Genomic DNA, 144,179 nt, shown 5'->3' with positions numbered 1-144,179 from the left:
GTAATTTGGAGACAGCAAAATTACTAATTACCTATGGAATTACAGGGCTGAGTAACTCCTAAAGAAAAATACTAGTTTGACTATATTTAAAACTTTCTCTGAAAAGCTAACATTCTCAAGTACCCTACATCCTTACATAGATTTGGTCCATTCCAATGGATTTGGTCCATAAGGATGTATTCCCTATATACTTAACGCTCAGAAGTATTTTAAACGCACTACAGTGTTTCATCTTGGAGGCAGAGAAAGACAGCAAGAAAGGAAGGGGGAAGGAAAAGGAATGGAAGGGGGAGGATGTTTTTGCCATATTCTGTGGAGAACCAAAAACCATAATTCTATTAAAAATACCTATGTATATTTGTCAAAGATTTAAAATTATATAAGTGAGCTTCTTGCAGGAATCCTGAAAAACATCATCTAGAAAAACAAATGACAACTTCTCAACTAAAATAATAAGTTTACCTAGAAGTGAAATTAATGTCCAATACTAAGATATACATGAATAACTTATGTTGATAAAAAATATCTTTGGGGAACCTGGGTGGCTCAGTCGGTTGAGCACCCAACTTTGGATCAGATCATAATCTCACGGTTCGTGGGCTCAAGCCCCATGTCAGGCTCTGTGCTGACAGCTCAGAGCCTGGAGCCTGCTTCAGATTTTGTGTCTCCCTCTTTCTATGCCCCTCCCCTGCTCACTCTGTGTGTGTGTGTCTCTCTCTCCCTCAAAAATAAGTAAACATTAAAAAAAATTTTTTTTAATCTTTCTCCAGGGTGCCTGGGTGGGTTGGTCAGTTAAGTGCCCAATTCTTGATTTCAGCTCAGGTCATGATCTCACGGTTCATGAAGTTGAGCCCCACGTCGGGCTCTGAGCTGACAGCACAGAATCTTCTTGGGATTCTCTCACCCTCTCTCTCTCTCTGCCCCTCGTCCCCTTCTCTCAAAATAAATAAACATTTTAAAAAATATATGTTTCTCCAATTATTTTGTTTCTAATATAATTGCCTCATATCTCCATTCCTCAAATCTTTAAACTGTTCTCTTTCTTTTCACAGTAATATTACAGAACAATCTGTAACACATTTTTATTCATCTAACAAATATTTTATTGAGCACCTACTATGTACCAGGCATGGGGCTATAGCAGCGAACAGCTATAACAGGAGAAGGGGCAATCCACAGGCTCTCTACTAAGTGTGAGACACCATTTCATTTCATTTTCACAGCTCTGGATGGTGGGTCTCATTATGCCCATTTTACACATGAGGAAACTGGGGCTGAGAGAGGTTGAGGGGTTTACCCAAAGACTCAGAGAATAAGTGGCAGAGGCAAGATTCAAAATCACGTATCTTCTCTAAAGCCCAGCTCTTAAGCCCTGTACCATCCAGCTACACATTTTCTTTGTTTAAAGTTTATTTATTTATTTTGAGAGAGAGACAGACAGACAGACAGACAGACAGACAACACAAGTGGGGGAGGGGCAGAGAGAGAGGGATAGAGAGAGAATCCCAAGCAGACTCTGAGCTGCCAGCACAGAGCCTGATGCAGGGCTTGAACTCATGAACCGCAAGATCATGACACAAGCCTAAATTGGATGCTTAACAGGCTGAGCCACCAGACGCCCCCCAGCTACAAGTTTTCAAGAGCAAAGCAGACAGCATGCACAGAGAGCTGGTATGTGTGGGGCAAAATGCCTGGCCCTGGGGTGTACAGGGAGACTCGGCCCTGCCTCCTGGAACTGAAGCAGCACCTGCCTGCACGAGGCTTCCGGGACCAAGCACCCACCTGTCCACTCACCAGCATTTGTGAACAGTAACAAATCTCCCAAACTCAGCTTCAACATTCTGGGGGGGGGGAAATCATTCTTAAAAATTAAAATTAAAGTGAAATTCAACAAAAAGACTAACATGAGGAGGATCATCAACAGGTCCTGTGATTTCCCCATAGAGGGGTGGGAAAGGTTAGGTTGGGGCTGCGGATTTCATGTGGCTTCCCCCCCTCCCCCCACTGAGTCAATGAGGCAGGCCAATTACTGGAATGTTCAGGTGGCCAAATACACAGACTGAAGTGGAGATCTTCCGTCTGGACCAAGAGTGCATTGTGAAAGGCTCGGCGACACAGAGCATAGAATGAGGAATAAAAAATTTCAAAAGACGCTCACTTGAATAGATGGAAAGTCAGCACTTCAGTATGTATCACTTCTATATATCATAGATTCAGGACCGCATCTAACAAAAACCAGAGCTGACATCAGAGGAGAAACCCCGTTGCAAACACCACTACTCAAGCTCATTACTCCTGGCCATTTCTGGCAAATCTTTGTTTCCCACTTCTTGTCTAAAACACACTGTTTGCTTGGCAGAAGGAGGGAGACGTGAGAACCTCCTACAGCAAATGTGGATATAAAGGAAATGTCCCAAGTGACTGGTGGTATTTATCCAGGTATTATTTCTGCCACCTGCACGGAGTTTACCATGTAGGTTGGGGGGAAGGGAGCGGTGTCACTCTCTTGTCGTTCAGCTTGAGTTGCCCGGATACCCCTTTTTGGATTCAACAAGGAACAGAAATCTAATTGTCCCTCTCTTCACTTAAACTGTAAGGATCCCAAATTAGGTCATGTCTGTGAACCACATGAATGAACCCTGTACTCTGGAACTCTCTGTGTGGCTTGTGAGACCTGCCCTCTGAAACCAGAGGCAGCAAGCTTTGCAATCAAGATGTTCTGGGGTCTTGTCAAACACGGTCAACATTCAAGAGTTCTTCCCCTTGGCTCCGTCTCGGGGCGCCTGGGTGGCTCAGTCGGTTGAGCGTCCAACTTCAGCTCAGGTCATGATCTCATAGCTCGTGAGTTCGACCCCCGCGTCGGGCTCTGGGCTGACAGCTCAGGGCCTGGAACCCGCTTCGGATTCTGTGTCTCCCCCTCTCACTCTGCACCTAACCCACTCGCATTCTGTCTCTGTCTCTCTCAAAAATAAACATTAAAAAAAAGAAAACAAGAATTCTTCCCCTTGGCAGGCATCTGTTTTGGCGTTCTCACTCCTACTTACTGATACCAATGAGCAGCTCTCTGAGTTCTGATTCCCTTTCTGCAGCCAAACTGTTGACTTACGTTAAAAACACCCTCAGCATCGCCTGGGTGGCTCAGTTAGTTAAGTGTCCACTTCAGTTTGGTTAATGATCTCATGGCTCATGAGTTCTAGCCCTGCATGGGGCTCTGCTCTGACAGCATGGAGCCTGCTTGGGATTCTCTCTCTCTCTTCTCTCTCTGCCCCTGTCCCCCTCAACAAATAAATAAACTTAAAAAAAAAAAAAAAACACCCTCATAAACTGCCACTTGTGGGCACAATTGTCACTGCCCATTCACTTCAGAACATACTTAGTTTCCACGGACCAGAAAAAGAGAAACAAAGGAGGAAATCTGATGAAAATAAGCCCAGAAAAGGACACAATTATAAATGTATATAGGAGCAAACTTTAAAGCTGTAACTACTGCAGAATCATAGGCAAATCTTAAAATAAGGTTTCTAACCATTGTGGAAATTGTTAAAGTTTCTTTCACGAAATCAACTTTTTTTTTCTTCAGGCTATATTTTCATATCATAGCATTATCACAACAGTGATTAATGAGTTATCTGCATAATTTCTAACTTAATGTCGATCTCCCTGGTTATTCTGTGACTCCCTCAGGCGAGGACCTGACTGGTTTCCATCCCAGCTGCCCTGTATATTATTAACTGGCACATAGGAGGGACTCAAAAAAACGTTAACACTAGCTTTGCAATAGCGCTATGATTTCATTATTTCCATGTGCCACCTGTTTCGAAAGCACTATACCTCATTTCCCAGGTTTGTCACCATGCTACAGTTATGCAAGATGTTACAGGGGTGACAGGCGTATGGGACCTCCCTGGATATGTTTTTTATTTTGCCACTTCCTGTGAATCTTTGATGATTCAAAGTCTTTGATTTCACCTAAACAGTGGAACTTCCATTTGCCCTGACGCCCACACACCACACGATGCTCCTGGCTTGCTGGATTTCACCAGCGTTTTCCGTCTTTCACCAGCTCCACTTCTAACAGTCTGACATCCTATATAATACCTAGGAGCTCATCCTTTCCTCCCGTGGACACTTGACACAACAGATCACTGTGTACAACAGCGACCCTCCTGAGACAGCCAGCCAAAATGTCAACTATGATGGCGATTTTCATACGATTTATCCCTTTCTGTCTTCTCCACACAGACACCACCCAAAGTTGTCACATGGTAGTGATATTCAAGAAGAGCTAGCTGGAATACCAAGGGTCACAGAGAGATGTTATCATGATAAGCCAATCATCCCCTCAAGATTGTTGGTTGGATGGGGCGCCTGGGTGGCGCAGTCGGTTAAGCGTCCAACTTCAGCCAGGTCACGATCTCGCGGTCCGTGAGTTCGAGCCCCGCGTCGGCCTCTGGGCTGATGGCTCAGAGCCTGGAGCCTGTTTCTGATTCTGTGTCTCCCTCTCTCTCTGCCCCTCCCCCGTTCATGCTCTGTCTCTCTCTGTCCCAAAAATAAATAAACGTTGAAAAAAAAAAAAAAGATTTATAAAAAAAAAAAAGATTGTTGGTTGGCAATAAAATCCAGAACAGGCGTGTCCAGGTTCCCAGTCGGTGAACCACACTCCTAAGTACTGTGTAGCCACATCCGCGACAGCCTCACACTACACAAAGAATGAGGCCACCACCAAGCTGCCAAGAGCCTCAGAAAACTGTACAAAGTACATTAAAATCAACAGAAAGGCTTCCCATGTCACAATTTTTGGATAACTTCTCACCCCTTCCTCCCCAAAAGCCACCACTGGCTGAAGTTTGATATCACAGGCTTGAATCACACAATCAGATTCAAACTCTTAAATAAACCACTGAACAGATATTAACTTCCCTGTTGGCCTGGGAACACAATTCAGCCCTGCTGGGCATAAAGGGAGATTGAGTATGTAGGGGCAGAGCCGCGTCAGGAGAGCAGAGCATTCTCAGAAAGTGGGTTTACCAGCTGCCCACACCAGCCCCGAGCTTGGCCCACTCTCTGTGCTTCGTGGCCCTCCTAGTTGATGTCTCCTCCAGGGAAAAAAAACAAAGGGGGCCCACCTTAACACTGACATTAGTCTCTGTGGGTCAGGAAACAAGAGCTGTTCAGCTTTCCAACACCTTCACCAGCTCAAAGGCTCAAAGCGTTACCTGTTACCTGTCGTTGACTCTTGTTGTAAAGACAATAGCAAACAGCAGAAATTCAAGGGCAAACGACTTTGAGAGCCTCTCTAAACAGTGAGGCTTGGCTACCAGGAAAGAGAAAAAGAAATGAAAACTAATCTTCATTACATCCTGGACAAAAATGGCAGGCAGGGAGAGAGCCAAGAGAAGGAGAGAGAAATGATCGTCATTTAAAATGTTTTAATATGGGGGCGCCTGGGTGGCGCAGTCGGTTAAGCGTCCAACTTCAGCCAGGTCACGATCTCACGGTCCGTGAGTTCGAGCCCCGCGTCGGGCTCTGGGCTGATGGCTCAGAGCCTGGAGCCTGTTTCTGATTCTGTGTCTCCCTCTCTCTCTGACCCTCCCCCGTTCATGCTCTGTCTCTCTCTGTCCCAAAAATAAATAAACGTTGAAAAAAAAAAAATTAAAAAAAAAAAAAAAGTTTTAATATGGCGGCACGATCAAGACTTACTTTCCCACTGCCAGGCAGTGAGTCTGGAGAGGGCCAAATGGCCCATTCTCTCACAGGCTTTTCAGCAGAAAAGTAATACCCATTTGTATAACATTTATAAATCAATAAAGTACTTGCACATGTGGAAACTCAAAGTCTCAGCAACCCTGAGCTATTATACCCACTTTACAGATGAGGAAACTGAAACTCACAAGAGACACAGAGTCAGCCGGAAGTGGCAGAGCCAGGGGCACAATGGGACCAGTCAGCTGGTCAGTAGAGACATGAAAGAAGCAGCTGAGGACCGTGCTGTGCTATTCTTTGAGGAAAAAGAAATAAAGCATGGTCCCAACAGTTTATTTTTGTTTTTACTGCCCTTGCCTTAGGAGACATATCTAGAAAAATGTCACTTCGGCCAATGTTAGAAAATATTGCCTATGTTCTCTTCTAGGATTTTTGTGGTTTCAGGTCTCACATTTAGGCCTTTAATCCATTTTGAATTTATTTTTGTGTAGGGTGTAAGAAAGTGGTCCAGTTTCATTCTTTTTTTGCACATAGCTGGCTAGTTTTTCCAGCATCACTCATTGAAGAGACTGCCTTTTCTCCATCATATATTCTTCCCCCCTTTGTCAAAGACTGATTGACCATGTAAGCATGGGTTTATTTCTGGGCTCTCTGTTCTGATCCATTGATCTATGTACCTATCTCTGTGCCACCACCACATTGTTTTGATCACTACAGCTTTGTAGTGTATCTTGAAATCTGGGATTGTGTTACCTCTGGCTTTGTACTTCATTCTCAAGGTCATTTTAGCTATTTGGGGTTTCTCATGGTACATACAGATTTTAGTATTATTTGTTCTAAGTTCTGTGAGACGTGCTGTTGGCATTTTGGTAGAGATTGCACTGAATCTGTAGACTGCGTTGGATAGTATGGACATTTTAATAATATTCATTCTTCCAATCCATGATCATGGAAGATCTTTCCATTTGTGTCGTCTTCAATTCCTTTTATCAAAGTTTCACAGCTTTCAGAGTACAGGCCTTTCAGCTCCTTGGTTAAGTTTATTCCTAGGTATTTTATTCTTTTTGATGTAATTATAAATGGAATTGTTTTTTAATTTCTTTCTGCTACTTCATTATTAGTGTATAGAAAAGCTACCAATTGCTGGGTATTAATTTTGTTGTACAGCAAAGGAAACCACCAACAAAGCAAAAAGGCCACCTACTGAATGGGAGAAGATATTTGCAAATGATTTATCCAATAAGGGGTTAATATCCAAAATATATGAAAAGCGTATACAAATTAACACCAAAAAAACAAGCAAACAATCTGACTGAAAAATGGGCAGAGAAACTGAATAGACATTTTTCCAACAAAGACATCCGGATGGCCAACAGACACATAAAAGGATGCTCAACATCACTAATCATCAAGGCAATGCAAATCAAAACCACAATGAGATACCACTTTATACCTATCAGAATGGCTAAAATCCAAAAGACAAGAAATAACAAGTGTTGGTCAGGATATGAAGAAAAAGGAATCCTGGTACACTGTGGGTGGCAATGTAAACTGTGGGGACCACTGTGCACCCATTGTGGAAAACAGTTTGAAGGTTCCTCAAAATATTAAAAATGGAAATATCATATGATTCCATAATCCACTACTAGGTTTTTACCCAAAGAAAGCAAAATATATATCTATATAGATATAGACATAGATATAGATACCATATATAATTTATAATATTCCATTGTGTATGTATATATCATACATGTATATCCAATATATATGTGTGTGTATGTGTGTGTGTGTGTGTGTATATATATATATACACACACAATGTATACAATGGAATATTACTCAGCCATAAAAAAGGATGAGATCTTGTCATTTGTGACAACATGGATGGCCCTACAGGGTATTACACTAAATAAAACAAGTCAGACTGAGATAGTCAAAAAGCGTATGGTTTCATTCATATATGAAATCTAAAAAAAAAATGAATAAACAGACAAAAAAGCAGAATCAGACCTACAAACACAGAGAACAAGCTGATGGTTGCCAGAGGGAAAGGGTGTGGGGTGAATGGGCAAAGGGGAGTGGCACGTTCAAGCTTCCCATTATGGAACGGATAAGTCACAGGGATAAAAGGCACAGCACAGGGAATACAGTCAGGGGTGTTGTAATGACCTGTATGTTAACAGATGGCAGCTACACTTGTGAACACAGCATAACGTATAGACTTGCTGAATCACTACGTTATACACTTGAAACTAATGCAACATTGGGTGTCAAGGATACTCAAATAAAAAAGCAAGCAAGCAAGCATAGTCCCCGGATGGGGATGAAGGGGGCTGGGGGATTCCTCTCCATCTTTGCAGTGGATCTAGGAAGCAACACTTCAGGGAGTTACTTTTATTCTTACTCTGACAATTCAAAGAGAACAGTGCCTAAGCTGATAAATTCTCATTTCAAAGGTGATTCATAGACTATTCTCTCCAAAAAGAAATCCACCCAGAAACTTGAGATGAGAGAGTTAGGAACAAAGGGCTCCAGCTGTTACTTGAATCTGTCGGTGCCTCAAACGGGACAGCAGCTTAAACCAAAATATCAAAGGACTTTTGAAGGCCAGCAGCTCACCTTGAAGTGACTCCGGAATACGACCCCAGCCGCAGATGGAGACACTGGATCTCAAAGGCCAGGCCCACAGTGGCAGCAAGAGGTCAAGTCCACGACTCAAACCCAAGACTGTTTTCTGACTTTGCCACAAGGAAGGGCAAGCGAGGCGCACCCTCTAGTGCAGGAGAGCAGCGGGCTCTCCACCCGAGCATTTTGAGGACAGGCAAGCTCTCACCTGATCTCGGAAGGTGGCCTGAGGGGGGCAGAGAAGTAAGTCGGTGGTGAATGTTGCCGCAGCGGAAGGAGCAGAAGGAACGGGTTGGGTCCGACCTGGGCTCTGCCCTCCGAGAGCGCCCTCTCCTGTCGCCACTGGGAATAAAAGTGCTTGGCCTCGCTGGGAGCCAATCCAACCCTCGCCAGTGCCCTGGGAACATACAAAGATAAATAAATCCCGAGGCTGGAGAGAAGGGACTGGGGCAAGATCCACCCCACCAGCCAGGTCCCAGGGAGACCCCACCAAGCTTCCACTACCCAATTGCTCCCCACTGCTCTGGGGGAGAGAAACAAATGCCTGTCTTGTTCAAGGAACGCAAAACACACACACAGGCTTGGGACGAGAGACAACACTCCCTTTGATGACATTTTGGATGATATTTCTTCCATTTCAAAATGCACCAGGAATTTGCTCTAACTCAATGCTCTGTGAGATAACTTAGGCTCCCTCAGTTTTCCCGGCTTACTTCTTCAGGAGGTTAATTCCAGATTTCTCTTTCCACCCTAAACATTGTAAGGAGTTAGGCCCATTTTGTTGACCTTTCCTTTTTTTTTTTCTTAATTGTGGTAAAATATACATAAAATCTGCCATCTTAACCATTTTTTTTTCAACCATTTTTTTGGGGACAGAGAGAGACAGAGCATGAACGGGGGAGGGGCAGAGAGAGAGGGAGACACAGAATCGGAAACAGGCTCCAGGCTCCGAGCCATCAGCCCAGAGCCCGACGCGGGGCTCGAACTCACGGACCGCGAGATCGTGACCCGGCTGAAGTCGGACGCTCAACCGACTGCGCCACCCAGGCACCCCTTAACCATTTTTAAGTGTACAGGCCAGTGGCGTTTGGTACCTTCACATCAGCCATCACGTTCCTCATCTCCAGACTTTTTCATCTTCCCAAACTGAAACTCTGTCCCCGTTAAACACAAAGTCCCCCGTCCCCCTTCCCTAGCCCCCCACATCCACCACTCTACTCTCTGTCTCTACGTGCTTGACTACTCTGGGGACAGCACATACAAGGAATCCTACAGTGTTTGTCCTTTCGGGTCTGGCTTGTTTCACTGAAAGGTGACCTCATAGTTCACCCCTGTTGTAGCATTGTGTCAGGATTTCCTTCCTGCATTTTTAAGGCTCAATAATGTTCCATTGTATGGATCTATCACATTTTGTTTACCCATCAGCCATCAACGGACACTTGGGCTGCTTTGACCTTTTGACCCTGAATGACACACCTATTATCAGAGAAAACTCTGCTTTTATTATTGTGATGTCACTGCCCAAGCCCATCTGAAGCTCGGGCCAGGAGTCCGTCTCAGTGGTTTCGAAAACCCCCCTCCCGTTCAGTGCCCTCCCCCACGTGATACCCAGCCCCCACCACAAAGCCCAAAGCAATCAGAAAACAAAACTCCACCCTCACACAGTCCAACCGTCACACACACCCCATCCCTCACCCACTCCAATCCTCACCCACCCCAACTCTGACACACCCCAACCCTCACATACCCCAACCCTCATACAACCCAAACCTCACAGACACAGCAACTTGACATACCCCAACTCTCACAAACCCCTTCACACATACACCCAGTCCCCACACAGCCCAGACCCCCCCCCCCCCTGTCTCTAGGGACTTTATGGGCTGGCCTCCAGCCTACACACAAGAACCACAGGGACTTCCCAGCCTTGGGGCATCATTCAGGGAGCCCCAGCATTTCCATTTCTGTCTCCCTCCCTCTCTTAATGGGACCGCATAGTTTTGCAAGCAAAATGCCTCCTGCCTCTGCCACCTCTGCCACGTGAGCGAGGGCACCTCCGGGTCTCCTGGACAGAAAGCCCTGCTCTCACCTTGGACACTGGAAGCAGGGGGAAAAAGAATTCCTGTAAACTATCCTGAGTTATAAAGGTTTTTGCATACTAACCCCAGCCTCTTCAGACCTATTTTTATTACATTATGTTCACTTGTCATCCAAAAGGAGGACTCAAGTAGAAAAACGCATTTTAAATATCCTAAGGTTTTCCTGCTGTCCTTGGGCCATACGTGGTACAGAAAGCCTATGGAGAGAGCTGTTAAGGAAGGAGATGGATCTAGACTCTGTTCTATGGATTAGGCAGAAACAGGCTGTGCCAGTCTCACTCACCAGCTGTTTCCGCGGTAAAGACTACAGGTATGTAGTTGGTGCCCAGTCAGTGACGATTGAATGAGTAAGTGAAGAAATGTTTCAAGTCAATGGAAGGTGAAGGGAGAGAATGGGTGCCCCCTTGAGTGTCCATCTTCACCTTGAATCAGCCAGGGTAAAAGTGCTGCTTAGCAGTAGGAGCTTTGGGGAAAACCTAGAGTTGAGTCCAGGGGCTGTTTAGTCTTCACTCACCATAAGAGGTTGGGCCAAGGTGAAATTCACACGCAGGAAACTCTGGGTGCACCTGCCTGGCTCATGGACCTTACGAAGCATTCCCCTAAGCTGTGGCTGCATGAGACGCAAGGACAAGAGTAATGAGACTCACACAGATGCTCCTGAGCCCGGAAGGGCAGTCTAGTCTTTCTGGATCGTCTTGACAATGGGAAGTTGCTGCCAATTTCAACCTGCTTGCTCTCCGGCTTCTGAGCTCCAGCCCTCTAGGGAGGTGGATTCACCACTCACTGCACCAGTAGGTAACCCACCCTGTACCTCCAACCTCAGGCAGTTCAAGCATCAGTTGGTCAAAGTAGGGAGAAGGATGCTTTCCCACACCTTTTCAGGAAGATTGGGGGAAAAGGTTTTTCTGCTAACAACATATGCATATTGGCTGACTTTACCAAGCCTGTGGTTAGTTACAGCCACAGATTTGGGCAAGATTTGGACACAAAACAAAATGACCCAGCTGCTAAAACCAGGGCTGCTTCTCAACAGGGCACTAAGGAAGTAAATCTAGTACCAGTCAAGTTGCTGATAAAGAAACCTGATCAGAAACAGCAGAAAAGACGCTCTCCTCTGTCTCTGTTAGATGGGCCCTTTTCTGCAACCGTCTGTGTTTTTGTCATGAACCAGTGCATTCAGCTGTATCTCAGAAGACCCCCACTCTGGGCAGCAGTATGCTTGAACTTGAAACAGGAAAACTGGAACCCATCCTAGCAGGAACCAAGAGGTAACCTACAAGGAACAACACAAAGCTGTTGATCCACCTCTTGTAGAAAGCATTGTTCCCAGTTTATTTAAAACACTAGGGCCACTGCAGAAATAATTATGCATACTAACCATACTCCTCCTCACTTCAAGTGACCTCTTCACAGCAACTGAGACCCAGGAAAAGTCTGTCATTAAGGTTCATAAAGAAAAGATAGGTGTATCAACATTGAGGTTTTGTGGTGAGCTGAGAAGAAGCCTCCCTAGAGTCTGCTGGTTCTATCTCACCAAGCTATTTTCTCCCAACATGGCTGTGGTCTGGTCTTCAAACAAGCTGAAAGATAAGCAAATACCCTTCCTCTCAGCTTACATTTGACTGCCTTCAGCATCCAGTGTGTTTCATGAATGACAACAATATAGTAGAAAGCCACAATTCACCCACACTCAACCACAGAACTCCCATCTAGAATAAACCAGAATTGGGGCAGAGGAACCCATCCAAAAACAAAATCAAATTTGATTGAAAGGTGATACAACCAGCCTCTTTCAGCTACTGATCATTCTGAAGTGGGAAATATGAGAGTTACGGAAATCACATGACTAACTCAAACCACTATAAAGTCACAAACCATGTCTTAGAATCAGAAACAAAACCTTGAGAATGGATTGCTAGACAAAATCTACACTGTCCAACTCAGTACCACTAATGACATGCAGCTGTTTAAATTTAATTTTCAATTAATTAAAATGAAATAAAATTTACAATTCAGCTCCTTACTCTTGCTAACCACACATTTCAAGGGCTCAGCGGCCACATATGGTTAGTGACCACCATATTGAGCAGCACGGATATGGAATATTTCCATCATAGCAGAATGTTCTTTTAGACAGCACACGACTACACACTAAGAAAGGAAAAAAGAAAGGGAATTTAAAAAGCAATAAAAGAGTTATCCTCAAAAAAACACAAAAAACAAAAAAACCAGAAACCTAACTGTCCACCATGTACCTATCTTGTGCTTCCTGAAGGCATATTCAAACATAATGAACACATAGACGATATGAGACTTTAGGGCTACATAGACCAACGATGTTCCATAAAAGCTAGAAATGGTATATGTGCCATGGGTATTTTTGTAATTGTCATCAATAAGCTGAGAGCAACCCTTTCAACAAAATGTTAGTTGGTGGCCTCATGCTCATTTTGTTGATCTATTCTTCTGATTTCTAGTGGAACAAGTTTAGATCCTCCTGAAAAGGAACAGGAAAGTATCCTACTTCCCACTTCTAGAACACATATATTTACTAGCCCTCTTCTTTCCATAAATGTGCATCATAGATTAGTTTTTGTTTTTGTTTTTGTTTTCAGGAATTTCCTTAGCAGAAGCCTCTGCCCCACGACCACCTTGAACGCCAGCTTTGGGGCAGTAGAGGATGTCATAGTCAAGGTTCCTTGCACAAGAAGCAACAGAAACCAATCTGTCCTACCTTAATTAGAAAAGGAAAATTGTCAGATGGATTCCAGAATACTTCATGAAGCCTAAGGATAATGAGGCTTCATGAGACACTTCAAGACCTGACAATCCACCGTCTCTGTCTCAAATTTCTGCTTCCCTTTGTCCAACTATGTAATTTCTTGCTCTCTTCAGAACTTCATTCTCTGCTTCTCTTCTCACAGAGTAGAAAAGGGCCACCCCTCAGCTCTAAGGAGCATATGTGGCCACCTCATGACTCTTGAATTTCACATGTCCCTTGGTACTTAGAATTTCAGAGACCTAATTCCAAGAGCCCAGGAGAACTGATTAGCTCAGCTTATCTCTCAGTAGTCCAAACAATCATGGAGGGAGAGTGGAACCATCTAGAGTAATCATGTCAGCAGCTGCTACTGAGGTACAGAAGAGTGGGAAGCAGAGAATTCTCAGGGAGGGTGCTCTGAGCAGTGATACCAAGGATGTAAATGGGAAAAAATGTGAGTTTAAGAAACTAAAGGGCCATCTAATAGATACATTCCAATAACCCAAAATAGTATAATACAGGATGTCTATAAAATCTGGAAACATAGCTAATATTATTTTTATTTGTAACAGATTAAATATGTCTTTGAAAACAAGTATATTCATTCACTTGTGTTTCCCAGACATTATGGACATAGTTTACATCATATGCTTCTTCATTGCTACATTGCTCAAAGAAAGCAAAGATTTTATAAAGAGATTAAAGTGTTAGCAAATTATTTCCAATATACTTGAAAAGCTGAGATGATTTTTATTCTTAAATTTCTGAATATACATGCTTTCTTTGGAAAGGAAGTATAGTCATATTTTATAGTTTAATTTAGTGTTTTTGTAATAGTCTTTACTTTAGAGTTATTCTGTGAAATTGATTTTTTACCAATTATCTCCCTGTTTTCTCAGAGATACGAAATATTGGTATTCTTTGAAAGGTACTGAAGCAAAAACGATAATAAAAGCCAAATTAACCTCTTTATATTTTTGCTGTGAAAAACTGAAAAAAAAAAAAAAATGGGCACCTGAGTGGCTCAGTCAGTTAGGCGTCTGACTCTTGATCTCAGCTCAGGTCATGATCTCATGGTTCATGAGACTGAACCCTGCATCAGGCTCTGTGCTGACAGTGTGGACCCTGCTTGGGATTCTCTCTCTCCCTCTCTCTCTCTCTTTCTCTGCCCTCCCCCGCTCGCACCTGTGTGTGCTCACTCTCTCAATCTCTCTCTCTCTCTCTCTCTCTCAAAATAAATAAATAAACTTTAAAAAAAAACTAAAAAAAAAAAAGTTTATAGGTCACTCAATGCAGCTCAGTTTTTTGGCAGACATTAATACTGTACTTTAATTTTTAATAGTATTTGCCCAAATTTTTTATACTAAAAATTCATTTCTAAAGGAATACCTTTCCCTTGTACTGAAAAAGGCATTGATTTCCATTTGCATCTTTTTATCAGGTAAGTTTTTTTTCCTCCCGGAGCTCCCAGGAAAAAATAAAGATCAAGTCATTTAAAATGGAACACATCAGGGGGCCAGGATGGCCAAGGAAGTAGGTAACAAGCTGAACCTTTGCTTTATCCCTTTGGCTTTTCATGTCTCATGTCCCAGGCTTTCAAGATCTCCAGAAGCCCCACCCATTTTTCCCTCTGTTCATAGCTAGTGGGGTAACAGGAAAAATATAGGCTTTGAGGTCAAATGCTGTCAATAAGCTACATGATTTTGAGAAAATTACTTCATCACACAGAGCCTGTTTCCTCATCTGAAAATGAGATTAATGATGGAAATCTCAGTTTTGTTGTGAAGATTAAGTGAGTCAATGTTTGTAAAGTACCTAACCTCAGCATACAATAAATATATCTATATTCATATTAGAATTATTATTGTCATTTTCTTTCTTTCAGTGTTATGGCTTTTAATTAGTACTATCTTTCTGAAAGTGACCTTCTTTAGCTTGGTCTTGCAAATCCCTCCTCTCCCAGCCTCAGTTCCAGCCCTGGGATGCAGCTCAGCCTAGACTCTGAAACGAAGGAACAGCAAGAACAAATAGACGCTGAAATGGCTAATAAATATTGCTAAACCTCTATAAGTCTGATTGAAGAAAAGAGAGAAGGCACAAATAAAAAGTATTAGGAATGAAAAACAGAAACAGAAATACAGATGTGCAAATTAAAAAGAGAAAATTATGAACAATTTTTGCCAATAATCTGATAACTTAATTGAAATAGGTAATTACTTAGAAAAATATTAATTGTCAAAAATGACTATAGAAGATATAGAAAACCCGAATGGTCCTATGCCATTTACAAAATTTAATCTCTAATTTAAAATCTTTCTCAGCTGAGTAAGTACATGGAGTTTATTATACTATTCTCTCCACTCTTTATTATGGAAAATTTTAAGTATATGCAAAAGTTAAAATGATAATTTCTCATACAGAAATGTTTTTGCAGGTAAGTTTTATCAAACATTCAAGAAAGAGGGATTCTAATCTCTCATTAATTTTTTCAGATACTAAGAAAAAACAGTACAACTTACTTTTTATGCTAATATAATCTTAATACCAAAAATAGACAAGAATGAGATGAGAGAGGAAATTTTAGGCCAGAGAAGCTATAATGGGAACCGGGGCATGTTGAAATCTATGGTGACCTGGCCTTTCAACTTTTATCATCCTTCCTCTTTTATGTTGTAATTTATCTTATTTAAACTTCAGTCCTTCCACTAATGCCTGATAAATCCACACACCTGCAGGGTGGTGTTGTAGATGGATGTGAGGAATAAAGCCTGTCCTATACATACTGTCCTGGCTCTTCAGAGACCCAGAGACTAGATGCGGAGGCTCTAGACCACGTGTTCTAGAAAGGAATCCTAAGTAAACAGTGAGGATATCAGTGACTCTTAATGGTTTTGCTGCCCCCTTCTCTAGGTGACTATTCAAAGAAATGATTTCATCTGATCACATCTTATGAATCAGCCAGGTACACCCCACAGCAGCCCGATGGCCATGGCTCAGGACAGGCTGATGCCTTTCCCCTACTCATCTCATTAGAAGCAAAGCCCATGACCTGCTGCCCTTGTCCCCCAAGGTGTTACATCAGATACATCAGAGGTTCAGAGCTATCAACTACTGTACTCGTGTGGCCCTCCAGCCAGCAGTGTGTCCTCATTTGAGTCATAAGCCCAACTCTACACTATCTTGCTAAGTGAGACTAATTTTAGTAACTTCAGAAACTAAAATATTCTTGCACTTGGCAATTTCCCATTGTCCAAGGCTAGATCATTGCTAACAGGACCCACGTAAACGGGGATGGGCATGAAATATTTAAAAGACTGACATTATCTGCCCGATTGATGTAGAGAGTTCATTTGGGGAGTACTAAAAGGTAAGTTTGGTTATACCAAGCTAGACCCAGGGGAGAATGGTGTTACTTGTTTGAATAAACCATGGGGGAGGGGTCCAGCATTCTTTTAGCAGCAGTGTAATTTTAATGAGTAAAATTATATAGAAATCCTCAATATATAAAGCTGATGAAATCAGAGCTGGTCTTCTTATAGAAGGAAGATGGAGATTCAGAAATTCACCCACTTGACTTTCTCCTATCCTCTGAGTCAACCCCTCTAGAACGCAGACTCCTTCCCTCGGCACTATGGGTATTGGGCACACAGCTCAAAGTCCACTGCCATGTGACATTAAAGTTCCACTTAAAATCTTTGTCACAGAGTCATACATAATATGGAGTTAGGAGGTTTATGTAAAACAGACCCTCCACTTTGCCAGTGAGAAAACTGAGAAGGAGAGTCTTCCTGACCTGTCTGAACTCCACGTCTACTCAATGGCAGAGGCAAAAATATTATATATGCACCTTGACTCCCACCTCCTCCTATTTCCACCACACCCTACTGAAGTTTCGCCAAATAATTAAATGGAATTGGTGAACTTGCATCTACTACTGACTCCTGTATTGTTAACTATTCCCATACCTCAATGATACGTGTACACACTTCTGCATGGTTCTAAGGATATGTGTAGCAGAAGTCCTGGCTAGGCTATGGATGAGGCCTGCAGAGATAGATGGCCCAGCCACACACACACATCATCCACTAAGCATCATGGTTGCCAGAAGCAACTTGAACTTGTTGAGCCTGAGGGCAGGTAGAACAGGGCCAGGGAAGGGGAATCAACAGAAGGGAGGAATAGGGAGACTGTGGGGTTCCCTGGGAAAGAGCCTACTGTGCTAGATAAAAGGATTGGATCTGATGGTCCAATCTCACCAGCAGAACCTGAGGGATGGGGGGAATGGCAATTCCAGGTATGACAAATGCTTCTGCCTAGATGTTGCCCCAAACTCGACCACACTGACAGTGTGTACACAACCTGCGAAAGAGAAGAGGTGTGGAATACAGACTATTTAATAAGCTGTAAGTCCTAGAGGAGCCAGCACCCAGAATCTCCATAGAGGGTCCCCCCACAAAAGAGATTAAAAAGGTGTTTCCCTACTAGCAAGAGTGGTGGTAAACCTCAGGAGGCAACAGACACTGCATCCTTCCCCCGAGCCTACTCCCCACCCTCAAACAAGTGTCAGCAGCCTGAAGGAACGTAAAGCTACAAGAGACCTGAAGTTCCAAAAGCAAAGCAAGGCCTCCCTTTAAGTCCAACACGGAAAACTACAGAAAATCACACTGATTGGCCCGGCTTGTGTCACATGACAACTCCCGAACCAATCGCCATGGGGAAAGGACATATGCCACAAGTGGCACGCGGAAGTCAGGTGTGCTTTGGGCCAGCCAGCCTCTCCCAACCATACATCATCGAGGAGGAATGGCAGGACCCCTGAAGCTGAAGATAAATGGGGGAGGGGTGGTGAACAGACCAAACAACTGCAGATTCTTAGGCTGAGAAATTTCTAGACTGTTACCTAAAAACAATCAAGAATAAAAGGTTTGAATAAGCTGAGATCCTTTTAGAGAGTATCTAAAAAAAGGAGATGCAGAAGAAAATTTAAGAAGGTAACCATCATAGGCTAGGGGATAAGGACACTGATAAGGAGCTAACACAACCAAAGATGGAATAACAAGAATACAGATGATAAAAGGAATAAACTAAAGATCAATAAAAGCTACCACCTAGTCACACCTCCCAACAGTACATCTATGGTTTCATTTTATCCTCCTCAACAGCCCTGCCTCAAAAACTGTCATCCCCCAGAAAGAGCTAAGCACTCTGGGTTTCACGAGGTCATATCATCCAAAGTCATTTAGCTAGTTCCACAGCAGAATTCGAAATCAAGCCCAGGTGTGAAGGACCTCTAAATCTCTCCCACCCCTTTCAAGTCCCTCAGCCCCCTCCCACACCATACTGTCTCCCATGTTCTGCAGTTTTAAAACCAAATCATGAGGATTTTGGAGCTGGTGTATTTTTGAACCTACGGTAACAGCCATATTAGAGGCTAGTGTATAAGAATTCAATAACTACTGAGAGTCTAACTGGAATGGAGAGAAGAAAATTGGAAAACCAGCAAGGTGTAAGGTAGTGCTTCTTGGGTATTAAAAGCATCTCTGAATGCTTATTAAAACTACACCTTTGGGGCACCTGGGTGGCTCAGTCAGTTAAGCGTCTGACTTCAGCTTAGGTCATGATCTCACGGTTCATGAGTTCAAGCCCCACGTCAGGCTCTGTGCTGTCAGCTTAGAGCCTGCAGCCTCCTTCGGATTCTGTGTCTCCCTCTCTCTCTGCCCCTCCCCCACTTGCGTTCTGTCTCTGTCTCTCAAAAATAAATAAAAACTTCAAAAAAAAAAAAACTACTCCTTCTAGGGGTGCCTGGCTGGCTTGGTAAAGGGGAGCATGGGACTCTCAATCTCAGGGTCATGAGTTCAAGCCCCACACTGGGGGTGAAGCCTACTTAAATTTTTTTTAAAAAGTTTAAAAAAACAAAAACTGCACCCTCTAGGTCCTCATCCCCAGAGATTCAAGGTTTTTAGGTGTGGGGCGAAGCCCAAGAATGCCAGCTTCAACAAGCACCAGTGATTCTGAGGTAGGCCATTGGCAGACCAGTGTTCAAAAACGCTAGTGAGAAACCAGGGCAGTTAATAATGGCAGAGTGTGAGAAAAATTGGAGAGAGATGTATGTAGTCTAATACTGTGCATACTGGGAAAAGAGGAAAAAGAAACATGTCAAAGGCAACCACTGAATTTACTTATCTCTGCTTTTGAAGATGGATGTCATCTTTGTCCCAGAAAGAGAATATTCTGGAAAAACTAAGCAACTGGAAGGGGCAGGGGGAGGGGGAAGTATCTCCTGCATCACTAAGTGGCAAAGTACCAAACCTAAGCAAAGGCTTAAAATAATTATTAATACTTGATCTAAGGTTATAAAAGAATAAGGAAAGAAAATAAGAGGAAAGAATACACTAAGTCAATGTTATTGATTTACACTCTCTGAAAGAAATGCCAGACTATTATTTAGATGTCAAAATAACTCCAAGAAGAGTACAAGGCTGTTTTGATCATTTGAAACCAAATACCTGCTTTCTCTGAGATGGGGCTTTCAGACATAGAGCCTCCTTAAATACCACTGCGATGCTCTGAACAGATCACATTTCCCCTTCAAAGGTTACACCATGTTAAATTATATGCAATTTCAAAAAGAACAAGTCGTTGTCCTACTTTGAGTCCCCTTCTCTTAAAAGCATGTTTTGACTAAGATTAATTTATAGCCCAAGGAGATTTGGGGAGAGGAAAAAACCTTGAAATTGCAAGCAAAAATAACTAAGAATTCCGGTCACTTCTTAAATATCAAGTGATGTTGTTTTGGGAATAGGACCAGATTTGCACAGAACCACAGGTAAATGGACCAAACTTTGGGATTTGCAGTATCCAATAGACACTTCAAGGCGGGGGGGGGGGGGGGGGGGCGGGAATCTAGTGGATGCCACAGTTGTGGAGTGTAGCCATAATGGAGCTCAACATTGGGCAATTTGCTCAGCCTCTAAGCCCTTCACCAAATGGAAAGTGGTACACTAAGAAAACACGAGGGCAGAGATGCTCATTACCCCACAGGAGTGGTGTGAGACTAATTAGTGAGTGCTCCTGAGGCACTTAAGAATGGATCAGCTGGGCAGTTTGGCTCATTCGACATTAGGTTTCTGTAAAATGTGCCCGTGGTGGCATGGATAACTGCATCCTGACTGTTCCTATCACGATAGCCGTAGACGTGCTCACCTCTTTCTATACTAATAAGTCCCCTTATTTCCTTAATCAGATTTCTCCATAATAATGTATTGTTCATGTTTCTTTTTATTTATTTTAGTTTACTTGGTTATTTTGAGAGAGAGGAGACAGAGAGCAGGGGAGGGGCAGAGAGAGAGTAGAGGGAGAGAATCCCCAGTAGGTTCTGGGCATTGTCAGCAAGGAGCCCGATGCAGAGCTCCAACCACGAACCACCAGATCATAACTTGAGCCAAAATCAAGAGCCGGAGGCTTAATCAACTGAGCCACTCAGGTGGCCCCGTTTCTTCTTTTTAAAACAAACCAAAAAAGGCATCTCTTTGTGCTTTTTAATATTTTCTTCACGTATGCTAGGAATCTCTTTGTCAATCATTTATGTAACACTCTACCAAATCAATGTAACTCATTAACTGAAGGGGCCCCAGGAGAGCCTGTGTGGCAGGTGGTACTAGGGTTCATTCACCCACCTGAGGAAGAAAAACGTCCTTATACACCTCAGCTTTTGCATAGGGTCACTTTGGTAATTCCACGTCCAGAATTTTTTGATTATTCAGATGCAAATTACTGAAGGGAAGATGTTTTCAATGGGATAGGGATTAAGTACTTGCATTGCAGTTTTGATCTGTTGGGCCATTTCCTGGGTCCTTGGATTTTAAACTCTGGCCCAAGACTCACTTCCTTTGAGGATCTATGGTCTGCTAGGACCGCCACGACAAAACACCTCAGACTTGGGGGCATAAGCCAGAGACATTTATTTTCTCCCAGTTCTGGAGGCTCGAAGTCCAAGATCAAGGTGTCAGCAGGTTTGGATTCTCCTGAAGCCTCTCTCCTTGGCTTGCATATGGACCTTCTCACTGTATCTCACGTGGCCTTTCCTCTGTGTGCACACATCCCTGTATCTTTACCTCTTCTTATCTGAAAACCAGTACTATTGAAGTAGGCCCCCAGCCTCCAGGACTTCATGGTATTAGAGTTCTCCAGAGAAATAAGCCATAGGATATAAAAGGAGACGTCTATAGAATTGGTTCATGTGGTTATGGAGGCCAGGAAGTCCTATAGTTTGCTGTCTGTCAGATGGAGAACCAGGAAAGCCAGTGGTATAAAACAGTTCAAGTCCAAAACCTGAGAAACAAGGGGTTGATTATTTCAGTCCCAGGCTGAGTCCCAAATCCCAAGAGCCAGGACTGTCAATGTCCGAGGTCTGGAAATGGATGCCTCAGCTCTTGTAGAGTGTAAATTCACCCTCCACTGCCATGTTGTTCTCTCTAGGCCTCTCAGTGGCTTGGATGATGCTCACCCACACTGGAGAGTGCCATCTGCTTGATACAGTTCACCAATTCAAATGCTAACTTCTTCCAGAAACACTCTCAAACACATCCAGAAATAATGTTTTACCAACTATCTGGGCATCCTTTAGCCTAGGAAAGTTGACATAACATCACATCCATTGAATGCTAATTATCTCCTCCAAGGGCCTGTCTCCAAACACAGTCACATTGAAGATTAAAGCCTCAACATATGAATTTGGAGAAGCACAATGCAGGCCATCACAGAGGATATACCAGACACATTAACAGAACCAAAAATAGAAACTCTGTAGAATGGTGGAGAAGTTTAAGCAATTGCTCTATGTTAACTTGACCCATAACACCATCAGAGCACAAGTACCATGAGTTAAACCATATTCCTGAAATAAATCAACTGTATATAGAATAAAAGCACTGAATTTATGGGAAGGGATTGGTCCTATTGCTAATTTCTATCTTTTAATATAATTAAAAGGGGCTTCTACTCAACCAGAACCCTTGGACATTCATTTCAGATCCAAATGATAAAGGATGTCAAAATATGTATCTTGGAAACCAACTGTATTTAGCTTCTGATAGGGAAAAATTTTGTGGACATAGCATTTAATAAACAAGAGAAGAGGACTTTTCATTCAATATCCTTATGATACGAAAAGTGGCTATTAAACTTAATAGCCATTACTATTTCAATAAACAATGAACACAACCCAGAAAGCACTTTATCCAAAATGTATAAAATCTATGCAAATCATCAACTGTGACTAGCCAATGGGAAACTTAGGCTTCCAGCACTAATTTGCTATTGGCCCCCAGTACTTACTCTTCCCCTTCATCAAGATGCATGGCTCTACAATTTCCTGAGCCCTGATAGATATCTATTGTGCATAGGACAGCATAGCCAAGGGGCAACTTATAACACGGATCATTTAAAGGAGGGATAAGATCCTGGATATGGCCCTAGATTATATTAAATAGCATCTTAAAACAGATATAACCAAAGCCTACAGATAGCTTTTTCTGAACTTCAGACTACCCAACCTTTTCTGGCAGCTCATGACATTTCTATCAGCTGCCCCACACCTGACATCATCTAAGTGAAAACGTGCTGGGGCTCTCTTAGCCTAACCAATACTGTTAGCTTAAATTTCCCATTTGTCTTCATATTCTTTATTATTTTCTTCTTGTTTCTAGTATTGGGTTATTTCTTCTAAGCCCCAAATCCATACTACTTTAGATGACTATATCTGTATACAGTGTGTCTGACCTCCCATGAAAGTGTTCTATTTAACTTCACTATGCTGAAGAGTTATGGTGATGAAGACCTACTAATAATTATTAGCAAAGCAGGATGGTGCGGGGGGGGGCGAGGATAGAATTGTGGGGGATACACAAGAAGAAACAGCCCATAGGACAGACTTTCCTTTGTAGTAAAGAAATTTGTGTGTATATGGTGTCTGATTCGAGACATGTATGGCTGGTAATGGCATAAGAATTGGGAAAACATTTTTTACTAACACTTACTGTAAGGGGGAAAGAACCGTGGCTGTTTTTTCTGTCAGTGGCACCCAAACTCTGAAGAACTTCCACAGATAGGACCTACACTGTCCAAATTCTTCCCTGATTACTCTTCCCAAATTATGAACTAAAAAATAACATGGGAATGGTAGCTACACTGTCCTGTTGCTGTTCTACAGTATTTTACTCCAGGAAGGAATAAAGTGAAGGATACAAAACACTACATTCATATTAAATTCCCAAAGCAAACCATCTACTTCCTTGGTTTAGAGTGACCGAGGTGGCCTTAATGTTTCCCTCAGCTTGACTAAACCTTAGACAGACTTATTCTTGACCCTAGACACTGACCTCCCTTTCCTTGGAGCATTTTGTCTAAAAAAACTTGTAAATTCTTTTTCTGCCACTTTCAGATATATGACATCTTTTTTAAAGCTTCTTGCCAGTTTTATAGTCCAGGGATGTCTTTCTCAAGGACCAGGGAGCCATTGTTTCAAAACGTAATCATCAAAGGAGATAGCAGCCTTATCTCCCAGTCTCTGGGGGAGGGCAGGAGCCCCATATGATGGCCTAATCACAGAGAAAACATTTGCGGACTCAGTAAATAACCCAATGTGCTCTACACATCTCACCCATCAACCTCCTGCTAACATCCTCCACCAGCTCATCCCAGCCCTTAAAAACCCTCTGCCCTTTCTTTCAGTAAATCTGACTTCAGACTCCAGTTCCTCTCCCCTTTTGTAATAGTCTTGAATAAGGCCGTCCTTGACTGTTTAACTTTGTTTACTGCAATTTTTGCTTTGACAAGAGTTTGTCATTCCAATAACGCTGCTCTTCATGGAGAAGCGGGAAAGCTCCTTTTCTCTTGGTTTCAATGAGGTACTTACTTCACAGTTAACAAAGGATCCCTAATTTCTTCATGGTAAAGCGCCTACGAGACATGTACTGTTAATTGCAGGCAAGCTGTTTGAGAAGTCCATGTACACGTGTTAATAAGGAGCTCTAAAGATATTCATTGTTATCATCATTCATTCAACAAACATTTACTGAGCGTTGACCAGCAACTGTGCTTGGTCCTGAGTACACACTGGGAAGCACACAGACCGGGTCTCAGCCTGTAAGAAACTTCAGTCCAGCATCCGTGTTACAAGGAAAGCATTCGTGGGGTTTTTTTGTTTGTTTGTTTTTTTCTCTTTTGCCTTTCTCTTTGCTCTGACCTTTGCAGACACCCTTCTGTCTGGGGAGAAAGAGGATTATAGAAGGCATGCAAAGAGACAGACCACTGTAATGCAAATCATCATCTTCATGCATTTAAAGTGATGTTCTAACATAATACTGATTTCTTATTTGATGCATTTGTTTTAAAAAGAAAATTAAAATAATGAAGAATAACTTTATTTTTCAAAAAAAACACAACAAAGTGATGTTTTTATAGCAAGAGATGGCCCTTCAGCCTGGGGCTGTTGTCTTGAGAAAAGGTGTCCATCTTTCTTATCTCCCCAGTAGCATATCAAGAGCCAGGCTTAGAGGACTAAGCCACGGGGGTCTTTATACTGGAGGCCTGGACAGGACCTGCCCTGTTTGGGCCCTGGGTGAACTGTGGTGAGGAGAAGGGAGCCCAGAGGCATGAGGCAAGACAAGTGCCTTACTCCACTCTGGCTGCTATAAAAAACAATGCCATAGATTGGGTGGCTTAGACAACAAACTTCTTTCTTTTAAGCTCAGGAGGCTCAGAGGTCTGAGATCAGGGAGGCAGCATGGTCGGGTTCTGGTAAGAACTCTCTTCCTGCTGTGTAAACATCTCTCTTCTTGGTGTGTCCTCACATAGCAGAGGGAGGCCAGGAGCTCTGGTCTCTTCCTCTTCTTACCAGAGCACTAAGCCAGGGGCGCCTGGGTGGCTCATTTGTTTAAGTGTGTGACTCTTGATCTCAACTCAGGTCTTTTTTTTTTTTTTTTTTAATTTACCTCCAAGTTAGTTAGCATATAGTGCAATAAAGATTTCAGGAATAGAATCCAATGATTCATCCCTTACATACAAAACCCGTGCTCATCCCAACAAGTGCCCTGCTTAATGCTCCTTACCCATTTGGCCCAGCCCTCCACCCGCAATCCCTCCAGCAACCCTCAGTTTGTTCTCTGTATTTAAGAGTCTCTTATGTTTTGTCCCCCTCCATGTTTTTATATTATTTTTGCTTCCCTTCCCTTATGTTTATCTGTTTTGGATCTAAATTCCACATATGAGTAAAGTCATATGATATTTGTCTTTCTCTGACTAATTTTGCTTAGCATAATACCCTCTAGTTCCATCTGATAGGGAAAAATCTGTTATAAGATGGCCAACAGGACCGATAGGGAAATTCCAGTCGCCGACCCAAGACTTCCCTTCCGGGTTCTTCTTCCTACCCCACTTGCCGCGCATTCCAAATCTCTACTAATGCAGAATGTGGAAGTAACAGACTATAAATTGTTTCCTCTGCTTATGCTCAGGACTCAGACCTCTGGAGAGTGATCTCCTCTGAGCCCGCCAGTGTGGTGAAATAAATCTCCTGCCTTCCAAGATCTCCGAGTGCTGCTTGGTTCTTCCGCTGGGTGATCCAGACCAGGTTCCGTAACACATCCATGTAGTTGCAAATGGCAAGATTTCATTCTTTTTGATTGCTGAGTAATACTCCATTATATATATACCACATCTTCTTTATCCATTTATTTGCTGATGGACATTTGGGGATCTCAGCTCAGGTCTTGGTCTCAGGGTCATGAGTTCAAGCCCCACGTTGGGCTCCATGCTGGGTATAAAACCTACTTAAAAACAAAACAAAACAAAGCACTAATCCCATTTGGGGGGCTATACTTTCATGACTTCATCTAAACCTAACCACTTCTCAAAGGTCCCAAAACCATCACACTGGGGGTTAAGGTTTCAACATATGAATGGGGGTGGGGGGAGACAGAAACATGCAGTCTGTAACTACAAGCCAACAGGTAAACTATTTTTCAAGTGAGGACATCCAGGACAGAGTTGTGGCCAGACTACATGTGGCTACGGAGGAACCAGCTTACAGGCTGCCCCCCGTCTCAGTTCAGGGCCTGGACACATCCTGCAAAATCTGACAGCACACAAAAGCACAGTCATTCCAAAGGATGCCTTGAAGAGCAGTCATCCTGGGCCGCCCGGATTCCTGGCTTGGAGCCAGGTAGGGAATGAGGCTCAGAGGTCTGCAGGTAGCAACAGTCAGCAAGGGAGAGCTAGCTGATGTGTCCCAGAGGTACTGCCTAGGACAGGCTGCAAGTTCACCAGCTACAGACAGAAGAACCAGCACAGGGAGGAGAGAACTATAAACACAAAACCCGCCACTTCCACCCAAAGCCATTTTAGGAAGGGAAACAAGGGAGACTCCCGGACCATGTTGCTCTTTAGGCAATTGCCTAAAGAAGCTATTTAAATTCAGTTGAGGCTTTTTAAATTAAATTGGATGAGATAAAATTTAAACTGGAGGGGACTGAAAGCCAGATCTTACCCAGTAACCTGTGGGGTGGGCTCGGGGGAAATTGGATCACGCAGCCACAATGAAGGCTTTACATTTTCTCTGCAGTATCAGTTAAATTGATGACCCTGCACAATAGGCAGCCTTGGTCGCTTGCAGAGGTACATTTCATCCTCATGACAGCTGGCACTCTGCTTGTCCTCATTTACAGATGAAGAGGAGGGGGCACAGGATGGATGACAAAAACTTTCCATGGTCCCAGAACTGGTAAGTGGTGTATCAGGACCCAAATTCAGGTGAGGCTCAGTCTAGAACCCACACTTGTAGCCCGTACCCTATACACCCCTAATCAGAAGACAGTTAAGCAGAAGGCCTGGGTAATCAGGATGCCCATTCAAGCAAAAAGAAGGTACCATATAAAGCTTTCATATCAAAACATCAAGCAAAAATGCCCTAGCAGCAAGCAAAGCTCCATGACTCCTAAGGGTCTTATACCCAGTGACACAATCTGCCCCCAAAACTAAAAAACAAAAAAAAAAAAACAAGAAAAGAAAAGAAAAAGCAGCAATAATTAAAGATGAGATGAGAGCAGTGAAGAGAAATGGAAGTTGGAAGAGATTCCCTGTGACAGCTTTATTTTTTAGGGAAAGAAAGACAAGAGACTGATTTTTCTTCCCACGACTCTGGATCAAACTGAGGTTTGATTAAAGAAATGACCTTGAACCAGAGCAGAGAATAATAAAAGATAATTTCCAGTAAGTATGCTAGCTCAAATTAATGACTTACTCTTTATTTTTAAACTGAATTCAGTAGAGATTTACATGCATTAGGTTACGATGATTAACATTTGAAATTTGACCTTGAAATAATCTTTACATTGTAAATTCTTAATGATCAAAACAATGTTCTCAGTGATTAAAACATATTAGTGATTAATTATTAAAGGAGAATAATTGCAAATACACATTCCTAAAATCTCAAGGCTTTTAAACCATTTGTACAAATGACTGGACATTTTTTAAATTTGCTAAGAAAAAAAACCCTCCATCTGATTCGCATTGTCTTTTTTCTTTTTTTTCTTTCTTTTCTTTTTTTTTTTTTTTTGATTCACATTCTGAATCCAACAACAAGAGAAAAGGTACTTTTTGCAAGCTAGAAATGCACACAACTGTGATCGCATCAAAGCCAAAGAGAGTAAAGAAAATTGTTCTGTATAAACCTGTAACATTAAGAAAGAATCCCAAGAACTTCTTAAGAAAGGTTAATAAAAGACCAGTAGTTTTGATCATCATTTATCTTTTAAAAAACACTTTGAGGGGCACCTGGGTGGCTCAATCAGTTGAGTGTCTGACTTCGGCTCAGGTCACGATCTCACGGTTCATGGGTTCAAGCCCCAAGTCAGGCTCTTCGCTGGCAGCTCAGAGCCTGGAGCCTGCTTCAGATTCTGTGTCTCTCTCTTTCTCTGCCCCTCCCCTGCTCGTGCTCTCTCTATCTCTCTCAAAAATAAATTTCAAAAAACATTTTAAAATTCTTAAAAAATACTTTGTAATCAGTTTAATAACATACAGTCATGATCTTAATGCTATGCCTAATAACTATGACTGATGCCCAAGCTGATAACTGGACAAGTGAGCTACCTAGCAAACTAGATTTGCCCAGGGGCACCTGGGTGGCTCAGTTGGTTAAGCATCTGAATTTGGCTGAATTTGTCTCTCACGGGTTCATGAGTTCTTGTCCCATATCAGGCTCTCTGCTCTCAGCATAGAGCCCACTTTGGATCCCCAGTCCTCCTCTCTCCCTGCCCCTCTCCCCACCTTGTTCACTCTCTGTCTCCCTCAAAATAAATAAATAACTGAAAAAAAAAAAAAAAAAAAAAAAAAACTAGATTTGCCTGAGTAGTTTTTCCTGAGTAAGAAGGTTTCAAGAAATCACTGTATCTCACACCATAGGGAAATAATACTCAACCAGATTTTGGCCCCATGTATTTTAAGCCATCTTTCCTGATGCCATGGCTCTTCTTAACTAGGATGCTCTTAGGGTGCCTGAGTGGCTCAGTTGGTTAAGTGTCCGACTTCAGCTCAGGTCATGATCTCATGGTTCATGAGTTCGAGCCCCACGTAGGCCTCTGGGCTGACAGCTCAGAGCCTGGAACCCGCTTCAGATTCTGTCTCCCTCTGTCTGCCCCTCCACTGCTTGCACTCTGTCTCTTGCATTGTCTCAAAAATAAACATTTAAAAAAATTTTTTTAAACACTAGGATGCTCTTGCGTGGAGATTTCCTCTTGACAAAAGGAGCCCCAGAGTGGGTACAAGCCAGGGCTGACTATGGCTGTCCCAGGGCCAGGATGAGGGCCTCTCAGGAACCCCTGCCTCCCAACAGCCGACCCCACCTGGCCAACTCTTTGGGGGAAGATCCAAAAGCATTCCCTACACTCTCCCCAAATCTGTCCCTTGTCTTTGGGGTCCCATAAGTAGTGACAACCTTTAATAGAAAAAGAAAAAGGAAGAAAGGGAAATTTTCTGGGGCATTGACCTACATAATTTTCTCAGTGGTCAAACATTACTTTTCACAATCTATTCTATGTTGATCATTTACCTATTTTTTCCAACATAAAGGAGTGATATTTGAAATGTTACCTATAGTAACTTTCTATTGCTGTGTAAAAAATTACCACAAACTTAGTGGCTTAAAGTAACACAATTTTATTATTTCACAGTTTCTGTAGGCTAGGACTGGCACATTTTAACTGGGTCCTTTGCTCTGGGTTTGGACTAAATGTTTGTGTCCCCCCCCCCCCAAATTCAGATGCTGAAGCCCTAATCATTTATGTTCCAGGAACTTTGGGAAGTAATTAGCCTTAGATGAAGTCATGAGGGTGAGCCCCATGATGAGAAGAGTGTCTTATGAGAAAATGAAGAGACCAGATCACTCGATCTCTGCTATGTGAGCACACAGCAAGAACACAGCCATCTGCAGAGCAGGAAGAGGGCCCTCACCAGATGCAGAATCTGCCAGCATGCTGACCTTGGACTTCCAAGATCTCAGACAGTGAAAAATACACGTCCGTTGCTTAAGCTGCTCAGTCTATGGTATTTTTGTTACAGCAGCCAGAGCAGACTAAGACAGTCTCACAAGGCTGAAATCAACTTGGAAGCCAGGTACATCCTCACTTGCAGGCTCAGTGAGGGAAAGAACCACTTCCAAGCAGCTTCAAGTTATGGACAGAATTTGTTTCCTTGGGTATATGTGACTGAGGTCACCATTTTCTTGTTAGCTGTCAGCTGGGGACCACTCTCAGCTACTAGAGGGTGCTCTCAAGCCCTTGCCACATGGCCCTCCCCAGAGGCCCCCTCACACTTCAAATCCATCTCTTCAGAAGGCACTCAGTCACTTTTAAGGGCTCATCTGATTAGGTCAGGCCCACTTTCAAAATCAACTGATTTGGAACCTTAATTATATCTGAGAAACTTCCTCATTTATGTCACATAACATAACCTAATCATTGTGCTCGCAGTACCATCCACACTTGAGGAAGGAGAATTGCATAGGGTGTATATACCAGGAGTCCGAAATGGGGGGCCATCTCAGAATTCTATTGGCCTGGTTTCTCCGGGGAACACTGACTAACGTACACAGTTATTCTGTGAGTTATATTTCAGGCTCCACTGGAGGTCTCTCCAAACCCAACGGGTCCTTTATTTTACACACTTTCATGCAAGAGGCAAAAATGGTAGCCCCTTAAGGATTTTTTAATGTTCCTGACAGCCTAAAGGGTCCCAGCAAAGTTATATTCCATGTAACCTTGAGTCTGTACTTGGTTTGCTTTCCACAGAATCCAATGACTGTCTGGTCCCTTTGATGCTATGTTTCTGCAGGTGCAATCTGTGTTCTCTTAGCCTGATGCTATAGGAAGTGGGAGACAATAAAGAAAACAGGGAGTGCTCTTGTTGAAGGGGGTACCGTAATCAGTATCAGATATTGTCAGCTGCATATAATTGAAAACCTAACAAAAAGGAGCTTAAAAAAAAATAAAGACAGTGTTACTTCACATAACAGAGATGTGGGTGGGGTGAGAGGGAGAGAAAGAGAGAGAGAGAATAGAGAAGGGAAAGAAGAAAGAAAGAGACGAGAGAAAGAGAGGCTCCAGGGTTGATTATTCAGTTGCTCATCAAGAACTTTCCCTCTTTCTTCTTTCCTTCTTCTACTCCTTCTTTCCTACTTTCTACTTTCTACTGACATCCTGAGGGTATTGCCTTGGGATGACTCCCTTCCTAGTCGCAAAGAGGCTGCCATAGCTCCAGGCATCACGCAAAGATGACACCAACAACATCTAGAAGCACAAAGGTACTATTCCTTCTCAGTTGCCTCTTTTTACATTACAAAAGAGAGCATGAGGAGACCTACATTACGCTACAAAATACAATGAAAAACACCAATACTTCACAAACTCTTCCAAAGAAAAGAAGAGGAAACACTTCCAAACTTTTTTCATGAGGTGAGATCACCTAATCACCCTAATACCAAGACAAAGATATTATAAGAAAACTATAGACCAATATCCTCTATGAAGATAGACAGAAAAATCATCAACAACATATTAAGAAACCCAATCCAGCAACATTTAAAAAGGATTATGACCAAATGGGATTTATCCCAAGAATGCAAAGTTGGCTGATATGAAAATCACTTTATAAGGGGAAAATAGCCTTAGACAATTGGTAAACAAATAGATATGGCTGTGTTACAATAAAACTTTATTTACACACTTCTGGGTATACACCCAAAGAAATTGAAAGCTGCAACTCAAACAGATATTTGTATATCCATGTTCAGAGAAGCATTATTCACAATAGGCAAGAGATAGAAACATCCCACGTGTCCAGCAACTGATGAACAGATAACAAAATATGTTATATACATACAGGAGAATATTACTCAGCCACAAAAAAGATGGAAATCCTGTCACATGCTACAAACTGGATAAACCTTAAGGACATTATGCTAAGTGTAATAAGCAAGTCACAAAAGGACAAATACTACATGAGCCCACCCCTAGGAGGTAGCTAAAGGAGTCAAGCTCTTAGAAACAAAAAGTGGAACTGTAATTCCCAGGGGGAGAGGGGAGAAGGAAAAGGGGAGGTGTCATTCAATGGGTATAGAGTTTCAGTTTCACAAGAGGAAAGAGTTCTACAGATCCGTTGTACAATGATGTGAATACTGGACTGCACATCTGAAAATGGTTAAGATGATTAAGTTTTAGGGGCGCCTGGGTGGCGCAGTCGGTTAAGCGTCCGACTTCAGCCAGGTCACGATCTCGCGGTCCGTGAGTTCGAGCCCTGCGTCAGGCTCTGGGCTGATGGCTCAGAGCCTGGAGCCTGTTTTGGATTCTGTGTCTCCCTCTCTCTCTGCCCCTCCCCCATTCATGCTCTGTCTCTCTCTGTCCCCAAAATAAATAAACGTTGAAAAAAAAATTTTTTTTTAAATAAAAAAATAAAAATAAAATAAAAAAATAAAAAAAGATGATTAAGTTTTATGTTATGTGTTTTTTCTCACAATAAAAAAAAAAAAAGCAGTGATGCAAGTTGAGTAAGTTCTGGAGACCTAATGTACAATGCTGTGACTATAGTTAACAATATTATATTGTACATCCGGAATTTGCTAAGAGGGCAGATCTTAAGTGTCCTTGCCACAAAGGGAAAAAAAGATATGGTAAATATGTGCGGTGATGGATATGTTAATTAGCTCGATTGTGGTGATTATTTCATAATGCACAAATGTGACAAATCATCCAGTCGTACACCTTAAACATATGCAATGCTTAAGTCTCAATTAAACCTCAACAAAGAAGAGAAGGAACAATGAAATGCTGATTCACGCCACATCACGGATGAACCTCAGAAATATGATGCCAAGTTAAATAAACCAGACACAAAAGGACACACAGTGTATGACTGCACTGGTATGAAATATCTTAAATAGGCAAATTATAGAGACAAAAGGTACATTAGAGACTACCAGGGGCAGGGGTGGGACGGGAGTTACTGTTTAACGGATACAGAGCTTCCATTTGGGGTGATGAAGTTTTGGAAACAGGCCGTGGTGATGGTTGCACAGCACTATACTCAATGCCACTAAATTGTACACTTAAAAATGGTTACAAGGACACCTGGGTGGCCCAGTGGGTTCAGCATCCAATTCTCAGTCTCAGCTCAGGTCATGATCTCACGGTTGGTGGGTTCGAGCTCCACATTGGGTTCTGTGCTGACACCACAGAGCCTGCTTAGGATTCTCCGTCTCCCTCTCTCTCTGCCCCTCAACCCCGCCTCTTAAATAAATAAATACACATTAAAAAAATGATTAACTGGGGCGCCTGGGTGGCTCAGTCGGTTAAGCATCCAACTTCAGCTCAGGTCACGAACCACAATTTTTTTAAGTTTGTATTTAGGAAAAAAACAAACTTCAGTTCCAAAAATAGGGACTGGCAGTTCGCTGGCCCCTGATCTAGAGTCTCTATAACACTGAGAGGACTGTTGGTATATCTTTTTGCTCCAGAACTACCCCAGTGTAGGAGATATAAGGTGATACATACTTGCCATGAACTCTGACGTCCTGTGTCCTTTCCTTAGGAGGACGCACGTATACACGTCTGGAACAGGGAGGAAGGTGTCCTTCTATTAGGTTATGTGGCTTTAAAAAGCCTCCACACCCTGTCGCGGAGGCTGTACTGTGTCCCTGGAAGAGAAAACACAGAGGGACTGTCTGGGCAGAGTGCTCAGACCAGCTGTTCAGGACACCCGGGCACGGCTCACCCCAGCACTGTCACGCACGCCCTTGTGCTCACGACCTCAGTTGGATCTGCCGGTTCTAATTTGCTGGCTCGATGACACCCTGCTTAGGAAAGCATGTCGCTTACAAACCAGACCAAGTGAGGGGGGCATCGCGCGTTTGGCGGATGGCTGCCGCCGTCCTTAGGCGTATTTTCAACCAGAAGCAGAAACAGCCTGGTAGAAGCAGACATGAAACGCGAGGCCTCAAGTCATAATTCAACGTAGAACAACCTGCGGGCCGGCGCAGGTTTATTAGACGGCTAATAAAAATAAATCATGGACGTGTTTTTAAAATGACTCCCCATGTGTTGTGGTTACTTCTCAGGCATATTGTAAATTACCTGTGAAGTGCTACTTCCTACAGGGATTTTTTTTCTCTCTCTCTCTCTCAAATACAAAGGGGTTATAAGGCTAAAGAATGCAGACATGCATCACGTCTGCAGAAATCATAAAAAAAGATCAAATGTAATATTTTCTTTCAACATGGATGACTGCTTTGAGATTTTCCATTCAAGCAGCCTTGAACACAGCCTCCAGCGTTTGCCAATTACTCCTGACAAATACCATTTGGGCCTGAGTGATGTTGTAAGTGAAATAAAACAGTGGGAGGGAAAGACCAGAACATGATAAAAGGCATTTTTTTTTTTTTTTTTTTGGTCTGCTGAGAACTTACTGTAAGTTATACATTCACGAGGGAAGGCCTTGCTTCCTGCCAGTGATAGACCCCATGTGATTTTGAGTTCTAAGGTGACTTTTGTTTGACAGTAAGAGGAAGGGAAGACAAAACTCAGTTTTCATGTCCCTTAAAAGGGAGTCGGCTCTGTTTTCCTCCTACACAAAGGAAAAACTGTATATAAACAAAAGAAGGGACACCAGGCACTGTTCCTCATCATTCCACACAAATATAAGCTCATGTGTGAGAATAATGCCATGAAATCAGCTGTCGGCACGTCCGCCTGGCACCATCTGCGAGCTGGAGCATGTCAGAACCCATCGCAGGTAACCAAAGCCACGAGACAGGAAAGGCACAGCCGGGGTCCAGAGTGCGGTTGTCTGTCCGCCCCCCCCCCCCCACACACACACACCAGGAACCCCCGGATGGCCCACTTCCTCATTCTTTGAGATTCCAACCAAACTCAGCCCTACTCTTGATCACAGCGCTGCAGAGAATCGGGGAGCGGCCCACAGAAGTGACCGGAAAGAAGCTGCGTGGGGATGAAGCCCATGTGGCATCAAGCGGACCAGGGCCGTGTGCGGCGCAGCCTGCCCTCTTGGGCAAGGAAGGGACTTTGCCTCGTGACCCACTGAGCTGGGCTTTCTTCATCCTTCAGACAGAGAATACGGCATGGCAAGGATGGAATCAGTCCATGCATGGCACCCATCTGGTCCCGCGCTGGCCCCTAGAAGCTAGGCAGACCCCGGAAATAGGTAAACCAGGTAAACACACGGCCAGGCTAAAAGTCCCCGGACTCTCCCGGTCAAGGCCCACCGGTGTTACCCGTGTTAATGCCTCCGCAGTGGCTTGGTGATTTCATGACAACACTGCTGCATTAGTATCTACTGTTTCCCTGTGAATGTGAACCTCAGAAACGTGTGTCAGGGAGACTGGGGTTCCATGGCCAACTGCCCAGCAGCTCCCCAGCATGGGGGGCAGGTGAGAAACTGGCAGCCTCTGTCGGGCTACTCACCTGGCACTGCGGGGGCAACTGCGAACAACCATGCCCCACAGTAAAAGGGGCAAAACCATGATCATTGCTGCAATAAGCTGGCCTTGTGAGTCCAGCTGGCCTTCTGAGTCCTGCCCGAAGTGTCCGCAGCCCCGCCCCACTCTCTGTAGATGAGCCAGCTCCCAGGGCACCTCGCATCAAGGACCAGCATCCCCCATCTGTGCTAAACGGGTTGCTGATGGTCAGACTGGCCCAGGAGACTGGGAAGGCTCGACCAAACACAATCCCCGGGGCTAGCCGTACTCCTGAGTTACCGCTTTCCTAACTTTTGCAGACACACGCATCCTGTTACAGTGCAGACTCTGATGTGGAAGGTCCAGGGTGGGGCCTGAGACTCTGCATTTCCTTCTTCTTTCTTTCTTTCAATATAATTTGTTGTCAAGTTAACTGGCATACAGCATATACATCGTGCTCTTGGCTTCAGGAATAGATTCCCATGACTCATTGCTCACATACAACACCCAGCGCTCATCCCAACAAGTGCCCTCCTCAATGCCCACCACCCATTTTTCTCTCCCCCTCCACCCCTCCCCCATCAACCCTCAGTTTGTTGAGACTCTGCATTTCTTTTTTTTATTTAAAAAAAAAATTTTTTTAACGTTTATTTATTTTTGAGACAGAGAGAGACAAAGCATGAATGGGGGAGGGTCAGAGAGAGGGAGACACAGAATCTGAAACAGGCTCCAGGCTCTGAGCTGTCAGCACAGAGCCTGACGCGGGGCTCGAACTCATGGACCGCGAGATCATGACCTGAGCCGAAGTCGGCCGCCCAACCGACTGAGCTACCCAGGCGCCCCGAGACTCTGCATTTCTAACAAACCCCCAATACTGGTGGTCTGTGTATCAGCCTTTGAGGAGCAGGGTTCTAGGTGACCCCAATAAAAGATGCTGACAGCACTTAGCTTCCTGAGGGATGGTTTCTGGTGGCAGTGGCCTCCGTTATAGACCCCTGCCACTAGCAAAACATAAAAGAAAGAGGGTGGGCTCTAATAGTTGTCCACTGCCAGGACTCGGGCCTACTGGTACCAGAGACGCTGCCTTCTGAATAAAGAAACAGGAGATTTCATCTTTCACACAATCTCTGCTGACGTTTGTGTCCACACGAGCCATGATTCCCAACCTCGGCTGTGCTGCGGCTACCTGCTCTGAGTCTTGACCCACAACGGTCAGAAAGAGCTGGTTACCCCAACGTGAATACTCTGGAGCAAGATCTCTTTCCCAAACAGACAGCTGCCACCAGCAAGGCGACTCCAATCAGATAAAACGGTCATCTGCAGATTTCTCTTGCCTCTCAATTAAGGGGGAAAAAAATCCAATATGGTAGTAAGGGGCCTTGTCCAGGCCTTGCCAGCACACTTTAGATGAAATGCCAAAGAGAAAACAAGCATCCAGTCAGGGCAACTCCAGAATGTGTATCAATAGCGAGAGGTGTAAAAGGAGAAGGGTAATCAAAAGGAAAGAGGTGTGATAGGACCTCCCTGATCTGCAAGGTGAGTTAGTCTTGATCTAAGGACAGATGAATGCAGAAAGTCAGGCGGACCAAAGAAGTCATTTCAGGTGAGGCTGCCTGCGTGGCCACTCTGGGATGCTGTGCTAGGTCACTCAGTTCACATCGCCAGCGGTCTGATCCGGAAGCTGTCAGCCACCTGTGGACAGGGAAGCCCAAGGACATGCTGGTGTTTCCACTCTACCTTGAAGCTCTGTCTTCAGATCAAACACACCCCTCTAACAACAGATGGGCCAGCTCTCCCATCAGTCAGAAGAAACAGCTCCTCTCTAGCTCTCCACAAAATTAGCCCCATTTTCTAATTCCAGAAACATCTGGCAGAAGTGGAGTCACAGGAATACACCCTTTTCTTTGTGTGGGTGGTCAGTTTAAACTCCTTAAAAGCTCCCTGTCCTCTGTTTGCCTGTGTGTCAGTCAGGACCTGAGTCTACCTGCTATCAATGATGTTAGAAATGAAAACCTGCTATCTGCTGTGAGAAACTGTTTCTTTCTCAAAAGAAAGTGCTAAATATCAGCATTTATTTATGGCTTGTCTGAACGCAGGGACAGGGCAGTTTCTGTGTCTTATCAGACCCCTCCCCCATCCCAGCCCCTTCCTCTGAGCACAACGCACCTGGCTAGGCCCCCTATCTGGCAGCTGTCACCTTGAACTAATGTTTATCTGCCTGTGTTTCTCACCCAAGGAGATCCAACACCCCACAGACAATAGGAACCTCTGCATTTCATCCCAGTAGCAACACACAGAGTTGTTTTTGCCTTGTCTGGATCCTACTAACATCTGAAAAAAAAAAAAAAAAAGATACTCTGTTGCCTCAATTCTACAGAGCCTCGGTGACTGGGAGTCAGCATCCCCAGCCTGGCGGTCTTCTGGTGCCACCTAGTGTACGAAAATGGAAGTGTCTCAAGCTCAGAGCAAAGTCCCACAAAGATTCACAGATCCAGTATGTATTTTTCAGGCATCAGTCCAAACACTTGGGACTCTTACAGGTGTGACTTGTTTTTAAAAAGTGTTTCAAGAAAATAACTAAAATGCTCTGAACACCTGTTGTGATCTGGCCACTCACACTTAAGCACACTCACTGAACCAAATGTTAAAGCATTTGAGCTTTGGATGAATCTGTTCTCAATATGGATTGGCACCATTTAAAAGGTTATTTCAGCAGCATAAATGTGTGCAGTCATATAGCAATGAGCACTCTGTCTCCTGCCTCCCAAACTATTGTCATTGGAGGCATTAAAGTAATATCAGAGTATTCCAGCTAGGACAAGTTAAAGCAGCTTGTTCCTCTAGTGCAGAGGCTCGGAAAGGGAACCATGGCATATACTAGAGTCACCTGGGAGCTTTCAGTTCCCCGATATGTTGGCACATCTAAGACCAATTAAATCAGAGCCTCCAGGTGGGACCCGGGCTCAGCAGTTTTTAAAGCTCTGCCATGTGCAAGAGAGGGAATATCAGTCAGCAAGATGGAGGGCCAGGGGATCCCAATCTCATCTCGCCCACGGAAACAACAAAAACTGTAAATAAACAATTACAGACCAATGAAAATAACTCAGGGAAAGCTCTGGACTACAACAAAAAAAGCAGCAAAACTCCTGCAGAGCTTAAAACCCAAGGGTGGTCACATAGAAAAGCACAGGAAGCATTTTGCCCGCATCTCCCCCTCCTCAGGTCAAGAGCAGCTTGGTGCACGGGGATCCACTCAGAGGAAGCTCCTCACGGGGTAAATGAAAGCAGAAGAACCCCAGCAAGCCACACCACTGTGGATGTTTGCAGCCTTTACTACCATGGCCTCCCACAGTCTACACCACTGCTGATCCCAGCTCATGGAGCTGTCCAGCCTCCCCACCACCAAGCCCCTCCTCACAGCTGGGGCTGTCGGTGCAGTAAGATGTGGGGTCCTGCCACTGCTGTGTCCAGCTCTTTGGGATCGAGACTTCGCCCCACCACCTACAAGATGGGTGCTACTACTGCCCTGAGCCCTGCCCTCAACTTTGTCCCATTACAGGGGCTGCTGTGAGCCCCACCCCCAAGTCCCAGGTCAAGGCTGGGAACCTTCATTGATTAGGCTGTGTGGCCACTGCTCTGACCCCCACCCTTCAGGTCCCAGGTGGCTGCTCTGAATCATTATTGCCAGGTCACACTACCTCTGCTCTGATCCCTGTCCCTGGGTTCCAGGTCAAAGCCCTGAACTGTCATTGGCAGGGGCACTGCTATGCCCTGAGTCCTGACATGCTCCCTGGATCCTAACATGTGGCTTTCAGAGGCCATCACTAGGGATGCGCTTCTGCTTTCCTGAAACCTTCCTTGAGGCCAAAGTTGGGGCTTTGACCCACCACCATCCACAGGCTGTACTGCTACTGGCCTCCGCCCCCTGCCCCCCTGGGCCCAAGCTACCGCTGTACCTGCCATCCCAGGGCCTGTGCCACTGCTGCATCACCCACCTGGCCAGAATCATCGCAAGACCCAGAGACCCAGACCCTGGTTTCACAGAGTTCCACGTACACCCACCTTAGACATCAGCGTCACTGCCACGGGCAAATGCATCTGTGCCTCAAGACCCAGGAACAGTGGTAGCTCCACATGGCTCTGATCCCAGGACTCTGAGTGCCAGCATGCCAGACTATATGCCAAGAGGGATCCCCCCTCTGCTAGAACTTTCTCCCATGGGCAAAAATAGGAGAACAGAAGATCCTAGCAATCTTCACCTCTGAATATCCCAAAAGCCTTAGTTACCACTGTCATCCAGTCTTGGCCACAGAAGACCCCCCACAAGTCTGCGCCTACACTGACCTCAAGCTGATGAAGTTGCATGGAGACTATGCTGCTGTGCCTTCCAAGAACCAAAGATGCTGCGTCCCACCCAGCTGGCACCCTTGCAGCCACCTTTTGGTGAAAGTTTTGCCCCACCAAAGCCAATTCAAATGGCTGGAAGAGGTGAATGCACTCCCAAATGTGCAAACATCAACACAAAGTCATCAGAAGCATGAAAAAGCAAACATGACACCATGAAACAAACATGATTTTCCAGTAACCAGTTCCAAAGAAATGCAGATCTGTGAGTTACCAGAAAAAGAATTTACAATAATCATTTTCAGGAAGCTCTATGAGCTTCAAGAGAATACAGACAATTTAATGAACTCAGGAAAACAACACATGAACAAAATGAGAAGTTCAACAGAGATATAAATCATTGAAAAAAAGAACCTAACAGAGACTCTGAGTTGAAAGCATACAGTGAATGAAATAAAAAATGCAATAGAAATCTTCAACATTAGGCTCAATCAGGCAGAAAAAAAGAATCTGGAAACTTGAGGACAGATCAAATTGAAATTACATAGAGGAGAAAAAAAAAATTGGAATGAAAAAAAAGTGAGGAAAACCTATGTGAATTATGGAATACATCCAATGAAATAATATCTGCACTATGGGTGACCCAGAAGGAGAAGAGACAGAGAAAGGGACAGAAAATTTACCTAAAGAATGGCTGAACACCCCAAATCTGGGGAAAGTTCGGCCATCCAAGTACATCAAGCTCAAAGGTCCCCAAATAGATACAACCCAAAGAGATCTTCACCAAGACACAAAATCAAAGACAAAAAGAGAATTTTGAAAACAGCAAGAGACAAAAGATTAATCACATACACATACAAGGGAATCTCAATAAGTCTATCAGCAGATTTATCAGCAGAAGCCTTGCAGGCCAGGAGAGGAGATAATATATTCAAAGTGCTCAAGGAAAAAAAACTGTGAACCAAAAATATTTTACCCAACAAAGTTATCCTTGAGCAATGAAGGAGAAATAAAAACTTTCCCAAACAAACAAAAGTTGAGGGACTTTATCACCACCATACCTGCTAAACAAGAAATGCTAAAAGGAGTTTTGAGGCTGAAACAAAAAGACACTAATTAGTAACATGAAAACAGATGAAAATATAAATTCACTAGTAAAGGAAAACATATCATCAAATTCAAAATACTCTAATACTGCAAAGGTTGTGTGTAAATCACTTTGAACTCCAGCATACAGGTTAAGAAACAAAAATGATATGGGGCACCTGGGTGGCTCAGTCAGTTAAGCGTCCAACTTCAGCTCAGGTCATGATCTCACAGTATGTGAGTTTGAGCCCCGTGTCAGGCTCTGTGCTGACAGCTCAGAGCCTGGAGCCTGCTTCAGTATCTGTGTCTCCCTCTCTCTCTGCCCCTCTCCTGCTCATGCTATGTCTCTCTCTGTCTCAAAAATAAATAAAAACATTAAAAAGAATTAAAAAAAAAAAAAGAAAAAAATGATTAAAAAAAAAAAAAACTGTAGAGGGGCATCTGGGTGGCTCACTTGGTTGAGCACCCAACTTCGGCTCAGGTCATGATCTCACAGTTCATGGGTTTAAGCCCCATGTCAGGCTCTGTGCTGACAGCTCAGAGCCTGGAGCCTGCTTCAGATTCTGTGTCTCCTTCACTCTCTGCCTCTCCCTTACTCACTCTCTCTCTCTCTCTCTCAAGAATAAATAAACATTAAAAAAATTAAAAAAACCTATAGAAGCAATATTTTGTTAATGGATAGATAATATAAAAAGAGGTAAATTGGTACACGAACAACATAAACTGTGAGTACAAGCAAGTAAATGTGTGTAACATTTTTATGCAATTGAAGTTGTCAGTTCAAAACAGTTATAATTATAAGGTGTATTATGAAAGCTTCATGATTACCATAAAGCAAAAAAATCTATAATAGATACATGAATAAAAAAGAGAATGGAATCAAAGCATACCCCTGTAAAAAAAAAAATCATCAGCTCACAAAGAAACACAGCAAGAGAGGAAGAATGGAACAAAGTAACCACAAAACAATAGAAAGCAATTAACAAAATGGTGATAGTCTTTACCTATCAGTAATCACTCTAAATGTAAATGGTTTAAATTCTGTAATTAAAGGCAAAGAATGAATAGACAAAAAATGGATTAAAAAAACAAAACCCAACTAAATGCTGTTCACAAGAAACTCATTTGAGCTTTAAGGACACTTGCAGGCTTAAAGTAAATGGTGGAAAAAGATATTCTGTGCAAATGAAAATCAAAAGACAGTAGGGATAGCTATACTTACATCAGATAAAACAGACTTTAAGTCAAAAACTGTAACAAAGAAAATCATTATATAATGCTAAAGGGGTCGATTCACCAAAAGGATATAATTACTGTAAACATCTCTGTACTCAATATTGGAAAACTTAAATATATTAAATAATTATTAATAGATCTGAAAGCAAAAATAGCAATGTAGTAATAGTAGGGAACTTCAATACCTTACTTTTAACAGTGGGTAGATCATCCAAAGAAAAAAAATCAGTAAGAAAATAACATACTGGAATGACACTTTAAACCAAATGTACCTAATAGACATATATAGAACATTCCATCCAACTGCAGCCGAAAACACATTCTTCTCAAGCACAAATAAAACATTGTCCAGAATAAATCATATTTTAGGCCACAAAATAAGGATTAAGAAATTTAATAACATTGAAATCATATGAAATATCTTTTCCAACTGCAATGGTTTGAAACTGGAAATCAGTAACAAGAAGAAACCTGGAAAGTTTACAAATACGTGAAATTTCAACAACACACTTCTTAACAACCAATGGGTGAAAGAAATCAAAAAATATCTAGAGGCAAACAAAAATGGAATCACAACACACCAAAACTTATGGGATGCATCCAACCCATAGACAACCTATCATTACACCTCAGGGAACCAGAAAAAGAAAAACAAATTAAGCCCAAAGTTAGCAGAAGGAAGGAAATAATAAAGATTAGAACAGAAATAGATGACATGAGAACTAGAGAAACAATAGAAAATATCAACAAAACTAAGGGTTGGCTTTTTGAAAAGATAAACAATTGACAAACATTTAGGTAGACTAAGGAAAAAAAGAGAGACCTCAATAAAATTGTAAATGAAAGAAAGACGTTATAACTGATACAACAGAAATTCTAAAGATCATAAGAGACAACTGTGATCAATTATATGCCAACAAATTACATAATTTATAAGAAATTGATAAATTCCTAGAAACGCACAACTTACCAAGACTGAATCATGAAGTCATAGAAAATTTGAACAGACCCATAACAAGCAAGGAGATTGAATTAGTAATCAAAAATCTCCCAACAAATAAAAGTCCAGGACCAGATGGCTTCACAGGTGAATTCTACCAAAATTTAATGAAAAATGAATACCAATCCTTTTCAAACTCTTCTAGAAAATTACAGAGGAAGGAACACTTCCAAACTCATTCTATGAAGCCAGCATGACTGTGATACTGAAGGATACCACAAGCAAAGAAAATTAAAGGCCAATATCCCTGATGAATGCAAAAATCCTCAACAAAATACTAGCAAATCAAATGCAAGAACACATTAAAATGATCACAGGGATTAAAATGATCAAGAGGGATTCATCCATGGATGCAAAGATGGTTGAACATAAGCAAATCAATAAATGTGATACACCACATGAATAGAATGAAGGATAACAATCATATGATCATTTTAAAAGATGCAGAAAAAGCATCTGACAAAATTCAACATCATTTCATTAAAAAAAAAAAAAAAAAAAAACCTCTCAACAAATTAAGTATAGAGGAAGTGTTCCTCAGCATAATAGAAGTCATATATGACGAGCCCACGGCTATATCATATACAGTGATGAAAAGTTAAAAATCTTTTCCTCTAAGATCAGGAATAGACAGGGATGCTTACTCTCACCATTTCCATTTAACATAGTACTGGAAGTCCCAGCCATAGCATTTAGGCAAGAAAAAGAAGTAAAGGCATGAAATCAAAAAGGAAGATGTAAAATTATCTGTTTGCAGATGACATGAGCTTATATATAGAAAACCCTAAAGACTCCACCAAAAATCTGTTAGGATGAATAAATAAGTTCAGTAGAGAAGCAGAATATAAAATCAATGTACAGAAATCCATTGTATTTCTATACATTAACAACAAACTATCTGAAAGATGAATTTAAAAAGCAATCCCACTTATAACAGCATCAAAAACAATAAAATACATAGGAATAAATTTAACCAAGGAGATGAAGGACCTGTAGACTTAGAACTCTAAGACACTGATGAAAGATATTAAAGAAGATACAAATAAATGAAAAGATATCCCATGTTCATGGATTAGAAGACTTAATACTGTGAAGATGTTCATACTACCCAAATTATCTACAGATTCAGTGCAATACTTATCAAAATCCTAATGGTATCATTCACAGAAACAGAAAAAAGTATACAAAAATTTGTATGGAACTACAAAAGGCCCTAAATAGCCAAGGAGATCCTGAAAAAAAAGAAGGAAGAAGAAGAAGAAGAAGAAGAAGAAGAGAAGGAGGAGGAGGAGGGGGAGGAGGGGGAGGAGGGGGAGGGGGAGGAGGGGGAGGAGAAGAAGGAGAAGGAAGAGGAGGAGGAGAAGGAAGAGGAAGAGAAGCAGGAGGAGGAGAAGGAGGAGGAGGAAGAGGAGGAGGAGAACAACAACAACAACAGCAACAACAACAACAAAGTTGGAGGTATCACACTTTCTGATTTCAAGCTATATTACAAGCTATAGTGTGGTACTGGCATAAAAAACCATCATATAAACCAGTGGGAGAGAATAGAGAGCCCAGACAAAAACCCACACATACATGGTCCACTAAATTTTGACAAGGGCACCAAGAACACACAATGGGGAAATGATATTCTCTTCAATAAATGGTGCTGGGAAAACCTGATATCCACATGCAAAAGAGTATAACTGGACCCCTATCTTACACCACTCACAAAAATTAACTCAAAACAGATCAAAGATTTAAATGTAAGACCTGAAACCATAAAACTCCTAGAGGAAAACATAGCAGAAAAGATCCTTGACATAGGTCTTGGCAACAATTTCTTGGATAAAACATCAAAAGTACAGGCACAAAAACTAAAATAAACAAGTGAAACAGCATCAAACTAAAGAGTTTCTGCATAGCAAGGAAACAATCAATGAATTGAAAAGGCAACCTACAGGATGGGTGAAAATATTTGCAAACCATATATATGATAAGGGGTTTATATCCAAAACATACAAAGAATTCATACAATAGCAAAAAAGCAGATAATACAATTTAAAAATGGGCACAGGACCTAAACAGACATTCCCCCCCCCAAAAAAAAGACATACAAAAGGTATTTGAAAGGTGCTCAACATCACTAATCATCAGAAAAATGCAAATCAAAACCACAATGAGATATCATCTAATAGGGTGGCTATTATCAAAGAGACAAAAGATATCAATGATGGTGAAGATGTGGAGAAGAAGGACACTTATATGCTGTTAGTGGTAACGTATATTGGTATGGCCATTATGGAAAACAGTATGATTCCTTAAAAAATTTTAAATTGAACTACCATACCATCCAGCAATCTCAGTCCTGGGTATATATATCCAAAGGAATTGATATAAGTATCTCAAAGAGATATCTGCACACCAACCTTCATTACAGCATTATTCAAAATAACCAAGATGAGGAAACAAGGTAAAGTGTCCTTCAACTGAAGAATGGGTAAAGAAAATGGAATATTACTCAGCCACAGAAAGGAAGGAAATCCTACCGTTTGCAACTACATGGATCAACCTGGAAGGCATTTTGCTAAGTGAAATAAGCCAGACTGAGAAAGACAAATACTGTATGATATCACTTACATGTGGAATATTAAGGCGGGGGGGGGGGGGGCAGTTTCACAGAAACAGAGAATAGAACGGTGGTTGCAAGGGCCAGGGGAAAATGGGAGCGGCATACATCCAAAAGTACAATTTTTCAGATTAGGAACAGTAAGTGCAGAGGAACTAACATACAGCATGTTGGCTAGTTAATGCTATGGTATTGTTTAGTTGAAAGTCACTGAGAGCAGATCTTAAGCATTCCCACCACAGAAAGAAAACAAAGTTAACTGTTGACTGTGAGCTGATGGATGTGTTCATTATCTTGCTCTTGGTGATTGTTCTGTAATGTGTACATAGATCAAACCATCACGTGTACACTTTAAGTCTGTACAAATGTATTTGTTAATTATTCCTCAATAAAGTTTTTAAAAACGCTGCACATGTGGTTCCCAGGGACTTCAAACGGCTGCTGCGACCCTTACTGTCTGAGGCTTGGGAGGACCCGAGAAGCAAAGATCTATGCTGCCTGTGACAAACACACCCTTAGACTTGACCCTCCCCCCACTCCCCGGGTCAGTGACATCCTGAATTCCCTTTTATCTTGAGCACTTTGAAGTCTCCCTTTGTGACAAGGGCAAAGTTAGAACGGGAATTATTTACTGTCCTAATAATTGCTACATAGACCCTGCACAGTCTTGGTTTTTGCCTTATCTTCTGGCACTAGCAGAAGGCTTCTAAACGCCCATCACCACAGCTGCATAACCAGACAGGGGCCCTTGAGATCAAAAGGAGGGCCCCACCCCCAGGACAGAGTTTCTCTGAAATGGGAGAAGGCTGCCTTGCAGGATCACTTACCCCTTCTCGCCCCTCCGCCTTTTGTGGGATGTGGGTGTCACAGTGACAGGGAGGGGGCTGTAAAACTGAAAACCACAGGGAGAGGGCTTGGCCCACAGGGACCTCTGGGGAGGCCCTCTTTCTCCTCGCACCTGGATGCTGCCTGGCTCCTTGTCGCCAGTCTGCCCAGTGAGGTCGATGAAGTTGCCTACTAGAACATGCAAACAAGGGGTGCCTGGGTGGCTCAGTCAGTTAAGCATCCGATTCTTGGTTTGGGCTCAGGTCATGATCTCACAGTTGGTGGGTTTGAGCCCCTGCTTCGGATCCTCTGTCTCCTTTTCTCTCTACTCCTCCCCAGCTTGCACTCTCTCTAAAAAATAAATAAACATTAAAAAAAATTTTTTTTTTAAAGAACATGCAAACAAACCAAGACAAAACAAACCACTTTAAGTTTAAGGGGGTCTCTCCCCACCCTGCACTGGAGGCTGCCCATCTTTGGAGGCAGAAACAGGTGTAACTGACAAGTGACAGACTTGAATTCAGACTCCTGGGTTCTAATTCCAACTGTTTGATGTGACAGGTCACGTGACCCCTCTATGCCTCAGATTCTTCATCTATAAAACATGTAACACCTGCCTCATAGAGCTATTGTGAAATTAGATGGGAAAATCCAATGAGAACAAGAAGGCTGGAGCAGGGTGGGGTCTCTGCTCCTGTTCCTTCTCCACCTCTTCCTGGGCTGGGCTACCCCTTCCCTTTCTCCTCCAACTGCCTCACTCCCCACTCTGATTCTTTTCTAGAAGAATATAGTTGGGGAGTCCGTTTGAGAGAATGTCTAGATCTTACACTATGGAAAGAGAATGCAGGACAGTGAAAGGTCTACCAGAATCAGAAAGAGAATCTGGATTCTGATGCTAAATCCAAGGTCCAGAGCAAGCTCCTCAACCTCTTGGGCTGCAACCACAAAATAAGGGGTCTGAGTGGATCAGCTCAAGGACCTCTTGTCACCCCAACCCTCGGACAGTGCATGTATTCAGAGGCCCAGCCTTGGATTCATGTGATCTGGGGTCTGCCTAACAATTCACATCAAGAGTCATGAAAGGACCAACTAAAACCTTGGAACCAGCACCTGAGAGTGGAGGGTGAGGGGGCACAGGCCTCTCCCATTGGAATCTCTACATCCATGGTTCACAAACAGTGGGCACTCAAATCACCTGGGGGCTCACTGAAAATACATATTCCTGGACCTACCCCTAGAGATTCTGATTCTGTGGCTTTGGGATGTGCTTGTACAACCTGGCAGTTTCTGATGCCACAGTCAGGGCACCACATCCTGACAAGCATGATCTTTGTTTTTGTTTTTATTTATTTAAATTCAAGTTAGTTAACATAGTTTCAGGAGTAGAACCCAGTGATTCATCACTTACATGGGACACCCAGTTCCCATCCCAACAAGTGCCCTCCTTAATTAATGCCCATCACCCCTTTAGCCCATCCCCCTACCCACCTCCCCTCCAGCAGTCCTCAGTTTGTTCTCTGTATTTAAGAGTCTCTTATGGTTTGCCTCTGTTTTTATCTCATTTTTCCTTCCCTTCCTCTACGTTCATCTGTCGTGTTTCCCAAATTCCACATGAGCGAAATCATATTTGTCTCTGACTTATTTCACTCAGCATAATACACTCTAGTTTCATCCACCTTGTTGCAAATGGCAAGATTTCATGCTTTTTGATTGCTGAGTAGTTTTGATTGCTGAGTTCCGTTGTATATATATATACCACATCTTCTTTATCCATTCATCAGTCGATAGACATTTGGGTTCTTTCCAAAGCACACCTGTATCCCTTGGATAAATACCTAGTAGTGCAATTGCTGGGTCGTAGGATAGTTCGATTTTTAATTTTTTCTATTTTAATTTCCATACTGTTTTTCAGAGTGGCTGCAACAGTTTACATTCCCCGCAGCAGTGCAAAAGGGTTCCTCTTTCTCCACATCCTCACCAACATCTGTTGTTGCCCAAGGTGTTCATTTTAGCCATTCTGAAAGGTGTGAGGTGGTATCTCATTGTGGTTTTGATTTGTATTTCCCTGATGAGTGGTATTGAGCACTTTCTCATGTGTCTGTTAGTCATCTGGATGTCTTCTTTGGAAAAGTGTCTATTCGTGTCTTCTGCGCATCAAGCATGCTCTTAATAAAGGCTTCAACTATGTGTGATGGAAGGTAGCCCCACCCCCACCCCACATGGCTCTGCACTCACCTGCTGAATACCTTTGGCCATGTTACCTCCCTTCTCTGAACCTGTCTGCTCTTCTATAAAGTGTGGTTAATAACACCTCCTCTCAGGGAATGAGTTGTCACTTTTGAAGACAGGTTCCCTGGGCCATGAGTCTGCTCTTCCATATATATACTGAGGAGTCTCTTTGCGTATCAAAAGTAGATGCCAGGAGAGAGAGGAGTGATTGATTGATTGATTGAATGATTGATTGATTGATTCATTCAAGAGAACAAATCTACACCTTTATTTGCTTTTCAGTCAGTTTAAATCCTTGAGGGGTACCGCATCACACGGATTCTGTGGCCAATGGCTTTAGCATGAAGGTTACTTTGGAATTTGGCACGGACCATGCCATTGTTTCCATGAGCATGAGGTACCATTCCCCAGATTACTCTGGTTTTATTTGGTTTGCCACCAGGAGTGTTGTTGTTCTTTGCTTTGTACACATAAGCACCTCTCTTGCCTAGATAGAATTCAGTTTCATCTCGAGCGTAAACACCTTTTAAGAAGACATGTGTGATCCCTCTGGTTCCAGAGACCCCACTTACAGCCAGCAAAAAATGGCTGTGGACCACAGCCTTCCAGGAGCCCTGTTCCCAGAAGGCCTCCACAGGTTCCAAGATGGCAGAAAGAGAAAGGCCCAGGAGAGAGGGGATTTAAATAGGCAGGACTGTAGCATCTCAGCCCTCCAAATGTTCTTCCAAGGCTGGCTGATCCAGCCACACTTTAATTTTACAAAGTCCTGATCAGGTGACAGCAGGTGCCTCCCTAAGCCTGGGTGCATCTTTCACAGACACGGTCTTTGCTGTATGAACCCTACAAGCGTGGCATCTAGAGGCCGACCGAGGTTTGAATCCTAGCTCTGCCACTCAGCAGCTGTGTGACCTCAGCAATAACTTTCCCTTTACATTTACAGAATCAGGAAAATATGAACTCAACCGGTCGTGGTAAGGATAAACAAGGTGACCAATGCAGTGCGTGGGCAGAAGGTCTAATGCTATCAGACCATTACTGTCATTGTCAGATTGACAGACTCTGGACCTTCCTGGAAAAAGCATGAGCTGTGAGAAGAGGGGTAGAATCCTCACCAATTAGGCACTAACCTTATTTCTTTAAAAAAGAGCTTTATTGTCGTGTAACACACAGGCTACACCACTGACCCATTTTAGATGTATGACACAATGGCCACCACCCAATCCCTCCAGCACCCTGGCCACCCACGGCAGCCACTAATCTACTTCCCATTGCTCTAGATTCGCCCTTTCTGCACATTTCATATAAGTACAATTTTATTTCAAATATTTATTTGAGAAAGAGAGCATACACGCATGAGAGGGGGAGGGGAGGAGAGAGAGGGACAGAGGATCTGAAGCGGGCTCTGCACTGTCAGCACAGAGCCCGACATGAACTCACGAACCATGAGATCATGACCTGAGCCAAAGTGGGACGTTCAACCGACTGAGCCACCCAGGCACCCCTCATACAAATACAATTATATGTGGTCTTTTGTGATGGGGTTCTTTCATTTACCATGTTTTAAGTCTCATCCATGTTGCAGCATGTATGTACTTTGTTCCCTTCTGTGCCTGAATGATATTTCATTTTATGGCAAAATCTCATTTTATTTATCCATTCATCTGCGGATAAACATTTGGGTTGGAGCTGTTATGAATAATGCTGTGACAAACACTGCTATACAAAGTGCTATGAACATTCATGTTCACGCTTTTGTGTGGACATGTGTTTTTAGTTCTTGGGAGAGAGGGGAGTTGCTAAGTCAGAAAGACTCTGTGCTAAAACTTTTAGGAACTGCCAGACTGGGTTTCCAAGCAGCCACACCGTCTTACTTTCCATCAGCAGAGCCACAGGGTTCCGATTTCCCCGCATCCTCAACACGTTATCTTTTTTATTACAGGTGTCCCAGTGGGTGTGAATGGTAACCTTGCATTTTTATTAAATTCTACTATGTTTTTGTGAGTTTTTACAAATGTACTCGCAGCCTAATGTTAAAACTACGGAATAGTTTATAGAAGGAAAGTAAATGAAATATCCCCTCAAGGAAAGGTTTTAACAGAACAAAGATAGGGAGCTGCCCTCTGAAAGGTGAAACAGAACAGCCCCAGAGAGAGCGCATGGCACTGAAGAATGTGGCACACGGGGAGGTTGTACGTGGCACACTGGGAGGCTGTGTGTGGCACACGGGGAGGTTGTACGTGGCACACGGGGAGGCTGTGTGTGGCACACGGGGAGGTTGTACGTGGCACACGGGGAGGTTGTGTGTGGCACACTGGCAGGCTTATAGAAAAATGCTTCAGGCCTGCTTGTTCCCTCTTAATGTTCCATTCCCTTTAATTCACAAATGACTTTCTGGATCTGTAAAAAAAAAAAAAAACCAAACAGGCCCTTTTCCAACAGGGTGGCATTCCTGACAAAACTCTATATTCAAATGTCAGCTGACTAGGGCGCCTGGGTGGCTCAGTCGGTTAAGCATCCGACTCGGGCTCAGGTCATGATCTCGCGGTCCGTGAGTTCAAGCCCCGCGTCGGGCTCTGTGCTGACAGCTCGAAGCCTGGAGCCTGTTTCGGACCTCTGTCTCCCTCTCTCACTGACCCTCCCCCGTTCATGCTTGGTCTCTGTCTCAAAAATAAATAAACGTTAAAAAAATCTTGAAAATACAAACAAACAAACAAACAAATGTCAGCTGACAAACCGATTTGGGTTTTATTATTCTTTGCTCCTCCAGATAAGACCTACTACCCAACATTAATCTATCACACAAAATGTGGCTGCTGTTTGCCAACTGAAGAGCTAAAATAAATTCCCTATTTCTGTGCCTTGATGGGCCCTCTCAGGACGTGTCTAGGTGGTTCAGTGAGAGCCATTTTCACAGAATTACAGCTCTGGTTGCCTAGGTCATTACCAGTCTCCACCTTCAGGCAGAAGCACTTAGAGTGCCCCAGTCAGAGGAGTGCATCTGCTGTTTTTAGCTTGAAAGATAAGGACAAATAGTCCTTAACTTCTCAATGTCTGTCCCCTCAGGCCAAGTCGGCCAGTGGGAGGCTTACCACCCACAAACTCTGTAACCAGATACCCATGAGGAGAAGGTGTGTTAGTAAGTGACCTCAGGCATGCCCAAGGCAACAGTGAGGAGCAAACAGAAAAGGAGGAAGAAGAAAATGGGGGGGTGTGGGGGTGGGCGTGTAAACTAAAGAAGGAAGAAAATCCTGCCACTGGGAAAGAGCCTGGCTTTGCCAGCCCTCAAAGGCAGCTGTGTGTCACAGTCAACAGTGGTTTACCCTGTGGGCCAGACTGCCCTACAAGGAGCCACAGGCTCTGCAGACTTTGCAAGAAGTCTGCGGCACACATATGCCAAGCATGGTCTATAAATGGAAAAGTCTTATTCTGCAGTCTTCCAAATACACATAGATCTGGTGTGGATGATGAAATACTTCTCATTTGTAAATGCGTGAGTAATGATTTTTCTCATTGTCTATTGTTTTTCTAATCACTGGACAACTAGAGCACAACAATGTTCATGTTAAAGGGTGGCTTTGCTTTTGAAAGGTGTAAAAGCACCTTCACGTAGGAGTTCATACGTATATGTGTGTAAATATATTAATATATATAGATCCTAAATGTCCACTGATAGGGGACAGGAAAAATAAGTATGGTATAGCACAGGGGTCAGCAAACTATGGCCCAAGACCTGTCTTTGTAAATAGTCTTACTGGAACGCAGCCATTCAACTTGTTTGCATATTGTCTACATGCTGTGCAATAGTCGGGACAAAGGTTGTATGGCTCAGAAAGCTTAAAATATTTACTATTTGCCCCCACTGTTTGCGGACTCCTGGTATAGCACATCCTGAAACACACTGCAGCGTGCAGATGCATGCGAGTGAACAGGGAAGGAAGGTGGGGGGGGGGGGCGGAATCCCAAGCAGGCTCCACACTGTCAGCACAGAATCCACCGCATAGCTTGATCCCACGAACCATGAGATCATGACCTAAGCCGAAATCCAGAGTCAGACACTTAACCAGCTGAGCCACCCAGGTGCTCCCCACTGTAGCTACTTAAAAATAAAGTCAACACCAACTGCATATAAGAACAAGGAAAGACGTCCAGACACTGTCTCCTGAGGTGAGTGGGTCCCATTTGTTTGGGTTGCACCCAAGGACAGGAATTCCAGTGCTGGGGAAGCACAAGACCTGGGAGGGAAAACCGAACTCTGGGCACCGATGCCTGAGAGGGGCAGCCCCTACACCATCCGGCCCCAGTCCGTCCCCAACCTTGGAGAGGCCTGGCGGTCCCTCCACAGCTCCAGCCCCTGAAAGACTTCTCCATGTGTCCATCCCCTGGGGCCAAGGACTGTTGAGGGCTGTGGAGGGAACATCCCCTCTTCCCTCCCTGGTTCTGAAAAGGATAAACAGGGAAATAGTAAGGATGGAAGCTCACATATGACCATGGCTTTAGGTCACTGAGCCCCAGAATCCAGCAGACGTCCCCACTGAGGTAGAGCTGTGCCAGAAGGCCCGGGCCTCCCGAATGGCATGTTGACGCCCAGTGACGTGGAGGCAGCAGGCCCACGCGCATGAACTCCATCCCCACAGCAGGACACAGTAAATCCCGGACACGAACACACCCATGCTGTGGACCCTGACCCCTCCGAGGGCAGGGTGAGTGGGCATTTTTTCTGTAGCACACTAAGTGTGCAATCTTAGGCAATTTCTTCCCTTTCTATTCATGACACAGGGTAACCGTGAGGCTTAAAACTCTGCATACCAAGGCCTGAGCACAGCACCTCGCATCTAGCAATGCTAATATTTAGTAAATGTTATTGTCTTATGTTCCGATGGCAGTCCAGTTTTTATAGTAAGGGCATATTTTGCTCCTGTGACCGATGATAGAACACCTGCTCCGACTCCCTCCCAGTGGTTCTGACTGTTGACTGACAGGCAGGAAACCGCTATGAAAAGTGTAAATCCTGAGCCAAACTCTGAGTACTAAAAAAGTACTAATTAGTACACACTTTATATACAAACCATAGTCAGAGGAAAGTCAATAGCCTAAAATGCTTTTATAATTATGAAAGAAAGAAAGAAAGAAAGAAAGAAAGAAAGAAAGAAAGAAAGAAAGAAAGACTCTTAATTCAAAATGACCAACTGAGCACAAAAATTCATCTCCTATACCTCCCAAGCCCCCATGAAAATGATAGAAAAGCAGCAGAATAAAAGTGTTAAACACCAGGGTGCCTGGCTGGCTCAGTTGGTTAAGTGTCCGACTTCAGCTCAGGTCGTAATCTCAGTTTGTAAGTTCAAGCCCCGCATCGGGCTCTGTGCTGACAGCTCAGAACCTGGAGCCTGCTTTGGTTTCTGTGTCTCCCTCTCTCTCTGCCCCTCCCCCACCTGAACTCACTCTCTCTCTCTCTCTCTCTCTCAAAAATTAATATACATTAAAAAAAAAAAAAGTTAAACACCTACCACAAAGAGACTGGGAAAGGAGCATGTCTGACAAGAGACTTAAACACATTCTGGAAAACCACAGAGGGAGGTCTGCTGAGGCAGGCCCTACTCTCTCCTGTATTTAATGACTGAACTTCCATTCAATCAAACTCACAGAAGGTGCCCCGACTGTCCCTCCTATAGCCAGCTCCCTGGTTCCTGGTGAGCAAGGGCAAGAAAGCGAAAGGTGGCAGGCATCCCCTGGGCCGCTACCCAACACGAGTCCCAGTCCCTGGCCCTTCTACATAGGGGGTCCACAATCTCGTTTTCAAATTGGAAATCAGAAGGGAAAATGCAAAGTGATTTGCTCAAGTTCAGTGCAGCTGGGGGCCAAGCCCGGCTGGGACTGGGGCGTGCCCCACACCACCTACCCCATTCCCCACCCAAAGCCACCCACCACCAGCACATCTCTAAACCAAAGTATCAGAGCAGAATAAAAGCACGAGACGTCTTGCCCTTTTACAGCTGCTGAGTCAGCGGGGAAGTGGGACACCCAGGGAAAGGCCACACACAGAGCCCCTCAGGCCCCCTCTCTCCTTACAGAGCAGTGCTTTCCTCCCACTTCTTTCTGCAAAACTGGGGTCTGTTTTGAGAATATTTTTTGAGGTGCTGGGAGGATGACACATCCATTATCACTTACACTCTAGAATCCTCAGAACCTGCCCTGCCCCCTGCAGATGTCCTGCATCGTTGAGAAGCGGCCACCGCTCCATCCCACAAACAAAGAAAGGCAGAAGGAACAAGAGAAGTATACAATGGTTTAATAGAAACCACTCGATGACTGTAAATGATTCTATACAAAATAAACCTTGAAAACTGGTTACGAAGTCACACCCACCACAGGAGGTGATCAAACGCATTAGGTGAAGTTACCTAAAAGGTGTTTGCAAACTGTTTAGAATCAGAGCAGAGGCCTGCAGAATCTTTAGCTCTTCTGTCCACAATGTTTCTACCAAAGTTAGTTGGTTTACCGAAGCCACTTCTTCATCTTTCATATGAGAAACCTGGAAAGCATTTTAAAATTATTTTTTTCTTGCAGTAAAATATACATAAACATGAAAGTGACCATTCTGACCACTTTTCAGTGTATACTTCAATGGTACTAGGTACACTCACAATGTTATGTGAGCATCGCCACCACCCACCCCACAAGTTTTCCATCGTCTCTAACGGAAATTCTGTACCCTGTTAACACTAACTCCCCAGCCCCTGGTAACCTCTACTCTACTTTATGTAGACTCTGAATTTGCCCATTCTACATAACTCATATAAGTGGAATCACACAGTATGTGTCTTTTGTATTCTAGTTTATTTCACCTAGCATAAGGTCTTGAAGATTCATTAAAATTATCTTTCAATCCCAGTAATGTTTTCATTAAAATGAGTTGATTTCTCATTTAATTAAAACATTTGCTAAATAAAAATATTTTTTAAAAAAAGAGTACTTGAAAATTTATCCAATATAAACACAATGCTAACGGTCAAAAAAACCCCAGAAATTACACCAGTTTTCATCTATTTAAGCATCAAACAATGCCCGAATAAGGTGTAACAACAAGTACAAAATAGGTGACTTCTTAATCAAAACACTTCTTTAGCAGAAGAATGCGATATTCTAGAAGCATACCTTTTGAAGCACTGCATTGGTCTCCTCTATGAAATAATGGCATATTTCCCGGGCTATGTCCAAACTTCTCTTCTCATTTGTATCTGAAATGATGTCTCCAAGAAGTATTTTTTTCCAGCATGTACTAGAACCAAATTGTTCAGTAACATAATGTCAGCAGGCTCTCAAAAAGTAAAGAAGGCTTTTACACCTCAACACAACACACAAACTCTTCTCCTGTTTTTCTAGAAGCATAATAAAACTCACTAACCTCCCTAACCTCCCCCCACAGATTCCCTAACCTCCCCCCACATGCAGCTCCTGTGTTGAAGCAGACAAGGTATAGAAGCAAGAAGGAGGAACAAGCGAGAATAAGAATCGTGGCAACTGCCGCTCTTTTGAGGGCAGGCACTGAACTGTGTTGTCATCGCAATCCTGTGTCTGGCACGTAGTTAAGTGGAGTCATGTCCACCAGCCACGGAAACAGAGCAGATGACAGAACAGGAAGGTGAGTTCCAGCCAAAAGGACGAAGGACTAAGGAAAAAGGTAGAAGAATTTTCCTTCTCTTCAAGTGACTTTCCTAAACTATGGTAAACTGGACAGAACATGTTTCACAAAGTAAAATGCTCTCAAGATGGAAGGAGGAATCTACGATGAAGCCTTCCTGTACACACAGGTCATTCCCATTTTATAATCCAAATATATGTAGGAAAAGGGGTTGAGGGGGCAAGTGGGGTCAACTTTCTGCAGGCAGAGGAACATAAGTGCTTCAGAGTAAGCAAGAGGGAGCCACAGCAAGATCTGAACCAGAAGGCGGCAGAGCCAAAACTACATGCTAGAAAGCAGCACTAAGCAGAGAGGAAGAGAGTGGAGGAAGAAGATTCTGGATGCAGAGAATCTGAAGTGGAATGGCTTAGGAAGGGAAAAGTAAGGTGACAAGTGTCACATCAGAGTTGAAGTACACACAAGTCACTTAGAAATTCAGAACACCTGGCAACCCACACAGGGAATAAAGTCTTAAAGGTCTTGAGCTTTAGAGATTACAACTGAAACCTCAGGAGTAGCTAAGTTTTCAAGGAAAGTAGGAAGGATGGATGGATGGATGGATGGATGGAAGGAAGGAAGGAAGGAAGGAAGGAAGGAAGATATGCTATATGCTTTTCCATATATTCACTAGATGCTAGGCACAGTGTTTCATATAAAACAATCATCTAATTGAATCTTCACAATTACCTAGCAAAGAAAGCATTATTACCCCCACGTTAGACACAAAGAAACTGAGAATTGGGAACAGTAAAGAACCCACCCTAAGTGACAAAGCTCAGGAGAGGTAGAAACAGCATGCAAACACAGAGCCGGCAGAATCCCGGCCTTGGACTTCTTCTGCCACACCACTCCAGACCATCAGGAGTAAGTCAAAGGGAGGAAAAGCGGTCCAAGGGTGACCTTTGGGAAACAGCCTGTTGTTTTATTTAATTTGAGGTATGGGCCTAAGGACTTATACCTTTTTCCAAGAAGGACTTAAAGACCCTTAACATGAGCACACAGGAGATGAAACAGGTGAGATGAATGGACAGGAAAACAAGACAAAGGAATATTAAGGAAGAAGGAGAAGATACAACCAGGATACACTGCATGCCTTAAAATGCTACACATTTGAAGGAACCACAGACTGGCTTCTGAGTTTTCTAGCAAACAATAAAGAGAAAGAAACGTATCAGACACAGAATCCACAATGACTGTAAAATAAAAACACCCCATCTGCTGAGAATGAACACAACTCTTTCTGCTGTTGACACCGGGGAGTAAGTTTTCTTCCTGAGTCCCTGCAGAAAAAGAGGTAAGCCATATCTTAACAGCTGCCATTGAATGAGTACCAGCTACTTCGAGGCACAATGCTAAGGGTTATCTCTACGCATCAATTCATTTAGTCCTCCCAACTGCTCAAGGACCGGGTCACCATCTTCAGCAAGTCCTCTCTTCAAGTGGTTTCTCTCACCTCAGCTCTTGCCAAGTAGTGGACCTGGGCTGAAGGAGCTGCCTGGACCAGGCAACACGCAGCCATATAAGCGGACAGTCCTTTCCATGCTGGGGGAGGGACTGGCAGCCTGAAGGTAATGTTAAGGAGCCGAACCAGGACGTGTGTCTACACCGGGGGCTCCTCTACCTGTCTCCCCCATGGAAAGGCCTCTCCTTTAGCAGGGGTCTGGATCTGCCCCCGGGGAGGATATAGCTCCCCAAGAAGCGATTTGTCCCCAGGGGAAAACTCGGTACTCAAGAGGCTTCCCCATGAACAGTGACGATGCATTTTTTTAAAAATATTTCCTCTAAACAATGCAGGTCACCAGGGAAAAATACCGGAGAATAAAAAGTTCTCAGGGCCACGTACTCTGATTATGACTCCAAAACCAGAATTCCAGAAATGGCAAAAACTTAGAAGTGAAACACTCACCACACGGGCAAGTTCCATAAAGAATAAGCCACCCAGTACACAATGGCATATCTTCCTCCTCCCAGGCTGACTGTTTGAACTTAAGCTAAAAGAAGCCCCTGGGTTATGTCCAGGTTTAAGTACTGCTCATGACCGACACACGTGAAACTTACAATTCTTCAGCTTCCAGACATAACAACTTAAGCGCTGTGAGTAACCTCCAAGATGGTCCATCCCATCCAAATGTCAAATTTCTAAAGCATAAGAACAAACAATGACACACCTGTCATTTCAGCACCTCATGACACCGTGGCAATGGCTGAAGAGCCAAACATTTTCTGAAGGGGCTGAACATTATGTAACATTTTGTATGGCATCTTGGTCACAATAGTAAAAGAGAAAACTAAGTCCTCAAATACATAAGAAGAAAGCCAGAGTCAAAACAAAACAAAACAAAAAAACCCCACAAAACTCTTTCTTTAAAAAAAAAAAAAAAAGGTAAAAAACAACCTTCCAACAGATTGTGATAAGGAGCTGAGCCTGGCCAGAGCAAGAGGTCACATGCCACAGGCCCCAGAGATGAAAGGTGAAGAATGTGCATCACCCCGGGGCATCAGACAAATGGCAACCACCACAGCCAGACTGCTCTCACACTGCTACTGGATCATTTCAAACTTGGTTTCATTTACAGGAGAAAATCTGAAAGGAGAGCCTCGAACCCTGTGTATCCCACTTGGCGTGGAATCACCTAGCCGCCCCCGCTAGCCCTGCTCCCTGAATGCCTGCAGCACGCCGCAGGGTGACTGAGGACCAGCGAGGCCTGCGGCAGCCCGATGCCATCCCACCTGACCACGTGCTGAAGGCACGTCGGTCTCCCAACCGATATAAACAGGGCTTTCTTTTGGTTCGATCATTTAATACTTCAACTCTGTATCTTATATTCCCAAATAATCTTCTTGAAAAGTATCTTACACTCTCCTGTGCCCGCATCAAACACGATTTAGTACACATAGTAAATGCTCAGCAAATACCTACCTGTCAACTGGAACAAGTCAGGAGGTATCTCAGACCTACAGAAACCCTACCCTCCATTTTCTCATCAAAGTTTCCTGAAGGAGTAATTTTGAGAAACACTCACTCTATAAAGTCATGATCCTTTAAAATGGAAATCTTCTTGTACATCTGTTTATCTGTTGATGGAAGATATTTAACAAGTATATCTATATAAAATAAAAAGATCAGAATGAAATTTAGGGTGTCATTCGACAGACATGCACGCCTTCTAAAGTTATTCTACCTTCTCAACAATCAAGACATGTGTGAACAGTTTTACCTAATTCACATCGAAAAGCTCCAGTGGAGTCCAAGTCAATGAATCTTTATTTGGCCCCTGAAAAGCTACAAGAATTCCAGGGCAAGGGACCAAACATCCACAGTCTCAACGCATGTTCCCACTAAGCCAATGAACCCACAAAACCAGGTCGTTAGGACAGTGGCAGGATGCTGGGAAGCTACACTGACCAGAAACGCAGGAGCTGTACAAACATGAGGAATTGTTTGGAACATAAAGGTTTCAAGAGCCACAATTCAAAATTGGATATTTGTGATTGTGATCATAAGCAATAACATGCAAAAATTAAAGTTTTTTGGGGTAACAGGGTAATGCCTGATTTTTCTGTTTTTAAAATTTCTCTTTTGGGGTGTCTGGGTGGCTCAGTCAGTTAAGCGTCAGACTTCAGCACAGGTCATGATCTCGTGGTCTGTGAGTTCAAGCCCCGCACTGGGCTCTGTGCTGACAGCTCGGAGCCTGGAGCCTGGAGCCTGCTTTGGATTCTGTGTCTCCCTCTCTCTCTGCCCCTCCCCAGCTTGCTCGCTCTCTCACTCTCTCTCAAAAATAAACATTAAGAACATTTTTTTAATTTTCCCTTCATATTTGTATGCTTTTATTTTTTAATGTAAAAATAACTAAAATGTAAACTTTGTTCAAAACTGACAAATTAATATTTCATGGTCATCAATATTAAAGCTACTCTGATAACAGGAGGTTAATCTCAAAGCTAGTTTTCTAAAAGACCCAGCAAGGCCCAGTTTTTGCTTTTTTATTTCTATTTTGAGAAATAATATTATTATTCTGCCTACAGGATGGAGTTGTTTCACCTTGAACAAAAGTTTCCATTTCCATCAGAACTTGTTTTAAAACTATCCCAAATTATGCATTCAGTAAACCTCTGGCCATATTTCTTCATAGCCTAGAAAACTATTTCTCTGCTGCATCAAGAGAAGGGAAGAAATCAATTTTCTATGTACTGTTATTAATATTACATTTGGAATTTCCACAGCATAAATTTAATTGCTCAATTATTTCTTTTAAATAGTAATACCAATGATGACTAGTTAGCAGGCCTCAAAAAATAGAAATGAAATCAAGATTTCATCATGATATTAAACACCCCAAAATAAGGACTATGTAAAAGATTTATTCCTGTGATTACCACAGTGCCTCACGCAGTAGGTGCCTAAATAAATTTTTATGTTTTGCTCTCCAATCTATCCTGTATTTAGTGACAGTGACAATGTCTCAGTACAAACATTTCTATTTCTTCTCATCTTTTCAATATTATATTCATTTCCTCAGCGGTTTTCCTTTTCTTCTGTTCTACTGTCCGACCTAACCCAACACAACTTTTCTCAGTTCTTCCTATCCTCGATATCGATGAAGGCTTTGTTGTTTCACTGGCCCTATCTAAGGGAAGATAAATGGTATATATGTTAAGGTTTTGCCATTTTTACTAAAACTTAAAAAACCTATATCCCAAGATGGGGAGGAAAAAAGAGGTATATCATCTTAGTAAGAACAAAGTTGATTCCAACCTTCTGAGACATAAACACAAGCGTGAGGATTATGGATGGAAACGAATCCATACTCCAGGAGCAGTCGCTGATTATCATGAGGGCCATAGCAGATGAACACCTCTTCATGTTTCCTACAGCTTGAAGCTGTTCTAATTTCATAACAGCGAGTTTCCTCATTAAATGCTGCTTCTACCTAGAAAGGAAAATTGTTTAAGTTTTTTTAAAGCCAAGCATACAACTAAAAATATTAAGTTATTGTATTAATTTACGGCAGATGCAGCTTTCAAACACTCATCACTGAATTTAACCACCCATGGAAAAAGCCACACCTGCACCGAGGCCTCTTGTTTGCCTCCACGTCACCCCTCCGTAAGAGAGGGGGTCCTGCCCGAGGATTCTCGGGACGGCTGCACACATGACACCTGACAATGGACAGGTAAGATTGACAGCTGTTTACCAGTCACATATACAGCAATAAGGACACACCAGCCACACAGAGCTAACCGGGGGCTATACTCAGGAGCAGTGTGACCAGCAGGGGCCATGGGGAGCAGGATTTGGAGTAACGAGAGGTGACCCCCTGGCTCTCATGGGAAGATGTGATTGCTTGCTTGAATAGTTTCAAGGGCTGGCGGGAAGGTGAAACCCGTTAGGTTGAGGCCAGGTGGGGTGCGCTAGTCTAGCTGATGGGGCCACCACGGGGGGTGGGGTGCATATCCAGCGAGAGCCGGGGAAATCAGCCTAGCCTCTGGAGGGCCCTGTGAGACCCAAAGACATCAAGGCAGCACAAGAATTTCAGGTTTTACAATTCACAGCCTTCGAGCAGCAGGATATCGGTTGACACAATCACGTGGATTTTGTGACAATTCTGTTAGTTAATAGATGAGAAAGGAAAAGATGACCTACCTGCTCTCCACAATAAGGAGTGGGTACAGGCACGGAGGCCTCCATACTAAGCAGTAAGTCCCAGTGAGGGCAAGGACCAGCAACAGGCTGAAATTGCCAGCTTGCCGCACAACAGATGAGGGCTATGGTCTCGAGTTATGGGCCAAAAGCCAGCTGCAACTCTTTAGACCAAGGACCCGCCATCTTTTTTCCATAGAGGGCCAGAGGGCAAATATTTCAGGCTTTGCCAGAGGCCTGGGGCCACATGCCCACAGGCCGTAGTTTGTGATGCCCCTACACTTGGCTGTGAAATCACTGGTTTAGAGCACAAATGCACTAACAGCCCAATACAAATAAAGTCACGCCAATGAGGACTCAGTCCCTGTGTCCAGCATCCTATTACACCGCATGCCCCCAACATGATTTCACTGACATCAATCACAGACACACCCATCTAACCTCCACCTCCTTTGCTTAATACTGCCAGAAACGCATATTTCTACAAAAGAACAAGCAGACAGGCAAGGAGACTGCCTCAGCCTAAGAAAGCACAGTACAGGCCTCCCTGCGCTCTCCTCTCACTGGCATGTGGGCTAACCAGATGCCATCGATCTTCTCCATATGGGGTGGAGTATGAAGAGAACAGCATGGGCAAGGGCCCAGCCAGTGTATCTCAAGTGTACCCTGAGCAGGTTACAGGTAAGCTGACACGTGGCTACCTCTGCCCTCGAAGCCAGGCACTTAACCCCAGCAAGCCTACAAACATCATCATCTCCGTTATGTGCCACAGGGGAAAGGGCTGGGGACGAGATCTAGGACTACCTCCCAAAGAGGGTTTCTTTAATATTTCCCCAACTCCATTTCCCCCCAGATATCCATCCATTCAGTAAAGGTTTATCGAATGCCCACTAGGTGCCCGGTCCCGCAATGAGCACTGTGGTTACAGGGCAGAACAAGGCATAGTTCCCGTCCTCACACAGCTCACGGAGGGGGTCGTAAGTCAGTCAGTGATCGTGGCAAAGGTCAATGCTGACAGCAATGCCACTATATGTGAGAGGGAACAGGGCAGCAATCTGGACCTCAGCCCCCACGCTGGCAGGAGAAGGAGGACTCTGCACCAAAGGTGAGCATGGGGGGCTGCTGGTTAAGGTCATCCAGGGGACATAGCACTGAGCGCTGTGGGTGAAAACACAGCAAAAAAAAAAAAAAAAAAAGGGATGCCACGCAGGGAAAACGGGGCTGGGAGAAAGGACAGAAAATTAGCTGGTGGCAGGCAGGTTTACCTAACGCCAACAACACCTCTCTCTATGGTTTCTTTTTTTTTCTTTTTTTTTTTTTAAAGATTTTTTTTTTTTTTTCAACATTTGTTTATTTTTGGGACAGAGAGAGACAGAGCATGAACGGGGGAGGGGCAGAGAGAGAGGGAGACACAGAATCAGAAACAGGCTCCAGGCTCTGAGCCATCGGCCCAGAGCCCGACGTGGGGCTCGAACTCACAGACCGCGAGATCGTGACCTGGCTGAAGTCGGACGCTTAACCGACTGCGCCACCCAGGGGACCCTCTCTATGGTTTCAAAGTCACAGGTTCTACACGTCAGAATCCTTCCTGTCCGAACAGAACGTGCGCCCTCGTCAACTGCTCACCTGCACACGGGGGCTGTGGTTCAGCAGATCCAGGTACGGGGCGAGCGCACAGGTGTCTGGCTCCGCGGAAAAGCAGCGCCTCCGCCTGGGCTTCACATACACGGCCCTGGTGTTGACCGTACACCAGGCCCACAGGAGGGCACGGTAACTAAAGATGCTCCCGACGGCCTCGGAAAACAGAGGCTGCAGGGAAGAGAAAAAGCCTCTGGAGGAAGAAAAGAACTCTCGCACACGGGCTCTCTGCTCTTCGGCCTTTGCTCTCAAAGGTTTGGGAAAAAGATTCACCACTTCTGGCTCCAAGCAAACGGGGCAGGTGTAGGCCTTTGGTAAAATCTCTAGGTAAGGTTTCCAGACGGACTTGTCCCCAGCATGCTTTTCTGAAACCAGAAAGGTACACAGAGCCAGCAGAGGAGATGGAGGAGGCCGCCATCTGTTAAAATGAGAAGCCAAACATAATTTAAATTATTAAATTATTAAAAGGCAGATTAAAAGAATTACTTTTATTCAAAATATGGAAGGAGCTAGAGACACAGATATCCCAGTGGTGTTTTCTGCTCCCAGAGGAACTGTAGCCAAACTGTGACTACACTCGGAGTTTATTTGACGCACCCGACAGGGGGTCTCTTGCCTCCTCAAACTTTCCTCTCCAGATTGCACCCTGATATAAGTGCCCCAAAGAAATCACACTGATAAGCGACAACTGACTCACTAACCCAAAGTTCCAGCTTTGTTTTTAGGGATTCCTTTTTGTAAACAGCTTCTCTGCTTCCAACTTGGTTCTCCAGTTTTAAAGCTTTTGCTCCGTTTCACTTAATTCACTTGGCTAAGGGTATCAAGCGTGGTAGGGAAAAAAAATGGGTGGAAAGAATCTAGAGCCGCCCCATCCAATACAGTAACCACTGAGTTCTTATAGCTATTTCAGTTTTAGTGTTTTTAATTAAACGTACAATTTAAAATTCAATTCCTCAATCATGTAAGCCACGTATCAAGCACTCAATAGCCATATGTGGGTAATGGCCACCATACTAGACCAGGCAGAGCGAAACACCCATTTCTATCACTGCAAAGCTCTACTGCATGATACTAACCCAGACAGAAATTCAAGAAACTCATTGTATATTTGCTAACGTTTTAATTCCTAAATTTACCCACTCTATTACCAATTATACCTTGCAGTATTTTTATTTGTTACCAATAAAAAGATCTCATGTTGCATGAATGTATTTAGAAAAGTTTTCATTAATCTCACAGTCCAGATTCTACACTGCCAATTATCCTACTCAAAATTTCAGAATGATACAGAAAATGTTAATACAAAGAGTATCCTTGCTTCTACTCAGGTCAATAAAGATACATTTGCCCTCAGAAAAACATGTTGAGGAGATTAAAAGTCCAGAATTTACCCTGGATTAAGAAGCAACATAATCTTTCAACCCTCATAATTTAGAAACCCCTTCTGCTAAGGATCTTGCTCACTCTGTCCTCATAAAAGTCCCCCAAAACAAAGGCCCCCTATAACAAAAGCCAGAAAACAGTTCTCAGCTCCTTTTTTGGCCTTCTCTCTTCTCTGCTAAACAAAACTAACTCATAATGTCGACAGCTCTTCATAGTTGAAAGAGAATTCAACCATGTACAGTAAGGGTAAAAATAAGAGTAACATTTGTCAAGACCTACTACGATGGAGGAGAACAGGCTACGAGGAGTCAAGGTACTCAGAATGATTTACATCTATTCTTCCATTTTATCTTCATTTTCTGTAAGTAATAGGTCAGGATTCAAACCCACATCCAAGGCAGCCTATTAAAAACCTTAAAAACGCAGTTTAAAATGAATCAAGAACAAACTTCAGAGAACAAACATGTATGAGGTGTACGAAGGGGTGGTCCTAACGAACTAGGCCTTAGTTGACATATTTGCCGATGCTGTGGACTTGAGAGGATAAGCACGTGAACAGACAATCATGTGTGCGGTCACTTACTTAGCGATGTACGCCCCTAAGTAGCTTCTAATCACTGTGTCCGTGGTGAGCAGGCAACTCTCAGGCAACGAAATAATCACCTGTCCCTCCTTACCAAAAAGAAAGTAAAGTTTAGAACACCCACGCTTTGAGAAGGACCTGTGAGTACAAGTTCTGTGAAGTCCTTGAGTCCATGATCACCTCCTAAGAACCCAGCAAAACCCAACCACGGACACCAGAACCCACCGACGGTCTGGCTCCCACGTCCCTGGGTCAGCGGATACAGGTGAGACTGCTCCGATGGCAGGAACCGCAACCCAACAACAATCAAAGGTGACTCATTTGACTGACATCCACTAGCAGTCAGCCTTTCACCAGCGCATATGGAAACACTTTGACAACTCACATCGCATCGTTCCTTCACTTTCTTACACCAGGGAACAGTGCTAGCTGTGGGAAACGACAGAAACCATTCCATCTGGCGAGATGCGTGCATCCAGTGACTGCTCCCAGCAATGGCCTACTCTCCATACCACCTGTGCCAACTAGATAAAGGAAAGGCAGCCCGCCCGCACAAGGATCGCATTTTACTACCCACAAAAGTGTAGTTTGCATTTCCTCCCACTGAGACAGGAATACAGAAAGAAAAATTAAGATGTCAAGTAACAGACACCAGGAAGAAATAAAGCATTAAGAAGGCTGATGTTAATTAAGATCCTGGCTTTCAATATAACTGGCATCTAAGTTGGTTAAAAGTCTCAGCCAAAAATCTTCTGGGTTCAATTTCTGGTTTCAATATATGTAAATCGAGATCAAGTTGGACGGTCCCTAGAGTCCCCTCCTACTCCAACAGCCCACAATTTCAAAAAGCCACTTAATAAAATGCTCTGTATCTTGACTGGAATAAATCTCATCATCATCAACACTTAACAAACTAGACACTTAAAATCTGTGCATTTCACTATGTGTAAAATACATCCCTAATATTCAAAAAGTTTAACGAAAAGCCATATTTGAAAGCAGATGTGAAGCAACTGCCAATCATCATTTCAGAATCTAAACAAAGATGACCTATATTTACTGCTTTATACGTGAGGCGTATTTCTCCTCTGAAAATAGAGCACAGTCAATTATATGTTCTCTCAAAAAATACAAATACTGTGAGCTGCCTAAGTGGCTCAGTCAGTTAAGCATCCGACTCTTGACTTTGGCTCAGGTCATGGTCCCAGGGTTGTGAGATCAAGTCCCAAGTAGGGTTCCATCCTGGGCGTGGAACCTGCTTAGGATTCTCTCTCTCCCTCTCTCTCTGCCCCTCCCCCACTTGTTCTGTCTCTCAAAAAAATAAAAATATCGTACAACAATGTGACTGTACTTAATATTATTGAACCGTACACTTAAAAATGGCTAAAATGGTAAATTTTGTCATATGTATTTTACCACAATGTAAAACTTTTAAGTTAAAAAAAATAAAAGTACCATAGTAGAGTTATACATTAAATGGTACCACTCTTTAGGCCAAACATGTGTACACAGCTGGATTTTATCAGTAAGGAACTAAAAATAAATTAAGGGATTAACTTCTAGCCTTACAGAAAATCGTGCATTGGATGTCCTTTAAATAGAACAGAAAGAACTAAAATGGACCTGGGGGATCACCTATGTCATCTACCTTGTTTTCCAGGTGAGGAAACAAGCTGGGGGGCTAGGGGTTGGGGGCCTTGAGCTGAAGGCCACCCTGCACCCTAGGACCAGCTCCGAGGCTCTGCCCTCTGCTTCCTCAGGCGGCACTCATATACCACACACAACCTCTCAGATAAGTGTGGCTTCCTCCCCTGGCACATTTAAAATATGACCTGCGGGGCGCCTGGGTGGCGCAGTCGGTTAAGCGTCCGACTTCAGCCAGGTCACGATCTCGCGGTCCGTGAGTTCGAGCCCCGCGTCGGGCTCTGGGCGATGGCTCAGAGCCTGGAGCCTGTTTCCAATTCTGTGTCTCCCTCTCTCTCTGCCCCTCCCCCGTTCATGCTCTCTCTCTGTCCCAAAAATAAATAAACGTTGAAAAAAAAAATTTTTTTTAAATAAATAAATAAATAAAATAAAATATGACCTGCTTTATACAATTTTCTGTGGCAGAGATGGCTAGCTGCCAACCTAATGTGCCTTCTCCCCTCCTGCCATTAATGCAATCGTATCTGGAGGTGCCAGGGAAAGGACACGTCTCTCATCCCTCGAAGCCAGCCGGGGCTGTGCACCCAGTCACTGTGGATGCAATGGGGCTGGAATTTCCTTAAAAGAAGGAAGCCTGCCCTTCCTCACCCCCTGGCTCCATGCTGCTGCTCAAGCTCCAAGAGCTAGACCGTGGACCTGAGGGTGCAGGGCTTCCCCTAGGATGTGCACAGAGAGCTGGAAGGAGCCTGGGCCTCTAATGGCCTGGGACCACCACACGTGCCCAGGTCTGCCTATCCAGGCTTGCTTACTTGAGAGCAAAATAAACTTCCACTTTGTTTAAGCACTGTTACTTTGGGTTTGTCTCTTATATGCAGCAAACTTAATCCTGACACAATTATATTCAAACCTATTATTAGGTAAAAAATGGCTGTGTGTCTGAAGTATCTTTAATTCACTTGATCTAAACCACAAAAACAAAGCAGCAAAATCTATACTAGGCGTCAAGGAAAAGAGAAATTCTTACTTGCAAGGATGTTTTGCTCATCAGCCCTCTTCCTGTACCTAAGACACAAAAAGAAAAAAAAGGGTAAATCCTATGATATCTTCAAGATCTCAGGGATATCATTTTGAATAAAAAAAATGCAATCGAACTTCAAAATTACATAAAGCTGAAGCTGGGCACCTCTCATCCTTTGGCTCCCAGGGGAGAGAGAGGATCAAGAAGCTGTTCTGGGAAATGTCCTGACCTCCTTTTGCATTTATAATCCTTGACGAGCAAAGAGTCAAGACCTAAAAATAATCGACTTTACACACATCTGCTGAGGTGTCTCTTACAGGACCCTCTGAACTGGACCCTCTCTCCGGGGACCTACCAGCCGTGCTGGGGGCCCACTCTTGATGCCCACCCAAGCTGAGAGGCTGGACCCTCAACCACTTTCACCCACTACCAGCACCAGCTTTCCAGCGATGATCTTGAGACCTCTTTGACTGGCTGGCCAGTAAAACCCACTCAGGTCCCACAAAGACTGCAGACGACACCCTCCCCTCCCCGACCACGAAAACCATTAGACTCTCCTTGACCAGGTGAGCTCAGCAGGTGCAATCCAGGACCAGCTCCTCCCTGTGAACCAAGGCCTTGGCCAGAGCAGTCACAGCAAGTAATCTCACCAGCTGCACTGTCAACAGCACCAACACCCAGAAATTAACCCTTCCAAGCCAAAGGCTGCCTTCCCGTAACAGTCAGACAGCAGCTTTTCTGGCAGGCCTAGGTACACTGTGACCTATAATTATTATGAGGTCCAGAACGTTCATCTTTTCAAATTCATACTTCCTCATCTTTTTCTCTCCACTCGGAGGGACTATAATTCGGCAAAGGTCAATCCCTGCAGGACTACTAGGAGCTCCTACTTCATGGATGGATCTTCTTCCTCAAGTCCTGGATCAGGGGTCTGCCAAGTCTGATCACCCCACCCAGAAGCATACTGTCTGTTCGGTATTTGGTTTTAAGAACTTATTTAAATATCTTCTGTATGTCCCACAGCAGAGTTAATCACCCCTGTGGGCCAGAACCCTTCCTGGAACCAATTACTAATGGGAGGATTTTTTTTCTACAAGGTCATCCTTTAAAAGACCCGCATACTAATCTAAGTGGAAATTTCTCTTCAAATATATATACGAACAGAACCTGGCATATGAAATAAATCTGGGAGATACTTCGCCTGTATTTCTACAACATAGTGTTCAATAGCAGAAAACAAATCACAGAAACCTGCACTTACTAAGGCAAGGTAGGAGGTGGCCATTAGGATCTTATAAAAGTAAAGCTTATTACAGACTTCCCAGCACCTTAAAATTTCTGCAATCATAAATCTAACTGGGAGACCCAGATTGGCCAGTGCTTTTGGTGGCAAAAGGAAATAGTAGGGTCAGTACTCAAATCAGGTGAGAGTCTAAAGACTGAATCCTGCTTGCAACTGAGGAGTCTTGCCTTGCCCCTCCACAAACCAAGATTAAGTCCCCAGAATTTCGTACACTTGGACAGACTCCCACAAATGTTCCCTCCCATCAGATTAAGAGCTAAAAATATATAAAGCATTTAGAGAAGATATGTTGAAATCCCAACCCACAATGTGAGGACGTCAGGAAGTGTGGCCTTCGATAAGTGATTAGGTCATACGGATGGAGTCCTCATGAATGGGACTTGGTGCCTATGGCAGCAGTAGGAAGAGACCAGAAAGCTTGTCTAGCTCCCTGCTGTCCAACACGTGAGGGCCCAGCACGAAGATGGCAATTTGTAAACCCGGAATCAGTCCTCACCAGACACTCAATCTGCCCATGCCATGATCTTGGACTTCCCAGCCCCAGAACTGTGAGAACGAAATTGTTATTTAAGCTACCCAGTCTATGGTAATTTGCTACAGCAGCCCAAACTGACTAAGACAGAAGGTTCTTTGCCCCTAGAAATGTAAGTAGTGGGCTCTGATCATTACCAAACCGTTTTGCTTTAGCTTCTCTGTGACCACGAATCTGGAGGTGGGCCCAGAGACAGTTGTTCCCACTAAAAACGGTAACTCTTTACTGCTCTAAATTATAGACAGATTACTTATTTTCAGGCATCCCATTTAAGCATATGCCAATCCCTGCTTGGTAATTTTAATCCTATCCTTCTTAAGGCAAAGAGACATCTGAGGCATAGACAGGCCAAAGGCACAAGTCCATGCCTGACACTATGTCCTCTTGATCATCTTGTGAAGAACTCCATCCAGTCAAATCTAAGAGCATGGCTTTTACTATTTTTTGTGCTTGACACACAAAAAACAGAAAGTTCAACATTCCGTTAGAGCCTGACAAAAAAGGTTTACCGTCTTAAATAGGAGTAGTCCTAACAGATAATGGCAAGTATTTTAGCCCAAAGTCACCATGTGTAACTGACGCACAGGGAATAACTACACACATCACCTCATTCAACCAGGCCCACACGTGGTCAATTATTTATCTTGGTGATGTATAAGGAAGTTAATCCGCTCAAAGTTAAATTATGTAATGGCTACTTAATCATCTCAGTGGCCAAAAGGAGCACTCAAGAGGCATACGATTTAATTTTCTGTAAGGTAAGTGTGCTGTACCTGCCCTGACGGCACAGCAGTCTCTATCCTACACCAGACCGAGAATCCTTCCGAAAAGCATCTTGGTCCTCTCCACGGATACCTCAAGCCCACTTCTGGATGGAATTGGTGGTATGCAGGCACACACCCAGAGCAAGCTGCCAACTTCTATGAGAGAATGTTCCAGAAGAAAATGCTAATCCAAACTCCACATCAAGCTCCTGAACTTCAGAAAATTACGTTAATTGGCCTCTGCTTAGGTGACTGTTAAAGCTACGGCCACACAGAAGGCACACAGAGGGCTCCTCCTCTAACACTTGGGGACCACAGCCACAAGCCAGCTGAGGCCTTCCTAAGGACTCCTCTCCTCGAGCCACACCACCAGAGAATGAGCACCTCCACTGGTTGTTTGGAACCTCCTTCTCTTAGAAAACTGTTTTGACTCACCTGAGCTATGGAATAATCCCATCAGCCTGCATGGCTTGAAAAATCCCATGAAACCACCATAAGCATGATGATAAGGACACCAGGTACATTACATAAATGTCTTCCCTATGAAGACCCAGCAAAGACATTGCCTTCAGGTCTCTTCCAGGAATACCTGCACTTCTGCCATGTAACCGATTTAATTTTCCTTACAGAACACAAAGACTCAGGTGTTGATCATATAAAGTGTCTGGCCACTGGAAAGACAAGTCAAATTTGTGGCTCACCTCCCAGGTGTACAATAAGATTTTAGAATCAGGGCTTTTATGTATTATTCTTATCCCTGCCTTCACCTTATTTTTCTATGCTCATTTTCCTTTTATAATTTTTGATATTATTTCACCATTGGGAACTTCTCCCCATAAGCCACTTCAACTTATTTTTAAAAGAAGGCGAAGGATAAATAAATATGACAGCTACAAAGTAGGAAGCCTGACACACAACAGAAGATGTGCTCCCAGAGAGAATACAGACCACCTTTTTTTTTTTTTAATTTTTTTTTTTTTCTCAACGTTTTTATTTATTTATTTTTGGGACAGAGAGAGACAGAGAATGAACGGGGGAGGGGCAGAGAGAGAGGGAGACACAGAATTGGAAACAGGCTCCAGGCTCCGAGCCATCAACCCAGAGCCCGATGCGGGGCTCGAACCCACGGACCGCGAAATCGTGACCTGGCTGAAGTCGGACGCTTAACCGACTGCGCCACCCAGGCGCCCCCAGACCACCTTTAAGAACTACACGTGTTTTCCTATCACCTGGGCCCACACGTCTCTCATGTGAAAAAAGTCATGAGATTTGAATAACAGGCCTTACCTGGAAAACAAGCAGGTATTAAGTTTGTATCTTCAAACTTTCTATCTTTCAGCCACTTCTTAAGCTCTATAAATTCAGGCTTGTAGCTCTCATTCACTAATCAAGAGAGAAAAGAAAAAATGGAGAATAAGATCAATATGTAATCAGATCACCATTTAAGAAGTAATGGTCTCACACAGTCCTATTATAAAAGAGAATAAATTTTAAAATATGACTAAATAACGTGAACTAGAAAAGAAAAACCATGGTCACCTCAAAGATTCAGGAAAAACATTTGATAAAATCTAACATTCCTTCCTGTAAATAATGCCAACAAGGCAAAGATAAAATTTCCTGAATCTGATGAAGACTATCTAACAAAAAACCTACACACCTGATGAAAAATCATTGAAACAGAAAGCAGAAAGGTTGTTGCTAGGGGCTAGGGAAGAGTGAAGAATGAGGAGTTACTGCTTAATGGGTATAGACTTTCAGTTCTACAAGATGAAAAGACTTCTGGAGATTCATCACACAACAATATGAATGTACTTAACATTCCTGGAGTATACTTAAAAATGGTTACAATGGTAAATTTTAAGTATGTGTATTTTATCACAATTAAAAATAATTTTTTAAAAGATCTCAAGTCAGTAACATGAATAAATGGAGAAATATACCTTGTTTATGGATTAGAAGACTCAACATTGTTAAAATGTCAAATTCTCCCCAAAGTGATCTATAGATCCAATATGATCCAATCAAAATTCAAGCAGACATTTTGTATAAATTGACAAAATGATTCCAAAAGCCATATGAAAATGCAAAGGACCTACAATAGTCAAAAACACTTTGAAATACTGATTTCAAAACTTATTATAAGCTATAGTAACCAAGATTGTGTAATACTGTCATCAAGCCTAATAAAGAAATCAATGAACAGAAAAGAAAATCCAAAAACAGACTCACAAATATACGAAGAGATGATTTTTTACAAAGGTTTGCGCAAAAGCAATTCAGTGGAAAAGGACAGTTTTCTCAATAAATGTTGCTGAAACAACTGGATCTACATAAGCAAAAAAGGATGCACTTATTCCTGTCTTGCACCATCTATAAAAATTAACTCAAAATTAATCACAGACTTAAATATAAAGCCTGAAACGACAAAACTACTACTAGAAAACATACTAGAAAATCTTTGCAACCCAGGGTTATACGAATTTCTTAGGTACACCGCCAAAAGGAAGATCCCTAAAACAACAAATTGATAAAGAGGACTTTATTAAAATTTTAAATTTCTGTTCCTCAAAAGAAAGACACTGTTAAAAGCATGTAAAGAAATGCCACAGAATAATTGAAAACATTTGCACAACACCTATCTGATCAAAGACTTGTATCCAGAATATCTAAAGAACTCTCAGTAGTCAAGAAAAAGAAAACATTTTTTCCAAAGAAGACATCCAGATGGCCAACATACACATGAGAAGATGCTCAACATCACTCATCATCAGGGAAATGCAAATCAATACCACAATGAGATATTACCTCACACCTGTGATTTTAGAATGGCTAAAATCAAAAGCACAATAAACAAAACAAGTATGAGTGAGTATGTGGAGAAAAAGGAACACTTATGCACTGTTGGTAGGAATGTTAACTGGTGCAGCCACTGACAAAGACAGTAAGAAGCTTCCTCAAAAATTTTTTAAAAATAGGATTACCATATGACTCAGTAATTCCACTACTGGGTATTTACCCAAAGAATACAAAAACACTAATTCCAAAAGATATGTGCACCCCTGTGTTTACTGCAGCCTTATTTACAATAGCCAAATTATGAAAGCAGCTCGAGTGGCCACTGACAAGATGAATGGATAAAGAAGAGGTGGTACACACACACACACACACACACACACACACACACACTGCAATACTACTCGACCAAAAAAAAAAAAAAGAATGAAATCTTGCTATTTACAACAAAATGGATGGATCTAGAGAGTATAATGCTAAGTGAAATAAGTCATTCAGAGAAAGACAAATACCGTATGATTCCACTCATACATGGAATTTAAGAAATAAAGAAAAAAAAAGAGATAAGAAAACAGACTCTTAAATATAGAGAACAAACGATGGTTATAGAGGGGAGGTGGGCGGGGGGGGAGGGGAAATAGTTGATGGGGATTAAGAGTGCACTTATGGGGGCGCCTGGGTGGCGCAGTCGGTTAAGCGTCCGACTTCAGCCAGGTCACGATCTCGCGGTCCGGGAGTTCGAGCCCCGCGTCAGGCTCTGGGCTGATGGCTCAGAGCCTGGAGCCTGTTTCCGATTCTGTGTCTCCCTCTCTCTCTGCCCCTCCCCCGTTCATGCTCTGTCTCTCTCTGTCCCAAAAATAAATAAACGTTGAAAAAAAAATTTAAAAAAAAAAAAAAAAAAAAAAAAAGAGTGCACTTATGATGAACACTGAGTAATGTACAGAACTGTGCAATCACTGTATTGTACACGTGAAACTAGTATAATACTCTACATTAGTTGTACTGGAATTTTAAAAATTAAATAAGCTATAAATAAATAAAAATTATCATTTTCAGCTCAAAAAACAATAAAAGAATAATAGTGCAAAAAGATAGATAGAAGAGAATTTACTAACACAGTGTCGTAAAAAATCAAGGTGTAGAAATCAACAGCCATCACAAGTACAAATAAGAGCCAGACAGAAGATGTAATGGAAGAGAATGCCTTTCTTACCATAACCAGAAAACAAAATAAAAAAAGAAGATGAAAAAGAAAACAACCTAATAAAAACATGGGCAAAAGATCTAAACAGTTTACCAAAGAATGCCTATGTAAATAGCAAATAAGCTCACCAGTCATTAGGAAAATACACATCAAAACTACAATATGACAGCACTTCTACCCATTAGGACGACTATAATCAAAAAGACAGTAAGAAGTGTCGGCAAAAATGTGGAGCAACTGGAACTCTCACTAACTGCTGGTGGAAATTATACCACCACACTGAAAAACTGCTTGACAGTTTCTTTTTCTTTAAAAGCTGAACATATATCTATCATATGATCCAGTCTTTCTACTCCTAGGTATTGACCCAAGAGAAGAGAAATCATGTGTCCATGAAAAAGCAAAGACTGTACACAAATGTTCATTAACAGCTTTATTTTTAACAGGCAAAAAAAAAAAAAAAGGAAAAAAAAATGAAAACAATCCAAATGTACATCAAGAAGACAAACAAGTCATGCAATGTATTCAGCAATAAAAAACAATAAATATTGATAAACACAATTATCTCAAAATAACTATGCTAAGTTAAAGAAGCCAAATACTATATATTATTATATGACATACTATATGGTTATATGGAAATATAAAATGCAAATAAATCAATAGTGACTGAAAGCAGATCAGTGGTGGCCTGGATGGGGGCTGTTGTTAAAGAGGGGCAAAACGAAAGGATTACAAGGGGAAATGAGGAAACTTCTTGAGATGGATGGATACGTTCATTATCTTGATATGCAGCATTCACTATATGTCAATTATACCTCAATAAAACTTTTCTAAAAACACCATCCAAAATATAAGGCTTCCAAAATATGTTACCATAAACTAGAGAATAGATTTTACAGTAAGAGCATTTAATCAGTGAGCATTTAATGAGCAACTACTATATACAGAGCACTATGTTAGAAACAGTGGGGAATGTTCAACATGTTCTTCAACCTCAAGAGTTGACATCTTAGTTGGGAAATAAGACCTCCATGAGAAACAACTAAAAAACCAGTAAGTAGGTCTTTAAGAATAACACCCAATAAGCATCTTGGCAAAGGGTGACATTAGTAAAAAGTGAAAATGGCATTGCCAAAAAAATAAGACCTCAGCTCAGTCTTAAAGGCTGGAGAAAAGCTGAATAAGCAAGGAGAAGGAAAACAGCTGTTCTAGACTGAAGAAGGATTCAGAGGAACGACAGAGGCAGACATATGTGGGGTGTGTCCAGGGAGCGGCGAGTGGAGAACATACTTCTGGTACATGCAATAGCAGGGTGAAGCCCCCTCGTAAGGAAGGTAATGTTAGGCAGGAGGAGTTCATCTATCATGCAAAACGGAACGAGGATCCCTGGAAGCTTTTAAACCAAAAAGGCAACATGAGAATAGTCCCTTAGGAAAGTCAGACTGAGAGTAACAAATGGAAAAATAAGCAGGGAAGAAAAACAAGGGTGTAGATAATCCAGCAAAGAACAAGCTGAAATCATCTTTCCGTAGTAGAAGGGAGAGGGGGAAGCTACCTAGCAAAAACTAGACAAGATTTAGTAGGACACTAGCTAGAGAGAAAGCAAAGAAAGAAATTGGAAAAGATTGCCTAAGATGGTGCTGACAGGCTTGGGATCAAGTAGGAAAAGTTTTATTAATTTTTATCAAAAGTAACAACTGCATTTGTTGGCCAAGCAGTTCCACATACAATGTCTTGCTCAGACTCAGTTATGCTGAATCTGAAATGATGAATTTACATCCAAACGCTGATATTCTACAGGTAGCTATAGGTCAAGAGAAAGGTCAGGACTGGAAACAGAAACCTGGAGTCATTCCCAGAGAAGACACAGGTGAAGCAATGAGAAATACACTGACATTCCCACAAGAGTTTAAAAGAACATAATGGGGGGCGCCTGGGTGGCGCAGTCGGTTAAGCGTCCAACTTCAGCCAGGTCCCGATCTCGCGGTCCGTGAGTTCGAGCCCCGCGTCGGGCTCTGGGCTGATGGCTCAGAGCCTGGAGCCTGTTTCCGATTCTGTGTCTCCCTCTCTCTGCCCCTCCCCTGTTCATGCTCTGTCTCTCACTGTCCCAAAAATAAATAAACGTTGAAAAAAAAAAAAAATTAAAAAAAAAAAAAAAAAAAAAAACATAATGGTATTCCTAAAAAGAGTATTAATATTCTCTTTGAACATTGCCCATGGGCCTCTGAGAAAAGCTACATGTGTCTGTTAATACCAATCAACAAAAGATTCCTTTTCTTCACCACTGGCACCAAAAGATCAAAACTGTACCTCCTCTTGATACAGAACTTCTGAAGAGTTTCCGTCTTCTGATCCGGCTTGTTCTTCCTCTTCCCATCTTCATATCAAAACTGCAGTTTCTGTTCAGGTGCCCAATCTAATATAAAAGCTTTTTCTTTGCCTTTCTTTCCAGTTGTATAATAAGCACTGTTCTTTGTACCTACAAGGATTTGAATACACAAGCTTATATTATTTGCTAAACCATTTCTCTAGTGTTTTTGTACACAAACCGTTTATACTGTAAGCTAAATCATCATTCCTTATGCAGTAAGGGACTGCCCATTATACTGCTCCCTCTGAAACAGTTTTATGTTAAGGTCCTACTAAATGCTGATGAATCGTCAAAATCCTCAACTATTTCACCACTGTGTGCTTTGGTGACTTATGTATCTCAATTCAAATCAACATTTACTAAGCACCAACCTAACATACTTGGAAAAAACAATGGCCATAAAGCTTCTATAAGCTAAGTCTTAGAGGAAAAAAGAAAACATTCTGGGATGCCTGAGTGGCTCACTTGGTTGAGTCTGACCCTTGATTTCAGCTTAGGTCATAATCTCACAATTCATGAGCCCCGCTGCGCTGACAGCAAAGAGCCTCCTTGGGACTCTCTCCCCCTCTCTCTCTACTCCTTCCCCACTCGCACACACATGCTCCCTCTCTCTAAGCAGTTTGTTTTTCTTTAAATGCTCTTTCAATGTGAAGTAATTTGTTCTTAGAACTAGGATCCTGAAATCAATAGAAGTAAATGGGAGTTTGCAACAAATTACAGAGGAAATGACCACCAAGAAGGCAGACCAAACAAAGAAATGATCGTGAAATCTACACTGACTATTGGAATATTACTCAGCACTCAAAAAGAATGAAATCTTGGAGCACCTGGGTGGCTCAGCTGGTTAAGCATCCGACCTCAGCTCAGGTCATGATCTCACAGTCTGTGGGTTCTAGCCCCACATCAGGCTGTGCTGACAGCTCAGAGTCTGGAGCCTGCTTTGGATTCTGTGTCTCCATTATTCTCCGCCTCTCCCCTGCTCACACTCTGTCTCTGTCTCTCTCGCTCTCTCAAAAATAAATAAATGTTAAAAAAAATTTTTTTTTTTTAAAGAATGAAGTCTTGCCAATTGCAACAATGATTTCCATATGTGGAATTTTTTTGTTTATTTATTTTTGAGAAAGGGGGAGAGGGGTGGAGTGAGAGAGGGAGACACGGAATCCCAAGCAGGGTCCAGGCTCTGAGCTGTCAACACAGACCCGACCCAAGGCTCAAACTCAAGAACCCTGAGATCATGACCTAAGGTGAGGTGTGATGCTTAACCAACTGAGCCAGTTAGGTGCCCCAACATATGTGGAATTTAAGAAAGCAGATGGGGACACCTGCGCAGCTCAGTTAAGAGTCTAACTTCAGCTCAGGTCATGATCTCCTGGCTCATGGGTTCGATCCCCGCATCAGGCTATGTACTGACAGCTCAGACACTGGAACCTGCTTCGGAGTCTGTGTCTCCCTCTCTCTCTGCCCCTCCCCTGCTTGCATTCTGTCTCTCTCTCTATGTCTCTCAAAAATAAATAAACATTTAAAAAAATTTTTTAATAAAAAGAAACAAAGCAGTGAACATCGGGGGAGGGAGGGAAAACACAGGATAATAACAGAGAGGGAAGCAAACCATAAGAGATTCTTAAAGACAGAGAACAAACTGAGGGTTGGTGGAGGGGAGGAGGACAGCGGGATGAGCTAAATGGGTGATAAGCATTAAGGAGGGAACTTGTTGGGTGTTACATGTAAGTGTATCATTAAATTATTAATCATTAAATTCTCCTGAAACCAGTACACTATATGTTAATTAACGTGAATTTAAATTTTTAAAAATGGTATTTTCCTGCTAAAAAATGACCACTGCAGTTTCTACATGGTACTTCTTTGGAAGCATAAAAAATGAAATCCATTAAGCACACCAGCATGATACAGACAATGGAGTGGAGTATTATGCAGCCATTAATAAGAGGAAGGTATGCACTGTGTTCAAGATACATTAAGTGAAAAAAATAAAGTTGCAGAACATTCAATGATCCCATTGGGGTTGGCTTCTGACGCATCCTGTACGTTTATAAAACAAGAGGATTTAAGGAAGGTTATTCAAAAGACGTGCCCGGGCAGGGGGCCTTTTACTAGTACTTTGGCAGCCTCCTGTTCTCTGCCTTACATATGTCTCAACACATAAGTGACACAACAGGAATATTCCTTAGGGGCGGGCATATGTATGCAGCGTAACCACAGGACTGCTTTTAAACTCTTCGACTCATAAACACCGGACGGAAACGAGGAAGAAGTACTGGCGCTAATGGCGACCCCACCCCCGCGGGGGAAGGCTCGCCGCTCTACCCAAAGTCCCGAGGCCAACCGCGGCCCGTCCCCTCCGGTGCCCAGCGCTCCGCCCGCACCCGGACGCCGGGTGACAGCGCGACGAACGCCACGGGCCTCGCTCCCACAGGCACGGACTCGCACGGGAGGCCCGGTCTCGGGCCCGGCGGTACGAACTCCCGGCCGCAGGCTCCCGCGCACCCCCAGCGCGACTCGACCGCGGTTGAAGGGGCTACACCCGCTGAGGGATGGCCAGGTGACGGGGGTGACGGCCGTCGCAGCGTAACGCCAGGCCTGGTGGGGGTCTGCGAGCTGAGCTGTTCTCTTCACCCCGAACAGTGAAAACATACGGAGAGCTCCAGCGCTCCCCGATCCCGGGACCGGGACCCCGGGTTCACCGCTTTCCGTCTCCCCGTCGTCCTTCCGGCTCACCTCGCGGCGGCGGCGCCGGGCACACCGCACGAGGAAACCAAAATCAGCGCCCCAGGGAAACGTGGGTTAAGGCAAGAGCCCAGCGTCACACGGAGAGGTCGAGCTGCCACGCCCGCTTCGAGTCCTGACCAACCCAAGTCCTCAGGCGACCCGCGGAGGTCTAGCGGTGCTGTAGCCCCCGCCTCCTGGCGTGCGCCGGCGCCTGCGCCTTCGTGTGCGCGTGCGCCCAGGTTCCCGGAAACGCCACGGCCGTACCCCCTCCCCCCCCCCCCACGCCGCGCCGGGGTCAGGGGTAAGAAAACCCAGCGGTTCCCCGGCAGGGAAGCTGAGCTCCATACAGCTGGCCTGCGGAGTCCTTCCTTCCTTAATAGAGGGGACGAGCCTCCTCCGGCGTGCGTCCCGACCCGGCCCCTAAAGCCGCCAAGCCCCGCCTGGTCCCTCCATCCACCGACTCGGGCCGAGGTGGCGTCCTAGCAGACAGCGTCAGGCCCTACCTGCCAACCTTTGCCTTGACCCCGCCCCGCCCTTCCCTTCCCTGGCCGACCCGGCCTCGCCCCTTTACTCGGTTAGTCCCGCCCCACTTCACGTTCTTTAGAGTAGCTCTCCCGGTACCATCTTTACCGAAGTTCAAATCCTTCCTGGATATGGAGCTCAATTTCTGCCTCCTCCCCCGCCTTGATTGCCATCTATGCTTAGTGACTTGCTTCCAGAGAGTACATTGTGGAAAGGGGAGAATATTAACTACAGTGGAGAAACCTGGCTGATACTCCCTGGTCACGTGATGAGGATTAATAGTAATCAGTTGATGTTGGGTTCACCATATGTAAGAAAGGTAGTTCATCTCTGGTATTCCTCCCGAAACCTCATAACCCCAGTTCTTCCTTGCGGAAAATACTAGACAAACCCAAAAGCACCCGACCATGTACATTGACAAAAGCTGTCAAGTTCGTGTAAAACAAGTGAACTCTGAGAGTCTCTCATTAGGCGGAGAAAATTAAGGAGACATGACAGTTACATGTAATGCGGTATTCTGGAGGGCATCCCGGAAAGGAAAAAGGGTTCTAAGGGGAAAGCTAGTAAAATCCAAATAAAGCACGGAGCTTAGTCAATACTACTGTTCCATGTTGCTTCCTTGTGACCATTAATAGTAAGATTCTAATAATAGAATTCGATGAGGAGTATATGGAAGTTCTCTAGTACATTTGCCACTTGTCAGCAAATCCATTCTAAAATTACGTTTATTGAAAAGTAAAAGGGGGACTGCAAAACGTCGGTTCAGATTTGAATCTGTGATTCATGCCGTCATCAAGGATCAAGGCTCTTTCTAATTTTCACCTGTAGTTTGCTTCCTCATGGTGTCAAGACAGTTTTTCTGCAGCTCCAGCATCACGATCTCACACAAATGCATTCAAGACAGGAAGAAAAGGATCACATGAAACAAGTATTTTCCTTTCATGAGGGAGGAAAAAAAATGTCTACTACCTTTTTCTAGATGGGAATTGACAAAGATGCTCCCCTTCAGCAAACTCAAGCCAGGCTGCTCTGAGGCTGCTTCTCAACTAGGCCTCAACCCTGGCCTATGAAAAGTACAAACTCAGAACAACTGGTTTCATCCACTACCCGCCCCCTACACACACAAATTAAAAGACTTAGCATTATATTTTCAAAAAGCAAACACTAACATAGTTTCTAATAGCTCACAGCCACAACCTTAAGGTGACCCTAGCCCTCTATACCTGCCAAAAGAATATCTGTTTGTTCTAACCAACAATTGATAATGGGCCCTTCAGCACCCTTTATTAGAGGATTTACTAAAAAGGATTCACAATTTGAGTCCTTCCTCTGTCCATTTGAGGTATAAATCTATCTCTTACAACTCAGTAGTGTCTTTCTTAAGGATTTGAAATGTAATCATCAGAAAAGATAGGGCCTCTGTCTCCCAGTCTCTGTGTAGCCCACACAGCTAGCCTAATGGCATTTACACTAACACACTCTTGGTAATCCTTCATTTCCCTGACTTTACTCAAGCCCCTCCATTCCCCCTCTCTGTGCCCTTATTCTCCCTTTAGAACACTCAGCCACCTCCGTACAAATCCAAGTTAAGTTCATTTCACACTGGACCCAATTTCCTGTTTCAATAGTATATTACTGATTAAAATCTGTCCTTACGACCTTAACCAGTATACAGCGTTGTTTATCTTTGATAAAATTAAGTAAATTGCTTAGATTTTCATATCTCCTAAGCAGCTCAGTCACAATTTGATTCCGGGAATTAAAATTCATGCACTACCCTTTTAAGAAGGCTTATTGAACAAGCTTAGAATGTAAGAAGAAAAGCCAGTGTCAGAGTTCTGTGAGGGTAAATAATCATGGGCAAGGGAAGACCCTAAGAGCTTCATAACTTGTCATTTAACAATACTGTTTTCCTACATCTTTTATGTTAGTAGACACCATAGAACTGGGTACTTTAGGACAGAACAACTGCTTTGAACCAGTGGGTAGTAAAGATGTGGATTTATCCCACAAGTTAAAAGACATGATAAAAATTCTTTCTCCATATAGCAGCCAGGATGATCTCAAACTTGACTCACAACTAACGAGTATCTTCCATGCTAAACACCAGCAGTACTAACAGAGATCTGGGGCCTTCATCTTTACTCTTTTGTTTTCTTTCTCAAGTTGTTCAGAGGTCAGACAAGGTGCTATGTATGGAAAATGGTGGTGACCTCGCAAATACACAATCAGGATCAAGACCCAAATGTGACGGGGAAAAAAAAAAGATAAAAATCATCAAAACAGAAATTAATTCACTGGCTTTAAATTAGCATGCTTTTCAAAAAAATAAAGTTTCAAAACATTTCCCATACTTAAATCTGTCCTTTCTTTTGTGATGCTTTCCCCGTTCTTATGCTTACAAAGTCCTTTTCCCACAAATTTTAGTTATTTTCCCTTACACTTGTTTTATGGTTACATTTATAAAACTATAAATTTAAAAAGTGAGAAAGCACTTTTTTGTCTTGTTAGAAATTAATCAGTGTACATTATGCAATCATTTTTGGGATAATTCTTTCTTACCCCATAATTGTTAATACCACTTTCATCATAAGCTAAATTCATATTTCCATGTGATATGTTATGCATTGCATTTTCTTGAGCATCCTGCGTCATTGGCCATCAAGTCTTGTGTTGGTACAAGTACCAAAAGGATAAACAAATCAGGCAGAAAATATGATTCGTGGTCCTCTTGTTTTGCCTTTTGAAACAGCAGGCCTCTCACCATGCCCAAAGTTCCCTGCACACTATGTACTATCTCTGTGGCTTAATTTAGTGAATTTAATTCATCCCACTTCCTTTTCACACTGGCTCACCCCAAGTATAGAAGAAAGTAGGGAGTGGTGTGGAGGGAGGCCAGCAAATGACAGACCAAGTATACACTTTGATAAAGGAGAAAATCCAAAACAAAGCACTTAGTTATCTTGAGTGAAAAAAAAAAAAAAAAAATCCCCAAAGGTTACACTGCACAACTCCATCTCTATAACATTATTGAAACAATAAAATTTTTAAATGAAGAACAGATTACTGCTTCCCAAGGAATTGAGTGGAGGCGGGGGTGGGGACAGAGAGATGTTTGGCTATAAAAAAGCAACAATGGGGATCTTTGTGCTGATGGAAATGTTTTCAACATCTCTAGTGGTGGACAGACAAACCTAAGCATGTGATAAAATTGTATAGATCCAAATACACAAGTAAAAGTAAAACTGAGGAGGGGCGCCTGGGTGGCGCAGTCGGTTAAGCGTCGGACTTCAGCCAGGTCACGATCTCGCGGTCCTTGAGTTCGAGCCCCGCGTCGGGCTCTGGGCTGATGGCTCAGAGCCTGGAGCCTGTTTCCGATTCTGTGTCTCCCTCTCTCTCTGCCCCTCCCCCGTTCATGCTCTGTCTCTCTCTGTCCCCAAAAAAAATAAATAAAAACGTTGAAAAAAAAATTAAAAAAATAAAAATAAAAAAAATAACGTAAAACTGAGGAAATCCGAATATGATTGATGGATTGTTTTCATGTGACTATCCTTATTATGATATCCTACTATATTGTTGCAAAATTTTACCATAGATGAAAACTGTGTAAAGCGTAAGGAATCTCTGTATCTTTTTTTACTGCTATATGCAAATCTGCAATTATCTCAAAAATTTGGGTGAAAAAGAAGCAAAGGTGTTTCCCAAATTGTTTGTTTTTTTCAACTAATTGGAAACCCACCTTGAATTGCAACATAATTGGAAACTATCTAAAGCACTGCTTATAACTTTCTGTTGTAATGGAGATACTATAGATCTGCACTATCCAAAACAGCAGTCACTAATACATGTGACTACTAGGCTTGAAATATGGCTAATGTAACTAAGCACTGAATTTTAAGTTGTATTACTTTGATTAAATTTACGTTTAAATAGCCACTCATGGCTATCATACCAGGCAGTGCAGAAATGAGATTTGGTTTCATAGTCCCCTTTTCCTCTGTTGTAAATAAGAAATAAGAGGGGGCGCCTGGGTGGCTCAGTCGGTTGAGCGACCGACTTCCGCTCAGGTCACGATCTCACGGTTTGTGAGTTCGAGCCCCGCATCGGGCTCTGTGCTGACAGCTCAGAGCCTGGAGCCTGCTTCGGATTCTGTGTCTCCCTCTCTCTCTGCCCCTAACCCACTCGCATTCTGTCTCTGTCTCTCTCAAAAAATAAATAAACATTAAAAAAAAATTTTAAGAAATAAGAAAAAAGAAAATTCATTTCCCACCATTGACCTAATTTATGAACTTCTTAGGATCCATTTCCTCACTTTAAAATGGGGAGGGACGCCTGGGTGGCTCAGTTGGTTAAGTGGCCTACCTCAGCTCAGGTCATGATCTCCGGATTCACAGGTTCAAATCCCGCATGAGGCTCTGTGCTGACAGCTCAGAGGCTGGAGCCTGCTTCAGATTCTGTGTCTCCCTCTCTCTCTGCTGCTCCCCCGCTCACTCCCTCTCTCTCTCAAAAATTAATAAACATTTAAAAAAATAATAAAAAATAAAATGGGGAAAATAAGATGCACCCTGACAAGTTATTTTGAATGTAAGAAAGGGCTTCAAACCCCTCCTTCCACCTGTACACTGCAGAACCTGCATACAAGTAACCTGATGACCCCGCAAGTGTCGAGGGAGGTAACCCTGTAACGATTTAGTGACTGTTCCCCACTCTAATGTGAAAACCAACCAAGGACAAACCGGTAGATTTGCTTTCACATAATTAGGGAAGAAAACAACACACACTTGATCTCCTAGCTTATTCCACAACTATAGTTCCAAACACTTCAAGAGATTTTTTTTCCTCACCCGGAAAAACAAACAAAAAAGTCCCTACAAATGCCCTATTTGTTGAATTACACAAGTCAATGGTTGAATAGTTGAGAGGATACAAAGAAAAACCCTTGGAGAACCAGGGATACAGGCTCAGTTTAGACTCAGTGAGGAACATGGCCAAATAGAATGATTCTCTCCGCTGCCAGGCGGGCAGCTACCTAACCAGCCTCTGCCACCCACCGGCCCTTCCCATTCTCCACCACCCCTGGGCGGTTCCCGGGAAGCCACGCCCTAAGGGGGAGGTGCGTCCCGCCCGCGCGCCCCGCGCGCCCTCTAACCTCGCGCAGGCGCGCCGAACTTTGTGCCTGAACTCCAGAGGCACCGAGCGCTGCGAACGCCTTCTGAAGGTCCGCTCCCCGCGCAAGAACTTCGTGCACCCCACGCGCAACCATGTCGTCACACACCCGCGTGGCTCTGGTCACCGGGGCCAACAAGGGCATCGGCTTCGCCATCGTGCGCGACCTGTGCCGGCAGTTTTCGGGGGACGTGGTGCTCACGGCGCGGGACGAGGCGCGGGGACAGGCGGCAGTGCAGCGGCTCCAGGCCGAAGGACTGAGCCCCCGCTTCCACCTGCTGGACATCGACGACCTGCAGAGCATCCGCGCCACGCGCGACTTCCTGCGCAAGGAGTACGGGGGCCTGGACGTGCTGGTCAACAACGCGGGCATCGCCTTCAAGAGTAAGGGGATGGGGGCACGCAGGGGAGGTGGACACCACGGAGCACCTCCAACCAGGGTGGGCTGCATCTGTGGGGGAAATCGCTGCGGTGGGGCTCTCAGCGCCTGTGGCGTCCAAAATGGCTCCGTAGGGCTGAAGGAGGGATGGGGGAGAGGGGTGGGGCTGGAGCCAAGTCCCAGGGGAATCACAGCGCTTTTCATCCAGAGTGACCTTTGTGTTTCCTGAGACTCCTCGGATTCTTTCCAGGTTGTCACAGGGTTTCTCTGGGATTGGACTTTAGGGCAGTTGGGTGGATTTTTAATGCATTTTGAAATAAACAAGAAAATGGCACAAATTGGTGAACACAGATCTCTGTGTGTGCCCCCTTCACCCACCCTCCCCAAGATGGTGCCATCTTACAACATTCTACAACCTTATCAAATGAGGACATTGTCATTGGCACAATACTATGAACTAGAGGCCAGTTTTACAAAAAATTCACCACATTTCACATGCACTTTTCCTTCATATGCCGTTCTGTGGAATTTTACCACATGGCTGCTATTAACGCTAATCTCTTTCTCCCTGAAAGCTAATGATCCGACACCGTTTCATATTCAAGCAGAAGTGACGATGAAAACAAACTTCTTTGGTACCCGAGACGTGTGCACAGAACTGCTGCCTCTAATGAGACCCCAAGGTAGGTGTGACAAGGGACCCAGGCAGTGGTGTTTCTAGAATGATCTTGCCGCTGCCTCTATGACTTCATCTACGGGCCCTGCTCCCTCTCCCTGCTCAGCCACACCGGCCTCCCTGCTGTGTCCCCACCTGGACAGGTGCCCTTCCCCTCAGGACTCTGTACACACGTGTCCAGGACTCAGCAGTGCCCTCTGTCCCACTGGCCTTTCACAACTGGCTTCTTCTTCTCCTTTATATCTTCATTCCAAACTCTCCTCCCAGAGGCCTTTTTCTGGCTCTGTGTCCTCACAGGTGCACTTCCCTGGGGATTTTTTCCTGGACCCTTCCTTCTCCCTCTCCCTCCCTCTGAGTGATCTTATTCAGGCTAGTGGACTCTTCCCTATCCAAACTTGTTAGGGCCCCCTAACCTCTGTCACCTGCCTAGAACATTCCCAGAGCCCCAGACACACATAGTTCTCCTCCTGCCTCTCTTTCTCCTCAGGACACCCTGCCCAGGCCAGGTGCAGATCCCTCCCCATCGCCTCCAGAAGGCCTGCACACTCACATGTGCCACAGATGGCCACAGGCCAGTGGTATATCTCCAGGCAGATGAGGCAGCTCTACTGTCCCTCAGGCCTGCTGTCACCTGGAGAGGCCCCCACACCACTGCCTCTGTCCAGGCCTGCTCAGGCTGCCTATATGCACATTTTTTTTCAATAAGCATACGTACAGTACTATATATTTTCTTTTATTTACGATTTTCTTAACCTGTTCTCTACCTTACTTTATTGTAAGAATACATCATGTATGTTAATCGACTGTTTATGTCATGGATACGCCTTCAGTCAAAATCAAACTATCAGTAAACTTTTGGGGAAATCAAGAGTTCATGTAGATTTTTCTACTGCATGGGGATTCAGCAATTCCTAATCCCTGGGTTGTCAAGGTTCAACTGTATTTGGATCAGGAAGCACAAAACCAGAAGTAGTTAGCAATGCTCCATCGACAGGTGCTCAGGGAAGGACTGTTATACAGAAAAACCCAGAATTGAAGGAAGAAAATTATTTTTTTTTTTTTTAATTTTTTTTTCAACGTTTATTTATTTTTGGGACAGAGAGAGACAGAGCATGAACGGGGGAGGGGCAGAGAGAGAGGGAGACACAGAATCGGAAACAGGCTCCAGGCTCTGAGCCATCAGCCCAGAGCCTGACGCGGGGCTCGAACTTCACGGACTGCGAGATCGTGACCTGGCTGAAGTCGGATGCTTAACCGACTGCGCCACCCAGGCGCCCCGAAAATTATTGATTGAATGTAACTTCAAGCTTAGTTGGTTGTTTGTGATCGGTCGTCGTTAGGTTTCAGTTTTGTAAGTTTGAGGCATTTACAGGCATTGATTTTGGTTTGCTACATATGCCACCAGGGTATTAGAGCCACTGCAAAGTAATGGCCTCCTTGTTTAATTAATTTAACAGTATAGAAATTAGCTGACAGTCAGGTAAATCCAGTTTTTCATCAGGCTTGTCATTTGCCATCAGTATTGCATCGTGAGCAGACGGTCACTCAGTCTTCCGGTACATTTGCTCATCGCTCTCCATAGCATCATATGATTCATTTATAAATGGTAGTTGAATATTACTAAGAAGTCCAATGTGACACCATGTCACAGTGCAGTAGCACATCTAACAGAAAAATAAGAGATGCTGGCACATTGCTAGAGTCCCACTTGGTCACTCACAGTTGGTTCAGTCCATATCACATGAGCAAATCTGCCACAGAGATGTCACTCAGGTTCTCAGGCCTACATTCATCCTTGTCAGCATGTTCTTATAGGAGCTATTTCTGATTTCCTGTGGAGCATCTGCTCGGCGCCCTCCCCACCAGAGCATTTCTCGGGCATCATTGGAGACATTATGGGTATAACAAGTTTAGGACCGTCCTGTCCTTGACTCATGCAGGCAGTCTTCATTAATGCTCACAGCAAACTCCTGATACTTCAGTGGAAATTTTCTAGTACCAAATCTTAGCGAAACTGGAATTCATCTTTCTTTGCCCTTCTCCATAACATTTTGTGTTGTATTTTAGGCAGAGTGGTCAATGTGTCTAGCATAGTGAGCCTCAGATCGCTTAAAAACTGCAGCCCAGGACTGCAGCAGAAGTTCAGAAGTAAAACCATCACAGAGGAGGAGCTGGTGGGGCTCATGAACAAGTTCGTGGAAGACACAAAGAACGGGGTGCACAGGAAGGAGGGCTGGCCTGATACTGCATATGGAGTGACAAAAATTGGTGTCACAGTCCTGTCCAGAATCCATGCCAGGAAACTGAGTGAGCAGAGGAGAGGGGACAAGATCCTCCTGAATGCCTGCTGCCCTGGGTGGGTGAGAACAGACATGGCCGGACCTAGAGCCACTAAAAGCCCAGAAGAAGGAGCAGAGACCCCCGTCTACTTGGCCCTTTTGCCCTCAGATGCTGAGGGACCTCACGGGGAGTTTGTTACGGAGAAGAAAGTTGAACAATGGTGAACCGAATTCATGGTTCCATCTATGGGGCCCTCTGTGAAACCCCCTCCCTTGCCCAAAAGAACTCTTTCCCTGTCAATACTATCCCTATCCAAAACAAAACAAAGTGTAAAATATCCCTACTTGTATTCGAGTAGTCTGCTAATTCTGTGAAAGATTTTTTATTTTAGCTGTGAAAAGGCAGAGAAAAATGAAATCAGTGAAATAACACCAGAAATGAATAAATGGTTCCTTATAAATGCCTGTTTGTACAGACCGTATATGCTAAACCAGCAGAAAAATCTAATACACCTAAGTAGATGAGGAGAAGTTACAGTCTAGTTCAAGAGTAAGCAAACATTATAGAAAGAGACAGATAGTAATACTTTTAGCTTTGCAGGCCACACAGTCCCTATAGGATCTACTCGGATCTGCTGTTGTAGCTGAAAGAACCCAGAGCCAACACATAAGCCAATGAGCATGGTTGGATGTGCCAGGGAGCATTTTTCACCAGCCTCTGGTATAACATGGGCAACACATCTGCTGTGATCTCTTAAAATACCGGATTCCTTGGGAAAAACAATTGCCACGTGTGAAATAGGAGTGAGAACACAAGATACATCCATACGGCGATCTGAGACAAGGGGAGGAACTGAGTATAGGTTGGGTGTAGATCATGACTCCCAAGTGACTCGCCCCAGGACACCAAAGTGACAGAAGATTCTTCCTGCCCACACCAAGCCTGGCTCCTGTGGGCCTGAATGAACACCCACCACCTGCCTCCCTTCACAGGAACATCCCTGTTCTAAAGATGCTTCTACTTACTGATTACATTTCTTTTTTTATATATATATGAAATTTATTGTCAAATTGGTTTCCATACAACACCCAGTGCTCATCCTAACAGGTGCCCTCCTCAATGCCCATCACCCACCCTCCCCGCCCTCCCACCCCCCCATCAACCCTCAGTTCTCAGATTTTAAGAGTCTCTTACTTTTCAGTCTTCACCAGGGATTTTCAGGCTTACCCAAATGAAAGGTGACAGACCCAGAAAGCAAGGGTAGGGTCCGTATTTTAAAAGTTTTTCACTTCAAAGGGGTGAATCATTTCCTCCCTGTGAGCTTGTATTTCTAATCTGACCATGAGGAAACTCAATGTGTAGAGCAGCACAATAGAATCTCAATTGCTACTTTGGCAATCCATCACAAACATCTTTTTTTTGATACCATAAAAATAACGCCATATATATAACATTTACTGTGACCTTGGAAGAACATAAAAAATAGGCAATTTAGGCAAATGGGATTATATAACCATTAAACATTCTAAGCAATGCATCAGCCCTCAGTGACCTTCATAAACATTCCCTCCCTCTCAGGGCCCACTGGCAGTCACACTGAGGGAGAAGCCCAAAAGTTAGGACAAGACCTAATTCTCTACTTCTCCCTCTTGAATTTCTCTTTAAAAAGCACGGGGATCTTGTCCCCAAAGGCAGTTCTGTGTAAGCAACTAAACTGAATTTTGGAAAGAAAGCAAACTTATCCATTCTGCAGAGGAAGAAAGACACATGCTCAAGACAATATCTGTGCTCCTTTTTTTCTGCTGGGGTTTTCCCAAAATAATTTTAGTTCACCTACCATGAATCTCAACCCCATATAAATCCATGACCAACCACCTTTATTTTGGGGAGCACAGCATTCCAACCAGAACCAATGCTGGGCCTAGAGGAGGGATCCTAAGAGGACACAGGCCTGGTTGGGCTCACAGTGCAGCCCCAGGGGAGACAGATTTGGTATAGAGAGCCTTCTGGTACCTTCGCTGTAACTTTCTTGAAAGGATGAAGGCGGGGCCTAGTGTTCTAGGAGTCACAGCACTGAATCCCAGCACACAGTTCTAGGTCCAGGCCTCCGCACCACTGGCCCTCTGTGTGGCCCACAACACCATCCGCCCCACACACAGGGCCTCCCTAGCACTCCACACAGTCATGTCGTCACACATCCCACGTGCCACTGGTGACTGGGGCCAACAAGGCCATTGGCCTCGCCATCGCACGCGACCTGTGCCGGCAGTTCTCCAGGGACGTGGTGCTCACGGCACGGGACGAGGCGCGGGGACGGGCGGCCATGCAGCAGCTCCAGGGCGAGGGCCTGAGTCCGCGCTTCCACCTGCTGGACGTCGACGACCTGCAGAGCATCCGCGCCCTGCGTGACTTCTGCGCAAGGAGTACGGAGGCCTGGATGTGCTGGTGAACAACGCGGGCATTGCCCTTGCTAGTAAGGACATGGGAAGGCCAGGAGACCTCCCTTAGGGGACCAGCCAGGGTGAGTTTGGATCTGGTGTCTGAACCGCTGCTGTGGGGCCATAGCTCCGAGGGGATCAAGAACACCCACCCTAGGGAAGAAGATAGACTGGAAGCAGAGGGAGAGAGGACCCTCCAGGAACTGCAAGCCTTTTCAGCCAAAGGACCTTGGCATTGCCATAGATCAGACTCTCAGGGACTTCACCTGGGTTTTTGCATGTTTCTCTCTTTGAGAATCTCCATGAGTCTTTTGTTTGTTTATTTGTATATTTTGAGAGAGAAAGAGAGAGAGAGAGAGAGAGAGGGAGAGGGAGAGAGAGAATCCCAAGTAGGCTCCACACTGTCAGCACAGAGCCCAATGTGGGGCTTGAACTGAAACTGCAATATGATGATCTGAGCAAAGTCAGACGCTTAACCGACTAAGGCACACAAGTGCCCCTCCATGAATTTTGACTAATTTTGAAATAACACAACAAATTCCACAGGGTCATATGCAGAGATGCCTTGTGCACCCTTACCTTAGCTTCTTGCAGTGGTGCCAAATTACAAAGCTAAATAGCATCACTGCGTGAGATAATTCCCCTTGGAACAAAGTGTACACTAACCTACACACTTGAAAATTGACCAGGTTGCACATACAACAAAAATGTTACTGTCACTGCATGGAATCTTCTTAGAAGGCTACTACTTACTAACCTACTCTCTTTCTCCCATACCAGCTAATGACCCCACCCCCTTAAATATTCAAGCAGAAGTGACGATGAAAACAAACTTCTTTGGTACCCGAGACGTGTGCACAGAACTGCTGCCTCTAATGAGACCCCAAAGTAGGTGTGACGACTTACAGCAGTACTGTTTCTGGAATGATCTAGCCCTGCCTCTCTGACCTCATCTACGGGCCCTGCTCCCTCTCCCTGCTCAGCCACACCGGCCTCCCTGCTGTGTCCCCACCTGGACAGGTGCCCTTCCCCTCAGGACTCTGTACACACGTGTCCAGGACTCAGCAGTGCCCTCTGTCCCACTGGCCTTTCACAACTGGCTTCTTCTTCTCCTTTATATCTTCATTCCAAACTCTCCTCCCAGAGGCCTTTTTCTGGCTCTGTGTCCTCACAGGTGCACTTCCCTGGGGATTTTTTCCTGGACCCTTCCTTCTCCCTCTCCCTCCCTCTGAGTGATCTTATTCAGGCTAGTGGACTCGTCCCTATCCAAACTTGTTAGGGCCCCCTAAACTCTGTCACCTGCCTAGAACATTGCCAGAGTTCCAGACACACATAGTTCTCTTCCTGCTTCTCCCTCTCCTCAGGATGTCCTCCTTTCCCTCCTCAAATCCCAGCCCTCCAACCTCCCCCCGCCCCACACCTCTACCTAAAACTCTAACACACATCTAGATAACACTTGTGCTTTCCCAATATAATCCTGGTCACAGACCCCACCATCCACCCCCCATGACAAATGAGGTCACCATGCCCACCTCCTGATTATCACTGACCAGGTCCTAACAGTTGCCCTATGGATTTGCCCCCAACCTTCTCCATCCCAACTCTCCAACAGAGACTCAGCTGTCATTTCTGGACAATTGTAACCTTCCAAAGAGACGCTCCTTCTTCAGTCTTTTCCTTTCTGGTTATTCCCTGTGCTTTCTGGGTGCTCATTTACTCCCAAAAGTCCAGGACCAAAGCCCAATCCTGAGCGTAGCTTCTAGGGATCTCTGTCATCAGACCTGCCAAAGTCCAGGCCCATCAGTTCCCCTCACCTTGTTCAATGTTTGCACAAAACAAACTGCTATAATTCCCTGGTTGTAAACCACTTTAATATTTACCTCCACGTTAATATGATGGGAGAACCACCACTCGTTTAGTACACTGAGTAAGTGAGGTGACACTTTTAGAAAGATTAGGGTGTCTGGCCTGAGTGAGCACACGCGTATACAGTTTACTCTCAGTTCTGCCCCCACTGCCTCTTCATTCCTGGAAATTTCTACTACTTCTCCTTCTACCACTGGTTTCAGCGGCACCCAAAGGATGGCTCTCAAATGTCCCCTGACTCCTTTACTCACCATAAGGTTGATGTGGGACGAGTTCCTTGTGCCAGCATCACACTTCCTACACGTATCCCTTAGAAGGCAAAACTCACTTCTGGCCAATTGTTTTCTCACCTAAAGAACAGTGTGGGTGCCTGCTGTGTATTTGGTCGTGGACCAGAATGAGAAATGAGTGTTCTCCTGCATTTGCTGAGGCAGGCTCTAATCAAACAATTGATCCTGACTCAGAAAAATTAGACTCAGGGACCTAGAAATGCAAGCTATACTCACAGTGTAAGAGCAGGGTTTTCTTGACTTTGAAAATAGGAGAGTTCTTCCATTGTTTGGGGGGATGGCAGCCACAGCAGTTCACGTTACCATAACTTTACACCCTTTAGCAAGACTATCTGGGAGAAATCCTAGCTAGCATAACCAAAAGCAAATACTTTCCCACCTCCCACCTACTTTGGAAACCAGGATAGAAAGAACAATCTTGAATGACATCCACCAGATCTCTCTAGTTCAGAACCTATTCAAAAATCCAATGTCTGCTTCCAATGTCTGCTTTGGTTTTTGGCATGAAAGGACAAACCAAAAGACAGAATCGTGAACCTAAGGTCACAATAGTATATGTTCATTCTTCTTACTTTTTAATCCTTTCTTCAAAAAGAGTTTTACTGAAATAATTTAGCCACAAAAACAAAATACTAAGAATCTACAACACCCAGGTGCCCACCACCAGTCTTAACCAGGCAATCAGTATCAAGGTCATGTAAACCCTTTCCCACATTCTATATCATTTCCCTCCCCTGCCCCGCAAATTCCTATTCCTGAATGAGAAGGATACTCTCTTTAAAAGGATAAGCTGTTGTTCCTCTTTATTGTCTTTATCTATGGTTTTATTTCAAAAAGATATTAAGATATGAACATCTCTAAGGAATTGAGCAAACTGGAAATCTGAACATTGTTGTTCATCAGATATTAGCTTAAAGTACTAGGTGGAAATACGGTCTTGTTAACACTGCACTTATCAAGGAAACCTTTAAAAAGGTGTTCTCAACCTTCATTTGAAAAGGTACTGCTTTGCAATATCCTTAGTCTGAAACGCCACTAGAGGAATTTGCTTGGAAAATTACAATAGTAAACGTAACTCACTCACACACACCCTCTAACATATTGGTTCTAGAAAGGATAGGTGGCTGGGCATTCTGGATGTGATGTACTGGGCATCTTATATATGGTGCCCATTAATAACATGGAGGAATAATGAATCGCAAGGTCACGAGCACAGCTGGTTGCAGACTGAGGTCATGTGACATCCAAACTAGTGGTTCTTCCCACTACTCAAGGTCCTCAAATCATTTTTCCTTGATCCCCCTCTCCAAATGAAGCCTTACCTGGTAAGTTGAGAGAAACAAAATAAGGACTCTGCTTGATTGGGCCTATCTTCCTCGTCGTCCTTGTCTCAGGGCCCCAGGTACCTCAGGGAAAACCACAGGAGGCACACTTAAAACCCTGAGGTGTTTTGTGAAAACCCCCTATCAGTCCAGAGACTTAACAACTGGTCCTCTTGATATTAGAAAACATGAATCTTCCAGGGAGTGTGATGAATGTGAAATCATCAAAGGTCACAAGAACCAGCTTGAACTTACAGACTCTGAATAGCCTTGAGAATCAAGTAATGCACTTGAAATTTGTGACCCCCAATGAGATGATGTCTAAAATACCCTGCGTTGTGTAGACCACTGTGGCTCTGCTTGAGGACAGTGAGGTTTGGAGAGTAGGAGATAGTGAGAGATTTCCTAACAATAGATCCCTGGTCACATACAGAGTAATGGTCTGGATAAACTGTAAGCCCAACACACACCCCGGCCCCACCAGCACAAGAGTCCTTTCTTACCTGGGTAATGTGCTTTTCATAGTGACTGTGACAGGGCAACTGTCACACTACCTCACACACAGTGTCACATACTTATAGTCACACATACAGTCTCTGTCTCACACACACTCCCATTCACATACATATCACACACTGACATGAACTCACACACCCTTAGCACAAGGACGCTGGGATGGTCCATACACTTCTTAGTATATAGGCTGCGTGCATTCCGAAGTGACACCTGAAAGCCATGAGTCCACGCTGACGACAAAGATGTTTGGATCAGAGTCTTTGCTGTATAAACTCCACAAGTGCTTCCCATTCCTTCTCATGTGATTCCTGTCCTGAGCTGTCAGACCAGAAGCATCTACCATCTCTCCCAGTTCTAGGAGAAGCCCCGTGACAGCCACCCTGCCCGCTTGGGGATGTGCTCAGTGCATGGGACAGGCCTGAGGAAGAGGGTTCGGTTGCAGCATCTACTACCAGGAATTTACCTACAAAACCTTTTACTCCCCATCACGCTTACAGGTAAGCATTTTCACAGCTGATACTCAACTTTCTAAGATAGAAAATAGAGAATAGAAAAGAGGTCATCACGTCATTACAAACAGCCTACAGAACGTTAGTAGAGTTTTCCGTTTACTGTCTATACTAAAGGTACTTAAGAAACTGGCTCCACACCCTGGGGAGTAAATGCAGCAGTCTTTCTACTATAGCAGTTACCCAATGTTGGTTCCTCTACTTCTGTCTTATTTCACACACTTCTGTTTTTGAAACTTCAAATCGTTAATATATGTTACTTTTGTTGTGAAAGAGGCAAATGATTTTTGAAAATGAAATAAACTAGTGAGAAGTAATAAAATCGGAGAGCTGCTTACTAAAACATCTAACTTTTCTAAAAATATTGTTTAATGTCTATTTATTTTTTAGAGAGAGAGAGAGAGAGAGAGAGAGAGCTGTCAGCATAGAGCCAACGCGGGGCTCGAACTCACAAACCACAAGATCATGACCTGAACGAAGATCAAGGGTCAGACATTTAACTGACTGAGTCACCCAGCTGCCCCTAAGTTCCATTAATCTTAGCTTAGTATGTTGTAGATGGAAGGAAGTATGGAGTAACTGACTCCTTTCTCAAAGGTATTCATCTTAGAAACCTGTTACATTAATAAGACAGTTTCTGCAATTCATTTTAATTATCTCTAAACACCACCAATGAGAATCACAGGGTCATGCATTATCTCTTACACTGAACTTGTATGGCACTGACATTCCTTAGTGGGATGGAGCTCAGAGTTAAATGACCATGACTGTCTTTCCCGGATATTTACATAAAATAGGGATAGTTTCCTAATTTATTGAAGTTCTTATTGTTCGTAAATTCTCATAATTTTTCTATTAGGCTAAAGATACTCATGTAGATGGAAAAATAGTAAACTATTTATACATGTCAATTTAAGTTCACTTTTATGAATAATAACTATATTTTTGAAAAAGAATTAGTGAGAACTGTGAGATTGCTTTACACTTTTAACCACTTTACTGAGATACAATTCACATATCATACACTTTACCCGTTTCAGGTATGCAATTCAGTGGAATTTAGTATATGGACAGACTTGTGGAACAATCACTGCTTTAAGATTAGCATACTGTCATCACCCCAAGGAGAACCTGTGCCCTTAGCACCAGCCCTCTTTTCCCACAATCCCACTGCCTGAAGCACCTCTAATCTATTATCTGTCTGATCATCTACTTCTCTGGACATCCCATACATAGAGAATCATATAATGAGTAGTCTTTTGTGACTGGCCACTTTCTTTTGGGTAATGTTATCAAGATTCATCCATGTTGTAGCATTTCTTTTTATACTATCTTTTTAACATGTGACTGCTCCATTGCCCCTTCCCATAACTATATTGCCTGGTGTTTTCTCACTGCTCCCAAGTTGATGAAATCCCAACATAGAGAAAATACCACACACCTTAGCCCACTGAGGTGATTTGTTTTTACCTGGTTATATCAGAGGGACAGCCCACAAAACACATGCAGTCTGTTCTTCTTCAAAAGGTCATCACTAAAATGATCAGTTGTTTGTTGGTTAATAGACACTTGTTCATAGAGCACTGCCCATGGGACCATAAGATGTTAAGATGGTTCCAAAGGGGATCTGTGAAGAAAAGTGGCTCTCTACTCATGATTGCAGTGAGCACCGACTTACCTTCTGATAGCACGTTCCTGTATAAGTCACTTTCTTTTCTTTATGGGACATCTGGGCACTGCACACCCCATTAGATCATTTCTCTGACGTCCTCTGAGACATTATGAGTCTTGCAAGGTTCAATATTGGATTTTGTCCTTCATTTATATAGGAAGACTACATTCACACTCCTAGCAAACTGGTAACTGTCTCCCAAATGGGCAAATCTAAGGGATTTTGGTATTCATCATTCTTACACATGCGATTCTACATGACCATTTGTGTTGTATTTTAGGCAGAGTGGTCACTGTGTCTAGTATAACGAGCTTCATAGTTCTTAACAACTGCAGCTCAGAACTTCAGCAGAAGTTCAGAAGTGAGACTATCACAGAGGAGGAGCTGGTGGGGCTCATGAACAAGTTTGTGGAAGACACAAAGAGCGGGGTACACAGGAAGGAAGGCTGCCCTGATATGAAAGTACTCACATATGGAGTGTCAAAGATGGGTATCACTGTCCTGTCCAGAATCCATGCCAGGAAACTGAGTGAGCAGAGGAGGGGAGACAGGATCCTTCTGAATGCCTGCTGCCCTAGGTGGGTGAGAACAGACATGGGTGGACCTACAGCCATTAAAAGCCCAGAAGAAGGAGCAGAGACCCCCATCTACTTGGCCCTTTTGCCCTCAGATGCTAAGGGGCCTCACGGGGAGTTTGTAATGGAGAATAAAGTTGAACAATGGGGACCCCCCCTCTCAGTTCCCTCCATGGGTCCCGTTATGATACTTCCATGATATGAACAAAAGGACTACACTGTTAACAATGTTCATATCAGAAGAAGTAGAAGAAGAAGGAGGAGGAAAAGGAGGAGGAGGAAGAATCACTGTCCATATTGAGGACTTATATTGAATTGGCTACTAATTCTGGGAAGTCTTTTGTGATTTCTTCTGTGATATATGAGAAGAAAAAGTGGAATTAATGCCAACCAACAATGAATGAATATCATAGATGAATAAACAACTATAAGTAAATGTCCATGTGTGCAGATTGTTTCTTGCCAACCAGCCCCAAAGTCTAACAGACCCTAAGTTAGGTCAAGAGAAGGGACAGTTTAACTCAGGTGTTGGTAAACATTAGTGAAAGAGCAACATAGTGAATATTTTTGCCTTTGCAAGCCAGTGGTCTCTAATCAAATCTGTTTTTGTAGCTTGAAAGTCACCAGAGACAATATATAAACCCATGAATAGGGCTAGATTTCCCTAACTAGCATACTTTATCAGCCTCTACTACAAAATAGACATCGTTGTGGTCTCTTTAAATAGCAGACTCATTGGGGAAAAAAAACACAATTGCAAGGTGTGAAATGGGAGTGGGCACTAGAGGTGCATCCATAAGACAACCTGAGACAAGGAGGAAAAGTGAATAAGGATTGGTATCAATGGATATGAAAGAATTACTGTCAAATCTCAAGGTGAATGCGCTATTCACGTAAGGAGAAATGGTCAAGTCTGTAACATTAACACGGTCCAGCAAAATCTCTACAGAAGGTGAAGGATAGTAACATACTCATCACTACTGAGGCTAGTTTGGAGGATACATGGGTGTCCACAGTCCTATTCTTTCCACTTCTCTCTTTGAAAGCTTTCAAAACAAACATCTGGAAACGAAAAGATCCTGGCTCTGCCACCTACGGGTTGACCTTGAGCAAAATCCTGCATGTTGCTGTATGTCAATCTCCTCAAGTGTACAATTCGGGGGAAGTCTTAGGATTTCCATGAAAGGTAAAGGAACTAATACAGGTGAACAGGCTGAAAACAAGGGTGGTGCAAATTGCCCTCCATAGGCGTCCCCGGACTGGGACCTGACACTTAGGGCCTTGAGGGGAGCTTCTTACTGCCACACACCCAGCCTGGCTCCCTAGGGGCCTCCGTGAATGCCCACCACCTCCCACCCCTCACAGAAGCATCCAGATTGTTCAGACTCCCTCCTCTCATGATTATTTTTCAGTCTTCACCAGGGGTTTTTAGGCTGACAGAAATGAGAACTGATAGGCCCTGCAAAGCAAAGGCACGGTTTTGTTTTTTTCCTTTAAGTTTATTTATTTGGAGAGAGAACATGAGCAGGGGAGGGCAGATAGAAGGGGGAGAGAGAGAATCCCAAGCAGGCTCCTTACTAACATCACAGATTCCGAGGCACAGCACGATCTCACAAGTCATGAGACCAATACCTGAGCCAAAATCAAGAGTTGGACGCTCAACTGACTGAGCCACCAAGGCACCCCATGGGGTAAGGTTTCTATTTGGAAAGAGGTTTCCTGTGGGGCGCCTAGGAGGCTCAGTCATTAGAGCATGGGACTCTTGATCTCAAGGTTGGTAGTTGGAACCCCACGTTTGGTATAGACATTACTTAAAAACAGCCTTTTAAAAAATAAAATGAAATAAAAAATATAAGTGAGGTTTCCTTTAACGTTTTCTCTTCAACAAGGCTGTTAATTTCCTCCCTGTTAGCTTGTATTTCTAAAATGAACCTTGAGAAGTATCAATATCAAGGACAAGACATATCACGTCTACTGCTAGTTTAGAAATATATCCCAGCATCACAGGTCTTTTTTCCTCAATACTTTAAAAATAACACCTAATTACATATAATACTTATTAACTGTGACCTTAAAGAAAACAAAAAAGTAGGCACTACGGGCAAACAGGATTGTGTAACCATTAAATTAAACATTGCAATCATTGCCTTGGCCCACATGAACTTCATAAACTTTGCCTCATCTGGGGGCACACTGGGACTCACACTGAGGGAGGAGCCCTGCCCACACCCCAGTCTCAGCAAAGGACCTAATTCTGTTTCTCACCCTTGAGATTCTCCTAAGAAAGCAAGGAGATCTGTATGCTCAATACCGGTTTTGTTGTATGAACAATTTCACTGTATCTTAGAAGGCAACCATTCCCATTCTGCAGATGAAAGGCCTATTCCCAAGATAATTGCTCTCTTTTTCTCCTATAGAGGTTCTCCTAAAATTGTTCCCTCAAAAGCTATGAAACTTTAGCATCCTTTTAATCAATCACCCACAACCTTTGTTTTGGGAAGCACATCAGTACTCTCAAAGCACTGCTTGGCTCAGAGGAGGGATCCTAAGAGGACAGAATCCTAGTTGGGCTCAGAGTGCAGCCCCAGGAAGGACATATCTGGAATAGCATTAGGGAACCTCCTGGAACATCTGGTCCCTGCTTTCATGGAGGAACGGAGGCAGTGCCTGGGCTCTAGGAATCACAGCACTGGGTCCCAGAACACAGTTCTACTGGCATCTCTGACTGTGGCCAGGCCTCCTCACCACTAGCCCTCCGTGTGGCCCACAGCACCATCAGCTCCACACACAGGACCTCGCTAGCCCTCCACACAGCCATGTGTTTAGACACCGTGTGGCACTGGTGACCAGGGCCAACAAGGCATTGGCTTCTCCATCACGTACAACCTGTGCCTGCAGTTCTCGGGCAACATGATGTTCATAGTGCTGGATGAGGCGTGGGGACAGTCGGCTGTGCGGCGGCTCCGGGCCAAGGGCCTGAGCCCCTGCTTCCACCTGCTGGACATCAAGGACCTGCAGAGCATCGGCGCGCTGCATGACTTCCTGCCGAAGGAGTACAGGGACCTCACATGTTGGTCAACAACTAGAGCATCATTTTCGAAGGTATCGTCTTCGAGGTTAAGAACATTGGAGCTCTTAGGCCAGGAAACCTCTTTTAGGGGACTACCCAGAAGCGGTTGGGGTGGGTGTCTGAAGCGCTGCTGTGGGGCCTACAGCTCTGAGGGGTTCTAGAACGGCCTTCCTAGGGAAAGAGGTCAGATTGGACGTGCAGGGAGAGCAGAAACCTCCAGGAGTTGCAAGCCTTTCCAGCCAGAGGACCTTGGCATTGCCATGGGTCAGACTCTCAGGGACTTTACCCAGGCTTTTGAAAGATTCTCTGTGTTGGACTTTGTGCATCTCTATGAATTTTTAACTTATTTTGAAATACACAAAAAATACCAAAGAGTCATATGTAGAAATGCCATTGTGCTCCCTCATCTTAGCTTCTTGCAATGGGTGCCAAATAACAAAGCTACACAACATCAACCAGCCAGATAATACAAGTTGGGACAAACTGTTCACCTGTCTACACATTACTGAGAATTGACCAGATTGCACATACAACAAAAAATGTTAAGGTGACTGGGGAAATCTTCTCAGATGGCTACTTCTTATTAACCTGTTCTCCTTCTCCCCTACCAGCTAATGATCACACACCCTTACATATTCAAGCAGAAGTGACGATGAAAACAAACTTCTTTGGTTCCTGAGACATGTGCACAGAACTGCTGCCTCTAATGAAACCCTAAAGTAGCTGTGACGACTTACAGCGGTACTGTTTCTGGAATGATCTGGCCCTGCCTCTCTGACCGCATCTACAGGCCCTGCTCCCTCTCCCTGCTCAGCCACCCCGGCCTCTCTGCTGTGTCCCCACCTGGACAGGTGCCCTTCCCCTCAGGACTCTGTACACACGTGTCCAGCACTCAGCAGTGCCCTCTGTCCCACTGGCCTTTCACAACTGGCTTCTTCTTCTCCTTTATATCTTCATTCCAAACTCTCCTCCCAGAGGCCTTTTTCTGGCTCTGTGTCCTCACAGGTGCACTTCCCTGGGGATTTTTTCCTGGACCCTTCCTTCTCCCTCTCCCTCCCTCTGAGTGATCTTATTCAGGCTAGTGGACTCTTCCCTATCCAAACTTGTTAGGGCCCCCTAAACTCTGTCACCTGCCTAGAACATTGCCAGAGTTCCAGACACACATAGTTCTCTTCCTGCTTCTCCCTCTCCTCAGGATGTCCTCCTTTCCCTCCTCAAATCCCAGCCCTCCAACCTCCCCCCGCCCCACACCTCTACCTAAAACTCTAACACACATCTAGATAACACTTGTGCTTTCCCAATATAATCCTGGTCACAGACCCCACCATCCACCCCCCATGACAAATGAGGTCACCATGCCCACCTCCTGATTATCACTGACCAGGTCCTAACAGTTGCCCTATGGATTTGCCCCCAACCTTCTCCATCCCAACTCTCCAACAGAGACTCAGCTGTCATTTCTGGACAATTGTAACCTTCCAAAGAGACGCTCCTTCTTCAGTCTTTTCCTTTCTGGTTATTCCCTGTGCTTTCTGGGTGCTCATTTACTCCCAAAAGTCCAGGACCAAAGCCCAATCCTGAGCGTAGCTTCTAGGGATCTCTGTCATCAGACCTGCCAAAGTCCAGGCCCATCAGTTCCCCTCACCTTGTTCAATGTTTGCACAAAACAAACTGCTATAATTCCCTGGTTGTAAACCACTTTAATATTTACCTCCACGTTAATATGATGGGAGAACCACCACTCGTTTAGTACACTGAGTAAGTGAGGTGACACTTTTAGAAAGATTAGGGTGTCTGGCCTGAGTGAGCACACGCGTATACAGTTTACTCTCAGTTCTGCCCCCACTGCCTCTTCATTCCTGGAAATTTCTACTACTTCTCCTTCTACCACTGGTTTCAGCGGCACCCAAAGGATGGCTCTCAAATGTCCCCTGACTCCTTTACTCACCATAAGGTTGATGTGGGACGAGTTCCTTGTGCCAGCATCACACTTCCTACACGTATCCCTTAGAAGGCAAAACTCACTTCTGGCCAATTGTTTTCTCACCTAAAGAACAGTGTGGGTGCCTGCTGTGTATTTGGTCGTGGACCAGAATGAGAAATGAGTGTTCTCCTGCATTTGCTGAGGCAGGCTCTAATCAAACAATTGATCCTGACTCAGAAAAATTAGACTCAGGGACCTAGAAATGCAAGCTATACTCACAGTGTAAGAGCAGGGTTTTCTTGACTTTGAAAATAGGAGAGTTCTTCCATTGTTTGGGGGGATGGCAGCCACAGCAGTTCACGTTACCATAACTTTACACCCTTTAGCAAGACTATCTGGGAGAAATCCTAGCTAGCATAACCAAAAGCAAATACTTTCCCACCTCCCACCTACTTTGGAAACCAGGATAGAAAGAACAATCTTGAATGACATCCACCAGATCTCTCTAGTTCAGAACCTATTCAAAAATCCAATGTCTGCTTCCAATGTCTGCTTTGGTTTTTGGCATGAAAGGACAAACCAAAAGACAGAATCGTGAACCTAAGGTCACAATAGTATATGTTCATTCTTCTTACTTTTTAATCCTTTCTTCAAAAAGAGTTTTACTGAAATAATTTAGCCACAAAAACAAAATACTAAGAATCTACAACACCCAGGTGCCCACCACCAGTCTTAACCAGGCAATCAGTATCAAGGTCATTTAAACCCTTTCCCACATTCTATATCATTTCCCTCCCCTGCCCCGCAAATTCCTATTCCTGAATGAGAAGGATACTCTCTTTAAAAGGATAAGCTGTTGTTCCTCTTTATTGTCTTTATGTATGGTTTTATTTCAAAAAGATATTAAGATATGAACATCTCTAAGGAATTGAGCAAACTGGAAATCTGAACATTGTTGTTCATCAGATATTAGCTTAAAGTACTAGGTGGAAATACGGTCTTGTTAACACTGCACTTATCAAGGAAACCTTTAAAAAGGTGTTCTCAACCTTCATTTGAAAAGGTACTGCTTTGCAATATCCTTAGTCTGAAACGCCACTAGAGGAATTTGCTTGGAAAATTACAATAGTAAACGTAACTCACTCACACACACCCTCTGACATATTGGTTCTAGAAAGGATAGGTGGCTGGGCATTCTGGATGTGATGTACTGGGCATCTTATATATGGTGCCCATTAATAACATGGAGGAATAATGAATCTCAAAGTCACGAGCACAGCTGGTTGCAGACTGAGGTCATGTGACATCCAAACTAGTGGTTCTTCCCACTACTCAAGGTCCTCAAATCATTTTTCCTTGATCCCCCTCTCCAAATGAAGCCTTACCTGGTAAGTTGAGAGAAACAAAATAAGGACTCTGCTTGATTGGGCCTATCTTCCTCGTCGTCCTTGTCTCAGGGCCCCAGGTACCTCAGGGAAAACCACAGGAGGCACACTTAAAACCCTGAGGTGTTTTGTGAAAACCCCCTATCAGTCCAGAGACTTAACAACTGGTCCTCTTGATATTAGAAAACATGAATCTTCCAGGGAATGTGATGAATGTGAAATCATCAAAGGTCACAAGAACCAGCTTGAACTTACAGACTCTGAATAGCCTTGAGAATCAAGTAATGCACTTGAAATTTGTGACCCCCAATGAGATGATGTCTAAAATACCCTGCGTTGTGTAGACCACTGTGGCTCTGCTTGAGGACAGTGAGGTTTGGAGAGTAGGAGATAGTGAGAGATTTCCTAACAATAGATCCCTGGTCACATACAGAGTAATGGTCTGGATAAACTGTAAGCCCAACACACACCCCGGCCCCACCAGCACAAGAGTCCTTTCTTACCTGGGTAATGTGCTTTTCATAGTGACTGTGACAGGGCAACTGTCACACTACCTCACACACAGTGTCACATACTTATAGTCACACATACAGTCTCTGTCTCACACACACTCCCATTCACATACATATCACACACTGACATGAACTCACACACCCTTAGCACAAGGACGCTGGGATGGTCCATACACTTCTTAGTATATAGGCTGCGTGCATTCCGAAGTGACACCTGAAAGCCATGAGTCCACGCTGACGACAAAGATGTTTGGATCAGAGTCTTTGCTGTATAAACTCCACAAGTGCTTCCCATTCCTTCTCATGTGATTCCTGTCCTGAGCTGTCAGACCAGAAGCATCTACCATCTCTCCCAGTTCTAGGAGAAGCCCCCTGACAGCCACCCTGCCCGCTTGGGGATGTGCTCAGTGCATGGGACAGGCCTGAGGAAGAGGGTTCGGTTGCAGCATCTACTACCAGGAATTTACCTACAAAACCTTTTACTCCCCATCACGCTTACAGGTAAGCATTTTCACAGCTGATACTCAACTTTCTAAGATAGAAAATAGAGAATAGAAAAGAGGTCATCACGTCATTACAAACAGCCTACAGAACGTTAGTAGAGTTTTCCGTTTACTGTCTATACTAAAGGTACTTAAGAAACTGGCTCCACACCCTGGGGAGTAAATGCAGCAGTCTTTCTACTATAGCAGTTACCCAATGTTGGTTCCTCTACTTCTGTCTTATTTCACACACTTCTGTTTTTGAAACTTCAAATCGTTAATATATGTTACTTTTGTTGTGAAAGAGGCAAATGATTTTTGAAAATGAAATAAACTAGTGAGAAGTAATAAAATCGGAGAGCTGCTTACTAAAACATCTAACTTTTCTAAAAATATTGTTTAATGTCTATTTATTTTTTAGAGAGAGAGAGAGAGAGAGAGCTGTCAGCATAGAGCCAACGCGGGGCTCGAACTCACAAACCACAAGATCATGACCTGAACGAAGATCAAGGGTCAGACATTTAACTGACTGAGTCACCCAGCTGCCCCTAAGTTCCATTAATCTTAGCTTAGTATGTTGTAGATGGAAGGAAGTATGGAGTAACTGACTCCTTTCTCAAAGGTATTCATCTTAGAAACCTGTTACATTAATAAGACAGTTTCTGCAATTCATTTTAATTATCTCTAAACACCACCAATGAGAATCACAGGGTCATGCATTATCTCTTACACTGAACTTGTATGGCACTGACATTCCTTAGTGGGATGGAGCTCAGAGTTAAATGACCATGACTGTCTTTCCCGGATATTTACATAAAATAGGGATAGTTTCCTAATTTATTGAAGTTCTTATTGTTCGTAAATTCTCATAATTTTTCTATTAGGCTAAAGATACTCATGTAGATGGAAAAATAGTAAACTATTTATACATGTCAATTTAAGTTCACTTTTATGAATAATAACTATATTTTTGAAAAAGAATTAGTGAGAACTGTGAGATTGCTTTACACTTTTAACCACTTTACTGAGATACAATTCACATATCATACACTTTACCCGTTTCAGGTATGCAATTCAGTGGAATTTAGTATATGGACAGACTTGTGGAACAATCACTGCTTTAAGATTAGCATACTGTCATCACCCCAAGGAGAACCTGTGCCCTTAGCACCAGCCCTCTTTTCCCACAATCCCACTGCCTGAAGCACCTCTAATCTATTATCTGTCTGATCATCTACTTCTCTGGACATCCCATACATAGAGAATCATATAATGAGTAGTCTTTTGTGACTGGCCACTTTCTTTTGGGTAATGTTATCAAGATTCATCCATGTTGTAGCATTTCTTTTTATACTATCTTTTTAACATGTGACTGCTCCATTGCCCCTTCCCATAACTATATTGCCTGGTGTTTTCTCACTGCTCCCAAGTTGATGAAATCCCAACATAGAGAAAATACCACACACCTTAGCCCACTGAGGTGATTTGTTTTTACCTGGTTATATCAGAGGGACAGCCCACAAAACACATGCAGTCTGTTCTTCTTCAAAAGGTCATCACTAAAATGATCAGTTGTTTGTTGGTTAATAGACACTTGTTCATAGAGCACTGCCCATGGGACCATAAGATGTTAAGATGGTTCCAAAGGGGATCTGTGAAGAAAAGTGGCTCTCTACTCATGATTGCAGTGAGCACCGACTTACCTTCTGATAGCACGTTCCTGTATAAGTCACTTTCTTTTCTTTATGGGACATCTGGGCACTGCACACCCCATTAGATCATTTCTCTGACGTCCTCTGAGACATTATGAGTCTTGCAAGGTTCAATATTGGATTTTGTCCTTCATTTATATAGGAAGACTACATTCACACTCCTAGCAAACTGGTAACTGTCTCCCAAATGGGCAAATCTAAGGGATTTTGGTATTCATCATTCTTACACATGCGATTCTACATGACCATTTGTGTTGTATTTTAGGCAGAGTGGTCACTGTGTCTAGTATAATGAGCTTCATAGTTCTTAACAACTGCAGCTCAGAACTTCAGCAGAAGTTCAGAAGTGAGACTATCACAGAGGAGGAGCTGGTGGGGCTCATGAACAAGTTTGTGGAAGACACAAAGAGCGGGGTACACAGGAAGGAAGGCTGCCCTGATATGAAAGTACTCACATATGGAGTGTCAAAGATGGGTATCACTGTCCTGTCCAGAATCCATGCCAGGAAACTGAGTGAGCAGAGGAGGGGAGACAGGATCCTTCTGAATGCCTGCTGCCCTAGGTGGGTGAGAACAGACATGGGTGGACCTACAGCCATTAAAAGCCCAGAAGAAGGAGCAGAGACCCCCATCTACTTGGCCCTTTTGCCCTCAGATGCTAAGGGGCCTCACGGGGAGTTTGTAATGGAGAATAAAGTTGAACAATGGGGACCCCCCCCTCTCAGTTCCCTCCATGGGTCCCGTTATGATACTTCCATGATATGAACAAAAGGACTACACTGTTAACAATGTTCATATCAGAAGAAGTAGAAGAAGAAGGAGGAGGAAAAGGAGGAGGAGGAAGAATCACTGTCCATATTGAGGACTTATATTGAATTGGCTACTAATTCTGGGAAGTCTTTTGTGATTTCTTCTGTGATATATGAGAAGAAAAAGTGGAATTAATGCCAACCAACAATGAATGAATATCATAGATGAATAAACAACTATAAGTAAATGTCCATGTGTGCAGATTGTTTCTTGCCAACCAGCCCCAAAGTCTAACAGACCCTAAGTTAGGTCAAGAGAAGGGACAGTTTAACTCAGGTGTTGGTAAACATTAGTGAAAGAGCAACATAGTGAATATTTTTGCCTTTGCAAGCCAGTGGTCTCTAATCAAATCTGTTTTTGTAGCTTGAAAGTCACCAGAGACAATATATAAACCCATGAATAGGGCTAGATTTCCCTAACTAGCATACTTTATCAGCCTCTACTACAAAATAGACATCGTTGTGGTCTCTTTAAATAGCAGACTCATTGGGGAAAAAAAACACAATTGCAAGGTGTGAAATGGGAGTGGGCACTAGAGGTGCATCCATAAGACAACCTGAGACAAGGAGGAAAAGTGAATAAGGATTGGTATCAATGGATATGAAAGAATTACTGTCAAATCTCAAGGTGAATGCGCTATTCACGTAAGGAGAAATGGTCAAGTCTGTAACATTAACACGGTCCAGCAAAATCTCTACAGAAGGTGAAGGATAGTAACATACTCATCACTACTGAGGCTAGTTTGGAGGATACATGGGTGTCCACAGTCCTATTCTTTCCACTTCTCTCTTTGAAAGCTTTCAAAACAAACATCTGGAAACGAAAAGATCCTGGCTCTGCCACCTACGGGTTGACCTTGAGCAAAATCCTGCATGTTGCTCTATGTCAATCTCCTCAAGTGTACAATTCGGGGGAAGTCTTAGGATTTCCATGAAAGGTAAAGGAACTAATACAGGTGAACAGGCTGAAAACAAGGGTGGTGCAAATTGCCCTCCATAGGCGTCCCCGGACTGGGACCTGACACTTGGGGCCTTGAGGGGAGCTTCTTACTGCCACACACCCAGCCTGGCTCCCTAGGGGCCTCCGTGAATGCCCACCACCTCCCACCCCTCACAGAAGCATCCAGATTGTTCAGACTCCCTCCTCTCATGATTATTTTTCAGTCTTCACCAGGGGTTTTTAGGCTGACAGAAATGAGAACTGATAGGCCCTGCAAAGCAAAGGCACGGTTTTGTTTTTTTCCTTTAAGTTTATTTATTTGGAGAGAGAACATGAGCAGGGGAGGGCAGATAGAAGGGGGAGAGAGAGAATCCCAAGCAGGCTCCTTACTAACATCACAGATTCCGAGGCACAGCACGATCTCACAAGTCATGAGACCAATACCTGAGCCAAAATCAAGAGTTGGACGCTCAACTGACTGAGCCACCAAGGCACCCCATGGGGTAAGGTTTCTATTTGGAAAGAGGTTTCCTGTGGGGCGCCTAGGAGGCTCAGTCATTAGAGCATGGGACTCTTGATCTCAAGGTTGGTAGTTGGAACCCCACGTTTGGTATAGACATTACTTAAAAACAGCCTTTTAAAAAATAAAATGAAATAAAAAATATAAGTGAGGTTTCCTTTAACGTTTTCTCTTCAACAAGGCTGTTAATTTCCTCCCTGTTAGCTTGTATTTCTAAAATGAACCTTGAGGAGTATCAATATCAAGGACAAGACATATCACGTCTACTGCTAGTTTAGAAATATATCCCAGCATCACAGGTCTTTTTTCCTCAATACTTTAAAAATTAACACCTAATTACATATAATACTTATTAACTGTGACCTTAAAGAAAACAAAAAAGTAGGCACTACAGGCAAACAGGATTGTGTAACCATTAAATTAAACATTGCAATCATTGCCTTGGCCCACATGAACTTCATAAACTTTGCCTCATCTGGGGGCACACTGGGACTCACACTGAGGGAGGAGCCCTGCCCACACCCCAGTCTCAGCACAGGACCTAATTCTGTTTCTCACCCTTGAGATTCTCCTAAGAAAGCAAGGAGATCTGTATGCTCAATACCGGTTTTGTTGTATGAACAATTTCACTGTATCTTAGAAGGCAACCATTCCCATTCTGCAGATGAAAGGCCTATTCCCAAGATAATTGCTCTCTTTTTCTCCTATAGAGGTTCTCCTAAAATTGTTCCCTCAAAAGCTATGAAACTTTAGCATCCTTTTAATCAATCACCCACAACCTTTGTTTTGGGAAGCACATCAGTACTCTCAAAGCACTGCTTGGCTCAGAGGAGGGATCCTAAGAGGACAGAATCCTAGTTGGGCTCAGAGTGCAGCCCCAGGAAGGACATATCTGGAATAGCATTAGGGAACCTCCTGGAACATCTGGTCCCTGCTTTCATGGAGGAACGGAGGCAGTGCCTGGGCTCTAGGAATCACAGCACTGGGTCCCAGAACACAGTTCTACTGGCATCTCTGACTGTGGCCAGGCCTCCTCACCACTAGCCCTCCGTGTGGCCCACAGCACCATCAGCTCCACACACAGGACCTCGCTAGCCCTCCACACAGCCATGTGTTTAGACACCGTGTGGCACTGGTGACCAGGGCCAACAAGGCATTGGCTTCTCCATCACGTACAACCTGTGCCTGCAGTTCTCGGGCAACATGATGTTCATAGTGCTGGATGAGGCGTGGGGACAGTCGGCTGTGCGGCGGCTCCGGGCCAAGGGCCTGAGCCCCTGCTTCCACCTGCTGGACATCAAGGACCTGCAGAGCATCGGCGCCCTGCATGACTTCCTGCCGAAAGAGTACAGGGACCTCACATGTTGGTCAACAACTAGAGCATCATTTTCGAAGGTATCATCTTCGAGGTTAAGAACATTGGAGCTCTTAGGCCAGGAAACCTCTTTTAGGGGACTACCCAGAAGCGGTTGGGGTGGGTGTCTGAAGCGCTGCTGTGGGGCCTACAGCTCTGAGGGGTTCTAGAACGGCCTTCCTAGGGAAAAAGGTCAGATTGGACGTGCAGGGAGAGCAGAAACCTCCAGGAGTTGCAAGCCTTTCCAGCCAGAGGACCTTGGCATTGCCATGGGCAGACTCTCAGGGACTTTACCCAGGCTTTTGAAAGATTCTCTCTGTTGGACTTTGTGCATCTCTATGAATTTTTAACTTATTTTGAAATACACAAAAAATGCCAAAGAGTCATATGTAGAAATGCCATTGTGCTCCCTTATCTTAGCTTCTTGCAATGGGCGCCAAATAACAAAGCTACACAACATCAACCAGCCAGATAATACAAGTTGGGACAAACTGTTCACCTGTCTACACATTACTGAGAATTGACCAGATTGCACATACAACAAAAAATGTTAAGGTGACTGGGGAAATCTTCTCAGATGGCTACTTCTTATTAACCTGTTCTCCTTCTCTCCTACCAGCTAATGATCACACACCCTTACATATTCAAGCAGAAGTGACGATGAAAACAAACTTCTTTGGTTCCTGAGACATGTGCACAGAACTGCTGCCTCTAATGAAACCCTAAAGTAGCTGTGACGACTTACAGCGGTACTGTTTCTGGAATGATCTGGCCCTGCCTCTCTGACCGCATCTACAGGCCCTGCTCCCTCTCCCTGCTCAGCCACCCCGGCCTCTCTGCTGTGTCCCCACCTGGACAGGTGCCCTTCCCCTCAGGACTCTGTACACACGTGTCCAGCACTCAGCAGTGCCCTCTGTCCCACTGGCCTTTCACAACTGGCTTCTTCTTCTCCTTTATATCTTCATTCCAAACTCTCCTCCCAGAGGCCTTTTTCTGGCTCTGTGTCCTCACAGGTGCACTTCCCTGGGGATTTTTTCCTGGACCCTTCCTTCTCCCTCTCCCTCCCTCTGAGTGATCTTATTCAGGCTAGTGGACTCTTCCCTATCCAAACTTGTTAGGGCCCCCTAAACTCTGTCACCTGCCTAGAACATTGCCAGAGTTCCAGACACACATAGTTCTCTTCCTGCTTCTCCCTCTCCTCAGGATGTCCTCCTTTCCCTCCTCAAATCCCAGCCCTCCAACCTCCCCCCGCCCCACACCTCTACCTAAAACTCTAACACACATCTAGATAACACTTGTGCTTTCCCAATATAATCCTGGTCACAGACCCCACCATCCACCCCCCATGACAAATGAGGTCACCATGCCCACCTCCTGATTATCACTGACCAGGTCCTAACAGTTGCCCTATGGATTTGCCCCCAACCTTCTCCATCCCAACTCTCCAACAAAAAGATATTAAGATATGAACATCTCTAAGGAATTGAGCAAACTGGAAATCTGAACATTGTTGTTCATCAGATATTAGCTTAAAGTACTAGGTGGAAATACGGTCTTGTTAACACTGCACTTATCAAGGAAACCTTTAAAAAGGTGTTCTCAACCTTCATTTGAAAAGGTACTGCTTTGCAATATCCTTAGTCTGAAACGCCACTAGAGGAATTTGCTTGGAAAATTACAATAGTAAACGTAACTCACTCACACACACCCTCTGACATATTGGTTCTAGAAAGGATAGGTGGCTGGGCATTCTGGATGTGATGTACTGGGCATCTTATATATGGTGCCCATTAATAACATGGAGGAATAATGAATCGCAAAGTCACGAGCACAGCTGGTTGCAGACTGAGGTCATGTGACATCCAAACTAGTGGTTCTTCCCACTACTCAAGGTCCTCAAATCATTTTTCCTTGATCCCCCTCTCCAAATGAAGCCTTACCTGGTAAGTTGAGAGAAACAAAATAAGGACTCTGCTTGATTGGGCCTATCTTCCTCGTCGTCCTTGTCTCAGGGCCCCAGGTACCTCAGGGAAAACCACAGGAGGCACACTTAAAACCCTGAGGTGTTTTGTGAAAACCCCCTATCAGTCCAGAGACTTAACAACTGGTCCTCTTGATATTAGAAAACATGAATCTTCCAGGGAATGTGATGAATGTGAAATCATCAAAGGTCACAAGAACCAGCTTGAACTTACAGACTCTGAATAGCCTTGAGAATCAAGTAATGCACTTGAAATTTGTGACCCCCAATGAGATGATGTCTAAAATACCCTGCGTTGTGTAGACCACTGTGGCTCTGCTTGAGGACAGTGAGGTTTGGAGAGTAGGAGATAGTGAGAGATTTCCTAACAATAGATCCCTGGTCACATACAGAGTAATGGTCTGGATAAACTGTAAGCCCAACACACACCCCGGCCCCACCAGCACAAGAGTCCTTTCTTACCTGGGTAATGTGCTTTTCATAGTGACTGTGACAGGGCAACTGTCACACTACCTCACACACAGTGTCACATACTTATAGTCACACATACAGTCTCTGTCTCACACACACTCCCATTCACATACATATCACACACTGACATGAACTCACACACCCTTAGCACAAGGACGCTGGGATGGTCCATACACTTCTTAGTATATAGGCTGCGTGCATTCCGAAGTGACACCTGAAAGCCATGAGTCCACGCTGACGACAAAGATGTTTGGATCAGAGTCTTTGCTGTATAAACTCCACAAGTGCTTCCCATTCCTTCTCATGTGATTCCTGTCCTGAGCTGTCAGACCAGAAGCATCTACCATCTCTCCCAGTTCTAGGAGAAGCCCCCTGACAGCCACCCTGCCCGCTTGGGGATGTGCTCAGTGCATGGGACAGGCCTGAGGAAGAGGGTTCGGTTGCAGCATCTACTACCAGGAATTTACCTACAAAACCTTTTACTCCCCATCACGCTTACAGGTAAGCATTTTCACAGCTGATACTCAACTTTCTAAGATAGAAAATAGAGAATAGAAAAGAGGTCATCACGTCATTACAAACAGCCTACAGAACGTTAGTAGAGTTTTCCGTTTACTGTCTATACTAAAGGTACTTAAGAAACTGGCTCCACACCCTGGGGAGTAAATGCAGCAGTCTTTCTACTATAGCAGTTACCCAATGTTGGTTCCTCTACTTCTGTCTTATTTCACACACTTCTGTTTTTGAAACTTCAAATCGTTAATATATGTTACTTTTGTTGTGAAAGAGGCAAATGATTTTTGAAAATGAAATAAACTAGTGAGAAGTAATAAAATCGGAGAGCTGCTTACTAAAACATCTAACTTTTCTAAAAATATTGTTTAATGTCTATTTATTTTTTAGAGAGAGAGAGAGAGAGAGAGCTGTCAGCATAGAGCCAACGCGGGGCTCGAACTCACAAACCACAAGATCATGACCTGAACGAAGATCAAGGGTCAGACATTTAACTGACTGAGTCACCCAGCTGCCCCTAAGTTCCATTAATCTTAGCTTAGTATGTTGTAGATGGAAGGAAGTATGGAGTAACTGACTCCTTTCTCAAAGGTATTCATCTTAGAAACCTGTTACATTAATAAGACAGTTTCTGCAATTCATTTTAATTATCTCTAAACACCACCAATGAGAATCACAGGGTCATGCATTATCTCTTACACTGAACTTGTATGGCACTGACATTCCTTAGTGGGATGGAGCTCAGAGTTAAATGACCATGACTGTCTTTCCCGGATATTTACATAAAATAGGGATAGTTTCCTAATTTATTGAAGTTCTTATTGTTCGTAAATTCTCATAATTTTTCTATTAGGCTAAAGATACTCATGTAGATGGAAAAATAGTAAACTATTTATACATGTCAATTTAAGTTCACTTTTATGAATAATAACTATATTTTTGAAAAAGAATTAGTGAGAACTGTGAGATTGCTTTACACTTTTAACCACTTTACTGAGATACAATTCACATATCATACACTTTACCCGTTTCAGGTATGCAATTCAGTGGAATTTAGTATATGGACAGACTTGTGGAACAATCACTGCTTTAAGATTAGCATACTGTCATCACCCCAAGGAGAACCTGTGCCCTTAGCACCAGCCCTCTTTTCCCACAATCCCACTGCCTGAAGCACCTCTAATCTATTATCTGTCTGATCATCTACTTCTCTGGACATCCCATACATAGAGAATCATATAATGAGTAGTCTTTTGTGACTGGCCACTTTCTTTTGGGTAATGTTATCAAGATTCATCCATGTTGTAGCATTTCTTTTTATACTATCTTTTTAACATGTGACTGCTCCATTGCCCCTTCCCATAACTATATTGCCTGGTGTTTTCTCACTGCTCCCAAGTTGATGAAATCCCAACATAGAGAAAATACCACACACCTTAGCCCACTGAGGTGATTTGTTTTTACCTGGTTATATCAGAGGGACAGCCCACAAAACACATGCAGTCTGTTCTTCTTCAAAAGGTCATCACTAAAATGATCAGTTGTTTGTTGGTTAATAGACACTTGTTCATAGAGCACTGCCCATGGGACCATAAGATGTTAAGATGGTTCCAAAGGGGATCTGTGAAGAAAAGTGGCTCTCTACTCATGATTGCAGTGAGCACCGACTTACCTTCTGATAGCACGTTCCTGTATAAGTCACTTTCTTTTCTTTATGGGACATCTGGGCACTGCACACCCCATTAGATCATTTCTCTGACGTCCTCTGAGACATTATGAGTCTTGCAAGGTTCAATATTGGATTTTGTCCTTCATTTATATAGGAAGACTACATTCACACTCCTAGCAAACTGGTAACTGTCTCCCAAATGGGCAAATCTAAGGGATTTTGGTATTCATCATTCTTACACATGCGATTCTACATGACCATTTGTGTTGTATTTTAGGCAGAGTGGTCACTGTGTCTAGTATAACGAGCTTCATAGTTCTTAACAACTGCAGCTCAGAACTTCAGCAGAAGTTCAGAAGTGAGACTATCACAGAGGAGGAGCTGGTGGGGCTCATGAACAAGTTTGTGGAAGACACAAAGAGCGGGGTACACAGGAAGGAAGGCTGCCCTGATATGAAAGTACTCACATATGGAGTGTCAAAGATGGGTATCACTGTCCTGTCCAGAATCCATGCCAGGAAACTGAGTGAGCAGAGGAGGGGAGACAGGATCCTTCTGAATGCCTGCTGCCCTAGGTGGGTGAGAACAGACATGGGTGGACCTACAGCCATTAAAAGCCCAGAAGAAGGAGCAGAGACCCCCATCTACTTGGCCCTTTTGCCCTCAGATGCTAAGGGGCCTCACGGGGAGTTTGTAATGGAGAATAAAGTTGAACAATGGGGACCCCCCCTCTCAGTTCCCTCCATGGGTCCCGTTATGATACTTCCATGATATGAACAAAAGGACTACACTGTTAACAATGTTCATATCAGAAGAAGTAGAAGAAGAAGGAGGAGGAAAAGGAGGAGGAGGAAGAATCACTGTCCATATTGAGGACTTATATTGAATTGGCTACTAATTCTGGGAAGTCTTTTGTGATTTCTTCTGTGATATATGAGAAGAAAAAGTGGAATTAATGCCAACCAACAATGAATGAATATCATAGATGAATAAACAACTATAAGTAAATGTCCATGTGTGCAGATTGTTTCTTGCCAACCAGCCCCAAAGTCTAACAGACCCTAAGTTAGGTCAAGAGAAGGGACAGTTTAACTCAGGTGTTGGTAAACATTAGTGAAAGAGCAACATAGTGAATATTTTTGCCTTTGCAAGCCAGTGGTCTCTAATCAAATCTGTTTTTGTAGCTTGAAAGTCACCAGAGACAATATATAAACCCATGAATAGGGCTAGATTTCCCTAACTAGCATACTTTATCAGCCTCTACTACAAAATAGACATCGTTGTGGTCTCTTTAAATAGCAGACTCATTGGGGAAAAAAAACACAATTGCAAGGTGTGAAATGGGAGTGGGCACTAGAGGTGCATCCATAAGACAACCTGAGACAAGGAGGAAAAGTGAATAAGGATTGGTATCAATGGATATGAAAGAATTACTGTCAAATCTCAAGGTGAATGCGCTATTCACGTAAGGAGAAATGGTCAAGTCTGTAACATTAACACGGTCCAGCAAAATCTCTACAGAAGGTGAAGGATAGTAACATACTCATCACTACTGAGGCTAGTTTGGAGGATACATGGGTGTCCACAGTCCTATTCTTTCCACTTCTCTCTTTGAAAGCTTTCAAAACAAACATCTGGAAACGAAAAGATCCTGGCTCTGCCACCTACGGGTTGACCTTGAGCAAAATCCTGCATGTTGCTCTATGTCAATCTCCTCAAGTGTACAATTCGGGGGAAGTCTTAGGATTTCCATGAAAGGTAAAGGAACTAATACAGGTGAACAGGCTGAAAACAAGGGTGGTGCAAATTGCCCTCCATAGGCGTCCCCGGACTGGGACCTGACACTTAGGGCCTTGAGGGGAGCTTCTTACTGCCACACACCCAGCCTGGCTCCCTAGGGGCCTCCGTGAATGCCCACCACCTCCCACCCCTCACAGAAGCATCCAGATTGTTCAGACTCCCTCCTCTCATGATTATTTTTCAGTCTTCACCAGGGGTTTTTAGGCTGACAGAAATGAGAACTGATAGGCCCTGCAAAGCAAAGGCACGGTTTTGTTTTTTTCCTTTAAGTTTATTTATTTGGAGAGAGAACATGAGCAGGGGAGGGCAGATAGAAGGGGGAGAGAGAGAATCCCAAGCAGGCTCCTTACTAACATCACAGATTCCGAGGCACAGCACGATCTCACAAGTCATGAGACCAATACCTGAGCCAAAATCAAGAGTTGGACGCTCAACTGACTGAGCCACCAAGGCACCCCATGGGGTAAGGTTTCTATTTGGAAAGAGGTTTCCTGTGGGGCGCCTAGGAGGCTCAGTCATTAGAGCATGGGACTCTTGATCTCAAGGTTGGTAGTTGGAACCCCACGTTTGGTATAGACATTACTTAAAAACAGCCTTTTAAAAAATAAAATGAAATAAAAAATATAAGTGAGGTTTCCTTTAACGTTTTCTCTTCAACAAGGCTGTTAATTTCCTCCCTGTTAGCTTGTATTTCTAAAATGAACCTTGAGGAGTATCAATATCAAGGACAAGACATATCACGTCTACTGCTAGTTTAGAAATATATCCCAGCATCACAGGTCTTTTTTCCTCAATACTTTAAAAATAACACCTAATTACATATAATACTTATTAACTGTGACCTTAAAGAAAACAAAAAAGTAGGCACTACGGGCAAACAGGATTGTGTAACCATTAAATTAAACATTGCAATCATTGCCTTGGCCCACATGAACTTCATAAACTTTGCCTCATCTGGGGGCACACTGGGACTCACACTGAGGGAGGAGCCCTGCCCACACCCCAGTCTCAGCAAAGGACCTAATTCTGTTTCTCACCCTTGAGATTCTCCTAAGAAAGCAAGGAGATCTGTATGCTCAATACCGGTTTTGTTGTATGAACAATTTCACTGTATCTTAGAAGGCAACCATTCCCATTCTGCAGATGAAAGGCCTATTCCCAAGATAATTGCTCTCTTTTTCTCCTATAGAGGTTCTCCTAAAATTGTTCCCTCAAAAGCTATGAAACTTTAGCATCCTTTTAATCAATCACCCACAACCTTTGTTTTGGGAAGCACATCAGTACTCTCAAAGCACTGCTTGGCTCAGAGGAGGGATCCTAAGAGGACAGAATCCTAGTTGGGCTCAGAGTGCAGCCCCAGGAAGGACATATCTGGAATAGCATTAGGGAACCTCCTGGAACATCTGGTCCCTGCTTTCATGGAGGAACGGAGGCAGTGCCTGGGCTCTAGGAATCACAGCACTGGGTCCCAGAACACAGTTCTACTGGCATCTCTGACTGTGGCCAGGCCTCCTCACCACTAGCCCTCCGTGTGGCCCACAGCACCATCAGCTCCACACACAGGACCTCGCTAGCCCTCCACACAGCCATGTGTTTAGACACCGTGTGGCACTGGTGACCAGGGCCAACAAGGCATTGGCTTCTCCATCACGTACAACCTGTGCCTGCAGTTCTCGGGCAACATGATGTTCATAGTGCTGGATGAGGCGTGGGGACAGTCGGCTGTGCGGCGGCTCCGGGCCAAGGGCCTGAGCCCCTGCTTCCACCTGCTGGACATCAAGGACCTGCAGAGCATCGGCGCGCTGCATGACTTCCTGCCGAAGGAGTACAGGGACCTCACATGTTGGTCAACAACTAGAGCATCATTTTCGAAGGTATCGTCTTCGAGGTTAAGAACATTGGAGCTCTTAGGCCAGGAAACCTCTTTTAGGGGACTACCCAGAAGCGGTTGGGGTGGGTGTCTGAAGCGCTGCTGTGGGGCCTACAGCTCTGAGGGGTTCTAGAACGGCCTTCCTAGGGAAAGAGGTCAGATTGGACGTGCAGGGAGAGCAGAAACCTCCAGGAGTTGCAAGCCTTTCCAGCCAGAGGACCTTGGCATTGCCATGGGTCAGACTCTCAGGGACTTTACCCAGGCTTTTGAAAGATTCTCTGTGTTGGACTTTGTGCATCTCTATGAATTTTTAACTTATTTTGAAATACACAAAAAATACCAAAGAGTCATATGTAGAAATGCCATTGTGCTCCCTCATCTTAGCTTCTTGCAATGGGTGCCAAATAACAAAGCTACACAACATCAACCAGCCAGATAATACAAGTTGGGACAAACTGTTCACCTGTCTACACATTACTGAGAATTGACCAGATTGCACATACAACAAAAAATGTTAAGGTGACTGGGGAAATCTTCTCAGATGGCTACTTCTTATTAACCTGTTCTCCTTCTCCCCTACCAGCTAATGATCACACACCCTTACATATTCAAGCAGAAGTGACGATGAAAACAAACTTCTTTGGTTCCTGAGACATGTGCACAGAACTGCTGCCTCTAATGAAACCCTAAAGTAGCTGTGACGACTTACAGCGGTACTGTTTCTGGAATGATCTGGCCCTGCCTCTCTGACCGCATCTACAGGCCCTGCTCCCTCTCCCTGCTCAGCCACCCCGGCCTCTCTGCTGTGTCCCCACCTGGACAGGTGCCCTTCCCCTCAGGACTCTGTACACACGTGTCCAGCACTCAGCAGTGCCCTCTGTCCCACTGGCCTTTCACAACTGGCTTCTTCTTCTCCTTTATATCTTCATTCCAAACTCTCCTCCCAGAGGCCTTTTTCTGGCTCTGTGTCCTCACAGGTGCACTTCCCTGGGGATCTCTTCCTGGACCCTTTCTTCTCCCTTTCCCTCCTTCTGAGTGGTTTTATTCAGGCTAGTGGACTCGTCCCTATCCAAACTTGTTTAGAGCCTCCTAAAATCCTTCACCTGCCTAGAACATTCCCAGAACTCCAAACACATCGTTTTCTTCCTGCCTCTCCCTTTCCTCAGGATGTCCTCCCTTCCCTTCTCAAATTGCAGCCCTCCAGTCCCCTACACACACCCCCATCTAAACATCTAAAACATGTCCAGATGACACTTGTACTTTCCTAATATCATCCTGGTCACAGACCCCACCATCCACTCACTATGATAAATGAGCTCACTATGCCCACCTCCTGATTATCACTGACCAGATCCTAACAGTTGTCCTTTGGGTTTGTCCCCACCTTCTCCATTCCAGCTCTTCAAAAGAGACTCGGCTGTCATTTCTGAGCCATTGCAACCCTTCCTAAGAGACGCTGCTTCTTCAGTCATTTCCTTTCTGGTTATTCTCTGTACTCTTCGAGTGCTCACTTACTCCCAAAAGTCTTTTAAGAATGAAGTGACCGCTAAGGGAGTTGTAATAGCCTATGCAGCATGATATTTTACCATTACCATCCTTTAAATAGGAGCCATCAGGAAACCATAAAAAATCTGCATTGATTAGAGGAGGTTCCTGTAAATTGTCATGGGGAGTCAAAAGGTAACCTGTCAGTTGCTAGCAATGCCAAATCCTCGGAGTCCAAATACAGTTCTCATTTCAAGATCTCATGCATTAAGTTTCTGACCTGAGTCTGGGTTAACTGCACTGGTTTCCCTGGAGACCTTATGTCTCTTTATGGCCCAAGTTTTAACAGGTAGATGCGATCTTCCTGTGAAGACGGTTGAGAAGGTGAACAGAGAAGCAAATCATCTACAGGCTGAGACACAGGAGAGCCTGCAGAAAACTTACTATCATCCAAATCAGCCTCTAACCGTGTGTCAAAACAGAAAGGACTCTCTGTGTAGCCCTGGGACATTACTGTCCCTGTGCATTGCCATTCTTCCCAAGTGAAGGCGAAAAGAGATTGGCTGTCCTTATCAACTAGAATCATAAAAACTGTACTGCATAGGGCTATTACAGTGAAAAATTTGCCTTCAGCGGCAATGGATGTCAGTACGTTTGTTCGTGGGTGGGGACAAATAGGGTGCTGAGGTTAACAATGTTATTGGTTGCTCTGGGGTTTTGGACAAACCTCCATCCTCAGCGGTTAGGGTTTTTTGGTTGTTTGTTTTTTCTGTTGTTTACAGGTAAAACAGGTCTGTTACAATGACTTGTGCAGGGGATGAGACTCTTGAGCCTTGTAATCTATTATGGGCTTGATGCCTTGAAGGGCTTCTCTATTTGTAGGGTGTTGATTAATTTAGGGGAGAGGTTTGAGGGACCTATGTGAATCTTGATGGGATGTACACTGTGGATTCTGCCCATATGGGTTGATGGTTTTACCCATAAGAGGATGATAGCTGATCCAATAGGAATAGATTAACAGCACCCTCAGACTCAGCTATAGTGCCCTCAGAGAACCCGCATAGGAAAGGTGCCCAAGGGTCACTTATTTTCCCTTGTTGGTGATTTTGGTTATGACTGTCAAACTCTAGAATCCCTTCCCTTTTCTGGGAGTAATTCTGGTATGATACGTTTCCAACAAAACTGAGTGCAAGAAATGGATAGGGGCAGGGGAACTAAGAAGAAAAGGGTGTGTATCTGTGCAAGGGGTGAGACGCAAAGGAAAAGGTTCAGAGACAGGAACCTGTTAAAGTTTATTAGAGATCCCTCTATTTCAATTGTTTTAGTACTCGAGGTGGTGGAGCTGCTTTATAGCAGCGGGGTTAAGCAATGAGAGTGTAGATCCTGTGCCAATAAGGATAGAGAGAGATTCATTCCCAATCTGGAGATGCTTTGCCCAAGCTGATGAAGAGGGAAGACTGGGAACAGCCCTTATAGTTCCTCAGAGCCCCACCACTGGGAATCAGGAGGACATGGGAAAAGTTGGCTAGTGGGCTAAGGTGCATGAAGTGCTTCCATGTGTTACAGTCTCTTTCCCAAAGTCCTGATACCTTGCAACAGTAGCAGGAATTACACTTCCGGTTCTGTTTTGGGGCCTTCATTGGCTGCACATTAAAAATTTCAGTAGGTCCTTCCTATAGGTGATTCATCTAGGGTGACCCCAAGCTGGTTTTCCAGGTCTGTTAAATCTGGAGTGGCCATAGTTTCCCATGCTATCCTGGTCCTTTTGACTAAAAGGGAAAGATCCCAAATCAGCCCAGTAAGAAACACAGACTGAAATGCTACCCAGGTGGACTCACATCTAAAGGAAGACCAGAAGTTTTCTTTAAAGACATTTTTGAGCTGGCTGCAATTATTATGAACAGATTCATCAGGCCTTTGTATACAACCCTGAATTTTGTTCCAATCAACGGGCTTAGGAAAAGCCACTGTCCTTGCTCAGTGGACATTTCCAGCGAGTATCGTAGCAGAAGTTCAGGGTCTGTTCTTTATATCCTGTTCAAGATGTTCCTGCCGAGCTAGTTTCATCCAATGTTTTGCCTGGCCCTCACCAACAAGCATGTGACCAGTTGAGAAACCTGGTTGGTAACGTTTGGCTAATTACGTTAAATTCTTCAGCAAACCTATGGGTGTTCTCGGTGACTTTAGGAAACTCTTTTACTCTGAATTCAGCCTTAGTCCAGGGAATATAAGAAATGTGGGGTCTATTTAGATCTTTAGAAGACTTAACTTGAAAGGGGCAGGTTTGAGTAGGTTCAGGAGAGGAGGAAGCAGAAGGAGCTTCAAATGAAAAGGAAAGTTCACAAAAGGATCAGAATGAGAGGGCCCAGAGAAAGAGGAAGGTGCAGAGACAGAGGAAGATGGCTGCCTCCTGTCTGTAAACGAAGAAGGTAGAGATGAGGGAAAGAGGCCTCAGAAGCCATTTTGTTTAAAAAAATGTTTTAAGTTTATTTATATATTTGGGGGGGGGGGGGCGGTCAGAGAGAGAATCCCAAGCTGGCTCCACACTGTCAGCACAGAGCCTGACTCTGGGCTTGACCTCCCAACGGTGAGATCGTGACCTGAGCCAAAACCAAGAGTCGGATGCTTAACCGATTGAGCCACCCAGGTGCCCCATCATTTTGCCTCTTTCAATTGTGTGCCTCAATGAATTTAGAAACAGTACTTTCCAAAGGGGCAAACAGAATCCAAACACATCTGCAAGAGTCAAGTTACCATTTAAATTTTTTTTTTAAGATTATTTATTCTTGAGAGACGGAGAGAGACAGAGCATGAGCAGGGGAGGGGCAGAGAGAGAGGAGGAGACACAGAATCCGAAGCAGACTCCAGGCTCCGAGCTGTCTGCACAGAGCCCAATGCGGGGCTCGAACTCACGAACCGCAAGATCATGACCTGAGCCGAAGCTGGACGCTTAACCGACTGAGACACCCAGGTGCCCCAAGGTACCATTTAAAATAGACATCTCATTCTTTTTTTGTTTTGATTTTATCGTCTTTCAAGAAGAAACAGTTTTTTAACTTAATTTTGAGTAAACCAAGTTTGGAGATATTGAAAGTCCCCCATTATGGCCTCTGAAGTTTCTGAAAGTTTGTAACAAAAAACCTCACTAAAAATGGAATCAGGAGGTGTCTGCAGGGAAAGTTCTCATGCCCTACCACTCCTACTCAATCGCAGGCTCAACTGCAGACTCAACAAGAAGAGACGAACTTGACCTTAGAAGGATTTGACCTTGCCCATGGATACTACTCTACTATACCAGCCAGAAATAGAGACACTTTCCTTTTCCCCCCAGGCAACACTCAGCCACTGAAAAGCCACTGCACTTCAGACACCCAGTTTATGCCAAGGGACTTTTAATTTATAAAAGCCTTCCCAACTGCCCCCTTTCTTCTTAAAAAAGCATACCTGTCCTTTGTTCCCTGGACTTGTCTACAGGTTTTGCTGCAGCTTGATTTTCCTGACTTGCAGTTCTCTTTACTCTTGAATGTATGCATCTGTTCCTGGTAAATTAACTGGCAGTTTTACTTTTAAGGTTAACAAGTCCTGAAATGCTTTTGTTTAAGGCGGTCCATTTAGTTAGGAATGTGCCTACAGAACAACCATAGATTTTAAACATAAAATGAGCCATAGTCCCAAAGGGGAGGGGTGTCACGAAGCATTTTCTTGCAGGGGATCCCATTTTCTTTAGCAGTTTTCTGGGAACAACCTAGTTCCAGAATGACTCAGACCAGAGGCCAGCAGGTTCCAAGAGGAATAGTCCAGTACCAAACAGAACTCGGACCCAAGGCTAGTGTATTTCCAACTGGCACAGTTCTAACTGCAACAGTCCAATCCCGAAAAGAATTTAGACAGAAGGCCTATGCAGCTCCAAATGGTACCATTCCAACAGGAACCATCTCCCAAAGCAGAATAGGACCGAAGACCAACGCAGTTCGAACTGGTACTTTTCCAACAGGAGCAGTCCAATCCCAAGAGGAATTAGACCAAACGAGAAAGGAGTTCCATTAGGAACAGTTTGATTCTGAGAAGGAATCAAAGGCCAAATGAATACTCTCAGAGATCTAAAAAAAGAAAGAAAGAAATCACAGACAAAAAGCATGGAGCTGGAAGTCCAGGAGAAAAGCTTACCCTCAAACCCTATGGTTGGTGAGCAAGCAGTGAGCCCAAACACCTCCATGGATACCACACCTGCTTGCCCACCAGAGTAAGAGGCCTTGGGGATCTTCCCTGGATCCCCACATGTGTCACCAAGGAATGTTAGTTGTAAAAATGTAACCTGCCAGTTATTTCACCAGCAAAGTGGGGTTTCTTCGGGAATAAAGAGAATTGCAATCTGAGAAAACCAAGCTGTGGCAAAACGATAGGCACGTCCAGGGAACAAAGGACAGGTACATTTTTAAGGAGAAAAAGGGTAAGTTGGGAGGGCTGTTTTAAACAAAAAGTCCAATGGAGTCAACTGGGACTTAGAAGTGTAGTGCTTTCCATTGGCTGGGCTGTTGCTCCAGGGACTTAAAACAAGCATATTTTACTCTGTCTGGAGTAGTACAGTTGTGTTCATGTGCAAGGGCAACTCCCTTGATCAAGTCTCTCTCTCTTCCTGTTGGGACTGCAGTTGACTGGGAGTGGTAGGGCATGAGTTGCTCCCACTGCCGGCTTCCTGACTGCATTTAGGGAGGTTTCCCATGACTGATTTTCCACAAAAGATGAAGATTGGTGGATTGGAATTGAGCACATGCAGGTACATCTTCCTCTCAGTTCTGCCCCCTTTCCCTGTCCTGTCTGAAAAAGTTCTACTATTTGTACCAGTACTGAGTTCACTGAGTTCACCTCAAACACAGGGCAGCTCTCAAATCTCCCCTGACTCCTTTACTCACCACAACATTGATGTGGGACAAGTTCTTTGTGCCATCACCACACATCCTCCACATATCCCCCTTAGAAGGCAAAAATCACTTCTGGCTGATTGTTTTCTCACTTACTGAATAGTGTCATCGCCTGCTGTGTATTTGGTCGTGGACCTGAATGAGGAAAGAGTGTTCTTCTGCATTTGCTAAGGCAGGCCCTAGTCAAATATTGATCTTGCCTCAGGAAAACTAGACTCAGGGACATGGAAATGCAAGCTATATTCTCAGCATAAGAGCAGGGTTTTCTTGCCTTTGGAAATAGCAGAGTTCTTCCATTATTTGGGGGGATGGCAGCCACAGTGGTTCATGTTATCAGGACATTACCCTCTTCGGGGAGACTATCTGGGAGAAGTCCTAGCTAGGGCAGTCAAAGGAAATACTGTCCGTCCTCCCCCATACTTCAGAACCTTAGATACAAAAAACAATCTTGAATGTTTTGCACCAGATCTCTGTGGGGGCAGAACACATCCAAAAAGTCAATGTTTACCTTGTTGTTTACCTTGGAAGGAGAATATCAGAGTAGGATGACCTTATGGATAGGATACCAAAGGATAATAGATGTGGATTTCTTCTTCTTACTTTTTTTAAAAAAATGTAAAAAATGTAAAAAAAAAAAAAACTTTTTTTAAAAAAATGTAAAAAAATGTAAATTTCTTTCTTTTTAAAAGAAATTTCTTCTTACTTTTTTATTTATTTTGAGAGAGAGAGAGAGAGAGAGAGAGAGCAAGGGAAGGGCAGAGAGAGGGAGATAGAATCCCAAGCAAGTTTTGCAACGTCAGCCCAGATCTAATGTGGAGCTGAAACTGATGAATCATGAGATCGTGACCTGAACCGAAATCAAGATTTGGACGCTTAACCGACTGAGCCACGCAGGTGCCCAACTTCTCCTTACTTTTTAATGCTTTCTGTAAAAACAGTGTTTCTGAAATAATCTAGCCACAGAAGATATAAGAATCTACAGCGACCAGGAGCCCACCCCCTATCTTAACCCATCAATCAATGTCAGGGCCATGGAAACCCCTTCCCACATTCCATGTCTTTTCCCTCTCATTCCCCCAGAATTCCTCTTCCTGATTTTGGAGAATATTCTCTTTAATGCTCATTAGCTGTTATTCTTCTTTTTTCTCATTAAATTATAATATGCATTTATTTCCAAAATATATTATGGAATGACCATTCTGAGGAATCAAGCACACCTGTGAAATCTGAACACTCTTGTTCATCATACAGTAGCTGTAAAAGTTCTAGGAGCAAAACAGTCTTGTTAAGGCACACACACTATGTAAACCTTAAAGAAGGTGTTATCAACCTTGATTTGAGGTACTGCTTTTCAATGTCCAATAGTCTGGAAAATCACTAGAGGAATCAGCTGGCAGGGGGGAATTACCACAGTAAAGGCACCTCCCTCACACACCCACACTCTGACATATTATAGTTCTAGAAAGGTGGGGTGTATGGACATTACTACATTTGATGTGCTAGGCATTTTGTATATTGTCCCCATCAAGAACATGAAGGAAAAACAGATCTCAAGGTCCCATGCACAGCCTGATGTAGACCAAGTTCATGTAGCTTCCAGCCTAATGGTTCTTCTCACTACTCAGGGTCCTCAAATATTTTATGCTGAGGATCCTGTTCCTCAAGTGATTTCTTGCCCAGTAAGGCTAGAGGGACAGCCGATAAAGAAACTCACCTTGACTGGGGCCAATGGCTTCCCACCACAGAGCCCCTTGATACTTTGAAAATAACACCTATTTATATATAACACATTAACTGTAACCTTAAACAGAACCAAAAAGTAGGGATTTCAGGAAAAAGGGGCTAATGGAACCATTAAATCAAACATTCCAAACAATTTGTTGGCCGCAGTGAGCTTCATAAACATTCCCTCCCACCCAGGACCCACTGAAAATCAGACAGAGGGAGGAGCCTTGTCCACACCCCCATCACAGCACAGGACCTAATTCTCTGTTCCTCACTATTGAGACTCTCTGAAAAAAGTAAAGGGACTGTGTCCTCAGAGGCAGTTCCCCTGTGCAAGCAACTTCACTGCATCTTGGAAGAAAGCAACCTTTCCCATTCTGCAGAGGAAGAAGGACACATTCCCAAGACAATATCTGTACTCCTTTTTTTACTTTTGAGGGTTTCCGAAAATAATTTTAACTCGCCTACCATGAATCACTAGCCCCCTATTAACCCCAGGGCCAACCACCTTAGTTTGGGGAGCACATCAGTTGACCTCAAACCATTGCTTGGCTCAGAGGTAGCATCCTAAGAGGACACAGTCCTGGTTGGGCTCAGGGTACAGCCCCAGTAGGTATGGATTTGATACAGCTTCATTAAACTACTGGAACTCTGGCCCCTCATTTCAGGGAGGGTTGGGGGTGGGACCTCAGCTCTAGGAGCCACAGCGCTGGATCCAAGAACACAGTTCTACTGGCATCTCTGACTGTGGCCAGGCCTCCGCACCACTAGCCCTCGGTGTAGCCCACAGCACCATCGGCTTCACACACGGGGCCTCCCTAGCAATCCACACAGTCATGTCGTCACACATCCGCGTAGCGCTGGTGACCGGGGCCAACAAGGGCATTGGCTTCGCCACCGCGCGCAACCTGTGCCGGCAGTTCTTCGGGGATGTGGTGCTCACGGCACGGGACGAGGCGCGGGGACGGGCGGCCATGCAGCAGCTCCAGGGCGAGGGCGTGAGTCCGCGCTTCCACCTGCTGGACGTCGACGACCTGCAGAGCATCCGCGCCCTGCGTGATTTCCTGCGCAAGGAGTATGGGGGCCTGGACGTGCTGGTCAACAACGCGGGCATTGCCCTTGATAGTAAGAACGTGGGAACTCTTAGGCCAGGAGACCTCTCTTAGGGGACCAGCCAGGGTGGGTTTGGGGCTGGTGTCTAAACCGCTGCTCTAGGGTCCAGACCTCTGAGGGCCTCCCTAGGGAAGAAGATGGACTGGAGACACAGGGAGAGCAGGACCTTCCAGCAGTTGCAAGCATTTCCAGCCAGAGGACCTTGGCATTGTCATAGATTAGTCTCTCAGGGATGTCACCCAGGTTTTTGCAAGTGTCTCTCTGACTGGATCTGAGTCATTTGGTAAAGATTTAACGTATTTTGCAATAAACAACAACAAATTTAAACAAGGATACACAGAAATACCATTGTGCATCCTTCCTTTAGCCTCCCCACATAGTGCCCACTTACAAAGCTGCACAGCATCAACCAGCCAAATAATTCACACCCAGACAGTGGTGTTACCTAACACAGAAATTGCTGAAAATTCACCAGTTTGCACATAAGAAAAGTTATTGTCACTTCGTGGAATATTTTCACAAGGCTACTACTTACTAACCTATTCTCCTTCTCCCCTACAAGATGGTGACCCCACCCCCTTACATATTCAAGCACAAGTGACATTGAAAACAAACTTCTTTGGTACTTGAGATGCGTGCACAGAACTGCTGCCTCTAATGAAACCACAAGGTAGGTGTGACAACTTACAGCGGTACTGTTTCTGGAATGATCTGGCCCCCAACTCTCCGACCTCATCTACAGGCCCTGCTCCCTCTCCCTGCTGTGTCCCCACCTGCACAGGTGCCCTTCTCTTCAGGACTCTGTGCCCACGTGTCCAGCAGTGATCAGTGCCTTCTGTCCTGCTGGCCTGTCACAACCGGCTCTTTCTTCTCCTTCGCATCTTCATCTCAAACTCTCCTCACAGAGGCCTTTCCTGCCTCTGTACCCCTCACAGGTGCACTTCCCTGGGGATTCCTTCCTGGACCCTTTCTTTTCCCTTTCCCTCCCTCTGGGGATTTAATGCAGGCTAGTGGAATTTTCACTATCCAAACCTGTCAGGCTCCCCTAAAATCTATCACCTGCCTAGGACATTCCCTAGAACATTCTCTTCCTGTCTCTTCTACTCCTCAGGATGCCCTCCCTTCCCTCCTCAAATCTGACCCTTCCTGCCCCTCACCCTCACCCCTATCTAAATATCTAAAACATGTCCAGATAACACTTGTGCTTTCCTAATATCATCCTGGTCACGGACCATTTCATCCACCCACCATGAAACATGAGGTCACCATGCCCACCTCCTGATTGTCACTGACCAGGTCCTAGAGTTGTCCTATAGATTTTGTCCCCCAAGCTATCTGCATCCCAACTCTCCTCCAACAGAGACTCAGCTGTTGTTTCTGGACAATTGAAACCTTCCCAGAGACACTGTTTTTTCTCTTTTCCTTTATGGTTATTGTCTCTACTCCCTGAGTGCTCACTTACTCCCCAAAGTCCTTCAGGATCAAAGGCAGCCTGAGCACAACTTGTAGGGATCCGTCTTGTCAGACCTGCCAAAGTCCAGGCCCATCAACCTCCCTTCACCTTGATCATTGTTTGCACAAAACAAACTGCCACAATTCCTTGGTTGTTAACTACTGAAATATTTACCCCCACGTTAATGTGATGGGGGAACCACCACCCATTCAGTACACTGACTAAATAAGCCGACACTTTTAGAAAGATTAGGGTGTCTGGCTTGAATGAGTATGTGCGTGTACAGTTGACCCTCAGTTCTGTCCCCATTCCCTCTTCATTCCTGGAAACTTCCATCACTTCTTCTACCACTGGCTTCTCTGGCACCCAAAGGGCAGCTCTCAAATGTCCCCCGACTCCTTTACTCACCACAACGTGGATGTGGGGTGAGTTCTGTGTGCCAGCATCACATCCACCACCTTAAAGGCAAAAATCACCCTTGTGGCTGATTGTTTTCTCACTTACTAAGCAGTGTGGGTGCCTGCTGTGTATTTGGCCTCAGACCAGAATGAGGAATGAGTGTTCTTCTGCATTTGCTAAGGCAGGCTCTAATCAAGTATTGATCTTGCCTCAGGAAAACTAGGCTCATGGCCATGAAAATGCAAGCCACATTCTCAGTGTAAGACCAGGGTTCCCTTGCCTTTGGAAATAAGAGAGTTCTTCCATTATTTGAGGGGATGGCAGCCACAGTGGTTCATGTTATCAGGACATTACCCTCTTTGGGGAGACTATCTGGGAGAAGTCCTAGCTAGGGCAGCCAAAGGAAATGCTGTCCCTCCTCCCCCATACTTCAGAAACCAGGATACAAAGAACAATCTCCAATGACACCCACCAGTTCTCTGCGGGTCAGAACACATGCAAAGGCCAATGTGTGCTCTGTTTTTAGGTATGTAAGGACAAACCAAAAGACAGAATTGTGACTTTAGGGATATTGAGAGATAGTACCTACTGATTCTTCTTATTTTTTTTAATCAACTAAACCAATACTCAACAAATTGAACCACCCATGCACCCCTCTCCTTATATTTTTTTAAGTGTATTTATTTATTTTGAGAGCGAGAGTGCCAGTGGGGAGGGGCAAAGAGAGTAGAAGAGAGAATCCAAGCAAGCCCCATGCTTTCACTGCAGAGCCCAAAGAGGCCTTGAACTCATGAACCATGAGATCATGACCTGAGCAAAATCAAGAGTCAGATGCTTACCCAACTGAGCCACTCAGGCACTGCAATTCTTCTCTATTAATTCTTTCTTCAATAACAGTTGTAGTTAATATTTTAGGCAGAAAACAAAGATAAGAATTTACAACAACCAGGTGCCCATCACCAATCAGTCTAAAGCATGTAATTAGGATCAAAGTCATATAAATCCCTTCCCACATTCCATATCTTTTCATTCTCATTCCTATTCCTGAATTTGAAAGATATTCTCTTTAAAAGGATAAGCTGTTGTTATTCTTTTTCTCATAAATTACACTTATTTCAAAAAGCTATTAAGACAGAAAGCACTCTAAGGAATTGAACAAACATTGAAAATATGAGCACTCTTTTCATCAGACATAAACTTAAAATAGTGGGTAGAAATATGGTCTTATTAAGGCTACTGTAACCAAGAAAACCTTACAGAAGTTGTTCTCAACCTTCCTTTGAGAAGGTACTGCTTTGCAATATCCTGTAGTCTGAAAAACCACTAGAGAAATTTGGTGGGAAAATTATAATAGTAAACATATCTCAGTCACACACACACTCTGACATATTGGTTCTATAAAGGATAGGTGGCTGGACATTTCTAGATGTGATGTGCTAGGCATTTTATATATGGTCCCCATTAAGAAACTGGAGGAATAATGGATTTCAAGGTCACAAGCACAGCTGGCTGAAGACCAAGGTCATGTGACATCCAAACTAGTGGTTCTTCCCACTACTCAAGGTCCTCAAATCATTTTCCCTACATATCCCTTCTTCAAATGAAGCCTTACCCAGTAAGGCAGGAGAAACAGAAAATAAAAGGACTCTGCTCTATTGGGCCAATGTCTTCCTTATGGCAAGACTCCTGGGTACCTCATGGAAAACCACAGGAGGCACATTTCAAAACTTGAAGTGTTTTCTGAAAAACCCTTATCAGTCAAGACACTAAAGAACTGGTCCTCTTGATATTAGAAAACATGGATCTTCCAGGGAATGTGACAAATGTTAAATCATCAAAGGTCATGAGAACCAGCTTGGACTTACAGATTCTGAATAGCCTTGAGAGTCAAATGCTGCCCTTGAAGTTTGTGACCCCAGATGAGATGATGTCTAAAATACCTTGTGTTGTGGAGATCACTGTGGCTGTGCTTTAGGACACTGAAGTTTGGAGAGGGAGAGATGTTCCTAAATAGATCCCTGGCCACATACAGAGTAATGGCCTGGATAGACTATAAGCCTGAGACACACGCCAGCCCCACCAGAACAAGAGTCCTTTCGTATCTGGGTGACATGCTTTCACACTGATTGTGACGGGGCAATTCCTTTACACGCTACCTCATACAGGTCACACACTTACAGTCACACATCCAGTCTCTTTCGCACACACACATGCAGACATACGACACACTCAAATGCACTCACACACCCTTATCACAAGGTCTTATGGATGGTCCATAAACTTCTTTTAAGTTTACTTACTTATATTTGACAGAGAGGGCACGAGTGAGGGAGGGGCAGAGAGCAAGAATGAGCATCCCAAGCAGGCTCCAAACTGTCAGCACAGAGCCCAACGTGGGGCTCAAACCCATGAACCGTGAGATCATGACCTGAGTTGAAATCAAGAATCAGTTGCTTAACTGACTAAGCCATCCAGGCGCCCCACCCTTAAAGTTTGTAGCACACGGGCTGCGTGCATTCCAGCTCAGAGTCCTCAAAATGACACATGAAAGCCATGAGTCTACTCTGGAGACAAAATGTTTGGATCAGACACTTGGCTGTATAAACTCCATAAGTACTTCCTATTCCTGCAGTTGTGTTTCCTGTCCTGAGCTGTCACACCAAAAGGGTCTACCATCTCACCCAGCTCTGAGGTGAAGCCCGCTGACAGCCAGCCTGCCACTTGCAAATGTGGTCAGTGCAGGGGACAGGCCTGGGTTGAGGGAATGATTGCAGCATCTACTATAAGGAATTTACCTACAAAACCTTTTACTCCCTGTCAGACTCCCTGAAATACACAGGTAAGCATTTTCACAGGTGATTCTAGACTTCCTGAGATAGACAATACAGAATAGACAAGAGGGCATCACTTCATTATACATTATACACAGCCTGCATAAAGTTAGTAGAGTTTCTCCATCTAGTGTCTATAGTAAAGGTACATAAGAAAATGGCTCCAAGCCCCTATGAGTAAATGTTGCTGTCTTTCTGGTATACCAGTTACCCAGGGTGGGTTCCTTGGCCCCTGTCTTATTTCATACACTTCTGTGTTTTGCAATTTTGAAACATTAATGTGTATTATTTTTATTTTTAGACAGGCAGATGATATTTTTAAAATAAAATAAATCTAATTAGTTAAGTAATCAAACATGAGAGGTGCTTACTAAACCATTTAACACATAAGTTCCGTTAAAGTGACACTTATCATGTTTTAGATGAAAGGAAGGACTGGAATAACTGACCCCTTTCTAAAAGGTGTTTATGTTAGAAAACTGTTACATTAATAAGGTACTTTCTAGAAATCATTTTAATTATCTCTAAACACCACCAATGAGAGTCACAGGGTCATGCATTATCTCTCCCACTGAACTTGTATGGCACTGACATTCCTTAGTGGGATGGAGCTCAGAGTTAAGTGACCATGACTGTCTTTCCCGGATATTTACATAAAATAGGGATAGTTTCCTAATTTATTGAAGCTCTTATTGTTTGTAAATTCTCATAATCTTTCTATTAGGCTAAAGATACTCATGTAGATGGAAAAATAGTAAACTATTTATACATGTCAATGTAAGTTCACTTTTATGAATAATAACTATATTTTTGAAAAAGAATTAGTGAGAACTATGTGATTAACACTTTTAACCACTTTACTGAGATAAAATTCACACATCAGACACTTCACCCGTATCAGGTATGCAATTCAGTGGAGTTTAGTAAATGGACAGAGGTGTGGAGCAATCACCGCTTCAAGATTAGCACACTGTCATCACCCCAAGGAGAACCTGGACCCTTAGCATCAGCCCTCTGGTCCTGCGTTCCCGCTGCCCTAAGCAACCTCCAATCTATTTTCTGCCTGAACATTTACTTTTCTGGACATCCCATATATAGAGAATCATATAATGAATAGTCTTTTGTGACTGGCCACTTTCTTTTGGGTAATGTTATCAAGATTCATCCATGTTGTAGCATTTCTTTTTATACCATCTCTTTAACACGTGACTCTTCCGTTGCCCCTCTCCATGACCTTATTGCCTGGTGTGTTCTCACTGCTCCTGAGTTGATGAAATCCCAACATAGAGAAAATAGCATGCACCTTAGCCCACTGAGGAGATTTGTTTTTACCTGGTTACAGCAGAAAGACAGCCCACAAAACCTATGCAGGTGCTCTCCTTCAAAAGGTCATCAATAAACTGATCAGTTGTTTGTTGGTTGATAGACACTCATTCATAGAGCACTGGCCATGGGACCATAAGATGTTAAGATGGTCCCAAAGGGGACCTGTGAAGAAAAGTGTCTCTCTACTCATGATTGCAGTGAGCACCTACTTACCTTCTGGAGCACGTTCCTGTATAAGGGGCTGTCTTTTCCTTATGGGACATCTAGGCACTGCACTCCCCATTAGATCATTTCTCTGACGTCCTCTGAGACATTATGAGTGTTACAAGGTTCAAGACTGTATTGTGTCCTTCACTTATATAGGAAGACTACATTCACACTCCTAGCAAACTGGTAATTGTCTCCCAAATAGACAAATCCAAGGGATTGTGGTATTCATCATTATTGTGCATGCCATTCTATGTAACTACTTGTGTTCTTTTTTAGGCAGAGTGGTCAATGTGTCTAGCATAATGAGCTTAATAGCTCTTAAGAACTGCAGCCCAGGAATGCAGCAGAAGCTCAGAAGTGAGACTATCACAGAGGAGGAGCTGGTGGGGTTCATGAACAAGTTTGTGGAAGACACAAAGAACGGGGTACACACAAAGGAGGGCTGGCCTGATATGAGGGCATTCACATATGGAGTGTCAAAGATGGGTGTCATGGTCCTGTCCAGAATCCATGCCAGGAAACTGAGTGAGCACAGGAGGGGAGACAGGATCCTCCTGAATGCCTGCTGCCCTGGGTGGGTGACAACAGACATGGGTGGACCTACAGCCATTAAAAGCCCAGAAGAAGGAGCAGAGACTCCCGTCTACTTGGCCCTTTTGCCCTCGGATGCTAAGGGACCTCACGGGGAGTTTGTAATAGAGAAGAAAGTTGAACAATGGGGACCCCCCTTTCAGTTCCCTCCATGGTTCCCATTATGATACTTCCATGATTTGACCATGAGATTACACTATCAGCAATGTCCTTGTCAAAGAAAAGAAAGAAAGAACCTTTATTTGTATCAAGTACTCACCTTGAATTAGCTACTATTTCTGTGAAGTCTTCTGTGATATATGAGAAGGAAAAGTGGACTTAATGACAATAGTGAATGAACATCATAGATGAATAAAGAGTTATAAGTAAATGTCCATGTGTGCAGCTTATTGCTTGCCAACCAGCCCAAAAAACTAACAGAACCTAAGTTAGGTCAAGAGAAGGGACAGTTTAACACAGGATTCGATAAATATTAGTGAAAGAGCCACAGAGTGAATGTATTTGCCTTTGCAGGCCAATGGCTTCTGTTGGGCATACTCATATCTGCTGTTGTAGCTTTAAAGTTACCAAAGATGATATATAAACCCATGAATGGGGATGGACTTCCCTTGCTAGCATACTTTAGCAGCCTCTACTATGACATGTGCACCCCACCACAAAAAGACATTCTGTGGTCTCTTTAAATATCAAACTCACTGGGGAAAAACAATTTCAAGTTGTGAAAGGGAAGTAGGCTCTTACGATGCATCCATAAGACAACCTGAGACAAGCGAGAAAAGGGAATATGGATTGGTATCAATGAATATGAATTACCGTCAAATCTCCTCAAGGCGAATGCACTATTCACGTACAGATAACATGTCACCAAGTTTGCAACATTAACAAGGTCCAGAAAGATCTCTAGAGAGAGGATAGTAAAATACTTGTCATAGATGAATCTGGTTTGGTTGATACATGGGTGTCTACCATCCCAGTCTTTCCACATACCTCTTTCAAAGCTTTAAAGACAAACATCTGGGGGCGCCTGGGTGGCGCAGTCGGTTAAGCGTCCGACTTCAGCCAGGTCACGATCTCGCGGTCCGTGAGTTCGAGCCCCGCGTCAGGCTCTGGGCTGATGGCTTAGGGCCCGGAGCCTGTTTCCGATTCTGTGTCTCCCTCTCTGTCTGCCCCTCCCCCGTTCGTGCTCTGTCTCTCTCTGTCCCAAAAATAAATAAACGTTGAAAAAAAAAATTAAAAAAAAAAAAAAAGACAAACATCTGGAAACAAAAACGTCCTGGCTCTGCCACCTTATGGGGTGACCTTGAGCAAAATCCTGCATGTTGCTGTACATCGGTCTCCTAAGTGTACAATTCTGGGGAAGTCATAGGATTTCCATGAAGAGTAAATGAACTAATACAGGTGAGCAGGCTGAAAACAAGGGCGATGCAAAGTGCCCCCTATCAGCGTCCCCAGACTGGGGTCTGACACATCCAGGGCCCTGAGGGGAGCTTCTTACTGACCCACACCCAGCCTGGCTCCCGGGGGGCCTCCCACCACCTCCCACCCCTCGCAGAAGCATCCATGTTGTACAGACTTCCTCCCCTCATGATTATTTTTCAGTCTTCACCAGGGATTTCTGGCTGACAGAAATGAGAACTGATGGGCCCTGCAAGCAAGGGTTGGGTCCATACTTTATGTCTTTCCCTTCAGGGGCGCTTGAGTGACTCAGTCAGTTGAGCGTCTAACTTTGGCTCAGGTCATTATCTCAAGGTTCATGAGCCCCACATGGGACTCTGCCATCAGCACAGAGCCCACTTCAGATCTCTCTCTCTCTCTCTCTCTCTCTGTCCCCCTCCCCTGCTCTTTCTCTTTTTCTCTCAGAATAAATAAACTTTGAAAAAAATAGGTCTTTCCCTTCAAAAGGGCTATTAATTTTCTCTCTGTTATCTGGCTTTTCTAAACTGACCCATGAGGAGCATCAATGTCTAGGACAAAACAATAGCATGTCAACTGCTGGTTTGGAAATGTATCCCAGTATCACAGAGATCTCTTTTCCTTGATACCTGAAAAATAACACCAAATTATATATAACACTTATTAACTAAAACCTTGGTCTACACCAAATATAAGCACTTTTAACAAACATAAGTATTTATAACCATTACAGCAGACATCCCAAGCAATTCCTCAGCCACAGTGAGCTTCACAAACATTCCCTCCCACTCGGGGCCCACTGGGCATCACACTGAGGGAGGAGTCCTGCCCACACCCAAGTCCCAGCACAGGACCTCATTCTCTGTATCTCTCTCTTGAGTTTCTACTGAGAAAGCAGGGGATCTGTGTCCTCAGAAGCACTTCCCTGTACAACCAGTTTCACTGCATCTTAGAAGAAGGCAAACTTTCCCATTCTACAGAGGAAGAAGGACACATTCCCAACACAATGGCTATATTCCTTTCTTCCTGATGGGGTTTTCCCAAAATATGTTTAGTTCTACTACCATGAATCTCTAGCTCCTATTAGCCTATGACTACCCATTTTCTTTCCGAGGAGCACATCAGTCCATCCTGAACCATTGCTGAGCTCAGAGGAGGGATCCTAAGAGTGGGGAGTTCCATCTGGGTTCAGGGTACAACCCTGGGAGAGACAGACCTGGCATAGCATCTTTAAGGAACCATCGGGAACCTTTGGCTCCTCCTTTGATGGGGGATGGAGGTAGGGCCTCTGGCTCTAGGGGTAACAGCCCTGGATCCTAGAACACAGTTCTACTGACATCTGTGCCAGTGCCCGGGGCCAAAACCCACACGCAGTGTCTTATGATGTCTGCTTTCCAAACTCAAGTGCCTCGCTCAGCCTGGTAGGCCTGCAGCCACATGGTGCTGGTGACTAGGTCCAACTAGGCTTTGCCATCATGGGTGTTCTGTGCCAGCAGGTCTCAGGGAACATGGTGCTCGCAAACATGCTTCCCCCTGCCTTACATCCACGACCTGCAGAGCAGCCATGCACTGCTCAACTTCCTACGCAAGGAGTGTGGGGGTCTGGAAGTGCTGGTCAGCAACATGGGCATCATCTTCCACTCCTCCCGTCTTGGCGTGATCTAGTCAAGTTAGGGGAATCTTCACTACCTCCAATTCATAAAGCCAGCCTAAAACCTGTCACCTGCCTAGAATATTCCAGGATCTCCAGACACGCATATTTGTCTTCCTGCCTCTCCACCTGCACTTATGCCCTCCCTTCCCGCCTCAAATCCCTTTAACCCCATCTAAAACCAACATTTCCTGAGGACACTGATTTTTCTTTTCTTTTTTTTATTAAAATAATTTTATTAGAAAGTTTATTAGAAAGTTTACATAGTTCAAGGGACAAACTGGCAGCATTTTCGACAAGAGAGGGTGTACACTTTTCAAATGACAGAGAAGATTATTTCAAATAGCAAGGTTTTAGGCCTAAAAAATTATTAAATTCATTAAAGCAGCAATGTGATATGTCATATTTTCTGGGAACTGTGAAATGATAGTAGAAACCTTAAATTTAAGTGTAAAGAACACGTAAAATGTAACTAAAGGCTTACTATATTTTAAAAATATTTTCTAAATTTTTTTAATTTTTAATTTATATCCAAGTTAGTTAGCATATGGTAGATATTTTTTTTAATTTTAATTTTTTTTAAACATTGACATCCACATTATTTAGCATATAGTGCAACAATGATTTCAGGAGTAGATTCCTTAGTGCCCCTTACCCATTTAGCCCATCTCCCCTCCCACAACCCTCCCGTAACCCTCTGTTTGTTCTCCATATTTATGAGTCTCTTATGTTTTGTCCCCCTCTCTGTTTTTACATTATTTTTGTTTCCCTTCCCTTATGTTCATCTGTTTTGTCCCTTAAAGTCCTCATATGAGTGCAGTCATATGATATTTGTCTTTCTCTGACTGATTTCACTTAGCATAATACCCTCCAGTTCCATCCACATAGTTGCAAATGGCAAGATTTCATTCTTTTTGATTGTTGAGCAATATTCCATTGTATAGATATACCACATCTTCTTTATTCATTCATCCATTGATGGGCATTTGGGCTGTTTCCATACTTTGGCTATTGTCAATAGTGCTGCTATAAACATTGGGGTGCATATGTCCCTTCAAAATGGCACACCTGTATCCCTTGGATAAATACCTAGTGGTACAATTGCTGGGTCATGGGATGTTCTATTTTTAGTTTTTTGAGGAATCTCCATACTGTTTTCCACAGTGGCTATACCAGCTTGCATTCCCAGATGCTGCTTTTTCCATTTCCTCTGTTCACTGTAGCTTCTCTCCAGTTTGTGCTCCTCTGGAAGACTGCAACTTATTAACTAGAATCAGGACCCCCATCAGTTTGGCGTTTCTGTGGGTAAACCAGGGATAGGACTTCCTACTGTCATCTTGCTGATGTTAGTCTTCAGATGGTTTTTGCCTAAAGCTGAAAGGTCAACTCTTCCCTGAACCTCTAGCCTGCAGGCCTGCCTTGCTGATTTGGATTTGTCAGCTTCCAAAATTGTGACTCATTTCTTATAATTCCTTAAAATAAATCTCTCTCACTCACTCTTTTCCTCTCTTCCTTTATGCATGTGTACACACACACACACACACCCTATCAGTTCATTTTTCTCTGGAGATTCTAGATTGGTTAATACATATGGCAAAAGAAAAAATACTACTCTATATTGGAACAGATGCATTAAATTGGGATTTCCAGCAGAGGAACCTATCCTGGATTATCTTGGAGGGCTCTCAAAGCCATCACATGTACCCTTATTGATAGAGGCAGAGGAAGTTTTGAGGATGAAGAGGAGTCATGTGACCATGGAAGCAGTGAGTGGACTGATGTAGCCACAAGGAAAGAAACACCTCTAGCCACCAGAAGAGGGAAGAGGTAAGGAAGGGTCTTCCCTAGAAACCGGAGAGGGCACAGTCCTGGAAGCACCTTGATTTCAGACCTCTGGCCTCTGGAGCTTCAAGAGACTAGATCGCTGTTGTTTTAACTGGGTACAGTTTGTAATCATTTGTTATGGTAGCCCCGGAAAAGTAAGATCCCCATGTTCCTTGTTTACTTAGCAGTTTGGCCACATTGGTGACTCAATGTAAGTTTTGGCAGATTACCTTAAAGATCCCCCAGGTAAAAACCTCTGGCATTTCTTCCTGGCAGCTCTCCCTAGGATTACCAGTTGTACCAAAGTATTGCTCTTGAAGAACAAAGAGTTCGGAAAGTTCTTTGCCTTCAGTCAAAGGCAAGGAACACACACACTCAGCAATTATGTCTCTCCTTCTGCGAGTGCTCTTGGTCTCTGTCGTAGGGTTCCCACCTCTCCCTACACACAGAACATGCTATCCAGTGGGACAGGACACTGTCAGCTCTGCATGCAGTTCAAGAAGAGAGCTTACCACATGGACCTGGGTCCAGGAGCAGGTGACTTTGAAACCTCTTGCCTATCAGTAACCAGTACAGTTTCCTAAATGCAGAGTCTAAGCAAGTGTCCATGAGCTGGGAAGAGATCAGGGGGAAAGAAGTAGTGGGAACAAGAGAGGTTTTGTACAGGTTGGCTGAGTAACAAACATGCAGTAGTGGCAATATCATAATTCAGGGGGAAGCGGTTGATGGTAGAGCCATGCATAGAATATAGTGATATAACAAAAGCAGTTTACAAAATTGTTCTGTAACTTGTTCTGGAAATTCTGAAAACGCCAGAATATCTGTGGCTTCCATTTAATTTCTATCAAGAGGCCCAAGCTCCTTCCCATTGGACTCAGCAACAGCTTGCTTGGTCTTGTGTTCCAGAAAGTTAAGACTATAAGGAGTAAACTGTTTAAACACAGACTATTTCAACAACTGACCTAGTTTACAAATTCTTATCCATCTCTGCCCAGATCCCAGTCTCAATAACTCCTGCCTTAAAACGCACCTATGACTAACTCTTTACCAAAAAACAAACAACAATAACAGAAACAAAAACCCAGAATCTTATAAAACCCAATTGCTCAAATTATTGAGGAGATAGTTTGGTGATTTCATTTGGTCAGTGGAACTTCTGACTGACAAGTTTCTAATAAACTCAGCTTGTGGGGTTTTCTTTTCAATCACAAAAGTTTTCCTGGTGCTTTTATGGGGATGTTCAACAGACTTGGAGGTCCAGTGATATAGCCAAAATCTCCTCATCCATTTTGGCCCAAGATCCGACATCATTAACAGCATACATCCCCAAAACCCCTAAGTACCCCTATCTGAGGTCCTCAGGTGTCATTGCCACTGTGTCTCCAACATTAAGTCTGAGTTCCCATTCCTTTTCCTTGAACTCCTTAGCTGAGATTATTTTAAATTCAATCAGTATCCTTCAAGAATTGTTCAACTTCCAATACTAATCCAACTTCTATTCAAATTCCTTGTTGGAAATCTGACTAAGCATTTATTGACAACTTATTCTTCTTTTTACCACTCATGATGTTTTCTGTCTATAAGAGGAAGCTCTTAGTAAGGTAGGGGGCCTACAGAGGTCTGAAAAGTCTACCTCTAAACTGGCCGTGAGGATAAATGAATAAAAAGTCTTACTACTCTGCCTTCCTTTCTTAGACATCTCTGCCTTCGATTGCCCATCAAAACTTTACAACAGCTTTCTTTAGTTTGCTCTGTATGAAAGAAATTGCTTCTAGCAGAAATCTTCTCACCACACTCCATCTTCCAGGGCCATTGATTTATCATTTCAATGACTGGAAATGCCTCAACTTCAGGTTGAGGGGCCCAAGACATGGGTTTTATAGAAGTAACACTTTCTACTGACGGCTAGCTAATTCCACATGGATTCACCTGCTAACTAACTCATCTACAATTCTACCTGGCAGAGGTCTGGCTTGTTACATGTATTCCCACTTAATCCCAATGCCCTCCTATGTGCCATAATATATGCCGTAATTCTACCAAGGGTAATATGAACTTGCAATGGCCACTACGGTGATATTTTGATATGACAAAAATATATGATCTAAGGGGTACATTAAAAAACAGACTAAACAAACCCCTAATATTTTGGTCAACACTTTTGATTGGTATGAGTAAGCTTCAAAAAGAAATTCAGACTCAAAATTGGACATTTACAATATAGCTTAGCCAAAGCTAATGAAAATGGGTCAAGCTTAAAACTGTGTATCCATTAGACTCATCATGAGCAAACACATACCATGTGTAAACCTCCCTCTTTTTCCCACCCACATGCCTTCTCTAACTTCTGCCTCTACCTAGCTATGACTCCCTTTCCTTTCCCTCTAGTCTACCTGAATCATGAAAGGCTCAATAGCTGCTTAAAGTCAGACAACTGGAAACCTTAAAATAGACTTGAGGAGGGGCGCCTGGGTGGCGCAGTCGGTTGAGCGTCCGACTTCAGCCAGGTCACGATCTCGCGGTCCGTGAGTTCGAGCCCCGCGTCGGGCTCTGGGCTGATGGCTCAGAGCCTGGAGCCTGTTTCCGATTCTGTGTCTCCCTCTCTCTCTGCCCCTCCCCCGTTCATGCTCTGTCTCTCTCTGTCCCAAAAATAAATAAACGTTGAAAAAAAAAAAACTTAAAAATAAATAAATAAATAAATAAAATAGACTTGAGGGACTTCTAGGTGGCTCAGTTGGTTGAGTGTCTGACTGTTGTTTTTTGGCTCAGGTCATGATCTCACGGATTGTGAGTTTGAACACCATGCTAGGCTCTGTGCTGGAGGTGCAGAGTTGGCTTGGGATTCTCTCTCTCTCTCCCTGTCTCTCTCTGCCCCTCCCCTGCTCGCTCACTCTCTCTCTCAAAATAAATAAATAAACCTTACTGGCGACATAGGTAGGTAGGAAGGTAGGTAGGTAGATAAAAAAAAAAAAAAAAACAACGGACTTGAAATCATTGCCTGGGTCAGAATTCAGAGACATCAATGACTATCTTAATGTTTATTGAGAAACTCAAAATAGTCTTATGAAATTATAATTCTGGACTGCCAGGCTTATATTGACTTGCACACTGGTGGGCTTCTCAGATGCCAAATCTTAGACGAAAACGACTCGCTAGGATGAAACCACACAAAATGTTAGGAAACCTGAATTCTGGAGGACAGCCTATTAGGTCAACAAGGCTATCAGAATAGAAGACAAGCTCCTAAGGATCACATCAGAAACATCCCCTGTGAACACTGACTAGACTCTTCCTCAGTTTTATAAATAAGACGAAGATCAAACTATGGTCAATTCAAAGACAGATTATTAAGCAACACTTAGTATAGATGCTAAGGTCAGTCTCAGTGTAGACCTGTTTTTGTGGTTTCTCAATGAATGAAAATCTTAATAGAATATTTGACTAGGAAAAGCAAGTTAGGGTGGAAAATAACTCCCTTCCCTCAACTACAGCACGCAAAAGAATACCTTTAGAGGGGAAGAGAGCAAACCCAGGATAAAACTCAGAATAAATTTAAGATTTTCCAATGTAAAAAATGACATGTTTCCCATAAAAATAATTGCTGGAACCATAAACGAGGAGATTCCCAGGCAAGTGCACTTGTCCATACTGCAAGCAAAAGGAGGGATGGGAAAAATAATTAACTTGTATTAGCTATGAAATAAAAAGAAAGGATTAAGAAGCCTAAACAGAAAAACAGCATCCAATTTCATGTTGTACCTTTAAGTTCACGTGGAAACATTTATCTAAATATAAAGGACCACCATACGAATTTATAATTGATGCGGGTATTGGGTTGAATAGGGTCCTCAAAAAATTCATGTCAGTGCTGAGCCTGTGGATGTAACCTTGTTTGGAAACTGGGTCGTCAAGTAAACATGATGTCACACTGGATAACAAGAAGGCCTTATGAAGACACTGAGGACCTCACGTAACAAGAATCCCACATAACAAGAGAGTTGGAGATTAGGGTGGTGCTTCTACAAACCAACAGGATGCCAATAATTGCTGACAACCACCAAAGCCTAGGAAGACGCATGGAAGGATTCTTCTCTAGAGCCTTCAGAGGTACCATGGCCCTGTCAATGCCCTGCTCTTTGACTTTAATCCTCCAGAACTGAGAGAATATTTTTCTTTTCTTTTAAGCCA

General features: G+C 43.7%; 5 protein-coding genes across 6 annotated transcripts; 4 read left to right on the top strand and 1 right to left on the bottom strand.

Moving 5' to 3' along the window:
* Positions 1–54,810: 54,810 nt before the first annotated feature.
* SETD4 (SET domain containing 4) lies at positions 54,811–85,608 on the bottom strand. 2 transcript variants are annotated; one of them, XM_045501434.1, is made up of 11 exons: positions 85,497–85,608; positions 77,038–77,206; positions 72,012–72,107; positions 68,132–68,169; positions 65,464–65,552; positions 63,486–63,915; positions 60,975–61,149; positions 59,242–59,323; positions 58,277–58,357; positions 55,693–55,816; positions 54,811–55,069 (listed from the first exon to the last, which is right to left on the bottom strand). In XM_045501434.1, the coding sequence occupies exons 2-11, from the start codon at positions 77,108–77,110 to the stop codon at positions 54,935–54,937; spliced, it is 1,323 nt and encodes a 440-aa protein (XP_045357390.1). In that variant the 5' UTR covers positions 77,111–77,206; positions 85,497–85,608; the 3' UTR covers positions 54,811–54,934. The 2 variants fall into 2 exon arrangements, with proteins under 2 accessions (XP_045357390.1, XP_045357389.1); XM_045501433.1 differs by lacking the exon at positions 85,497–85,608 and adding an exon at positions 79,835–80,191.
* On the top strand, positions 85,609–89,310 carry LOC123610601 (carbonyl reductase [NADPH] 1). Its single transcript, XM_045501435.1, has 3 exons — positions 85,609–85,897; positions 86,468–86,575; positions 88,636–89,310. Exons 1-3 carry the CDS (start codon positions 85,609–85,611, stop codon positions 89,070–89,072), a joined length of 834 nt encoding a protein of 277 aa, XP_045357391.1. The 3' UTR covers positions 89,073–89,310.
* Positions 89,311–90,885: 1,575 nt separating this feature from the next.
* On the top strand, positions 90,886–108,116 carry LOC123576001 (carbonyl reductase [NADPH] 1-like). Its single transcript, XM_045437043.1, is given in 5 exon segments — positions 90,886–90,891; positions 91,019–91,259; positions 91,262–91,321; positions 92,067–92,174; positions 107,387–108,116. Coding segments are annotated over 5 exon segments (915 nt in total). The 3' UTR covers positions 107,887–108,116.
* Positions 108,117–113,183: 5,067 nt separating this feature from the next.
* LOC123610603 (carbonyl reductase [NADPH] 1-like) lies at positions 113,184–116,384 on the top strand. The gene is made up of 2 exons (XM_045501437.1): positions 113,184–113,697; positions 115,656–116,384. Exons 1-2 carry the CDS (start codon positions 113,595–113,597, stop codon positions 116,147–116,149), a joined length of 597 nt encoding a protein of 198 aa, XP_045357393.1. The 5' UTR covers positions 113,184–113,594; the 3' UTR covers positions 116,150–116,384.
* Positions 116,385–127,941: 11,557 nt separating this feature from the next.
* Positions 127,942–135,473, top strand: LOC123610602 (carbonyl reductase [NADPH] 1-like). The gene is made up of 2 exons (XM_045501436.1): positions 127,942–128,305; positions 134,789–135,473. Exons 1-2 carry the CDS (start codon positions 128,017–128,019, stop codon positions 135,268–135,270), a joined length of 771 nt encoding a protein of 256 aa, XP_045357392.1. The 5' UTR covers positions 127,942–128,016; the 3' UTR covers positions 135,271–135,473.
* Positions 135,474–144,179: the final 8,706 nt, after the last annotated feature.

This window comes from Leopardus geoffroyi, chromosome C2 (genome assembly GCF_018350155.1).
Source record: "Leopardus geoffroyi isolate Oge1 chromosome C2, O.geoffroyi_Oge1_pat1.0, whole genome shotgun sequence".
Taxonomy (NCBI): Eukaryota; Metazoa; Chordata; class Mammalia; order Carnivora; family Felidae; genus Leopardus; species Leopardus geoffroyi.
This window is presented reverse-complemented; position numbering and strand designations above follow the sequence as displayed.

Bases quoted from the DNA above. Each gene is read 5' to 3' on its own strand.
- SETD4 (XM_045501434.1), bottom strand. From the start codon at position 77,110: ATGAAGATGGGAAGAGGAAGAACAAGCCGGATCAGAAGACGGAAACTC. The intron at 65,553-68,131 runs GTAAGAATTTCT...CTTTTTGGTAAG, and splicing joins TGAGCAAAACATCCTTGCAA to GAGGGACAGGTGATTATTTC. The intron at 59,324-60,974 runs GTTGGAATCAAC...TATTTTATATAG, and splicing joins TTGTGTTTATGTCTCAGAAG to ATATACTTGTTAAATATCTT.
- LOC123610601 (XM_045501435.1), top strand. From the start codon at position 85,609: ATGTCGTCACACACCCGCGTGGCTCTGGTCACCGGGGCCAACAAGGGC. The intron at 85,898-86,467 runs GTAAGGGGATGG...TCTCCCTGAAAG, and splicing joins CGCGGGCATCGCCTTCAAGA to CTAATGATCCGACACCGTTT. The intron at 86,576-88,635 runs GTAGGTGTGACA...GTTGTATTTTAG, and splicing joins GCCTCTAATGAGACCCCAAG to GCAGAGTGGTCAATGTGTCT.
- LOC123610603 (XM_045501437.1), top strand. From the start codon at position 113,595: ATGTGCTCAGTGCATGGGACAGGCCTGAGGAAGAGGGTTCGGTTGCAG. The intron at 113,698-115,655 runs GTAAGCATTTTC...GTTGTATTTTAG, and splicing joins ACTCCCCATCACGCTTACAG to GCAGAGTGGTCACTGTGTCT.
- LOC123610602 (XM_045501436.1), top strand. From the start codon at position 128,017: ATGTCGTCACACATCCGCGTAGCGCTGGTGACCGGGGCCAACAAGGGC. The intron at 128,306-134,788 runs GTAAGAACGTGG...GTTCTTTTTTAG, and splicing joins CGCGGGCATTGCCCTTGATA to GCAGAGTGGTCAATGTGTCT.